This window comes from Aquarana catesbeiana, linkage group LG08 (genome assembly GCF_042186555.1).
Source record: "Aquarana catesbeiana isolate 2022-GZ linkage group LG08, ASM4218655v1, whole genome shotgun sequence".
Classification (NCBI taxonomy): Eukaryota; Metazoa; Chordata; class Amphibia; order Anura; family Ranidae; genus Aquarana; species Aquarana catesbeiana.
The window spans coordinates 16,038,184-16,182,362 of NC_133331.1; the positions used below are offsets into that span (position 1 = coordinate 16,038,184).

Consider the following 144,179-nt stretch of genomic DNA (forward strand, 5'->3'; position numbering starts at 1 on the left):
GGGAACCTCCCCTTCAACTGTATAGAAGACTGTATTCTTGTTCTAATAAACAGTCCATGTTCAGCAACCAAACGAGTATTGCCTTGTCTGTTGTTGAAATATCTGATATCTATATTCAGACTGGAAGGAAGCGGTATAAGACGAAATCACTCAAGCCGAGTGTGGGACGTTTCGTTACACTTGTATAATGTAGGAGGGAGTTTTGGTATCTGGATACTTAATATTACTACTATTACTATTGTTTTCTGCCCTAAAAGGAACCTGTCGGGACAGAAATATGGAGGCTGCCATTGCATGTTACATGTTTTGGAGAGTGCATGCTCCAGGCCTAGTATATTCACAACTTTCTGAATAACAAACCTTAAAGTGGTTTTAAACCTCAGACATGAAATAGGAACAAAGCATATCCCTCTATAGCAGGGATATGCAATTAGCGGACCTCCAGCTGTTGCAAAACTACAAGTCCCATCATGCCTCTACCTCTGGGTGTCATGCTTGTGGTTGTGAGAGTCTTGCTATGCCTCATGGGAATTGTAGTTCTGCAACAGTTGGAGGTCCGCTAATTGTATATCCCTGCTCTATAGGGTGTACGTGTCTCAATTAGGAGCACTGAGTGTCACTTTTGTCTGCTACTTTGTTCTGCTGCTATCAGCATCAATCACTTCTGACAGGTTTTTCTGACACCAAGAGCAAAATGGTGCCTGAGGAAGGAGTTCCAGCACACAACCTGTGATTGACCACCTCAGCTCTGTTCTGGTGCGCTGTGTGAAGGGGGTGTGTCCCACCTCTCCTCACTGGGTGTAACTTTAGTACTCCACTCCCTGTTTTCTGAACGCTCAAACAAATTGTATAAACGCTGGACTTTGAGCGGATATAGAGAAGAGAAGACTGCAGATAAACAGGTACAACTAATGTAGGAGGATTTGTTTCATCTCTGTGTATCACCTGAGGCCAGTCATTTCACTGGGTATATGTAATGCCCTGTACACACGGTCGGATTTTCCGATGGAAAATGTCCGATCGGAGCGTGTTGTCGGAAATTCCGACCGTGTGTGGGCTCCATCGGACATTTTCCATCGGATTTTCTGACACACAAAGTTGGAGAGCAGGAGATAAAATTTTCCGACAACAAAATCCGTGGTCGGAAATTCCGATCGTGTGTACACAAATCCGACGGACAAAGTGCCACGCATGCTCAGAATAAATAAAGAGATGAAAGCTATTGGCCACTGCCCCGTTTATAGTCCCGACGTACGTGTTTTACGTCACCGCGTTTAGAACGATCGGATTTTCCGACAACTTTGTGTGACCGTGTGTATGCAAGACAAGTTTTAGCCAACATCCGTCGGAAAAAATCCATGGATTTTGTTGTTGGAATGTCCAAACAAAGTCCGACCGTGTGAACGGGGCATAAGGGTTTACAACCACTTTAAAGCTGAACTTTGGGTAAAGTGCACAGTTACCCTTGCAGTGGGGCTCCCCCACACTGCAGGGAGTTACAGTAAAAATGTTGATTTGTCTAGGGTACCATTAAAAAGCAGTTTTTAATGGTACCAGCAGTCGGCACTCTTCTCTTTTTCTTTGATACTCCAGGTTGTGGGTGAGATCTCAGTGACCTCACGTACAATGCAGGACTGCTCGTCCTACACTGTACCCGATGATTTTGAAGTGCAACCAACAGGTGGATCAGTGATGAGAAGTTACTATGAAGGACCAGTTCAGAGAGAAGAGGAAGTTTGCTGGAGTAGGGAATAAGGTAAGTTAAACTTATTTTTAACAGTACCCTAGATCAGGAGTCTCCAAACTTCCCACACAAAGGGCCACTTTACTGTCCTTCGGGCTTCAAGTGGGCCGGACTTTGGCCAGTGTGAGTAGAAAATGTCCTGGCATCAGTGGGAGTAAACACTGTCCTGTCATTGGTTTTAGCAGGAGGAATAGTGCTCCATCAATGGTGTCAGTGGGAGGAATAGTTCTCCCATCATTGGTGTTAGTAGGAGAAACCATGCCCAATCAATGGTGTCAGTGGGAGGAATAGTTCCCCCATCATTGGTGTTAGTAGGAGAAACCATGCCCCATGAATGGTGTCAGTGGGAGGAATAGTGCCCCTTCGATGGTGTCAGTGGGAGGATTAGTTCCCCCATCGTTGGTCTTAGTAGGAAAAACCATGCCCCATCATTGGTCATAGTAGGAGGAACAGTGCCCCATAGATGGTATCAGTGGGAGAAATAGTGCCCCATAACTGGTCTTAGTAGGAGGAGCAGTTCCCCATTGATGGTGTCAATGGGAGGAATAGTGCCCCATCATTGGTTTTTATAGGAGGAGCAGTGCCCCATCGATGGTGTCAGTGGGAGGAATAGTGCCCCAACATTGGTCTTAGTAAGAGGAATTGTGCCCCGTCAATGGTGTCGGTGGGAGGAATGGTGCACCATTGATGGCATCAGTGGGAGGAATGGTGCCTCATCATTGATGTCAGTTGGAGGAATAGTGTCCCGAGGGCCGTATAGAAGCAAGCAAAGGGCCACATCCGGCCCCCGGGCCGCAGTTTGGAGACCACTACCCTAGATGAATGAGCATTTAACTCTTACAGTACAAGGGGTAACCTAAGATTTTGCCTGTAGGTCAGCTTTAACCCTGAATGTGTAGATTAGGTATCCTCACTCCTGATAAGGACATTCAGATTCTGGGTCGGTGAATCAGCTAGTAATGAAATAAGGATGGGGACAAAAGCCTTGGAGATGCCCCTTCAATTCTAACACGCTACTCTGAAGCCAGGACAATGTGCAGAGACTCACAATGAAAGTGTAGCGTCCTAAAATAAACTTTGTTCCTCATTTGTCATTTATAAACATACATCTGATTGGTTTCTATGAGTTATTGCACTTTGCAAAATCCTGTACAACAAGTAACATACCGTACTTTAAACTTTTTTTAACTGTATCCTTCACATTGCAGTGAGAGCCATAAGACCATGAGATGCCAACAGAGCACTTTCCTTTTGACCAAATAACTTTATTATGCGAATATAAATATATAACATATAACTTGCGTTTTTTCATAGAAATAAGGCAGCAGTTACAACCCAACAAAACATCTGCAGTACGCTTTTCTTTAACCTTTGAGGGATCATCCATGTATATGGACAATGCCTGCCACCACCTTTGTTATTCATACCAAAAGCATGAAATATCCAAACTGGCCCATGACTCTTTCCCTAATCTTCGTTGGCATGTGGGTGTCTGCACAGAGGGAAGCAGTATTCACAGACCAACAGCCATCTCCTAATAGGACCATAAGGAATCAGATCATGTACAGATCTTATGGTCTTTAGGCCTCATGTTGACAGGCTGCGATTGCCAATGCAGTGCACTTTTTACATACATTTGGAATGTTTCTGACCAAATTGAATTCAGTGCAGGTGCATTTGACCTACATCAGCCGGTTCTGCATTCCGATAGACTTGTATGGAGAGATAAGGAGTTCTGAGGAATTCCATTGACACCACCCCCAACCATATTCCTACAGCTGAACCCCAGGCAGATAAGTCCATCGACACCACCCCCTAACCATATTCGTAAAGCTGAACTTGGAGCAGATAAGTCCATCAACCCAACCCCCTAACCATATTCTTAAAGCTGAACTCCAGGCAGATAAGTCCATCGACACCCCCCCCCCCCCCCCCAAACTATATTCCTACAGCTGAACCCCAGGCAGATATAAGTCCATCGACACCAGCCCCTAACCATATTCCTAAAGCTGAACCCCTGGCAGATGATAAGTTCATCGACACCACCCCCAAACCATATTCCTACAGCTGAACCCCTGGCAGATGATAAGTTCATCGACACCACCCCCCAACCATATTCCTACAGCTGAACCCCAGGCAGATAAGTCCATCGACACCACCCCCCAACCATATTCCTAAAGCTGAACTTCAGGCAGACAAGTCCATCAACCCAACCCCCTAAACATATTCTTAAAGCTTAACTCCAGGCAGATAAGTCCATCGACACCCCCCCCCCCCCAAACTATATTCCTACAGCTGAACCCCAGGCAGATATAAGTCCATCGACACCACCCCCTAACCATATTCCTAAAGCTGAACCCCTGGTAGATGATAAGTTCATCGACACCACCCCCAAACCATATTCCTACAGCTGAACTCCAGGCAGATAAGTCCATCGACACAACCCCCCCCCAAACTATATTCCTACAGCTGAACCCCAGGCAGATATAAGTCCATCGACACCAGCCCCTACCCATATTCCTAAAGCTGAACCCCTGGCAGATGATAAGTTCATCGACACCACCCCCAAACCATATTCCTACAGCTGAACCCCTGGCAGATGATAAGTTCATCGACACCACCCCCCAACCATATTCCTACAGCTGAACCCCAGGCAGATAAGTCCATCGACACCACCCCCTAACATATTCCTAAAGCTGAACTTCAGGCAGATAAGTCCATCAACCCAACCCCCTAACCATATTCTTAAAGCTTAACTCCAGGCAAATAAGTCCATCGACATCCCCCCCCCCCAAACTATATTCCTACAGCTGAACCTCAGGCAGATAAGTCCATAAACCCAACCCCCTAACCATATTCTTAAAGCTGAACCCCAGGCAGATATAAAAGCCCCAAATCAATGCAGCTGTTTTTTCATTGGTTGATCAATAAATGATCAAATGAATAAATGTATTAGTAAGCATTAAAAGGTGCCTAAATCTGACCTGGTTTTAGTCTACTGCAATCCCCTATAAAGCAGAGCTCAGACTGGGTGAGAAAGAAGCAGCACCAAGAGCCAGTCATCTGTGCTACAGTGCCCATGTGCCAACAAGGAGCATAAAGGGGGGAAAAAAAAAAAGGAGAGAGTAGAGAGATGAGCTCATCAGCATGCTGCTTCTTCCTTTCACTGTCCAATCACAGGCTGGGGGGAGGGACAAGACCTATCAGCATTACTGAACTGAAGCAGAAAAAAAATAAAATGTCTGCCAATCCAGACAGGGCTGTGCTGTGTGTCAGAGCTGTGTTAATCTCAGGACTGGATTGAAAGAAACAAATCCTTTGGCAGGTGGAGGAGATCCCTATATGTACATTCCCATCCGTATATTTTTCTGTTGCTTTGAGTTCAGTTTTCATATTAGGCTTAACTAGATATAAAGCAATTTTTTTTCCAGCTTCGCATTACAACAGAACAATAAAATACGGATCGGTAGACTGGGATCTGTCCACACTTTGGTTTTCAGATGCAGAGCTCTCTTCCAATGCCCAGTAGAGGTTTTCTCATATGACCGGGCCGATAGCGTGGGCCGCTGCTGGGATTATCCGGTCTTCTGGCGTTGTTCTCTATAGAAGGGGTATACGAGACGGCTCCCACAATTTGCGGGCCAGGTCATGGCACTGTTGTACGATGAAATCCGGTGGGATGATGCCCAGGTGCAATGTTAGCAGTTCATAGCACTTCACCGGATCTGCTGGATGGTTTTTACAGTAATAACGAAGAAGTTTCCTAAAACAGGAGAAAAAAAAAAAAAATGAGTTTACTTTAGAACAAATGTTCAGAAATATCATATGAATAGCAGCTGTGCAGGAGAAGAGACAGCGAAAGACATACATATATCCTAAGTAGCCTTTCGCATTCGGGTGTGGACCTCAAAGCTCAAAACACACGTGTGTGCGTGAATATATATATATAACAAATGAAACCACCAAGCTCCTCATTCACTCCCTTGTTAATCTCTTGCTTTGACTATTACAACTCCCTTCTCATTGGCCTGCCTCTCCATAGGCTCCTCCCCACTTCAGTCTATCATGACTGCTGCTGCCAGACTTATCCACCTTACCAACCGCTCAGTGTCTGCCAACCCTCTCCTTCAATCCCTACACTGGCTCCCAATCACCCAGCAAATTAAATTAAAAAATACCAACCACAACATACAAAGCCATTCACAACTCTGCCCCCGAGCTACATCACCAATCTTGTCTCCAAATATCACCCAAATCGTCCTCGCCGCTCTTCTCAAGACCTCCTACTCTCAAGCTCTCTCGTCTCCTCCTCCCATGCTCGTCTCCAGGATTTCTCCAGAGCCTCTCCCATCCTCTGGAACTCGCTACCTCCATCTATCCGGCTATCCCCTACTCTTGCTACCTTCAGGCGATCCCTGAAACTCATCTCTTCAGGGAAGCCTATCACATCTCCAACTAATCTCCTACCACTTCCACCAGCTCATTCCCCACATCTACAACCTTTTGTACCACCTGCCCCACCCTATTAGATTGTAAGCTCTTCTGAGCAGGGCCCTCTTAATCCTCTTGTATTTTATTGTATTATAACTATATTGTCTCCTTTTATATTGTAAAGCGCTGCGTAAACTGTTGGCGATATATAAATCCTGTATAATATATGTATATATAATATATATATATATATATATATATATATATATATATATATATATATATATATATATATATATACACACACACACACACACACAGTACACACATACACACTTATAAATAACTGTGAAACAAACATTTTAACAAGTGTAAACAAAGTGTACTGTACTTCTGCGCTACTAAAAATAAAAATAAGTTCTGTATATTTAAATATAGGAAGTTGCTGCTTAACACCAACCGTTATTAGCAGACCCAAGTGAAAAGAAAATAGATGTGAAGTGCTACCTCCTTGCAAAGCTAAAGAAATGCAGTAAAACCTTGATTTGAGAGCATTTTTGCAAGACAAGTTAAATTTTTTTAATACATTTTGACTTGATATACAAGTAGCGTCATGTCACAACTGAGTATAAAATAGAAGAGAGGCGCCTCTAAGTGTAGCAATATGGTTACATTTAACCTCCCTGGCGGTTTTCCCGAGTGTGGCTCGGGGTTAAAATTCAGGACCATTAGCGGTAACCCCCGAGCCACACTCGGGATTACATCGCAGGATCCTGGTGTGGCTTTACTTACCTTGTCCCCAGGATCCTGCGATGTCCCCCGCAGTGTCTGTGGGCTCTGTCCTCCTCCGAAGCCTCTCCTTGCCAGGCTCCGTTCCCTGCGAGCGTCGCGACACACGGGGGCGGAGCCTGGCGGCAAATTAAAAAAAAAGTAAAAATCATAACACATACAGTACTGTAATCTTACAGATTACAGTACTGTATGAAATCATTTCACATCCCTTTTGTCCCCAATGCTTTGTCCAATGCCCTGCATGCAGTTTTATATTATATATACTGTTCTTTCTGCCTTAAAACTGGAGATTGTCCATAGCAACCAAAAAGTGTCCCTTTACGTCAAAAGTGGCTTTAGACCAGCTAGAAAACAGCGATAGTAAATTAGAACACTTGCAGAATTGAGCGATAGTGAATTGTGGGGAAATTTATTTTATTACTATTTTTTTTTATTTTTTTTAATTATTTATTTTTATTTATTATATTATAATTTATGTTTTTGTGTTTCAAACTTTATCATACCCGGGATATCTACTAGACTCTGGTTTGGACAGATTTAAGTGTGTTATTGTTAAGAATTACAGACCTACAATATAAAACGCCAAATTTCCATGCAAAATAATTGTACCGCTTTCAGCACCTAAAATCCGAAATAATCGTACCGCCAGGGAGGTTAATGAAGGTACAACATTTAGCAACATATTGCTACACTTAGAGGAAGGCATACCAGCACCATCCAGTGCCGCGGCATTCCAGCACCATCCAGTGCCCCGGCCTACCAGCACCATCCAGTGCCCCGGCCTACCAGCACCATCCAGTGCCCCGGCCTACCAGCACCATCCAGTGCCCCGGCCTACCAGCACCATCCAGTGCCCCGGCATACCAGCACCATCCAGTGCCCCGGCATACCAGCACCATCCAGTGCCCCGGCATACCAGCACCATCCAGTGCCCCGGCATACCCGGCATACCAGTGCTTCCCTGCCTCGAGAGCCCCAAAAGAAAAACCTAAACTTCAAAATATAGGTAAATCGCACTTACCCCTGCCTCCCACAGAATGCAGTTCTCAGTCTAACTGGGGGAGGGGAGGGGGGTATTTAGCCCTATGCAAATACCAGGTCAAGGGGCTTCTAGGGATGCATTGGGGGCAGAGATATTTTAGCACCGGGAGGTGTGTACAGCCCAAGTAATACTAGCTTTCTTTGTTAGAACGCAGAATCTCCTGATTATCAGCAGGTTCCCAGTGGCTTCAGCTTTGCACATTGCGGACATTTTACCTTTAGTAATGAAATAATGAAGTTCCACAAAGACACTCTGCATCTAATTAACATTTAAACCAAACATTGTGAAAAGACTATAAAACAGAAAATCTCCCAGGAACACTTCAGAAAAGAAAATATTAGAATATCTTTATTATGACCTGCCATGCAGAAAGAACGGGCAGACTGGGTAGAGAAGAGAACCTGTCTAGGTTCACAGTGAAGGTACCTATGAACATTAAGGCTGCTGTAAATGGGGCGAAAACCAAAGGAATGGTCTTGGATATTGGCATGGACGTTAAAAACCACCACTGATCAGGACAGACATCCTCAGCTGCTTAATCTCGGGGGAAGAAATGATAGGCAATAGATGTTCCTCAGATTATGAACAAGCAGCAAATATGTACAGAACCGGGCATTGTGGTTTCTGACTGCCACCCTTCCTTCCTTCTTCAAGAGAACCAGTCTTATTTAGGAATCTGATTGTTGAGCCTTTAGTAAATATAATTCAATAGGCTTACTTGTGAATATGCATATCTGCCTCACTAACATTGTAGGAGCCAGGAGCCCCCCACACAACATGGCACCATAATATGCAAATAGTGACAAGCTCCTGTGGTTGTCAGTTCTGGCATGTCCCCTCCTCTACCCATTATACCACCAATAGTAAAATAGTGGGGGTAGGAGAGGGAAATGGCCAATAATGGCAGCCATTACACCCTGTGATTCGGGGGGTTCCCAGGGCACTCTATAGGACTTCCAATTCACCAACAATTTCTACACAAGGGTTTATGTTAAGGTAAGCCCGTCTTAATAAAGAACAATTTACAATCGTAATAATCACCTGTAATATTCTCCGGCTAACATTCCTATAGGGGCAGAATCATCTCCAAGAACCGGAACATCAATAACTTCCAGTTTATCTCCCTGTTAAAGAAAAAAAGCCATAAGAAAACATGTTTGGTGGTTATATACTCTACACCCATGGGACAGGGGGCCCTTCCATACTCTGCACCCCATGGGGACAGGGGGCCCTTCCATACTCTGCACCCCATGGGGACAGGGGGCCCTTCCATACTCTGCACCCCATGGGGACAGGGGGCCCTTCCATACTCTGCACCCCATGGGGACAGGGGGCCCTTCCATACTCTGCACCCCATGGGGACAGGGGGCCCTTCCATACTCTGCACCCCATGGGGACAGGGGGCCCTTCCATACTCTGCACCCCATGGGGACAGGGGGCCCTTCCATACTCTGCACCCCATGGGACAGGGGGCCCTACCATACTCTGCACCCCATGGGACAGGGGGCCCTTCCATACTCTGCACCCCATGGGACAGGGGGCCCTTCCATACTCTGCACCCCATGGGACAGGGGGCCCTTCCATACTCTGCACTCCATGGGACAGGGGGACCTTCTATACTCTGCACCCATGGGACAGAGGCCCTTCTATACTCTGCACCTATGGGACAGGGGTCCTTCTATACTCTGCACCTATGGGACAGGGGCCCTTCTATACTCTGCACCTATGGGACAGGGGCCCTTCTATACTCTACACCAGGGGTAGGCAACCTCAGCCCTCCAGCTGTGCTGAAACTACAAATCCCATCATGCCTCTGACTCTAGGAGTCATGCCTGCGTTTGTCAATATTTTGCAATGTTTCACGGGACTTGTGGTTTCCCGACAGCTGGAGGGCCGAGGTCGCCTACCCCTGCTCTATACCTATGGGACAGAGGCCGTTCTATATGCTACACCCATGGGACAGAGGCCGTTCTATACGCTACATCCATGGGACAGAGGCCATTTTATACCATAAATGAATGGGACAGAGGCCCATCTATACTCTACACCAATGGAACAAAGGCCATTTTATACTCTACACCCATTGGACAGAGGCGGTTTTATACTCTATGCCCAAGGGACATAAATACCTGTAGTAATAATAATAATACATTGCGATAAAAGGTCATTTTTAACCAGCGTGAAACCAGAAACATTTCAGCTGGCATATATGAAGTATGCTGACTAACTAGGTCTGTATTAACATCATTCTCATCCACCCATTATACTCTTTTATGTTATTCTAAATTAAAATGGTAAGTAAATCTGTGACTTTTTATATACTTCCAGGTAGAGAGGAAATGCACAGACTATAAATATATCACAGTTAACTTGACCACATGCATGCAAAACACTCACAGATTCATTCTCAAACCACAGGAAGTAACAGCAATAATAATCCCCGTCACGAAAAACCAGCGTAGTGTATCCTTTCTGAAGGTACCTTCGAGACAGACCTATAAGTGACCAAACCTGTAAAAGGAATCAAAGCAAGATATTAGAATTAAAATCAATGCAGTTCTACCGACAACCAAGATATATACAGTGGGGAGAACAAGTATTTGATACCCTGCCGATTTTGCAGGTTTCCCTACTTACAAAGCATGTCGAGGTCTGTAATTTTTATCATAGGTACTCTTCAACTGTGAAAGACAGAATCTAAAACAAAAATCCAGAAAACCACATTGTATGATTTTTTAAAAATTAATTTGCATTTTATTGCATGACATAAGTATTTGATACATCAGAAAAGCAGAACTTAATATTTGTTACAGAAACCTTTGTTTGCAATTACAGAAATCATACGTTTCATGTAGTTCTTGACCAGGTTTGCACATACACGGTGCTGTAGTGGGTAGCACTTTCGCCTAGCAGTAAGAAGGGTCGCTGGTTCGAATCCCAACCACCACACTACCTGCCTGGAGTTTGCATGTTCTCCCTGTGCCTGCGTGGGTTTCCTCCGGGTACTCCGGTTTCCTCCCACACTCCAAAGACATGCTGGTAGGTTAATTGGATCCTGTCCAAATCGTCCCTAGTATGTATGAATGTGAGTTAGGGACCTTAGATTGTAAACTTCTTGAGGGTAGGGACTGATGTGAATGTACAATGAATATGTAAAGCGCTGCGTAAATTGACAGCGCTATATAAGTACCTGAAATAAAAATAAAATAAATAAAAATACTGCAGCAGGGATTTTGGCCCACTCCTCCATACAGACCTTCTCCAGATCCTTCAGGTTTCGGGGCTGTCACTGGGCAATAGGGACTTTCAGCTCCCTCCAAAGATTTTCCATTGGGTTCAGGTCTGGAGACTGGCTAGGCCACTCCAGGACCTTGAGATGCTTCTTACAGAGCCACTCCTTAGTTGCCCTGGCTGTGTGTTTTGGGTCGTTGTCATGCTGGAAGACCCAGCCACTACCCATCTTCAATGCTCTTACTGGGGGAAGGAGATTGTTGGCCAAGATCTCGCGATACATGGCCCCATCCATCCTCCCCTCAATACGGTGCAGTCGTCCTATCCCCTTTGCAGAAAAGCAGCCCCAAAGAATGATGTTTCCACCTCCATGCTTCACGGTCGGGATGGTGTTCTTGGGGCTGTACTCATCCTTCTTCCTCCAAACATGGTGAGTGAAGTTTAGACCAAAAAGCTCTAGTTTTGTCTCATCAGACCCATTCCTCCTCTGGATCATCCAGATGGTCATTGGCAAACTTCAGAGGGGCCTGGACATGCGCTGGCTTGAGCAGGGGGACCTTGTGTGTGTCACAGGATTTTAATCCATGACGGCGTAGTGCTTTACTAATGCTTTTCTTTGAGACTGTGATCCCAGGTCTCTTCAGGTCATTGACCAGGTCCTGCCGTGTAGTTCTGGGCTGATCCCTCACCTTCTTCATGATCAATGATGCCCTACGAGGTGAGATCTTGCATGGAGCCCCAGACCGAGGGAGATTGACCGTCATTTTGAACTTCTTCCATTTTCTAATAATTGCGCCAACAGTTGTTGCCTTCTCACCAAGCTGCTTGCCTATTGTTCTGTAGCCCATCCCAGCCTTGTGCACGTCTACAATTTTATCCCTGATGTCCTTACACAGCTCTCTGGTCTTGGCCATTGTGGAGAGGTTGGAGTCTTTTTTATTGTATGTGGACAGGTGTCTTTTATAACGAGTTCAAACAGGTGCAGTTAATACAGGTAATGAGTGGAGAACAGGAGGGCTTCTTAAAGAAAAAATAACAGGTCTGTGAGCTGAAATTCTTATTGGTTGGTAGGTTATCAAATGCTTATATCATGCAATAAAATGCAAATTAATTTTTTAAAAATCATACAATGAGATTTTCTGGATTTTTATTTTAGATTCAGTTTCTCACAGTTGAAGAGTACCTATGATAAAAATTACAGACCTCTACATGCTTTGTAAGTAGGAAAACCTGCAAGATCGGCAGTGTATCAAATACTTGTTCTCCCCACTGTATAAATGTGGGAGGTTACAGAAAACAATATCTGTACAGTATATAGAGCTTGCTCCATGGCTATGAGAGTGTAGCGCTTACCCCTGGAGGGGGAGAATATGCCCGGTCTCCCTCGCTATACCACAGAGGCTGCCTGCCACAAGGACAGTACCAAGCACACAGGCTCAGTCTAGGGGATGTCCTTTGTGGATTTTATTTGCAGAAACGTGAACAGAAGGGGATTTAAGGGTTCAGGATACTCCAGAATGATAGAAATAAACGGGAGCGGGGGGGTAAATTGCTTACAAAATCCACTTGAAACAGCCTTGACTGGAGTTAATAGGGAATGGCCAGTAATTCTAAGTCTCTAAGAGCAAGCCCAGCCCATCCAGTAACCTCAGCCACCCAATTCCCTCTAACATTCCTCCATAATGCCAGGATCTTTCCTTAGATCATTCTCTACAGGCAATTCCCCCAATGGACATCATTCAATTCAGAGTTCTTTAGGCTCTCAGTCAGCTGAGACCCAACATCAGCTCATGGCGCAAAGGCTGCATCCCAGAGGCAATAGCTTCAGGCCAAGAGGAAGAAAATCCCCTCTGGGCAGGCCTCCCAAACATTTATCACCTTCCCCAGCCACCTTCTGGGCGCCCCCTGCCAAGGATTGGCTGAGGTCTGATAAACATTTATAACTAAGAGTCAAAAACTAAAAATTTAGCCTAGCTAGGAAAGGGCACTCCACGAATCAAGACAAAATCCAGATCCCCCCCCCCCCACTAACTGCATGTGAACCAATCATTGAAATAAATAAAGCAACGGTCCACATGCCCTGAGGTCGACGGGCCTTATTTTGACTCTTTATGCCTCCTTAAACAATCATGAGTCTTCCACCCCTCTCTCTTATGTGGCTCAGTGGGAGTGAGACTTGTTGACTACCATTGACCCAGCCGACTGGAATAATGCCTGGTCTTCTGTAGCAAAGTGCTCCTTTAATACTGCTTCTCTTGAAGCTGCTTATAAAGTTCTCCTGCGATGGTATTGGGTCCCTGCCCGGACTGCCCATGCCAACCCTAATTATATCGACCGATGTTCTAGGAGATGTGGCCATCGCGGGGATGCCGTCCACATTTGGTGAACATGTCGACAACTGATAGGCTTTTGGTCCTGGGTCTTTGGCCCGCTGTGCACATTGTTTGATCTGATCAGCTGCAAGGATGCCAAATTATCCTTACTACACTAATCTATCCCAGGCCTATACATCTACCAACAGAAATTGGCATCATACTTATTTCTGTCAGACAAGAGAACCATCGCTCACGCCTGGAAGAAAGACCTGCGGTCTCGTTTCAGGGAGTGAAAGACCATATGGTGGCCCTCATAATTAACAAACAGATGTCTAGTATTTTAAAGTTCTCCCACTTCAGGTTTCACAAAATATGGTAACCTTGGACCGAGTACTCTTTCCCCTCATTACATCTGGCTAGTATTGATGGCCTAGGACTGACACATGAGGTGGTCCCAAGTCATTGTAACCCCCCCTTCCTTGTTTTGGGTTGCACCATGGACGGGAAACCTACTCTCTGGTATGCATAGATTTAAATTTTTGGGGGTATCCTACTTGGTCCTCCCATTTACTTGGTTCATACTTTAGATAATATTGGCTTTGACACCTTACAATGTTTCGCATTATAATACACTATATAGTCAAAAGTATTGGGACACCTGCCTTTACACGCAGATGAACTTTAATGGCATTCCAGTCCTGAGTTGGCCCACCCTTTGCAGCTATAACAGCGTCAACTCTTCTGGGAAGGCCATCCACAAGGTTTAGGAGGGTGTCTATGGGAATGTTTGACCATTCTTCCAGAAGCGCATTTGTGAGGTCAGGCACTGATGCTGAACAAGAAGGCCTGGTTCGCAGTCTCCACTCTAATTCATCCCAAAGGTGTTCTGTCGGGTAAAGGTCAGGACTCTGTGTAGGTCAGTCAAGTTCCTCAACCCCAAACTCACTCATCCATATCTTTATGGACCTTGCTTTGTGCACTGGTCCAAATCATTTGGTGAAGGGGGGATTATGGTGTGGGGTTGTTTTTCAGGGGTTCGGCTTGGCCCCTTAGTTCCAGTGAAGGGAGCTCTTAAGGTGTCAGCATACCAAGACATTTTGGACAATTTCATGCTTCCAACTTTGTGGGAACATTTTGGGGATGGCCCCTTCCTGTTCCAACATGACTGCGCACCAGTGCACTAAGCAAGGTCCATAAAGACATGGATAAGCGAGTTTTGGGTGGAGGAACTTGACTGGCCTGCACAGAGTCCTGACCTCAATCCAATAGAACACCTTCTCGTCCAACATCAGCGCCTTACCTCACAAATGCATTTCTAGAAGAATGGTCAGACATTCCCATAGACACACTCCTAACCCTTGTGGAGAACCTTTCCAGAAGAGTTTAAGCTGTTATAACTGCAAAGGGTGGGCCAACTCAATATTGAACCCTACGGACTAAGACTGGGATGCCATTAAAGTTCATGTGCGTGTAAAGGCAGGCGTCACAATACTTTTGACAATATTGTGTACATAGAGCAACAAATATAAATATGAAAACCCCGCGACACGTCTTCAGTTAGGTTATGTAGGCTTCTCTCAACACATGGTTAATCTGTTGTGACACTATCCTCAATATCATGGACTGCTAATCAGGTCATAGAGTTGTTTTCACACAGTTCATTGGTAACATTCCACTGGGGGATTCACCCTGGATTTGTCTTTTCACATCTGTACATTACAAATTCCTCTAACCTTTGGCACATTAGACTACTGAAGGGTCTCTCTGTGTCATGAGGTTTTCTCTAAAGATGTGCACACTCATCTGTTCATGGTGCCCACTAATCACATTAGACGCGGTGAACGCTCTAACAGAACATACCTTGTTTTTGATGAAATTGGCCAATACGCTGCTCCCCAGGTCAGTGGTGGATTTATCTTCGATGTTGATGCATGGAGCCATCATTTGTCCCACTGTGCGATCCACATAAATGAAATGCACCAAGCCAGGGAAGTCTTCTAAGTACGTGGAATACATAGGTTAAGGAAAGTATTATATTCTCAGATTTTCCTTTCTGAGGGTAGAGCTCCTTTTCTTTACACCACAGACTGCAAACCATGAAAAGGTTTATAGTGTAGGGAAAAAAAAGTTTATATATATATATATATATATATATATATATATATATATATATATATATATATATATATATATATATATATATATATATATATATATATATATATATACATACACACACACACACACACACACATACATACATACATATATACACATACACACATACACACACACACACACATACATACACACACAATTTATAAATGACTCGTGTGTTACTTACAGCGGTCTTAAACACAAAAACAAAATATGAATATATTGCAGCTCATTAAACCTTAGATGTGATGGCTGCATTTGTTTTCTTCTTGTTTTCCTTTTTTCCCCTGGTGATCCTGCCATTAAGTGTTATTTTCCAACTTGCCATTAGCAGCGCAGGGTGGCTGGAGGAGGGGGGGGGGGCGTATTCTAGCAGTACTAGCGTGGGGTGGCTGGAGGACGGTGGGTGGTCTAGCATTACTAGCGTGGGGTGGCTGGAAGACTTTGTGGGGGGCTAGCAGTTCTAGCGCGGAGTGACTGGACGGAGGATGGTGGGGGAGGTCTAGCTCTACTAGCGCGGGGTGGCTGGAGGACGGTGAAGGGTCTAGCACTACTATCGCAGGGTATCTGGAGGACAGGGGGTCTAGCACTACTAGCATGGAGTGACTGGAGGACGGTGTGGGAGGCGTAGCAGTACTATCGCAGGGTGGCTGGAGGATGGTGGGGGAGGTCTAGCTCTACTAGCGCAGGGTGGCTGGAGGATGGTGGGGGAGGTCTAGCTCTACTAGCGCAGGGTGGCTGGAGGATGGTGGGGGAGGTCTAGCTCTACTAGCGCAGGGTGGCTGGAGGATGGTGGGGGAGGTCTAGCTATACTAGCGCAGGGTGGCTGGAGGATGGTGGGGGAGGTCTAGCACTACTAGCCCAGGGTGGCTGGAGGATGGTGGGGGAGGTCTAGCATTACTAGCGCAGGGTGGCTGGAGGATGGTGGGGGAGGTCTAGCATTACTAGCGCAGGGTGGCTGGAGGATGGTGGGGGAGGTCTAGCACTACTAACGCAGGGTGGCTGGAGCATGATGGGGGAGGTCTAGCATTACTAGCGCAGGGTGGCTGGAGGATGTTGGAGGAGGTCTAGCATTACTAGTGCAGGGTGGCTGAAGGATGATGGGGGAGGTCTAGCACTACTAGCGCAGGGTGGCTGAAGGATGATGGGGGAGGTCTAGCACTACTAGCGCAGGGTGGCTGGAGGATGGTGGGGGGGGTCTAGCTCTACTGGCGCGGGGTGGCCGGAGGATGGTGGGGTGGGTCTAGCACTACTAGCACGGGGTGGTCAAGCAGTACTTGCGGTGGGGTGGCTGAAGGACGGTGCAGGGGGGGAGGAGTCTAGCAATACTAGGGCAGGGTGGTTGGAGAACAGGGGCGGTCTAACGGTACTAGCATGGGGTGGCTGGAGGATGGTGGAGGGGTCTAATAGCACCAGCACAAGGTAGCTGGAAGGTGGGGATGGGGGGGAGGTTGGGCAGCAGTACTAGGGCAGGGTGGGTGGACGAGAGAGGGGCAGCAAAATGCACCTTTGCCTGTGTAGGCCAAAATCCTCGCACCAACCCTGCCCAGACTGACAATGCTGCTGTCCATGGGTGTCTCTATTGCTCCTCCATTCAGAGTGGAGACACCCTAAGACAGGAAGTGTCCAAGCAAAAGGAATCTTCAAATGAACCCTTGTGAGTTGAATCCTTGTGAGTTGAATTTCCAGAGTGTCGATCTTTGGTGTTCCCCCCACAGCATTTCCTCCCTTTGACCTCAACACCATACTGGTTCATAATTGGTAGCTAGGAATTTGCTCTCTTTATTGATAAGCCATTGAACATTTCTTTCAATGAGCATGAGTCATGCAAATACCTAACTCAGGTCAGCATGGAAGTCATAGCGGACTGTTCGGTTTAACAATGAAGAGGCAGAGGTCTTCATGTTCTGTGTAACAATGAAGAGGCAGAGGTCTTCATGTTCTGTGTAACAATGAAGAGGCAGAGGTCTTTATCTCCAAGGACTATCTATGGCCATCTTAGTCACACAGTCATTGTGGAATTGAATTTGTATTTTTTTTTTTTTTTTATCTTAGTCCTGTGTGATGAGTAGGCAGCCGGAACAACAACCGCGAAGATGGGTATTGGTATGCATGCCTGGCATTATCATCTCAACATCCCTTAAGTTCTATGGCAGAACTGACATCAAATTCTTTGGTCAGCCTTTCAAGTACTTCACCCCTTCTCATCCGGATTGACATCCTAGATGTGATTGTTGCGCTACAAAAGGTTTATTTATTCCCACTGAAGTATTACTATAGGTCCTCTTCAGATAAATACAATGTAATGCTAGAAGAGCAATGTGCAGAAAAGATGGAAATACAGACATCTAGTGCTGGCCGGGAGGAATCACACTTTAGGGTTTCTGAAAAAAATATATCATCCTACCATTTGCACAGTTTTTTTCTTTTTTTAAAGAAAGTTCTAATATAAAATATATAACGATACACATATTGCCCTCCCTTTAAATAGAAGAGGGCTTCATTGTATACCTAAACTTTTTTTTCAGATATGGATAGAACGGTCAGGGGTTTGAATCGCGGTCAGGTTTTTATTGTTTTCTTGCCCCCATTAGGGAGATTCAATCTGTGCAATTGTCCCGATCACCAATATCACCAGGAATAAAGGTGAAGAAAAATCCACAATGTTGAGGTGCACCAGAACAGATATAGAAGGGAAATCTTCCAATTGGGACCCCTATTATCATAACTATCTAAGAGGGGTTATCTGATTATTTTGTTATTATTATACAGGATTTATATAGGATGATCTGATGGAGGTGTCCCAAGTACAGTTTTTAGGTGGAGGTGCGATAGGCTACCCTGAATAAATGAGTTTTCAAGGATTACCTAAAGGTGGACAGGGTAGGGGCTGACTGGACATACTTGGGCAGGGATTCCAGACAGTGGCGGCCCGTCCATAGGGGCGTCCGGGCGCCACCCTCTATATGGTAATGGATAGATTCATGCATAGCATGAATCTATCCATGGCCGCCCCCTATTCATGCGTCCGGCCCCATTCGGATCACCGGGTGCATGAATTACAGCGGCCAGAGGTTTTTTTTGAAGCACCCGATTAGAGCCTATTGGATGTCTAGGAGGAGGGGAGGAGGTGCTCAGCAGAAGCGAGGAATGAGAAGAGCTGTCCTGTCCCCGCCACCGCTGTATGGATGCCTGGTCCCCGGTTATTTGCACCCCGCCAAAACAAAAAACCACCACCCGCCACTGCTTCCAGAGGATGGGAGAGCTTCTGAAGAAGTCATGAAGGTGAGTGTGGGAGAAGGTTAACAAGGAAGCTAGAGAGCAGGAGGTCTTGGGAGGGGTGGAGAAGACAATTTGGGCAATATCTGCAGATGAGATTGGTGATGTAGCTGGGGGCATTGTTGTGGATGGCCTTGTATGTTGTGGTTAGTATTTGGAATTTTATACGAATGGGTGCGGAAAGCCAGTGAAGGGATTGGCAGAGAGGGGCAGGAGTCACAGATCAGTTAGTGAGGTGTATTAGTCTAGCAGCAGCATTCATAATAGACTGAAGGGGGGATAGCCTTTGTAAAGATAGGCCAGTCCGGAGAGAGTTGCAAAAGAAAAGTCTTGGCCTTGGGATAAACTTTAACAACTTGAACAAAGGTTTTACCTGTGCATACCTTCTGCACTACATCTGCTGACTAAGTAAAGCTCTATACACCAAAGGTCGAGTGGATTCTGCTGCACTGTAGCAGTTATTTTCTCCTTGAAGCATAAACAGCTCACTGAAGGGCTCAGTACACACAAGTGCTTAGCAAAGTATTTACCTTTCTATTGCACCATGCCCACTTGACTGTTGGCCTGCAGTGTCGGATTAAATTAGATGCTGCAGTTCAGCTCCTATTGATTGGTTCAATCATTTGGCTCAATGCCATATAGTGGCCTTTCTCAACCAAGGTTCCTCCCAAAGGTTGCTAGAAGTTCCCTGATGACTAAGGAATTTCTGCCTCTCTGATAAATAACCATTAACACTAATTACCTTTTTCAGTGCACAAACGTAAGGGTTCCTTCTCCACTGGCCGCCAATGTAAGGGTTCCTTCTCCACTGGCCGCCAATGTAAGGGTTCCTTCTCCACTGGCCGCCAATGTAAGGGTTCCTTCTCCACTGGCCGCCAATGTAAGGGTTCCTTCTCCACTGGCCGCCAATGTAAGGGTTCCTTCTCCACTGGCCGCCAATGTAAGGGTTCCTTCTCCACTGGCCGCCAATGTAAGGGTTCCTTCTCCACTGGCCGCCAATGTAAAGGTTCCTTCTCCACTGGCCGCCAATGTAAGGGTTCCTTCCCCACTGGCCGCCAATGTAAGGGTTCCTTCTCCACTGGCCGCCAATGTAAGGGTTCCTTCTCCACTGGCCGCCAATGTAAGGGTTCCTTCTCCACTGGCCACCAATGTAAAAGGTTCCTTCTCCACTGGCCACCAATGTAAAAGGTTCCTTCTCCACTGGCCACCAATGTAAGGTTACCTTCTCCACTGGCCATCAATGTAAGGTTACCTTCTCCACTGGACACCAATGTAAGGTTACCTTCTCCACTGGACACCAATGTAAAGGTTCTTTCTCCACTGGCCACCATTATAAGGGTTCTTTCTCCACTGGCCACCATTGTAAATGTTCCTTCTCCACTGGCCACCAATGTAAGGGTTCCTTATCCACTGGCCACCAATAATAGGATTTTTTAAAACAGCTTACCTGTAAAATCCTTTTCTTTCGAAGGACATCACGGGACACAGAGCCACAGTAATTACTGATGGGTTATATAGGTATCACTGGTGATTGGACACTGGCACACCCTATCAGGAAGTTCAACCCCCTATATAATCCCTCCCCCTTGCAGGGATACCTCAGTTTTGTAGCCAAGCAATATAGTGTATTAGAAGAGGGGTGGGACCTCTGTGTCCCGTGATGTCCTTCGAAAGAAAAGGATTTTACAGGTAAGCTGTTTTAAAAAATCCTATTTTCTTTCTCGAACATCACGGGACACAGAGCCACAGTAATTACTGATGGGATGTCCCAGAGCAATGCTACCTGAGGGGGGGAACCACGACCAAGTAGGGTGCAATCAGACCTGAGGACCCTGTACCGCTGCCTGCAGCACACTACGCCCAAAGGCGATATCCTCATGCCTTCTCACATCCACCTGATAGAATCTGGTGAATGTATGAACTGAAGACCAGGTTGCGGCCTTGCAGATTTGAGCCATAGAGGCCCGGTGATGCACTGCCCAAGAAGCACCAATAGCCCTTGTGGAATGTGCCCTGATCTGAAACGGAGGAATCTTCTGTTTCAAACCGTAAGCTTGAATGATCAACTGTCGAATCCATTTAGAAATGGTAGCTTTTGACGCTGCCTGTCCTCTATTGGGACCCTCTGGCAGCACAAACAAAACATCCGTCTTGCGGATCTGAGTAGTTGCCCCTAGATAGGCCTTAACTGCTCTTACTACATCCAACGAATGTAGAGATCTCTCTTCCGGAGAACAGGGATCTGGAAAAAAGGAAGGTAGAACAATGTCTTGGTTTAAATGAAAATCAGAAACCACCTTCGGTAAAAAACTAGGATGAGGGCGTAGTACCACTCTATCCTTGTGTATAATCAAATAAGGCTCCTTACAGGAAAGAGCTGCTAATTCTGATACTCTTCTAGCAGAAGAGATGGCCACCAGAAAAATTAATTTCCTTGTCAACAAGACCAAAGGAATCTGACTTATTGGTTCAAAAGGCTGTTTCTGTAACACAGCCAGGACCAAATTCAAGTCCCAGGGGTTTAGGGGCGCTTTAACCGGAGGATTAAGACGCATCACCCCCTGCATAAAGTTTCGGACCAAAGAATGCGAAGCAAGTGGCCGCTGAAATAATACTGATAAAGCAGAGACCTGGCCCTTGATGGTACTCAAGGCCAGCTTCATCTCTAATCCCATCTGTAGAAAATCAAGGATTCTACCTATGACATATTTCCTGGGATGCCAACCTCTGGATTCACACCAGGTTATATAAGCTTTCCAGACTCTATGATAAATCATCCTGGAAGCTGGCTTCCTTGCATTAATCAAGGTAGATATGACAGGACCTGAGAGCCCACGACTCTTCAGAACGTGGGTCTCAATAGCCAAACCGTCAAATTTATCGTTTGTAAGGCAGGATGGAACACTGGACCTTGAGATAACAGGTCTGGGCGTTCCGGTAGTGTCCACGGGGAACCTACCGTCATCCTTACTATTTCTGCATACCAAGTCCTTCTGGGCCAAGCGGGGGCCACCAGAAGTACCGACTTCCTTTCCTGCCTGATCCTGCGAAGGAGTCGTGGTAGTAGCAGAATAGGCGGGAATGCGTAAATCAGTGAGAACCGATGCCACGGAATCACCAACGCATCCGTCCCGCATGCAAGAGGATCTTTTGTCCTTGCCACAAATCTGTCTATCTTTTTGTTGAATCGGGATGCAAAGAGATCTACATCTGGAACCCCCCATCTTTGGCATATGGCCCAAAAGACGTCGGGATGCAGAGACCATTCCCCTGGAAGTAACTGCTGGCGACTTAGATAGTCCGCCTGCCAATTCTCTATTCCCGGGATGAAAACTGCCGATATGCATGGCACATGCATCTCTGCCCAGACTAAGATCTGGTTCACCTCTTTTTGAGCAGCTCGGCTCCGGGTGCCTCCCTGATGATTGACATAAGCCACTGCTGTGGCATTGTCGGACTGGATCCTGACCGGACAACCCTGTAGCCTGATAGTCCAGGCTTTTAGAGCTAGATGTATCGCCCGGATCTCCAGAATGTTGATGGGTAAGGTCCTCTCTGTCTTGGACCATACTCCTTGGACCGCAGCCTGTTCCAGAACTGCTCCCCAACCTGACAGACTGGCATCTGTTGTTACCACCGTCCAGGTAACCGGTAGAAAGGATTTCCCCTTCTGCAGGTTTTCGGGTATGAGCCACCAATTGAGGCTCTGACGCACCGCATGCGACAGGTGCATCGGAAAGTCTAATGCCTGAACCTTCTTGTTCCAGGTCGACAGAATACTGTGTTGCAGCATTCTTGAGTGAAACTGAGCATAGGGAACTGCTTCGAATGAAGACACCATCTTCCCTAGTAGCCTCATACAAAGGTGGACTGAGGGACCCTTCTTGGTCCTTACTGTCAGAATCAGCTCTCTCAAAGCAGTGATCTTTGCCTGGGGTAGAAATATTTTCTCCTGGCTTGTATGTATAATCAGACCTAAATATTCCAGTCTTCTTACTGGTTTTAGGAAAGACTTTTCTAAGTTGAGGATCCAACCCAGGTGTTCTAGATACCTGACCGTGGTCCTCAAGTTTCCATTCAAAGAGGCTACCGACCGGTCTATCAAGAGCAGGTCGTCTAGGTATGCTATGACAGCTATACCCTGAGCCCTTAATCTGGCCAGAGGAGGAGCCAAGATCTTTGTGAACACTCGAGGTGCAGTGGCTATCCCAAAGGGCAGAGCCATAAACTAGAAATGGCGCCCTCCTACCTCGAAGCGCAGAAACTTCTGATGAGCAGGAAAAATGGGCACATGCAGATATGCATCTCTGATGTCTATTGATGCCAGAAATTCTCCTCCCTGCAGGGTGGGAACTACTGTTCGAATTGATTCCATGCGGAAGGATTGAATCCTTAGGAATCGGTTCAGATCCCTTAAGTCCAAAATGGGCCTGACATCCCCATTTGGCTTTTGGACTGTAAAAAGGTTGGAATAGAAGCCCAATCCCTGGTCCTTTGCGGGAACTATCATAATGACCTCCTGCGACAAAAGTCGCTCTAACGCTAGAAGGAGCGACTGCTTCTTCTCTGGGTCTCTGGGAACATTTGATCTGAGGAACTGAGGAGAAGGGAATTCCTGAAACTCCAGCTTGTACCCTAAGGTTACCGTGGAGACTACCCATCTGTCCTGGAAGTCCTCCTGCCAGAGCTCTGAGAATTGTCGCAGTCTTCCCCCCACTCGAGTGAGCGGGGGCGCCCCCTCATGCAGAGGTCTTAGTGTTTTGCCTAGTAGGCTTCTTTCCCCAGGACTTCTTTTGTCCCTGGGGTTGACTCTTGTCTCTGGACCCCGATGGAGGCGGCCGTCGAGACTGCCTGGAGGCTGAAGCCCCCGGCGCTGGGGAAAGAGTCCGTTTGAAAGAGGGACGCTTACTCTTCTTCTTGACAGGTAAGAGAGTGCTTTTCCCACAAGAGATTCTCTTGATATAGTTATCCAAGTCCTCTCCAAACAACCTTGCACCACGAAATGGAAACCCAGCCAGTAGCTTCTTACATGGTGCTTCGGCTGACCAATTTTTCAACCATAGGATTCTACGTATATGCACCAACCCCAGTGAAAGACGGGAGGTTTGCACGATAGAATCTCTAATGGCGTCAACCACAAAGCATAAGGCCGCTGGAAGGTTAGCAAACCCCTGGGCCTGCTGTTCAGGTAATACTTTGATGACCTGCTTAACATGGTCTCTTAAGTATTGACAGACTCCAATCGCTGCTACTGCAGGTTGGGCCACTGATCCTGCTAAGGAGAAAACATCCTTCAATAGGGATTCCATCCTTTTATCTACAGGATCCCTGAGCATCTGAGCATTGTCTACAGGACAAGTCAGGCTATTATTTATTGAGGAAATGGCGGCATCAATAGCCGGAATTCCCCACATTTTAATAAACTTTTCTTCCATCGGATAAAGTGTTGAAAACTTTCTCGGCGGAAAAAAACGTTTGTCTGGGTGATCCCACTCAGAATAAATAAGCTTTTCAAGTAAAGTATGAACAGGAAAAGCATGTGCTGCTTGGAAAGGTTTCAGTGACCCCAAAGCAGAAGAGGATTCTTTAGCAGTTTCAGGTATGGGCAACTTAAATGTGGAGCGGACCAATCCAGTGAGGATCTGCACTAAGACTTTCTCCTCTTGGGAAGTCGCAGAGGGTCCCTCTCCACCTGAATCCTCCGAAGAGGAATCATCCATCCCATCCCGATCCTCTGAAAGGGATTCATCTCCTTTATCCCAGAGCTCCTCTGTCTGAGGGTCTTGGGGAACAGAGGAAAGCCTAGTGCGTTTTCTTCCACTGAGTGAAGACGTAATCACGGCCATTAATCTTTCCTCTAGACCATTAATGGTTGAGGAAAAAACCTCTTGTGTAATATATACAGGGGCTGAAGTGCCAGAAGCAGGTGTAGCCCCTGACCCCGATGGCTCTCCCTGGCTAGCCGTCCCTGGCCCATCTTTAGGGGGGAAGGATGCTGCCGACAGGGGGCCCTCAGAACCTGAACGAGATCCCCTAGTGTCTCTGGTTCCTGGGGTGCTTGAACCTCTTCTACCCATAGTGCAAAGCAACAAGGTGTGAGGTATACAAATGAACACTGTCCGCTGAGCGATGTAGTCTGGCTAAAAGCCTTGCTACCCAATGCTCAGTCTGGTGTTACTTCAGTAAATGCTGCCTAGGAGAATGCCTGTGTCCCACCTTACATGCGACCGTCAGCTCTGTGTCTCTCAGAAGGCTGAGTGCACCTGTACAGAGTGCCTTTAATAGCCTGCAGCTGGCCTGAGTGGGAGTCTAAACACTCTGTGCTGACATCCCGCCCCCTCCTCTACCACCCCCCCCCCCTCGAGTTTTGAAAAAAACGAGCGCTTCCCGCACTGCCGACTCTCCTGTCATGCTCTGGAGAAAAGGCTGGGGATGGGGGGGGGAAGGAGGGAGACTGGTAACAAGATTTGCCTGAACGGCTATCTTCAGAGATGGTGGCCATTAGGCCACAGAGCCCGGGTGGTATAACCACTTTCTAGACCCCTGTGGCCCCTCTCTAGCCTGGGGGGAACATTCAAACATGAGAAATCCCCCCATCCACCTTACCTGCTTGCAGCCTGCTTGATACGCTGGGACATACACAGCGATTACAACACCTGAGACAGACATTCAGCATGTGTAGGTTTGTGCTCTTGGCAGCCCCCGGTGGTCACAATAGGCATAGCATGCATTTACCTTAAAGGAGAAAAGCCACTAGAACTCAAAAATTCTGTGGAATCTCCTCTTACCTTATCCAGCCGCAGGGTGCTGTTTACACAGACCCAATCTTCACCTCTCACGGTGGGCTCCGTTTGAAAAAACCGTCAGAGACTGGGGCCCCCATCAGTAGGGGGATCCAACAGTTCTGGGACCGTAAAGCACCTCGCCAGAAATTAGGAAGTTTAAAGCCATTTTCTGATCTGCGGGGTCCAGCTCTCTAAAAAGAGAAGCATTACGGGTAAAACCTCGTTTCTTCGGACACGAGGCCCGGGTACCATTCAATTCGGCCATGAAAAGACACTTTGAATGGATCCGGTTCGCCTGGCTTGCCCCAGTATAGGATCTTAGGATATTCCCTTTGGAGCTCAGCACAGGACATCTTTACACGTCCATCACCTAAGACACTGGCGTAAAAACTGAGGTATCCCTGCAAGGGGGAGGGATTATATAGGGGGTTGAACTTCCTGATAGGGTGTGCCAGTGTCCAATCACCAGTGATACCTATATAACCCATCAGTAATTACTGTGGCTCTGTGTCCCGTGATGTTCGAGAAAGAAATAAGGGTGCCTTCTCCACTGGCCGCCAATGTAAATGTTCCTTTTCCACTGGCCGCCAATGTAAAGGTTCCTTCTCCACTGGCCACCAATGTAAGGGTTCCTTCTCCACTGGCCACCAATGTAAGGGTTCCTTCTCCACTGGCCGCCAATGTAAAGGTTCTTTCTCCACTGGCCACCAATGTAAGGGTTCCTTATCCACTGGCCACCAATATAAGGGCGCCTTCTCCACTGGCCGCCAATGTAAATGTTCCTTTTCCACTGGCCGCCAATGTAAAGGTTCCTTCCCCACTGGCTGCCAATGTAAGGGTTCCTTCTCCACTGGCCGCCAATGTAAGGGTTCCTTCATCCACTGGCCGCCAATGTAAGGGTTCCTTTATCCACTGGCCGCCAATGTAAGGGTTCCTTCTCCACAGGCCACCAATGTAAGGGTTCCTTCTCCACTGGCCACCATTGTAAAGGTTCCTTCTCCACTGGCCACCAATGTAAGGGTTCCTTCTCCACTGGCCACCAATGTAAGGGTTCCTTCTCCACCAATGTAAAGGTTCCTTTCACAGGATTTTTTCTCCACTGGCCAAGAATATAAGAGGGTCTTACTCCATTGACCACCAGATTAAGGGGGTCCTTCTCCACTAGGGATGAGCCGAACACCCCCCTGTTCGGTTCGCACCAGAACATGCGAACAGGAAAAAAGTTTGTTCGAACACGCGAACACCGTTAAAGTCTATGGGACACGAACATGAATAATCAAAAGTGCTAATTTTAAAGGCTTATATGCAAGTTATTGTCATAAATAGTGTTTGGGGACCCGGGTCCTGCCCCAGGGGACATGGATCAATGCAAAAAAAAGTTTTAGAAACGGCCGTTTTTTCAGGAGCAGTGATTTTAATAATGCTTAAAGCCAAACAATAAAAGTGTAATATCCCTTTAAATTTCGTAGATGGGGGTGTCTATAGTATGCCTGTAAAGGGGCGCATGTTTCCCGTGTTTAGAACAGTCTGACAGCAAAATGACATTTCAAAGGAAAAAAAGTCATTTAAAACTACTCGCGGCTATTGCATTGGCGGTCCGACAATACACATAGAAGTTCATTGATAAAAACGGCATGGGAATTCCCCACAGGGGAACCCGAACCAGGGTTGTGGGGATGAGGCCCTTGTCCTCATCAACATGGGGACAAGGTGTTTTGGGGGGCTACCCCAAAGCACCCTCCCAATGTTGAGGGCATGTGGCCTGGCACGGTTCAGGAGGGGGGGGGCGCTCTCTCGTCCCCCCCTCTTTTCCTGCGGCCTGCCAGGTTGCGTGCTCAGATAAGGGTCTGGTATGGATTTTTGGGGGGACCCCACGCCGTTTTTTTTTTTCATTTTGGTGCGAGGTTCCCCTTAAAATCCATACCAGACCTGAAGGGCCTGGTATGGAATTTAGGGGGACCCCCACGTCATTTTTTTATTTTAATTTTGGTTTGGGGTTCCCCTGTGGGGAATTCCCATGCCGTTTTTATCAATGAACTTTTATGTATATTGTCGGACCGACAACGCAATAGCCGCAAGTAGTTTTAAATGACTTTTTTTCCTTTGAAATGTCATTTTGCTGTCAGACTGTTCTAAACACAGGAAACATGCGCCCCTTTACAGGCATACTATAGACACCCCCAGGTACGAAATTTAAAGGGATATTACACTTTTATTGTTTCACTTTAAGCATTATTACAATCGCTGCTCCTGAAAAAACGGCCATTTTTAAAACTTATTTTTGCATTGATCCATGTCCCCTGGGGCAGGACCCAGGTCCCCAAACACTTTTTATGACAATAACTTGCATATAAACCTTTAAAATGAGCACTTTTGATTTCTCCCATAGACTTTTAAAGGGTGTTCCGTGGCATTCGCATTTGCCGCGAACACCCCAAATTGTTCGCTGTTCGGCGAACTTGCGAACAGCCGATGTTCGAGTCGAACATGAGTTCGACTCGAACTCGAAGCTCATCCCTATTGTCTACCCACCACCAACATAAGAGGGTCCTTATACACTGACCACCAGTGTAATGGAACACTTCTCCCAATGACCACCAGTGTAAGAGTAATTTTTCCCTGGCCATCAGTATAAGCAGGCTTTAATCCACGGAACACTGTATGAGGGAAATTTCAATATCGGTTTCTTTTATGGTCAGTTTTATTCATTTAAATTTCATTATGATTTTTTTAATAATTGTTGTATAGAACAGTATTTAGCGTAGATTTAAAAAAAAAAACAGAATGTGCCAAAATTTCCTATTGTTTATACACAGTTATATCTACAGCTTCCTGTTCATGGTAATGTACAGTAAGGTGTGGATGTATTAATAATTAGCAGGGGTTCCCCGAGACCTAAAAGTTTGGTAATGGGGTTCCTCTAAAGTTTGAAACGAAAGCCAAAAAGCACTAATACATAGGGTTTATCAATCCAGGACCTTTGGTTCTCATAAGCTGTAAATTCTTTTTTTTTCACAGAAAAGGGGTGGTTGCTTTCTGGATAATAAGCATCTGATAAATATGGTGGTGAAGGCCAAGCCAATCAGCATATTTGTATTTTACTTTAAAGCAGCCTCCTGATCTATAACGCTTTGTGTTGAAACACTGAGGGTTTTACAGTCTTTGCCACCAAACAAGACGATCATTAGACTGAAACATGGAAGTTATGATTGTGACATGCAACTTTAATCCTACGAGCTTGCCACCAAATCACGTACCTGTACGTTATATGACTTCAAGTGGTTGTCCTAGAGAAGACTCTCTCAACCTTTTCAACACGGAGGAACCCTTGAAATAACCTTTCGGTCTCAGGGAACCCCTGGTAAAAATTGCTATATCTACAACTCATGAAACATCAGTGGGATGGTCAATAGAAGAGTGCTCCTTACATCTGTGGTCTTGGGGAAGAATTTCCCCTTACAGATAGCTAAAAAGATCATGGTGTCACTGGGGACTTATCTGAGAGGCAAAAATTGGTCACTGTTTAAGGAACCCCTAGCAACCATTGGAGGAACCCTTTGGTTCCACGGAACCCTGGTTGAGAAACCCTGTCCTAGAGTGATGCCTGCAGCTTCAGGCATCACTCCAGTACTGTTGTTTAGAGCCAATGGTAGGCTCTCTTGTAATAAAAGCTTGATGGTTAAGCATCTTCTCGATTGTTTTTACAAGCAACGGAAGGGCCCCCCCCCCCTCCCGCCCGGGCTCTCCTGTCCCAAACGGGAGACCTGAGCGACCAGCCGGCACATCTGACAGCTGGCCGGAGACCCGAAGAAAGCCGTGATCAGCTTTGATCGGGTCTCGGATGTAGTAACCCGGAAGCGATGTCATGACATCACTTTCAGGTTTATTGGAGTCTTAAAGGCGCCAGTTTTAAAAAATCTAAAAAGTATTCAAAAAAAACTCAGATTTTGGTGTTTTGAATGCTTTCAAGTGCAAAAGGAGGGATTTGGGGGTCTTCGAGATCCCAGATCCCTCCATAAGAAGACCTTTCACGTGCCTATTGCGGTCACAAGGGATGTTTACATTCCTTGTGACAGCAATAAAAGTGATACGAAAAAAAAAAAAAAAAAACTAAAAACTAAAGCAACAGTATAAAAATAAAAAAAATATATAAAAAATTAAGAATTAAAAAACAAACAAAAAAAAAATTTAAGTGCCCCCGTCCGCACATGCTAGCGCGCAAAAGGTGAATGGCGTGTGTCGATTCTGATCGCATGCAAACCGTGATCGTCTCACACATGTGAGGTATCGCCGCAAACGTCAGATTATGGGCAGTAATTCTAACACCAGACCTCCTCTGTACATCTAAAGTGATAACCTGTAAAGGCTTTTAAAAGTGTCCCCTATGGATAGTAAAATTTACGCCATTTGTCGCCGTTGTGTGGGCATGCGCAATTTTAAAGCGTGACATGTTTGGAATCGATTTACTCGGCGTGACATCATCTTTTATAAAAAAATTGGGTTATGTATTGTGTTTTTTTGCATTAAAATTTTAAAACAAAGTATTTTTTTTTCCAAAAAAAACTGCATTTGAAAAACCGCTGCGCAAATACCGTGTGACAAAAAAAAAAAAATAATTGCAACACCCACCATTTTTTTCTCTGCTTTAAAAAAATATATAATCTTTGGAGGTTCTAACAAATTTTCTAGCAAAAAAAAAAAAAAAAAAAAACTACAGATTTTCACATGGAAACAAAAAGTGCCAATAAATGGCCGGTCCTCAAGTGGTTGCAAACCCTTACATACACCCTGTGAAGTGACTGGCCTCAGGTGATACACAGATTAAACAAAGCTTCCTACATACGTTGTACCTGTTTATCTGCAGTCTTCTCTTCTCTACAGCCATTCGAAGTGCTGAATTTATACAACTTGTCTAGTGTTCAGAAAAAAAGGGGGCGTAGAGCTGAAGTTACACTCTGCAGAGCTCAGTGAGAGCGGATTGGAGGGAAGAGACACACCCCTCCCCATCACACAGGAACAGAGCTTAGCCGGCCAATCAGCTGCAGGTAATTCAATTTAAGCTTACGCTGGTAATCGAGAACAAAACGTCAGGTTTTCTCAGCAGTAAAAGGATATGTCACCATCGTTATATTTCTTTTACTTTTCACCAGCAAAAAATCCTTCCAGTCCACCAGCTTCTCCCTGGAAAATGAAGATTCTCTTAAATCTTGTCTCTATACAGTTTAGCATATACCAGCTTACAGGTGACTTTTCCTGCTCTCTCTATTTAAACAAGAGCGTATTATTGCATTTTATATACACTTTATATTTTCATGAGTTAAACATATAATCAGGCACAAAGATTCTGTAGCGGGACCAAAATCTCCAATATGTTATTCAATACCTACGTTCACTCTAGTGTCTAAAGTATTGGGACACCTGCCTTTACACGCATATGAACTTTAATGGCATCCCAGTCTTAGTCCGTAGGGTTCAATATTGAGTTGGCCCACCCTTTGCAGCTATAACAGCTTCAACTCTTCTGGGAAGGCCGTCCACAAGGTTTAGGAGTGTGTCTATGGGAATGTTTGACCATTCTTCCAGAAGTGCATTTGTGAGGTCAGGCACTGATGTTGGACGAGAAGGCCTGGCTTGTAGTCTCTAATTCATCCCAAAGGTGTTCTATCGTGTTGAGGTCAGGACTCTGTGCAGGCCAGTCAAGTTCCTTCACCCCAAACTCGCTCACCCATGTCTTTATGGACCTTGCTTTGTGCACTGGTCCAAATCATTTGGTGGAGGGGGGATTATGGTGTGGGGGTTGTTTTTCAGGGGTTGGGCTTGGTCCCTCAGTTCCAGTGAAGGGAACTCTTAAGGCGTCGGCATACCAAGACATTTTGGACAATTTCATGCTCCCAGCTTTGTGGGAACAGTTTGGGGATGGCCCCTTCCTGTTCCAACATGACTGCTCACCAGTGCACAAAGCAAGGTCCATAAAGACATGGATGAGCGAGTTTGTAGTGGAGGAACTTGACTGGCCTGCACAGAGTCCTGACCTCAACCCGATAGAACACCTTTGTGATGAATTAGAGCGGAGACTCCGAGCCAGGCCTTCTCATCCACATCAGTGCCTGACCTCACAAAAACTTCAAAAATTATTGCAGCCACTGAAACAGCATTTTTTTTTGAAGAGATCAGTAACAGCAGCCTACTTATTTGTCTGCACGGGTTTCTTTTCAGAACTTTTTATCCAAGTTTCCTTGGAACTTGTAAGGTTCCGATCTCCTTCCTTGAAGACCGTTCTCAGCTTGTAGAGTTGGATAGATTCAATACTCGTCCACCTTTTTCTGGAAGAATGGTCAAACATTCCCATAGACACACTGCTAAACCTTGTTATCAACCCAATAGAACACCTTTGGGATGAATTAGAGGGGAAAGTGCGAGCCAGGCCTTCTCGTCCAACATCAGTGCCTGACCTCACAAATGCACTTCTGGAAGAATGGTCAAACATTCCCATAGACACACTCCTAAACCTTGTGGACGGCCTTCCCAGAAGAGTTGAAGCTGTTATAGCTGCAAAGGGTGGGCCAACTCAATATTGAACCCTACGGACTAAGACTGGGAGGCCATTAAAGTTCATGTGCATGTAAAGGCAGGTGTCCCAATACTTTTGACAATATAGGATATGTGTAACCACGGATGGGGAGAAAAGGTGTTCATGTGGACGAGTATTGAATCTATCCAACTCTACAAGCTGAGAACAGTCTTCAAGGAAGGAGATCGGAACCTTACAAGTTCCAAGGAAAGGTAAACCTAACACAACTCCAATAAGACGTTAAAAAAAAAAAAATGCTGTTTCAGTGGCTGCAATCATTTTTGAATTTACTGACCTAGAACAAAATAAAATGTTTAAAAGAGAGTGGAGAGTCTACTTTTTGGGGCTTCAGCTGACATTTTGAAGAGAACAACCACCTCACCTTATCAGACACTGTTCTGGTAGAACATTAATGTCCATATAATATTGGACCCAATGCCATAAACATTTTATTACATTTCTGTTCTTCCAAAGAACTACAAGGGCATCATTGTTCAATAGTCATTGTCTTTACACATGTAGAACCCCCGGAAGTAGTGCAGCTCTACCTTACAATTCCAAATCAAATAATAACCCCTATCAATAAACCTTTATCATAAACAACTCTCAATACTCTATATTTTAGTGCAAAATCAAAATTCATACATACAGTGCACCCGGAAAGTATTCACACCGCTTCACTTTTTCCACATTTTGTTATGTTACAGCCTTATTCCAAAATGGATTAAATTATTTTCCTCAAAATTCTACAAACAATACCCCATAATGACAACGTGAGAGAACTTTGTTTGAAATCTCTTAAAATGTATTAAAAATAAAAAATGAAAAAAAAAATCCCATGTGCATAAGTATCACAGCCTTTGCTCAATACTTTGGTGAAGCACCTTTGGCACCAATTAAAGCCTCAAGACTTTTTTAATAAGATGCTACAAGCTTGGCACACCTATTTTTGGGCATTTTCTCCCATTCTTCTTTGCAGGACCTCTTAAGCTCCATCAGGTTGGATGGGGAGCGTCGGTGCACAGCCCTTTTCAGATCTCTCCAGAGATGTTCAAGTCTGGGCTCTGGCTGGGCCAATTAAGGACATTCACAGAGTTGCCCCGTAGCCACTCCCTTGCTATCTTGGCTGTGTGCTTAGGGTCTTTGTCCTGTTGGAAGATGAACCTTTGCCCCAGTCTGAAGTCCAGAGCGCTCTGGAGCAGGTTTTCATCAAGAATGTCTCTGTACATTGCTGCATTCATCTTTCCCTCGATCTTGACTAGTCTTCCAGTTCCTGCTGCTAAAAAACATCCCCACACCATGATGTTGCCCACCACCATGCTTCACTGTAGAGATGGTATTGACGAGGTGATAAATGGTGCCTGGTTTCCTCCAGACATGACTCTTGCCATTCAGGGCAAAGAGTTCAGTCTTTATTTCATCAGACCAGAGAATTTTGTTTCTCATGGTCCGAGAGTCCTTCAGGTGCCTTTTGGCAAACTCCAGGTAGATTGTCATGTGCCTTTTACTGAGGAGTGGCTTCCGTCTGGCCACTTTACCATACAGGCCCGATTGGCTGAGTGTTGCAGAGATGGTTGTTCTTTTGGAAGGTTCTTCTCTCTCCAGAGAGAAACGCTGGAGATCTGTCAGAGTGACGATCAGGTTCTTGGTTACCTCCCTGACTAAGGCCCTTCTCCCCCGATCGCTCAGTTTGGCCGGGCGGCCCTATCTAGGAAGGCTCCTGGTGGTTCCACACGTCTTCCATTTACGGATGATGGAGGCCACTGCACTCATTGGGACCTTCAATGCTGCAGAAATGTTTCTGTACACTTCCTCAGCTCTGCGCCTCCATACAATCCTGTCTCGGAGGTCTACTGACAATTCCTTGGACTTCATGGCTCGTTTGTCCTCTGACATGCACTGTGTGTGCCTTTCATGTCCAATCAACTGAATTTACCAAAAGGTGAACTCCAATCAAGTTGTAGAAACATCTCAGGGATGATCAGTGGAAACAGGATGTACCTGAGCTCAATTCTGAGCGTCATGGCAAAGACTGTGAATACTTGTGATGTTCATGTACATGTGTTTTTTTTTTTTTTTTGTTTTTAATAAATTTGCAAAGATTTCAAACAAACGTCTTTCACATTGTCATTATGGGGTATTGTTTGTAGAATTTTGAGGAAAATAAATACATTTATTCCAATTTGGAATAAGGCTGTAACATAACAAAATGTGACACGCTGTCAATACTTGCTGAATGCACTGTATAATATATACAAAGAATAAAACAAATAGTTATCAAAAAGTCCATATAATAATATCACATGTATGCGATAAAGAGTCCATATAGAAATATTGAATTCAAGCGCTAAAAAGTTTATAGGAATTCCATACACCATCCAGTGAAAAAATGTGGTCCAAAATAGAATATATAAATTAATTATTTTCTCTCCCTCCATCTATAGACATCCACGATCGAACACTAACCTATCTAGACCTGTAAAGAAGAAATCAGTATAGATACCTTTTTTTTTAAGCCTCTCCGACCCGATCCCACGCCGAGCTGTCAGCCGCGGCTTCTCTGTGGAGGTGGGTGCAGAGGAGGCAAACCAACGACGGAAGCCCCATAGCAATTCTATGGGTGACGTCACTTCCCATTCATTTCACAGCCGTGGTCAGCCGTGTCCTCTGCAGAGCTTCCGCCGCTTGGGATCGGGTCAGAACGGCTTCAAAAAAAGAGTAGCATTCCTTTAAAAGCCAGGACCCATAGTCAGTAGGCAAGAGGCTGGCCTGCAGTCCCCTCCAAAAGCCTCTGTCACATTGGTCATCGCTGAAGAGGACCGAGATATCACCCTTCCAATCCAGTAATCCAATATTGGTACGTTTCCAACCAGCAAGTAGTTAAAGTAGAAGTCCACCCTAAAACTAAAATCCCTGCATTTATAGACATCCGCGATCTAGCCTATCTAGACCTGTAAAGAAGAAATCAGTATACATAGGTTTTTTGAAGCCGTTCCGACCCGATCCCAAGCGGTGGAAGCTCGGCAGAGGACACGGCCGACCACGGCTGTGAAATGAATGGGAAGTGACGTCACCCATAGACTTGCTATGGGGCTTCTGTCATTGGCTGCCTCCTCTGCACCCGCCTCCACAGAGAAGCCGCGGCTGACAGCTTGGCATGGGATCGGGTCGGATAGGCTTCAAAAAAAGGTATCTATACTAAATTTCTTCTTTACAGGTCTAGATAGGCTAGATCGCGGATGTCTATAGATGCAGGGATTTTAGTTTTAGGGTGGACTTCTACTTTAACTACTTGCTGGTTGGAAACATACCAGTATTGGATTACTGGATTGGAAGGGTGATATCTCGGTCCTCTTCAGCGATGACCAATGTGACAGGGGCTTTTGGAGGGGACAGCAGGCCAGCCTCTTGCCTACTGACTACGGGCCCTGGCTTTTAAGGGAACGCTACTCTTGGTGAGGTGTGTGCCTCGGGGACCCTTGGAGTAACGTTACTTTGAATTGAAGTCCATGTCTCCCTAAGACACACAGACTCTGGGACTCTAAGCCCGAGGTCCCGGTTTAAGGCCTAGCTGCTTCATTAAAAATAGTGACTGCTTCACACTGTGAGACTAGCAGATGTTGATGTCATCAGCAAGCTATCAGTCTGGGGTCTCCTGCCATAATGTGTTTATTGTAAGTAGGTCTCCTGCTATAGTCTGTTGTCTACTAGGAGGGGGGAGATCACTGTTTGCATTGTTAACTACTTGCCGACCACCCACCCGCCGTCATTATACGGCGGCTGTTTGAAGAGAAATACTGTTGTTATGGCAGCAGCTAGCTGCCATAACCCCGGTATCCTCTTCTTCAGCGGGCGGCCGGCTTGCAGATAAAAAAGTGGTCTCAGTGCCGCAAGATCACTACTTTTAGTGGGGGGGGGCGGGAGAAGAGCCCCCCCTTCCGTCGCGCTTCGGTTGTCTCCGCCGCTTACCGGAGAAGAAGATCGGGTCCTCTTCTGGATGCCGAGTGAGGGAAAGATGGCCCCCGCTCGGCTCCATAACATTGGAAGGCGGAAGCGACGTCAAACGTCACTTCCGGCCCAATGCTCTTAGAGGTCTTTTTTTTTTTTCTTTTACATAAAAAAAAAAAAACATTTTTTTAATTTATTTATTTTTTTATTACATAGTGTAACTGTGAGATCTGAGGTCTTTTTGACCCCAAATCTCACATTAAAGAGGTCCTGTCATGCTTTTTTTCTATTACAAGAGACGTTTACATTCATTGTAATAGGAATAAAAGTGACCCAAAATTTATTTTTTAAAAGACAGTGTATAAATAAAAAGCAAAATAAATACAAAAAAATAAATAAATAAAATTTTAAAGTGCCCCGTCCCGCCGAGCTCGCGCGCAGAAGTGAACGAATATGTAAGTTGCGCCCGCATATGAAAACGGTGTTCAAACCACACATGTGAGGTATCGCCGCGATAGTTAGAGCGAGAGCAATAATTATAGCACTAGAACTCCTCTAACTCCAAACTAGTAACCTGTAGAAATTTTTAAACGTCGCCTATGGAGATTTTTTAAGGGTCAAAGAGTTTGTCGCCATTCCACAAGTGGGCTTGCGAGACCGCTGTTGCTGATACGTTGTGATAAAGTATTTCAACGACCGCCATTTTTATTCTCTAGGGTGTCTGCAAAAAAAAAAAGTATTTATGTATGTATATATATATGTGTGTGTGTGTGTATATATATTTATTACATATACATACACACACACTGGGGGTTCTAAGCAATTTTCTAGCAAAAAAAAAAATGATTTTATCTTGTAAACACCTATTGTCTGCTAGCAAACTACTGTGCGGATCTTGAACTTATGATAATGTGTAGTGTACTTTGTGAGCTTGGGGACGGGAAGTCTGACCTAAAGTGGGGATATCTGATTTATCACAACATTGTCCAGGTGGCTAGTTATTTAATTAATATTTTAAGTTTATAGTACATGTTGGTTGTTTAGCTATGGTAATTATATTCCTGTGTACAGTTGTATTGTTGATCAGGAGGGGGATGTCCGCCTTTTGGGTATATACTCTGTGTGAGTTTTTTTCAATAAAAGTTTCAGTTTTGCAGCCAAACGAGTCCTGCCTAGTTCTTGGTTGCAATATGCAGCTATAATATCTGATATCTCTGTTCAGACTGGAGGAAGCGGTATACTGACGGAAGCACTCAAGCAGAGTGTGGGACGGTTCCGTCATAACCAAAGATATCATTTTTTTTTTCAGCTGGTGATTCTAAAGCTGGTAAAAGTAATTCAAGCGGCTAAAGAACCACTGGATTACTTTTACAGGTGGCGGAAGTTGATCCCCCTGTTCCCACCACTGCTGCCTTTACTAGGCTCTCCAGTGTGATCAGGGCGCCTGGTAAAGATGCACCGTTGCATCCGGCTCCTGAGACATAGGAGTCAGTTAAAGATCGACTGGACTTTGGCTTTGAACACCTCTTAACCACTTGCCGACCGCTGCATGCCGATGTACGTCGGCACAATGGCAGCGGTGGGCAAATGGGCGTACCTGTACGTCCCCATTAATTGGCAGGGCACCGCAAACTCCATGTCCGTCGGTCTCCCGGCGATCGTGTCACGGAGCCGCAGAATGGGGAAGTGCCTAAGCAAGGCATTTCCCCGTTCTGCCTTGTGCCATGACAGATCACTGCTCTGTCATCGGGAGCAGTGATCGCTGTCATGTCCTAGGTAGCCCAACCCCCCCCCACCCCCAACAGTTAGAATCACTCCCTAGGACACACTTAACCCCTTGATCACCCCCTAGTGTTTAACCCCTTCCCTGCCAGTGTCATTTACACAGTAATCAGTGCATTTTTATAGCACTGATCGCTGTATAAATGACAATGGTCCCAAAACAGTGTCAAAAGTGTCCGATGTGTCCGCCATAATGTCGCAGTCACAATAAAAATCGCAGATCGCCGCCATTACTAATAAGAAAAAAATTAAATAATAAAAAAAGCCATAAATCTATCCCCTATTTTGTAGACGCTATAACTTTTGTGCAAACCAATAAATATACGCTTATTGCGATTTTTTTTTTACCAAAAATATGTAGAAGAATACATATTGGCCTAAACTGAGGAAAAAATTTGTTTTTTTTATATACTTTTGGGGGATATTTATTTTAGCAAAATTTCGCTCTTTTTTTGTTTATAGTGCAAAAAATAAAAACCGCAGAGGTGATCAAATACCACCAAAAGAAAGCTCTATTTGTGGGGAAAAAAGGATGTCAATTTTGTTTGGGTGCAACGTCGCACGACCACGCAATTGTCAGTTAAATCGACGCAGTGCTGAATCGCAAAAAGTGCTCTGGTCAGGAAGGGGGGTAAAACCTTCCAGGTCTGAAGCGGTTAAAGTTATACATCTTTTCCGTTGAAAAAACGGGGGCAGTTTCTTACTTTGTTGGGTTTATTGTCTTTACACAGCTGCAATTGAAAAAGAACAACCTAGGGATTTCAATTTGTATTACAATACCAGAGACCGAGAACTCTTTTACACATAACCACAATACTTACTGGACCTGCTTCCTGACCCGCGTCTGTATATTTAGGGACAAGGCATGCGTGCCACGTATGGGAGAACTCAGGAATAGCTGGCGGTACACGGAGCACAGCTGACGCTTCACATTTTTACATGCTTGAACGAGCCTGTAACAAAAGACGGAGCAGGAATTACCCAGAGCAAGGTCAAGCAACATTCGCTTTATCTCAGCATTTTATCGCAGCATAAATGAATTATTTACCAACAACTAGAAATGCAAACCATTTTTTTTTTCTTTTTTATACACTTCCACCCAATTATAGAATGGCCAATTTTGTATTTGGTTACATTTTTCTTTTTTTAAACCAATTACACCTCCATGTAGGCAGAAACTTTTACTTACCTGAACAAGTCACGTTCCTGGAAGACGGTGGTAGCAACCTGCAAGGAGGAGTAGTATATAGAGCAAAAAAAAATAAAAATTTAAATCTTTAGAAGTCCCCTTCTCGAAGAAACAGCCCTCACAGAGGACAAGGGGTCACTCTTTACATCTGGAGGAAAAGAGATTTAAAAAGGGGTTGTAAACCCTCATGGTTTTTCACCTTAATGCATTGTATGCATTAAGGTGAAAAACCTTCTGCTGTGTGCTGCAGCTCCCCCCCAAGCCCCCCCCCCCATACTTACCTGAGCCCCGTAATTCCCACGACGGGAGCGAGCGAGCTTCATCCGGTGTCTCATGTCCTGATTGGATAGATTGATAGCAGCGCAACCATTGGCTCCCGCTGCTGTCAATCAAATCCAATGATGCAGGCGCCGGTGGGCGGGGCCAGAGTCCGGCATTCTGTGTCTATGGACGCAAATTGCTGGACTCGGGAGCGCGCCCGCACGGTTATCCCCGAGGAGAGCGCTTCTCCTAGGGGTTTTCCCGATGTGGGGAGGAGCCGCAAGTGCCAATTGGGGGACCCCAGAAGAGGACGATTGGGGCCACTTTGTTTAGTTAAAGTTTAGTAACCCTTTAATCTCCAAATACGGAAAGGCGTCTTCACAGTAAAAGCTGTAAAAATGTGGAATAGGACTCCCTCAAGAGGCAGTTCTGGATTCTGGACCTCCTGATTTCTCTCCTCTACATTTCTTCCTCTTCTTGATATATATTTAAAACGAGTTGGGTGCTCCTAGTTCCTTGGGTTATCCGGTTATAGGATATCTATATGGACATAGAGAGTGTTGTCTATACCTAATAGATACTGTACAATCAGTGAATTATTTTGGTCTCCCGATTTCATATATATTGATTGGACGTACTTATGCTATATATACTGGTATATCGATGTTTCTTTATTTTTCTCTTGTTGATATGGAACTGCCCTTCTGCTGAAAATAAAATATTTGGAAGAGAAAAAAAAAAAAAAAGGAAGAAAGAAGGAAGAAGGAGGAAGAAGAGAAGAAAGGCCTGGATTCTTACCCATAATATAACTGGGTACTATTATTGATAGGGAATATCAGATTGCCTCTTGGGAGATCAGGAAGGATTTTTTTCCTCCACAGACGCTTTGAGGCTTTTAGCTGCATCAGTTGTCATCACTAAAAAGCCAACCGCTGGCTCTAAAAAACGGTACGGGGTTGATGCAGCTGCAGGCTTCGTTTAACCCCTTCAAGCCATGAACGCAAATTTGCGTACGGTCAAAATATAAATATATCACAGTCTCTGGAATTAATCTTTATAACATAACTTTCAATTTATCTTTCTCAAAATTGTGCGACTCCCACCACAAACGTACTCAGGGGTACACTTGAGGAAGTCACGTAACCATGACGACACGTGTAGGGTGGAGCTGGGTGTCTTGCCGAAACCTGAACTAACGTAGGAACTGCTGCCCCGCTGTCATTTGTTTTAAAAGAGCATCTCTTTGCTTTACTTATGTAAGTGCAATTGTATTTGGGATAAAATAATTTTTCTAACTTGCTAAACTATATGGGACCCCTGTGCTGTGTGAGCTTGGTTGCAGGGAGATCTACAATCCCTTAAAAGGGCCATACACCTATTTAAGTGGATATATTTTTATCCCACCCTGAGATTCCACAGGAGAAAAAAAGTGAAGAGACGGCTTGGCAGAGTATGGTTAGAGTATAGACCCGGAGAGGGGAAATTGTTCGTGACCTGATTAATTGCAGGTCCATATCTGGAGGTGAGCGCATGATTGTGTTGGTGGTGGGAATCACTGCACAATTTTATAAAGATTAATTCCAGAGACTGAGATATTCATATATGGACTTTGTTTAGCACAATATTAAAAAGGAGAAGTCCAGCCTGAGCTTTTTAGGCTGGGCTTCTCCTCTGGGTAACAGGAGTGCAATTCGTTTTGCACTCCCGTGACCTGTTTTCAGCAGAGAGCGGTCTGAAGTCCGCTCTCCGCTGACGTCACTGCCATCAATCGAGGCAGCGCATCATCCCGCCTTTCCAAGTCTGGATCTACCAGCTGCCTTGATTGATGGCAGTCTCAGCGAGCCACTGAAACGGCCACTCCCCGCTCCTCCACCGCTCAGCACTCCAATGAGTGTGGAGGAGCAGAGAGGAGAGACGCTGACTGACACAGATCTCAGGGATCTGTGAAAACTGAGCCATCGGCGGTGTTCAGTGGCTCGGTTCTCAGTGCAGAAACGGCGGGGGACAGATGCAGCATCCACCTAGGCAAGTATGAATGAAAAAAAAAAAAATACTTCTCTTTTAAGAAACGTGCTATAACCAGGGCTTTTTTTCTGGCGAAACGCGCTTGAACGTACTTCCGCCACCTATGCCAGACACAGGCATGAATGGGAGACTGCATAGGCCGGCGATCGTACATAGTTTCGGCTGCAGCATGCCTGAGACAGTGGAGGGCGGAGTGATATCATCCGCACTCCGCCTCTCCCTGCAGACTGAGTGCTCTTTTGAGCCTTTTGAGTACCTTTGGAGGGAGTTGAAAGTCCGTGTTGCCCAGCGACAGCCCCAAAACATCACTGCTCTAGATGAGATCTGCATGGAGGAATGGGCCAACATACCAGCACAGTGTGTGACAACCTTGTGAATACTTACAGAAAACGTTTGACCTCTGTCACTGCCAACAAAGGATATATAACAAAGTATTGAGATGAACTTTTGATATTGACAAAATACTTATTTTCCACCATAATTTGCAAATAAATTCTTTCAAAAATCAGATAATGTGATTGTCTGGATTTGTTTCCACATTTTGTCTCTCATAGTTGAGGTATACCTATGATGACAATTACAGGCCTCTCTCATCTTTTTAAGTGGGAGAACTTGCACAATTGGTGGCTGACTAAATACTTTTCTGCCCCACTGTAGCTGTCTCTTTGCTGGATATGTAGCTATCTTTTTGCTAGATTTGTAGCTGTCTATTTGCTGGTTATGGGGCTGTCTCTTGAGTGATATGAGGGTGTCTCTCTGTTGGATATGGACCGGCTGAAATAATCTGCAAGTGCCTCTGCGTTTACTTTAGTAAGAGCTGGATATTTCTAATGTGTTGTGCATTTTACTACATTGCATTAACAAATTTTATACAAATTACGTAAATAGCCCCCAAAGTATACCTGTTCTTTAAGGCCGCTTTCACACTGAGGCGCTAAAGTGCTAAAAATAGCGCCTGCAAAGCGCCCTGAAAGAACTGCTCAATGCACTCCAATGTGAAAGCCCCGAGGGCTTGCAGGGCAGTCAAAAAAGTTCTGCAAGCCGCATCTTTGGAGCGCTGTAGGAGCGGTGTATTTACCGCTCCTAAAGCGCCCCTTCTTATTGAAAACAATGGGGCAACGCTGCAAACCCGCCTGCAAAGCGCCGCTCCAGCGGCACTTTGTGGGCGGTTTTAACCCTTTTTCTGCCGTTAGCGGGGGTTAAAACTGCTGCTAGAGGCCGAATAGCGATGGCAAAGCGGCCAGCGCCCACCTCAGTGTGAAAGTACCCTAAAGGGGGCGGTTCTATGAGGGGTGGATAAACGGTGCGGTTCTAGGGGTGGGTAGGAGCTGGAGACAGGTGTGGCCTAGGGAAGGGGGGTGAGTGCCTGCACCTTTTCTCAGAGGAAAAAAAAGCCCTGATGCTAACCAATAAACATCATATCATGTAACAAAAGATTGTGAAAGGGGAATAGGGCAAAATATATATCAGTCTGAAATGGATACAAATTTAGGTGGAATTGCTTTATATGAATAGGTTCCTTCCCTATATAAAAACACAGAAAATCAGTCAAGAACTGATACGATTTACTAAGCAAATTCTATTAGACCACAGGAGAGATAATAGAACCTACCACAGGTAAGCCATAACTTCTGGTATGTGGACTTAAAAGGTCTACATGCTCTTTGAAGAAGAACATAAGGTGCTATCAAAGCTTTTCAGAGAGTTTATTTGAATATATAAAAATTAGCCTACGATAATTTTCTTATTGCTAAATCATGAATGGTCTGAACACCATGTCATAAATCTGCAGAATGAAATTGGAGAGCCGAGGCAAAAATAGAAATCTGGATTTTACAGCCATGAAAAAAAATATTCAATTTCAAGAGGTACAAAAATGGACATGAACATTGCTCACCAATAGCCATTCATAGAACATTGACATGCTGGTACTGTGTTGGGAAACTTTTACTGGAGGGTGGTGATCCACCACCATATTGAACCATAAATGACACCATTCAGCCATACTCCAGTAATCACAAGATCTTAGCTTCAGAGTCATGCCATAGTCTGGTTTACACTCCAGAAACCCAGTGCTCCTAAATGTTAGAACCTCTCACTAAGATTTTGGGGAGATGATGTAGCACCATCCAAGAGCAGTGCAGGCTGTTAGGTAAATGTTGTTATCTCCTCTGTAATCAGTGGAGCAGGTATTGATTGTTTAGGCCTGCTCGGTGTCTCACAGGCTGCTACTCTGATTACTTCCCCCTGTATTCTAGAGGAGTCTAGAATTATAGTGGAAGGAAGAACAGAGTGGGCAGCCTGAATATTTATGGGACTCCAAACAATCCCTTGGCGGGGGGGGGGGAATGTGTGCCCAGAAGGTGGCGAGAGAGTCCATAAATTGTCTGAGGCTTGAGCAGCAGGATGCAGAGTTCCTGTCCCAAGATGCCCTGCCCCTGGGGCAGATTTCTAGAAGGAGCCATTAGAAGGACACCGAAGAACCAACTAGGCTTAGTTTGAGGGCCAATTTGCAAAATTGTGTCTAGGGATCAAATTAGGTCTGAAGAAGTTCACTGGAAAGAGCCAGGAGGAAGTTGGTGGGTGAGTCCAGCTGTCCCATGGTGGTGTGAGTCTACATCTCCCTTACTAGGAAGAGCCTGGCAAGAGGGAACCGATGATTAGCAACTGTGTGGAGCTTTTGACTCTGGAAGGAGTACAGGTCACAGTCAGCGTAGGAGATCCTGTGGGACATTTCTTTTTGTACTGTGCAGCCAGAAAGTTGAGAAGTCATCAGGTTAATCAGTTCTGCAGTTTATTTGGGGTATCCCATGCTCCCCCTCCCTATCCAAGTTCATTGTTCTCAAAAAAAAAAAAAGAAGAAGAAACCCCTAGACTGTTCTTTGGACCCAGTGGAAGAATGTGGAAAATGCAGTGTGCCTGGATGTAGGTGCTCCACATGAAGAAATAGAACTGCATCCGCCAGCAGCTCCTTCAAGGTGTGCTACAAAAAAATAATATAACATTCCATCCAACTCAGGGCAGACATCCCTGAGGACAAAAAAAAAGAACAAAAAAAAAAAAAAGGCTAAAACATGTAGGGTGACTGAGCTTCTTAAGGGGACTACCCATGGTTTGATGGTCTGAGCCTTTGGTGGGACTACTTTGATCTAAAATTGTGTATTAGGCCCACATAAAAGGTCTGCACAAAATTATGTCAAATATAAATATTATGGTTGCAGATTTTACAATGTAATATATTTAAAAAAAACTCCTAGAACACAACAGAACAGAAGCGATCTCAGTGGAGGAATGTTGGGAATAAGCACACCTCGTTTGTAAAGACGCCAACTCCTGTATAATGAAAAGAATGGATCGCTCTTTTACGTTCCGACCTCAAAGTATCGCCTACAGAATAATGTAATGTAAAGATGACTGTATTTATTCGCACTTACTCTGCTGGAGTTCCGCTCTCATTTCTGGAGAACGCTTTATTCTTGAATTCTAGCCAGGTATTCTGCAACTAAATAAAAGAGACACTTTATAGAGAGACGCAGCTTGGAACGCACCACATTTCAATACCAGTGAAGTTAGCTTTTTTTTAGATTTCTTTTATAGAAATTTTTAATGGGATGCTCCAGGCAATGGTTTTATGGGAAATAACAGAATGTTAATGTAAAAAGAGAACCAGTTATGACTGAGCTTATGGAAGAAACTGAAAAACCATTCATTAATTATAAAAAAAAAACATTTCAGGGCTAGGCAACCTCCAGTATCAACGAGTAGTTCAGGGGTAGGCAGCCTCCAGTATCAATGATTAATTCAGAGGTAGGCAACCTCCAGTATCAACGAGTAGTTCAGGGGTAGGCAGCCTCCAGTATCAATGATTAATTCAGAGGTAGGCAACCTCCAGTATCAATAAGTAGTTCAGGGGTAGGGAACCTCCAGTATCAGTGAATAGTTCAGGGGTAGGGAACCTCCAGTATCAACGAGTAGTTCAGGGGTAGGCAACCTTCAGTATCAATGATTAGTTCATGGGTAGGGAACCTCGAGTATCAATGAGCAGTTCATGGGTAGGCAACCTCAGCACTCCAGTCCCATGAGGCACTGCAAGACTGACAGCAACAGGCATGACTCCCAGAGGCAGAGGTATGATGGGATTTGTAGTTTAATCACAGCTGGAGTGCCAAAGTTGCCTACATCATGTGTCAGAAGATTCCACTCAAAACCATTGACTGGCGTTCCATTTTAAGTCATCATGAAAGTCCAGTCAGAATAAACTATACATTGTTAAACGTAACATTGCAGTGTTTATCCTCATGACACATCACAGGAAGCACCTCCGTGGTTAACAGAGGACAGAATTAAAATTAGACTTGGGAAACTTAAAATTAATAAATTACCGGGACCGGATTGCTTGTACCCGAGGGTACTTGGGGAACTCAGTCAAGTAATTGCCAGATCATTGTTCCTAATTTTTACTGACAGTCTACTGACTGGAATGGTACCAGCTGATTGGAAAAAAGCCAATGTAGCACCAATATTTAAAAAGGGCCCAAAATACATCCCTGGGAATTACAGACCAGTTAGCCTAACATCAATAGTATGCAAGCTCTTGGAGGGGATGATAAGGGACTATATACAAGATTTTAGTAATAAGAACGGTATCATTAGCAGTAATCAGCATGCATTCATGAAGAATCGTTCTTGCCATACCAATCTATTAAATCTTCTTTGAGGAGGTGAGTTGCCATCTAGATAAAGGAAAGCCCGTAGACGTGGTGTATCTGGATTTTGCAAAAGCATTTGACACAGTTCCCCATAAACGTTTACTGTACAAAATAAAGGTCCGTTGGCATGGACCATAGGGTGAGTACATGGATTGAAAACTGGCTACAAGGGCAAGTTCAGAGGGTGGTGATAAAAGGGGAGTACTCTGAATGGTCAGGGGTGGGTAGTGGGGTTCCCCAGGGTTCTGTGCTGGGACCAATCCTATTTAATTTGTTCATAAACGACCTGGAGGATGGGGTAAACAGTTCAATCTCTGTATTTGCGGATGATACTAAGCTAAGCAGGGCAAAAACTTCTCCGCAGGATGTGGAAACCTTGCAAAAAGATCTGAACAAATGAATGGGATGGGCAACTACATGGCAAATGAGGTTCAATGTAGAAAAATGTAAAATAATGCATTTGGGTGGCAAAAATATGAATGCAATCTATACACTGGGGGGAGAACCTCTGGGGGAATCTAGGATGGAAAAGGACCTGGGGGTCCTAGTAGATGATAGGCTCAGCAATGGCATGCAATGCCAAGCTGCTGCTAACAAAGCAAACATAATATTGGCATTAAAAAGGGGATCAACTCCAGAGATAAAACGATAATTCTTCCACTCTACAAGACTCTGGTCCGGCCACACCTGGAGTATGCTGTCCAGTTCTGGGCACCAGTCCTCAGGAAGGATGTACTGGAAATGGAGCATGTACAAAGGGAGTTTAACAAGACTCATGGCCACTCATTAAAATTAGAAGAAAAGAGGTTTAACCTTAAACTGCATAGAGTGTTCTTTACTGTAAGAGCGGCAAGGGTGTGGAATTCCCTTCCACAAGCGGTGGTCTCAGCGGGGAGCATCGATAGTTTAAAAAAAACTATTAGATAAGCACCTGAACGACCGCAACATACAAGGATATACAATGTAATACTGATATATAATCACACACATAGGTTGGACTTGATGGATTTGTGTCATTTTTCAACCTCAACTACTATGTAACTATGTAACATTCTCCAAACTTTACCACAATTTACTCTAAGTAATAAGTTACACTCCAGGAAAAGATTACTTTATGAGGGTACATTAGAGTTATATGTAGCAAGGTCCCAGGCCTCTTTTTATCTAATGAGGACCTCCAGAGCCAGGAATAGCCGACATCCTTCTGTATGTGGTGGGTTGTGAGGCATGGTGGGTGCAAAGTAGTTAAAGTTATTGGGCGCCAGACACTTCTGGAATGCAAAAAGAAAGTTTATTTCTCTTAACATGGCTAGGGCCACGACACCCCTAGGTAGTTGCAAGATTATTGGCAGACTCCGAGACTTCAATAGGAAGACAGCCATGCAGGGAAAGGCATCCAGCAAGACGCCACATCTGCATGTGCAGGAATGCCGTTTCCTATGGCAACAGTCTTTAACAGTTCCTAACACAAACGTAGCAGTTCCTTCACTTTTGCTACAACCGATCCATGTAGTTCCTCAGCACACTGAGCTCCTGGTCTTTCCCTAGACCCACTGATTCACTGACGCGGACTCCCTTGAGCTCCTCAAATCTTCACAGTGGTATCTTCCTCAAGCGCCACCCCCGCTTCTCTGCTGGTCCCTAGCTTGGCACTCTAGATACCGCTCAAGCTTCACCCCCGCTGACCTGCTCGGTCCCCTAGCTTGACACACAAGGCTGCTCTGCAAGCATCTCCTCTGCTGCTTGGGTCCCTGGCTTGATTCCCACTGATGTTTCCCGATTCTTCACCATCCGTGGTTGGTGAGAATACTGCTCCGGTACTTGCTTCATTTACTCACTGTGGTCCCTGGTAATAAGGAGGATAGTCCCTTACTGGAGACAGCTTCCCCTCTACTTCTGACCACGACAGGTTCTTCCGCCGACAGAACCGTCATATCTGGTTGGACTGCAAGTCACAATCCCAACCCTACGCTGCTTTCTTGCTTCTGGATAGACCCTCAGACAGCCTAGCAGCCAGATGCCCCTGGGATAGGCCAAATCTCCGGGCTAGCAGCCCGGGCAATACAACACACGTCCACCCAGACCGCCGTCCAGGTGACACAGAACATAGATCACCTGACTCCACCCAAATATGTAGACTCTCCAAGCAGGCCAAGGGATTCAAGAAAACCCCTGCCCATTGGCTGAGATACCCCATTTACCCGTTACCTGATCTTGCATTGCCCTTCTCATAGCTAATACCACAAGCACCCGGCCACCTAGAGGTAGAAGAGAAAAGTGCAACAAGGCCAAACTTAGGGCGAAATCAATATCTCTATCAATCTCTATCAGAGATCTATCGATCTCTATCAATCAACCAGGATAATTATTCCTGGGAAGTAAATTTGTCAGGAGCAACCCTGCCTAAACTCCAGGGTACTACATATATACCATGTACAACAGTCTTCACCAGCTTCTCTCAACATTTTTAACATGGAGAAACCCTTGAAATATCTTTCAGGTCTCTGTAAACCCCTACTAATAATTAATTGTTATATGTACTGGTAATGGTCCATTAGCCAGTGGTCAGTGGGAAGAATGTTCCTTACATTGGTGGTCAGTGGGAAGAAGGCTCCTTACATTGGTGGTCAGTGGGAAGAATGTTCCTTACATTGGTGATCAGTTGAGAAGAATGTCCCTTACATTGGTGATCAGTGAGAAGAATGTTCCTTACATTGGTGACCAGTGGGAAGAATGTTCCTTACATTGGTGACCAGTGGGAAGAATGTTCCTTACATTGGTGACCAGTGGGAAGAATGTTCCTTACATTGGTGACCAGTGGGAAGAATGTTCCTTACATTGGTGACCAGTGGGAAGAATGTTCCTTACATTGGTGACCAGTGGGAAGAATGTTCCTTACATTGGTGACCAGTGGGAAGAATGTTCCTTACATTGGTGACCAGTGGGAAGAATGTTCCTTACATTGGTGATCAGTGGGAAGAATGTCCCTTACATTGGTGATCAGTGGGAAGAATGTTCCTTACATTGGTGATCAGTGAGAAGAATGTTCCTTACATTGGTGGTCAGTGGGAAGAATCCCTACAGATAGCTATAAAGATCATTGGTGTCAGCGGTCACATATCTGAGAAGCAGAAATTGCTCACTGAACATCTGGGAACCTCTAAAGGAACCCTGTTTGAAAAAGGCTGGTCTACACAGTTGAATATTCTAGTAAACAGAAACACCACATATAAAGAAATAAATATAATGGTGGTCCTACTGGAGTTTCACGGCCACCAAGACTTTTTACAAATCTGTCTGTTCTTTGTCTCAGTTCGGCCATGAAGGGATGTGAGCGTAGAATGTGATGAATGTCCTGGCCCTCCGTGAGCTTCTTCTCCATCATATTGAATCCATCCAAGAGCTGGTACAACGAGAGCCCAAGATGACTTCCAGAGAACTGCAGGAGCACAAAGGGAGGAATGGTACCGTCATCTCCAGCGTAAAACATAGATAAACTGCACAGCACACTAACACTTATCTATCCATCTGAACAAACCTGCTAAGTTGTCTGAGGCTAAAGATCAGCAGAATCGTAGACATGCCGGAACCATACTACATAGGAATCAGGGGTTAATTTACTAAATCTGGTGCACTCGTGTATGGTAGCCAATCAGCTTCTAACTTCAGCTTTTTCAATTAACCTTTGACAATAAAACCAGGAAGCTGATTGGTTTCTATGCAGAGCTGCTCCAGACGTTGCACTCTCCGGTTTTAGTAAATCAACCTCTCAGTGGCAAGCTGCAACAATTTCTCTTAGTGAAATCTCATGCGAGTAGTGTACATCACTCTATGGTCCAGCTCAGCCTCTTCCAAAATTTTTAACATGGAGGGACCCTTAAAATAGCTTTCCATTCTCAGAGAATCCCTACTAATAATTCATTTCTCTACTGTTCATGGTACATATCATCATGGTGTGATGGTCAGCAGGAAGAATACCCCTTACATTTGTGGTCAATGGGAAGAGTTTTCATGTCCAGTCTACTGCCCATACCAGTGATTGCTGGATAAAATGTCTTACTCATTAATATACTGTACCAGTTTGGTATATTACTTTGCAACCATTTACCTTAGTCAGGAGAACCAGGGACATCCCATTCCACAGTGGCAGGCAGTACATGGAATGAGGCATCATGGGGCAATAGCCATCCCTTAGGTTGGCATCCAGAAATACCCTCCTTGTGTTGGTGGATTCAGGTAAAGGGCCAGAAAGAATCTTCAGACTGTCTTCTGCAATCTGAGGGTCATAGGATACAGATCACTTTGCATCCTGTAAGTCCGTTATACAGTTACTTAACACAATCCAACATTTCCACACAAGCGTTACCTGGATTTCAGGATCTCCCAGGCTAGAGGTGGACGATGCGTCATCCAGCCAGCTACCATCACCTTCAATATTAAACACAGCATTAATTTTGTAATTTTCAAAAGAAAAAAAAAAAAAAAAGGGTTTTCATAGTTACTGGATTTAATTTCCTGAATTCTTATTAAGAGATCTTAATAATGCAGACGATGACCTGACACATTATTAATTCCAAGGTCAGAGTACATATAAAAGCAGATAATCATCAGACCATATTTTCTTATTACTCTATTATTCTAAGGGGCCACCACCCTTCAGGAAAGGCCAGCTAAGTTCTGAACTTTACTAATAACTAGCAGAAAGATGTCCCATTTTTTGCCTGTCTTGGACTTAAAAATAAGCAAATTAGGCAGACTTGATAGACCACTAGGGGCGTTTTTTTGACATCATGCAGGGTAGGCTGCACCCTCTAATTGTGGGTGCACAGATGCTGACATCGTCAGAGGTCAGAGCTGAGAAGGGGTGGAAATGAGATGTGGATGCAGAGGTAATGGTCTGTGAAAAAGAGCTGAACCCTATACTCTGTATGCAGTGCACCCCTGAACTCTGTATGCAGCGCACCCCTGAACTCTGTATGCAGCGCACCCCTGAACTCTGTATGCAGCGCACCCCTGAACTCTGTATGCAGCGCACCCCTGAACTCTGTATGCAGCGTACCCCTGAACTCTGTATGCAGCGCACCCCTGAACCCTGTATGCAGCGCACCCCTAAACCCTGTATGCAGCGCACCCCTAAACCCTGTATGCAGCGCACCCCTAAACCCTGTATGCAGCGCACCGCTAAACCCTGTATGCAGCGCACCGCTAAACCCTGTATGCAGCGCACCCCTAAACCCTACACTCTGTATGCAGCGCACCCCTAAACCCTACACTCTGTATGCAGCGCACCCCTAAACCCTACACTCTGTATGCAGCGCACCCCTAAACCCTACACTCTGTATGCAGCGCACCCCTAAACCCTACACTCTGTATGCAGCGCACCCCTAAACCCTACACTCTGTATGCAGCGCACCCCTAAACCCTACACTCTGTATGCAGCGCACCCCTAAACCCTACACTCTGTATGCAGCGCACCCCTAAACCCTACACTCTGTATGCAGCGCACCCCTAAACCCTACACTCTGTATGCAGCGCACCCCTAAACCCTACACTCTGTATGCAGCGCACCCCTAAACCCTACACTCTGTATGCAGCGCACCCCTAAACCCTACACTCTGTATGCAGCGCACCCCTGAACATTATATACAGCACACTCCTGAACCCTACACTCTGTATGCGGCGCACCCCTGAACCCTACACTCTGTATGTGGCGCACCCCTGAACATTATATACAGCACACCCCTGAACCCTACACTCTGTATGCGGCGCACCCCTGAACCCTACACTCTGTATGCGGCGCACCCCTGAACCCTACACTCTGTATGCGGCGCACCCCTGAACCCTACACTCTGTATGCGGCGCACCCCTGAACCCTACACTCTGTATGCGGCGCACCCCTGAACCCTACACTCTGTATGCGGCGCACCCCTGAACCCTACACTCTGTATGCGGCGCACCCCTAAACCCTACACTCTGTATGCGGCGCACCCCTAAACCCTACACTCTGTATGCGGCGCACCCCTGAACATTATATACAGCACACTCCTGAACCCTACACTCTGTATGCGGCGCACCCCTGAACCCTACACTCTGTATGCGGCGCACCCCTGAACCCTACACTCTGTATGCGGCGCACCCCTGAACCCTACACTCTGTATGCGGCGCACCCCTGAACCCTACACTCTGTATGCGGCGCACCCCTGAACCCTACACTCTGTATGCGGCGCACCCCTGAACCCTACACTCTGTATGCGGCGCACCCCTGAACCCTACACTCTGTATGCGGCGCACCCCTGAACCCTACACTCTGTATGCGGCGCACCCCTGAACCCTACACTCTGTATGCGGCGCACCCCTGAACCCTACACTCTGTATGCAGTGCACCCCTGAACCCTACACTCTGTATGCGGTGCACCCCTGAACCCTACACTCTGTATGCAGCGCACCCCTGAACCCTGCACGTTATATACAGCACATCCCTGAACCCTGCACGCTATAGGTAGCGCACCCCTGAACTCTTCAGGTAATGCACTCCTGGTATTTAATGGCCCTTTAAGACCCTCCCACTGCAATTTGACCACACCCGCTATTTTATGTGGTTTGGTTGGGGGGGGGCGTGGCTGAGTTCCTGCACCTATGCACTCCTGTTATGTAATGCCCCTTAAAGACCCTCCCACTGAATTTTGGCCAGACCCACCATTTGATGTGATTTGGGGGTGTGTGGCTGAGTTCCTGCCCCTATTGTCTGAGAAAAAAAGCCCTGCTTGGACATATATAGCAATTACCATGTTTAACTCTCACTTTTGCATTGTGTGCTCTCCTAATATATGTTTTAATGTATGTGACGAGTCCTCTGTTCTTACTAATCTATTAGAAGCAGGATTTACAGTTGGTCCACTTTGGTAGTTTTGCTTTGTGAAGAAACCAACAAAGCCGAATGAGCATCAAATGTATGATTATTATATTATTATACATGATTTATATAGCGCCAACAGTTTACGCAGCGCTTTACAATGTATAAGGGGGACAACACAATTACAGTACAGTTCAATACAAAAGGTACAGGAGGGCCCTGCTCGTAGAGCTTACATTCTAAAGGGAGGGGGTGGTGGTACAAAAGGTAATAGCTGCAAAGAATGATTTGATGGGGGTGGCTCAGGGACAGTTATGTGGGTGTGGGATAGGCTTCCCTGAATAAATGAGTTTTCAGGGATCTCCTAAAGGTGGACAGGGTAGGGGCTAATCGGACATACTGGGGCAGGGAATTCCAGAGGATGGGAGAGGCTCTGGAGAAGTCCTGAAGGCGAGCATGGGAGGAGGTAACAAGGGAGCTAGAGAGCAGCAGGTCCTGGGAGGAGCGGAGGGGGCGATTTGGGCGATATCTGCAGATGAGGTTGGTGATGTAGATGGGGGCGATGTTGTGAATGGCCTTGTATGTTGTGGTTAGCATTTTGAATTTTACACAGTGGGGTAGGGGAAGCCAGTGAAGGGATTGGCAGAGAGGAGCAGCAGTCACGGATCGATCAGTGAGGTGTATTAGTCTAGCAGCAGCATTCATAATAGACTGAAGGGGGGTTAGCCTGCTTAAGGGTAGGCCATTAAGGAGAGAGTTGCAGTAGTCGAGGCGGGAAATAATCAAGGAGTGAATAAGTTGCTTTGTGGTGTCATTAGTCAGGAAGGGTCGAATTCTGATCAACAAGGTGAAATCTGGCCGGTTACTGTACATAATGGTGCATTGTGTGGTCTTAACATTTTCTCGCCCAGCAATATTAGAATAATTAAATCCTCCCCCATCTCTGCATCTAAAATGAAATAACCACTAAATCAGCAATAAGTTATCATGTGCACACATGAAAATAGGCATAGTGTGGTCTCAGGTGCCCCATGTCCAGGCTGGAACCAACACAATGCAGCAACTGGGAGCCACACAGACTGGTGGACTGCTTATGATCACTGTCATCCGGCAGGGATCACCTGACAAGGCAGTGTTTTTTAGGCACTGTTCTGATGGATTCTTCTCTTTACTGTTAAGAAACCAATAATGCCTTTTATTTACTGACACATTGTGAACATTTGATGCCTTCTGATAAGAATTACTCTTGTCACAAAGAATCAATGCGTCTTGCTACAGAAACCCACCAACCCAATGAAATTAGTTATTTACTTAATTACACTGAGTAGTGGGCACCTAAAAATAAGGTGCAATTAAAAACACTTTTTTCAGCCCCAAAAAATTTGCTACACGAGATGCCAAACAGCAATTTCAAGTATACAGTTACTTCTCCCTCTTCCTATTAGTCCTTCTTCCAGAAAGGCTAAATCAAATTCAGGGAGCTTGATCCCACCACCCAAAATCCTTTTTAACAGGCATTTTGTCACAAAAACCATCACAATTTATATTGCCCGACAATAGATGACTACCCAACAATGGCGCCCAACCCAACAACAGAGGACTACCCAACAAGGGAACCCTACCCAACAAGGGAACCCTACCCAACAAGGGAACCCTACCCAACAAGGGAACCCTACCCAACAAACGGAACCCTACCCAACAAACGGAACCCTACCCAACAAACGGAACCCTACCCAACAAACGGAACCCTACCCAACAACATAATCCTACCCAAACAATGGAACCCTACCCAAACAACGGAGCACTACCCAACAATGGAGATTTTGTATATCTCATTAGAGGCCAGACTTCTCACTGGGCCAGAGATATAAGCATTCTGTCAATTCCATTCCCCAAAAGCTATGTGAAAAGATTTTCACAAATATGTGCAACAATATCTGTCATCATTTTTTCTTTATTATTGATTAAATGTATTTTATTTCAATTCTAATTTATTTGATTTTGCTTTATTTAACTTTCTCTTCCTTTTTACTCAGGTTATTTTGATATGGACAAAATTTCAAACTGTTCATCCATGCTTAATAAATAAGTTAAGAGTATGACCTAATATTATATAGTTCGTATGTACTGTTTTAACCTTTATACCAAGTATATGTTTTGTTTGAGATAATATGTCTTGTAACCTTTTATTTGTAAATCTTATCCAGAAAAAAAAAAAAAAAAAAAAAAGGAAAAAATAAACAAAAATTAATACACCAAACCACTTAGGCCGGGTTTACACATATGCGATTTGGGTGACAGGAGAGTGTGAATGGCTCTTAATGGAGCCGGTTCACACAGCTCCGGGGTCGGCCGCAGTCCGCATTGAAAAAGGGTCCTGTGCGTCTTCTGGTACGATTCAGGCAAAAATTCGGACCCGATTCGCAGCTGAAAATCGGTGAACAGGGACGCACCAGATCCCTCGCTGTGAACCGCGTCCGCAGCGTTTGTGAACGGAGCCTCATTCTGGTTCCCCATACACAGTGAAGTCATTACTTTTAGAGAAATAAAAGAGCCCAAAAGTGAAGTTTCACACCTCATTTTATGGAAGGATTAAAACAAGAATACTGATTGGGCAACATTGGGCATTCCAGGCAAACATTTTATTTTCTCCAACTGAAGCATTTAGCTCCTTAATGTGCATTACTGGATTTTCTATTCATTGGATTTCTCTATGTACTTTTGTCATGGTAAACTCAGCTCCTTTACCACCCAATGTACTATCACATTGACCTGGCATAGGAGGGGGCGGATAATGTCAAAATGGTCACTAGGGAATCATCAACTACACCAAGTATGAGAATCAATGGGACTCTAGGATGTGAAGGATTTAAATGACGTCCACAAATAACAGTAAGTGCCTCCAATCAGTAAACTTTACTTCCTCCCATTCCTGTGGACAGGTGTGAACTGGTATGTGCATTATATGATGTACTAACAAGTGTTAGCAGAGACTCAATTCATGAGGCAATGTACTATTATAGTGACCATTATCTCCCCACATTTCCTTAGAAACAAACCTGAACTGGTTGCACTTGGCGATGGGTTGGGGGTAAAATACTCTTCTTGGGCCACATTGTCTTCTATGTCCTAAAATAGTAATAGAACATCTTACTGTATACTGCAGCCAGAGAGGGGAAAAGAAAATTTAAAACAACAAAAAAAATGAACTTCCTAATAGAGGTGCACTGCATGGAAATTTTGTTGCCAAAACCGAAAATGCAGGATGCACTTGGCCGAAAACCAAAACAAAAAATTACAGTTTTTAAAAAAATATATATATTTTTATATAGAATTGTATTCGACTTTTTATTACCATGAATTTAAAGAAATATGAATTTGTCGGTCATTATCGGCACCTTTAGCGCAAGAAAAGCTTAAGAAATATGTATCCCTTAAAATTCTTTGTATGTCTTCACACTGGTCTGTTGCGCTTCCGCTGTGGTGTTAAAAATCCTGCTGGCTGCATTTTTGGTCAGTAAAAAAAAAAAAAAAAAAAAAAAAAAAAACACACACCAAAAACGCACACGGCGGTGACCCCTTTAGTCCTACACTCCTGGATTCCTTCCCATCAATATATACTAATGAATTCATGTTTTAATCACCAATGGGACTCGACTACCAATGTTGATTTACAATTTGCACCGTGCACTTTATTTAGAGACACTATCAATCACATGATGGTGTTAGAGTTTTTTGTATATGCTAATCAACAGGGGCGGCCCGTCCATTAAGGGCGCACGGGCGTCGACCGTGTCCATTGCCGCCTCCCCTATCAGGACACCGGACCGTGGATTCCAATGCAGAGGGGCTGTATTTTTTCGAAGCACCGATTAGAACCAGAGGCTCTAATATGCTTCAATATAGGGAGGGCTCGGGTCGCAGAGAGTGTGCTTCGAGCCCACCCAGGTGTGTTACAACAGCGAATCAATATCAACAACCGATGGGGTAAGTGCCGGGGGGGGGGGGTTCCGCCGACCGACCAACCGGGCGGGGGGGCGGGGGGGTGGGGAGGGCGGGAGTTGGGTTGTGGTGGTTGTTTGCCACCCCCTCCCCTCCAAAAAAAAAAAAAAAACTGCTTCCACTGCTAATCACAATTTATTTTGTATATCATGGTATGTTGATATGTCAATACTCAACATTTGATTCTTAACGCTGCACTGTTTTCACTTTATTAATGAGAACATTGGGCCCCATTCGCACCTCAGAGATTTGAAGCTTCACCAGAAGTGTTTCAACGCTCAGCTCCAGGATTTCCGGGATATTCGGAGTGTGTACAGCTGAGCATTGGGTCGCTGGAAGCTTAAAGCCTAGCGCTCAAAAAAGTCTTTTTTTTTTTTTTTGCACACTGGTTTTCATTGGCTAATAATAAATTAAAAAGAAAGCTCAAGCCTGAAACATGTTCAAAAATACAAAAGCCCCCCCCCCCCCAAAAAAAAAAAAAAAGTCCTAAAATGATCAAAGATGCTCAGCCCAAGTGTGACTGGGGCCAAAGTCATGAACCATAAATCAATTCCAATATTCCTATTAAATATCCTATTTCCTGTAATATAGTTTTTTTTTTTTTTACTAGAAGTGAGAGGAGTCATGTAAGGTTGAGCACAGCCCTGTCTGGGACGGAGTCCTCTTACCTGGACATTCTGGTCCGGAGGGGTGCTGTATACGGGGTACAGATCCTGAACAATGAGAATTAAGGACAAGAGGTCTGCAGGCCTCAGGGAGCTGGCATTTCGGCTGGAAGCAATGGAATGAAGAATATCTATTATTATTGGTAAAAGTAAATCACTTTGTATAAATGATTATAAATGTATTTTTTTTAAAGTGTCTGTGAAAGATTGAACTCAGAATTGTATTTGTAGAATGGACAGCCGCCCTTCATGAGATTCCTCTGCAGACCGCAATCCCTTCCGCAGGATACAAAGACTGGCGCTGTCACCATTGCAGTTTTAAAAAGGTGCAGCTTTGGGACTGCTGTCCTAATCCTGGCTTCGCTAGCTATGGAGTCCCTAACCTGGAACAGCAGACACCACAGACTTCATTGGTTGCTCTAGAGCAAAAATAAACAGGATAGCGCGGCCAGGATCAGGAGAAGAACATAAACCCCTCTTTTGCAGTCCTGTCCCCTCCTCCTCCTCATTCATAAAACAAAGCCTGGGGCTGTAACTGGCCAGGAGGTGCGGGGGGGGGGGGCAGAGACAACTGCAGTGCTGGAGCTCATTTATTAAGAGCAGCCCGAAGGAACAGCGGGAGCTCTACTAATCCCACCATCAAGCTGACTTGCAGGCCACATAAGTTCACATGACCAAGGTTTCCTTCTGGAGCAAAAGAAGATCTTACTGATGAAACCATGGTAAGGTTAACGTGCTTGGAGTTGAGCTTTAAAGTGAGCAATTGCATCGGCCAAAGATGGGTTTTTCCAAAAGTCCAAAGGGCAATGACTTATACATGGCTTCCAACTAATGACCTCCCTTATGACAATGTTATTGACAACATTGGTAGTCTGGCTGTCATGGTGATCCTATCACTTCAATAACTTTCCAAGTAACGGACCTGAAAGTAGTATTCAGGAGAAGTTAGAACTTCTTATGTATGCGTTCTGGGAAGGGACTCATTATAATAAACAGGAGCGTTGGCTTTACAGACATCCAGCATACCTATGGATTTCTCTCAGTAGGTTTCTTTAGAAGAGTGCCCTCTTTGACCTTTCTGTGGCAATGGTGGTCATTGGTGGTCTGTAGACCTCTGGTCAATCCTGCGATGAGTGGGGTTTACTGCAGGACACATTGCATGTTCTCACAAATCACCATACCACATTCTTAGTTTGAAGTTCCGTTGTGGACTTACTTTGAAGATGCAATGTTGACGTCAGCAACCTCCGTCCCTGGAGGCGGCCACTGGCAGTTATCAAAGTCCATGCAGGACTGAGGGTGCGAGGATCTTCGATCTTTAACAAGGGCACCCTAATCAAAACCTTTTGAGTTCCCCCTTTTCAAATGATAGCTCAGATATGGTGCTCACATACACTAAGAGTACCACAGGGCTTGTTTTCCAGAAGCTTTCTTTTAGGGAAATGGTGGTTCTACTCACAGAGCAAACAAAACATCTTTTCTAATTCTCTAAATGTTGCTGGTTAAAACCATTAGCCAAAATCTACTCAACTTTAGTTCAACCTTACAGTTATTTCCTTTTGAAAGCAACCACATCATCAGTAGGAAACCAAGTCCCCTGCCAGCATGCTGTAGAGTGCCCCCCCCCCCACTCTGTGTGTGAAAGCAGGGGTGTCTCTGCAGAAGCCCAACAAGCCCCCCCTGCTGAGTCCAACCTATAGCACTACAATCAGCAAATTCCATGCTTCCTGTTGATTGGAAAGCTCTAGCTTTGACTCAGTAGGGGACATGACAAGTCTATGTAGAGACACCGCTGCTTCTACGCAGAGCAAGGATCTTTCTCTAAAGCATGCTGGCAGTGGACAGGCTTTTCTGCTCAGGCTGTGGCTCTTTTCTCAAGGAAACAAACTGTAAGACTTGGAACAGCTTTAGTTTTCATGCACCTGGATAATACATAGCAGATTTCAAATGAATGCTGGGCTTTGGTGAGCTATGTTTTCTGAACATAATTGATATGCTTTCTTGAAAGTGATCATTAGATTTTGTACCTTGAGAAGAGAGCCAGAAGTTTGGTATTCACTAAAATGAAAGCATGCAGCACTTCCTCTCCACCCCGTTCATTGCTACTGTTTATGTATTGTACAATCTGTTTCTCCAAGAACTCGATGCATTGCTCACAAAGCTTTGGGTGAATCAGACGCTCCACAGCCTGTTGGGGTAAAAAACACACATTATAAAATCCATCAGATGCTGAGCACTAGTGTCCGAAGCTGAACATCAAGGTCCGGTGACTTTTATCTGGTCCTTCCATCCTCTCTAATCTACTAATCACTGGCTTTACACATCTTGAAATCCTCTCGTCCTCCTCTAATCTTCTTCCATTTCTACAGGAAAACAGTAATAATGGAAAAATCTACAAGGTTCCGACCTGTACCCATAAATTATCAAATTACCTTATTTTATGGGGGTTATAATATATTAATTTAATAGCTTCCAGGTTGGAAAGCCAAGGTCTTTCTGGTTCCTTCATATCCCAAAACCACAACCTTAAAGAGAGGATGTCAAAATAAAAAGACCAAGCTGCTTTTACTGAATTGTTTTCACAAGTGTAAGGTCTAAAGCCTTCATGTTCATGCTCTTTTCTGTATCTAGTGAGTTACTATTCACAAGAAGGTAGCCAGTAGAGTCAGAAATCCCAGGCATGCGTACTTGTTCCAGGTAAGTGAGCCAGTAGGGAGAGTAATGGTCCTGGAATGAAACCTTTCAAGACCAACTATGGGCCTACTTTTTATTTTCTTAATTGGGTCCCGAGTATATCTAGTGGTAGTCACATTCGACAGAACTTGTAGCAAACAGACCTGAAGAAGTGGATTGAAGAAGCTACAAAACGTCTTCTACATTACAGAACAAGTCCAGGTGAATGTTACCAACTACTACTAGATATACAGTGGGGACGGAAAGTATTCAGACCCCCTTAAATTTTTCACTCTTTGTTATATTGTAGCCATTTGCTAAAATCATTTAAGTTCATTTTTTTTCCTCATTAATGTATACACAGCACCCCATATTGACAGAAAAACACAGAATTGTTGACATTTTTGCAGATTTATTAATAAAGAAAAACTGAAATATCACATGGTCCTAAGTATTCAGACCCTTTGCTCAGTATTTAGTAGAAGCCCCTTTTGATCCAATACAGCCATGAGTCTTTTTGGGAAAGATGCAACAAGTTTTTCACACCTGGATTTGGGGATCCTCTGCCATTCCTCCTTGCAGATCCTCTCCAGTTCTGTCAGGTTGGATGGTAAACGTTGGTGGACGGCCATTTTTAGGTCTCTCCAGAGATGCTCAATTGGGTTTAAGTCAGGGCTCTGACTGGGCCATTCAAGAACAGTCACGGAGTTGTTGTGAAGCCACTCCTTCGTTATTGTAGCTGTGTGCTTAGAGTCATTGTCTTGTTGGAAGGTAAACCTTCTGCCCAGTCTGAGGTCCTGAGCACTCTGGAGAAGGTTTTCATCCAGGATATCCCTGTACTTGGCCGCATTCATCTTTACCGCAAATGCAACCAGTCGTCCTGTCCCTGCAGCTGAAAAACACCCCCACAGCATGATGCTGCCACCACCATGCTTCACTGTTGGGACTGTATTGGACAGGTGATGAGCAGTGCCTGGTTTTCTCCACACATACCGCTTAGACTTAAGGCCAAAAAGTTCTATCTTGGTCTCATCAGACCAGAGAATCTTATTTCTCACCATCTTTGAGTCCTTCAGGTGTTTAGCAAACTCCATGCGGGCTTTCATATGTCTTGCCCTGAGGAGAGGCTTCCGTCAGGCCACTCTGCCATAAAGCCCCGACTGGTGGAGGGCTGCAGTGATGGTTGACTTTCTACAACTTTCTCCCATCTCCCGACTGCATCTCTGGAGCTCAGCCACAGTGATCTTTGGGTTCTTCTTTACCTCTCTCACCAAGGCTCTTCTCCCCCGATAGCTCAGTTTGGCCGGATGGCCAGCTCTAGGAAGGGTTCTGGTCATCCCAATTGTCTTCCATTTAAGGATTATGAAGCCGCTGTGCTCTTAGGAACCTTAAGAGCAGCAGAAATTATTTTGTAACCTTGGCCAGATCTGTGCTTTGCCACAATTCTGTCTCTGAGCTCTTCAGGCAGTTCCTTTGACCTCACGATTCTCATTTGCTCTGACATGCACTGTGAGCTGTAAAGTCTTATATAGACAGGTGTGTGGCTTTCCTAATCAAGTCCAATCAGTATAATCAAACACAGCTGGACTCAAATGAAGGTGTAGAACCATCTCAAGGATGATCAGAAGAAATGGACAGCACCTGAGTTAAATATATGAGTGTCACAGCAAAGGGTCTGAATACTTAGGACCATGTGATATTTCAGTTTTTCTTTTTTAATAAATCTGCAAAAAATGTCAACAATTCTGTGTTTTTTCTGTCAATATGGGGTGCTGTGTGTACATTAATGAGGAAAAAAATGAACTTAAATGATTTTAGCAAATGGCTGCAATATAACAAAGAGTGAAAAATTTAAGGGGGTCTGAATACTTTCCGTCCCCACTGTACCATGATCTGGATTCATGAGACCAACTACTACTAGATCTACCAAAGCTTGACAAATTTTCCTTGAATCTAGGAAGAAAGCTAAAAAAAGTTAGGAGCCATTTTTTTCTAACAAACAGAACTTACGGGTGGAACATGTAACATATTACCGAAGGTGAACTTATCCTTTAACCCTTTCACAGCCAGAGCCATTTTTGCACATTTAAAAAATTATTTTAGGGCTGAAGATTACATAAAACCCCCAAAACACAAAACTAAAATATACCATGATCTGGATCCATGAGACCAACTACTACTAGATCTACCATGATCTGGATCCATGAGACCAACTACTATTAGATATACTATGATCTGGATCCATGAAACCAACGAATACTGGATATACCATGATCTGGATCCAAGAGACCATCTACTAATAGATATACCATGATCTGGATCTGTGAGACCAACTAATACTGGATATTTCTTGATCTTGATCCATGAGGCCAACTACTACTAGATATAGCATGACCTGAAAACTTGAGAATCTTCAGACACAGGTCACTCAGTAGCCTAAAAAAAAAAGAAGGAAGGAGTAGCTCCTGCTGTGATACTCATTTCCTGACTGGCACTGTCCCCTGCAGGGAATACTTTCTGCCACTAGATGACCTCTAGTGAGGTAATCTAGAGTCTGAGTGACCTTTGAATCTGCCAGGTTGAATGACTCCCAGCTTCATCCAACCCAGAAGACTGAAGAACTCCTGTAAGTGCTGGAAGTTACAGACTTGTCTTCTGAGGAGGTGGCACCCACATCATTGTGTCAGTGTCATTCTCTGCATCAAGGGCCACCCGAGAAGATCAAACCAGAAAGAGAACCCTGTACATTATATGATCCCCGGAAAAAAAAAAAAATCTGGGAGGCAACAGGGAGAAGGGGTGGTGGGAGAAAGTTGAGCTCATAGCCTAAAGCTGCAGTTTAAAAAACAAGAGAAAATTTAAGTTTCTATAATGAAATCCTGCAGGGAGGAAGGCTTTTCCAATATTTTCCTACTTTACATCTTCTGGTTTTTGTTCGTTTTTTCACAGCATTATGGACTTCTTACTGGCGATAATTTGTCTACTTCAATATTTTTAAGCTAACACAAAACATAAATTTGTCACTTATTGGGTTTTATAACTGTAAACTCTCTGGCAGAGACAACCATTGCGTTGGGTTGCATCACCAAAACCGAGCATAAATGTCCAAGAGCGGAATTGTATTTCGTGAACTATGTGGAGTGACAGAACAAACATCATTCACCTCTACTGCAAAGCTCTGGTCTTCATTTCGTAGAGTGCTGTATGTAAGGAGAAGACTCTGGAACGTCTTCCACACCAAGATCCTCTGATCCGAATCAGGAGGCCGTAACCTGCATTGGAGAAATGAGAACAATTTATTTCCAGATGAATGGCCGTCAGGATTTCATGCGACAGCATGATGCCAAAAAAATGGCACCAAGACCAAGAGATCTGGCAAAGCTGGATGTTCACAAACAATAACCAGAAACTTGAATTTATTATGATGGCCAAATGAACAATTTTTCTTTTTATGTCGTTTGTGTCCCACCTGGTTTACTCACAAATTCCAATGCTGTGAAGATGACAGGTGTCAGCAGGGATGACAGCGTCTGTTAAGAGAGTGGAATGCGGCCTGGCCGTCCAGTGCCCCAAAGATGTTCAAAGAAGCTGTGACCCTACGCTTTCCATCCTCATTAGGAATGTTTCCCTATTGCTAGTACTATCCTTATCAGATGAGGTACCTAGCCCTATTCTATCACTCCGCCTGACCCAAGATGGCTGCTGGAGTCAAATGGGGCATCCAGCATCCAATTGGGTGCTTTCCCAGTGACCCCAGGAAACCATAGAGGAACTGTGTTTCCCTTGATTTCTTCAACTGAGGGAGAGCACCACCTATAGTTGATAAAGTGGACTGCACCTGCCTACAGATGTTTCAGGTTCTCCCTCAGCCTCTGACCCCCGGGAACCCTTTATTGGCTTCTGTACCCCTTAAACTACCCTTCCCCTCCTTAACCAGGTTGAAATAGCCATTGTTGCACAATTTTACTTTCCTCAATTTTGGTGTGGATGCGAACACAGACTATAATGTCTCCTATTCTGCTACATTCATAATCTACATCCCATATTACTGTGACCTTGAAGAGATGTGAAAGTATCTCAGATGGTTTATGCCACTTTTCTTTATTACATTTTCAGTAAGGGCATACATTATCAGTGTCCTGATAGATCACTACTGCCTAGTCCTACATTTGTAACAATCATCTTATACCCACGTCTGCTATAGCCCACAGTAAAATAATCCAGTAGGAAAAGCAGTATATAGCTGCCATATCAGTTCAAAAAATTATTTAAATTTTAGGAGATTCTGCTTATCTTCCTCAACACAGAAAAACGTTACTAAATGTACAGTAATCCACATTAAATATATTTGATACATAATACCGGTGATAGGTAGGATGGAGTTCTATCTCCTCATACGTACTCCTTCCTGATGAGCTGCCCATCCAATGTCACCAGACCAAAGTGCACCTCCGTCAGTCTCTTCAACACATAAAGCTTACGCCGTAAATCGTCCTCCGTCTCCGATCCGTCACCATTAACAGCAATGAAGAGACATTCTCCAAACTGCAGATAGAGGATATGAAATACTGTAGTAGCAAAAATACCTCAGATGAACGCCACACCCCAAATGGACCGCTGAACCCGCCTATTGGATGGCCTAAACAATATATGAGCCGGGCATAGATCTCTCCCAGAAAACAGATGTGGAGTTTTCACCATTTCCTGAAATATTTGTTCATTGTGTTTTTTTTTTTCTTCAGGAGAGCAATTATGTATGTATGTATGCATGCATGCATGCATGCATGCATGTACGTGAGATAGGGACCTTTAGATTGTAAGCTCCTAGGGGCAGGGACTGGTGTGAATGTATTATATGTAAAAGCGCAGCATAAATTGTAAGCACTATATAAGTACCTGTAACACATTGTCATGGTGAGGTCCAGGTCGAGGTCGCCTTTGTCATGGTGAGGTCCAGGTCGAGGTCGCCTTTGTCATGGTGAGGTCCAGGTCGAGGTCGCCTTTGTCATGGTGAGGTCCAGGTCGAGGTCGCCTTTGTCATGGTGAGGTCCAGGTCGAGGTCGCCTTTGTCATGGTGAGGTCCAGGTCGAGGTCGCCTTTGTCATGGTGAGGTCCAGGTCGAGGTCGCCTTTGTCATGGTGAGGTCCAGGTCGAGGTCGCCTTTGTCATGGTGAGGTCCAGGTCGAGGTCGCCTTTGTCATGGTGAGGTCCAGGTCGAGGTCGCCTTTGTCATGGTGAGGTCCAGGTCGAGGTCGCCTTTGTCATGGTGAGGTCCAGGTCCAGGTCGCCTTTGTCATGGTGAGGTCCAGGTCGAGGTCGCCTTTGTCATGGTGAGGTCCAGGTCGAGGTCGCCTTTGTCATGGTGAGGTCCAGGTCGAGGTCGCCTTTGTCATGGTGAGGTCCAGGTCGAGGTCGCCTTTGTCATGGTGAGGTCCAGGTCGAGGTCGCCTTTGTCATGGTGAGGTCCAGGTCGAGGTCGCCTTTGTCATGGTGAGGTCCAGGTCGAGGTCGCCTTTGTCATGGTGAGGTCCAGGTCGAGGTCGCCTTTGTCATGGTGAGGTCCAGGTCGAGGTCGCCTTTGTCATGGTGAGGTCCAGGTCATCATGGTGAGATCCAGATCGTCGTCATCAATAATAATTTTTCGTTTTATAAATGTCATAAAACGTTCATAAAAATAAGGTGTATCAAATCTCAAAAAACACCTTTCTGAGATTTTCAGAGGGGGAGCAAAAATGTAACTTTTTTTAAGTTTTGACTGTATTTTAAGAATAAAACAATGTGAATAATTGAGAATGCACATAAATCAGAGGAAAGAACATACACCACACAGTGGTTTTCCCAGCAGGGGGCAGGAGAGAACTAGAACAAGACAAAGCCAGGAGAGGCCCCGATCCAAACACAGCGCCTGAGGCAGGTGCCTCCTGCCTCCTCCTCGGCCCGGCCCTGGAAGGGACATTTAGATGTTGGACTTCCTGGACTCCAGAGATTTTTATTTTATAAATCTGAAATAACTTGCCATGTGAAGAACACAGAGATGTTCATTCTCAGTGGTGAAGCAGGTATAGGTGTCACCGATCTTCTCCAACAGCGTCACACAAGAGATGATCAGAGGGGCAAACAGAGTATTGATGCTGTCACCAAATGTTGGAGACTGAGAAGAGAAAAATTTTGAGAATATCCTGACATTATTATAAAAGTATAAGAAATATACAATACATATACTTATGAATGGTGAACTCTAGGCAAACACTGATCATGTATGTGAAAGGTCTTATCTGACCAGAGATTTTTTTGCTGTTTATTAATGTTATTATTCAGGGACCCCATCCAGACAGCCTAGCAAGGTCACTAACCTACAGTGCAGTTAAACTCTAGAGCCTGAGCCATCACCCTCCCCCAACCTGCCGACTGGACAATGAAGAAGCAACAATGCAATGATGAGGTCATCACTTTGCTCTTTCTTCCAGTCAGCAAGCTCTCAGTGTTACATTGATGGTGCTGGACAAAGAAACAGAACCTACAGTACTGCCCCCCCCCCCCCCCCCCCCCCAAATAAGTCTACTGTGCAGGAGATTACAGGAAGCCAATATAAAATAAAAATGCAATTATTTAACCACTTGCGTTCTGGAAGATTTACCCATCTTCATGACCAGGCCATTTTTTGCCATACGGCACTGCATTATTTTAACTGACAGTTGCGTAGTCGTGCGACTCTGTACCCAAATAAAATGCATGTCCTTTTTTTCCCACAAATAGAGCTTTCTTTTGGTGGCATTTGATCACCTCTGTGGTTTTTACTTTTTGTGCTATAAACAAAAAAAAGAAGAAGAGCGACAATTTTGAAAAAAAAAAATTTTTTTTTTTTTTACTCTCTGCTATAAAACATATCCAATAAAAAAAATAAATTAAAAAAAAATCTAATTTCTTCATAAATTTAGGCCAAAATGTATTCTGCTACATATTTTTAGTAAAAAATCTTTACTAAAAAATTTTAGTAAAAAAAAAAAAAAATCTCAATAAGTGTACATTGATTGGTTTGCACAAAAATGATACAGTCTACAAACTATGGGATATACTGGAATTTGTATTTATTTAGTTCTTCTTATACTAGTAATGTCAGCGATCGGTGACTTTTGGTATTAGGAGGAGGAATAGTGCCCCATCGTTGGCATCATAGGGAGAAATAGTGTCCAAGTGTTGTCAGATGGTGGAATACTGTCTCCTACTAGTAGGAGGAATAGTGTCCCAAGAGCCGGATAAAAGACAAGCAAAGGGCCACATTCGGCCCCCCGGGGAGCAGTGTGGGGACGACTGCTCTACAGATATATCCATTACTCACTTTATAAAAACAGATAACCCCATTGATAAGTGCTCCTTTAGACCCCTTTCACACCGGGCCGCCTATAGCGTCGGCGGTAAAACGCCGCTATTTTTAGCGGCATTTTACCGTCAGATTTGCGGCGCATTTCGCCTACTAGCGGGGTGCATTTACCCCCGCTAGTGGCCGAGAAAGGGTTAAAACTGCCCGCAATGCGCCGCAATGGCGGCGTTTTGCCAGCGATATCCCAGCGCTGCCCCGTTGATTTCAATGGGGAGCAGCGGTGGAGGAGCGGTAAACACACTGCTCCTTCACCGCTCCAAAGAAGCTGCTGGCAGGACTTTTCCTGACGTCCTGCCATCGCCCACTCCAGTGTGAAATCCCTCGGGCTCGGGCCCTCGGGCTTTCACACAGGAGACAATGCTGCAGCTGTTTGAGAGCGGATTACAGGCGCTATTTTTCACGCTATAGCGCCTGCAAAATGCCCTCGGTGTGAAAGGGGTCTTTTAAGTCGCAGCAGTGTCAAAGGGGCCTAAAGCAGAGCTCCACCCAAGGGGGGAAGCTCCAGTGCAGCCTTAGCAGCACACATCAGTGCCGCCTCACCAGGGGCCATCAGTGCCGCCTCACCAGGGGCCATCAGTGCCGCCTCACCAGGGGCCATCAGTGCCGCCTCACCAGGGGCCATCAGTGCCGCCTCACCAGGGGCCATCAGTGCCGCCTCACCAGGGGCCATCAGTGCAGCCTCACCAGGGGCCATCAGTGCAGCCTCACCAGGGGCCATCAGTGCAGCCTCACCAGGGGCCATCAGTGCAGCCTCATCAATGAAGGAGAAAAATTACTTAAATCTACAAAATTTTACAGAAAATGACTAAACTTTTTTTTTTCAAAATTTTCATTCTTTTTTCGTTTGTTTAGAAAAAAAATAAACCCAGTGGCAATTAAATACCACCAGAAGTAAAAAAAAAATCTATCGGTTTAAAAAAACCAAAATGATAAAAATGGCATATGTGTACAGTGTTGCATGACCGCGCAATTGTCATTCAAAGTGCAACAGCACTGAACGCTAAAGATTGGTCTGGACAGGAAGAGGAGGGGGGGTGTGCCTGGTAGGTAAGTGGTTAAAGTGATTGTAAAGGATCGTTTTTTATTTTTTTTTAAATAACAAACATATTATACTTACCTCCACTGTGCAGCTCGTTTTGCACAGAGTGGCCCCGAACATCCTCTTCTGGGGTCCCCCGGCGGCTCTCGCGGCTCCTCCCCACATCAGATAAACCCCTAGGAGAAGCGCTCTCCCGGGGAGTTTCCTTGCGGGCGCGCTCCCGAGCCCAGCATTTGCGCCCATAGACACCGAATGCCAGACTCGGCCCCGCCCCCCAGCCACTGAATTTGATTGACAGCAGCGGGAGCCAATTGCTGCTATCAATCTATCCAATCAAGAGCCAAGGGCAGAGGAAGAGTGCGTCTCCGGCGTGTGAAATTCCAGGGCTCGGGTAACTAAAACGGGAGGGTTGTTCGGCCAGTCACTGCCAGGTGTTTTTTCACCTTAATGGATAGGATCCATTAAGGTGAAAAAACACTTACCCTTACAACCCCTTTAAGGAAGAGAACAGATGGGCATTATACGTCAGCCATTGGCCTTTCCATTGCTCTGGTCTCATTGACCGTTCAGAAATTGCCATCAAATTAGGATGCTTACCTGTAAGAAATCATCAGACTGAGAATATCTGTTGTGAAGTTTCTTTTCAAAGTCTTCATCAGCCCAACAGAAAAGAACTTCTGCCCCCTCCGAGACTATAAGTACACATTTCATCTGCCAAAGAACAAAAACCTGTCATTTATTTACTAGATAATTTATTTAATAGAATGAACTATCAGTGTAGGAGGCATCAGAATCATTCCAATTATATATATTTTATCCAATGAACTATCATCCAAAACTATCCTGTAAGCAAAATAATTAATCATGCAAAAACACTTTTCATCTGTTGATTTGTGATATAGACGATATCCATCTTCATCCACATTTTAAAAATACACTATATGGCCAAAAGTTTGTGTACACCCAACCATCACATCTACCCTATATGGTCAAAAGTATGTCAACCCTCTCCCTATGAATGAGTTTAGGTGTCCCCAGTGAAGGGTCCTGGTAAAAGACCATCATGCAAAGACATTGTAGACAATTTTGCCCTTCCAACCTTGTGGTAACAGTTTGGTGAAGCCCCTTTTCTGTTCCAGCATGACTGTACCCCTGTGTACAGAACCAGCTCCATAAAAGACATGGATGACCAGTTTGATGTGAAGGAACACCAGTGGCCTGCACAGAGCCCTGACATTAACCCTACTAAAACCCTGATTCTTAAAATTGGGCACATATTCCCATAGGCACGCTCCACAGTCTTGCGGAAAGTCTTCCTAGAAGAGTGGAGGAATTCAACAGCCCTGATCTCAACCCTACTGAATGCCTTTGGGATGAACTGGAATGCCGATGGTGGGACAGCTCTTCTCATACAACATCAGTCTTGTCCTGATGACTAAAAAACTCCACCGTTAATGGTAACTCTTCATATAAAGCAAACATCTTAAAAGGCCCTTCAAACGGATACACTATATGGCCCAACCTACGTGGACACTGCTTCAGATCATTAGGTTCAGGGGTCTCCAGTGAAGGGTCCTGGTAATACTCCATCATGCAAAGACATTGTAGACAATTTTGCTTTCCCAACCTTGTGGTAACAGTTTGGTGAAGCCCCTTTTCTGTTCCAGCATGACTGTACTACTGCGTACCAAACCAGCTCCATAAAGACATGGATGACCAGTTTGGTGTGAAGGAACTCCAGCGTCTTGCACAAAGCCCTGACCCCAACCCTACTGAACATCTTTGGGATTGGAGCACCGATGGTGAGCCAGGTCTTTTCATCTTGCATCAGTACCTGACCTCACATTGGGCACAAATTTCACAGACCCCTCCAAAACCTTGTAGGGAGCCTTCCCAGAAGAATAGAGCCAGCTCCATAAAGACATTATGTGACCAGTTTGGTGTGGAGGAACTCCAGTGTCCTGCAAAGAGCCCTGACCTCAACCCTACTGAAACCCTGATCTTTAAAAATGAGCACAAATTCCCATAGACACACTCCACAGTCTTGTGGAAAGCCTTCCTAGAAGATTGGAGGAACTCAAGAGCCCTGACCTCAAGCCTACTGAATGCCTTTGGAATGAGTTGGAATGCAGATGGTGGGACAGGTCTTCTCATTCAACATCAGTCTTGTCCTTGCAAGCTCATGACTAAAAAACTCCACCGTTAATGGTAACTCTTCATATAAAGCACACATCTTAAAAGACCCTTCAAACTGATACACTACTTGGCCCAACCTCTTCAGATCATTGAGTTCAGGGGTCTCCAGTGAAGGGTCCTGTTAATATTTCATCATGCAAAGACATTGTAGACAATTGTGCTCTTTGAACCTCTAGATAACAGTTTGGTGAAGACACTTTTCTGACAGTCACCAGCTCTTTGCTCAAGGAGCTCCAAGAATAGAGCCATCAGTGATGTTTGATTGCTCGGTTCTCAGCCTTAGAGCCGGCGGGGTACAGATGCTGCATCTACCTAGGCAAGTATGAAAAAAAAAACGTTCAGTTGAGGCTACAGTCTCCTTTCTCTGTCTCAGTCTTGGCTCACACTAGATGCAGTGCGAATTTGCTGCGGATTCCACATCGCATCAAGATTGCAAACATGTTCACGCAAACCGATTGCGGAGTGTATGTTAAGTTAACATCACCCCGAAATCGTTTTTCAAAAATGCAGTGCGATTTACAGAATTGGATCGCACCCATGCAATCTAATTCTGGTGTGGACAAAAAAGGGTCCACGAGTTTGGTGCCAATGAAGTGCGATTTGAGCCATACAAACCTATGGCTCAAATCGCACCCCAGCTACACCGCATGCAATTCGCACAGGAATGTGTGTGTCACCTTCATTTGATAGGGGTGTGTGTCTCCTTCATTTGATAGGGGTGTGTGTCTCCTTCATTTGATAGGGGTGTGTGTCTCCTTCATTTGATAGGGGTGTGTTCTTTTGCCCCCCACTAACAGATGGTAGGGTGTGGGCCTGAAGTCTATGAGGAGGATGTGCCGCCCTCAGGTTCCTTCCTCCCCTGCCTTGCAGGGTGTCTCTCTTCGGTCCTCTAGTACTCAGTGGTTGGCATTGGCTAATCACGAGGAGAGGTGTCCACCAGGCCTTTTGAGTAGGTGAACATGAGCGTTGCCCCCATCAGGAGTTTTGCACCCCGGGTGGTCAGGGTTCCTCTTTGGGAGGGGACTATATGACACACCCTAATACCTGAAATATTCGTTTTGTGTGGACCAACCCCTCAACCCAGAAGCGTAACTACATAGGATCGCCACTGCGACCCGGCCCCATGCTCCAGGGGGCCCATGTGTCTCCCCTCTAAACCTGGACAGGAGGGGCGTCATATAGAGGAACCGTGATGCCCTCCATGTTCCTCCTGCAGTTGCTAAATGTCTGCTTCTCCCCGTCTCCCTCCCGCAGGCATTCAGCTGCTGCAGGAGGAACATAAAGGGCATCACGGTTCCTCTATATGATGCCCCTCCTGTCCAGCTTTCTTCCGCTGCTCATGCTCTTCCACTGCAACCTCTGTGCTCTTTCCTGCCCCCCCCCCCCCTTCTCCGGCAACCCCTGTGCTCTTCTCCGCCCCCACCTCTCTGACTGCTGCAGGGGATGTCAGGATGGAGAGTGGGGAAGGGGCGGGTAAATATGCCTTTTACCACCCTCTTCCTTGTCTGAAATGACAGAGTCAGTGATTCGTACCAATCACTGGCTCTGTTCATTCACAACTGAGGCATAGTAAACCGTTTCCTTCTGCCCCTGGGCGCGGCCCTGTGACCCCTCACCCTCATCCCCCTACAGTGCTGCCTCACCCTTGCCTTCCCACTCCTTCCCTTCTCCCACTGGCTTCTGCAGGGGAAGCTATAAGGATAGAGCAGGAAAGGGGCCATTAAAAATGTAAATTACCAGCCCCTACTTATCTAAATAAATGGACACAGTGAGTGATCAGTACCAATCAATGACTGTTCATTCATAACTGAAGCATAGCAAACTGTTTCCTATGCTTTAGTTGGTGAATGAAAGGGAAGCTCTGTACAGAGCTCTTCCTGTCCATTCATTCTGTGCAGCGGAGGCTACAGAGATGGAGCTTGAGAGCCGAGTCCTCAGCCTTCTTTCTGTATCTCAAAAGGTGGAACATCAGAGGTCTGTTTAGACCCCTGATAGTTCACCACCCCCCCCCCCCCCCCCCCCTCAATGTACTCCTAAAAAAAAAAAAAAAAAAAAAAAAAAAAAAATTGTAAACAATAATAAAAATGGTAAAAAATAAAAATACTGAAATCAGTAGCGGAACTACCAGGGTCGCACTTACAAACGGACCCTGGCATTCCGCCACTGGGCTCTGAGGTAAGGGCTCCCGGCTGTTTTTTTTTTTGCACTGAAGCCCTGAAGGTTCTAATTACGCCACTGCCTCCACCCATATAGAAAAAAGCACAGCACCTACGTTTATTGCTGGTAATGTCCTCGTTCTTTTCTTGGCGAGATTAACTGAGGCAGCATGACGCTCTCAGATCCGTGGAGCTCAATCTTCACAGAGCTTGGTCCTCCATGTTACCTACGACAGATAAACATAATAATTGACCCATAAATGTATAAAAGGATTGGACAAATCAGAATCCAGTCAATCCAATGACATGTGTCCACTAATTGCTCCAAGTTCTCGGCTTGGATTACCCGGCTGGGCAGCCAAGGGATAGATTTGTGGACTTTCTATTTTTCTGTAAAGGAACAGATCTTTCATGTTCAGTAGATCCGTCCTCCTCAACACCAGAACATTCCTTACATTCCTGTAAACCAGCTCCACAGATTTACACCAAGACGTGCTTATTCCTCATATAACAGAAATATTTACTAAATTAGGTGGACAAAGAAGTCATTCTGCCAAGTTCCAGGCTCAGAGCTGTGACAGATCACGAAAAGAACCGTCTGTTTTCTGTTCTAGATAGAGAAGGAGGTCGATTAGAACCCCGGTCAGGTTTTTATTGCGATCCGTGTTCCCCCAGGAAGATCTACTTTCTGATTGTGTGATGTAAACAGAAGATCGATAATCGTTTTCTTTTTTCTCCTCAGTGTGAGAAAAAACAAACAGCCGATCACCGGCTTCAGTGCAAGGGACATCGGTCCCAAAGAGGAAGAGGCGAAGCCGCCTCATCTGTGCCCACCAGTACCGCCTGCCAGTGCCCACCAGTGCATAAGTGCCAGCAACCAGTGCCACATATCAATGCCAAGTGCCACCTATTAATGCCCACCAGTGGTGCCAATCAGTGCCACCCATCACTGCCACCCATCAGTGCCCATCAGTGCCGCATATTAGTGCCTAGTGCCGCCTATCAGTGCCCACCACTGCCACCTTATCAGTGCCCATCGCTGCCACCTTATCAGTGCCGCCTTATCAGTGTCCATCATTGCAGCCTATCAGTGCCCATCAGTGCAGCCTCATCAGCGTACATCAATGAAGGAGAAAAATTACCTGTTTGCAAAATTTATTAACAAAATATAAAACAATTTTGTTTTTGTTTTTTTTAAATCTGGGTCTTTTTTTTTTTTTTGTTAAAAAAAATTAACAGGAGGTGATTAAATGCCACCAAAAGAAAGCTCTATTTGAGGGAAAAAGATAAAAATTTCATTTTAGTACTGTACAGTGTTGTACGACCGCGTAATTGTCGTTCAAAGAGTGACCGCGCTAAAAGCTTAAAATTGGTCTGGGCAGGAGGGGAGGGGGGTTTAGGTGCCCAGTAAGTAAGTGGTTACTAAACTGCTCACTAGATGGCGCTTTTTCCTCTTTCTCTCTTTCTATACATTACACACAGGAGCAGCGGGGGGGGGGGGGGGGTTGAATAAATAAAATTGCACCGCATTTCTGTTCAAAATGCATGTGATTGTTTTCAATGCAATTTGCACCCATTTATTTTGTATTGATGCAAAGTATCATTACTCGGTATCGGCGAGTACTTGACCGGCAGTATCGGTACTCGTACTTGCCAATAAAAAACTGTATCGGTGCAACCCTAAAGATCAAGGGACGCTGATAAGTGGGGCTATGGATTAAGCTTTTCCCCTCTAGTGCTTTCTGTTAGCAGAGCGAGAGCTAATCTTCTGGGGGACAGCAGAGGATCTTGGAACCTGTAGTCCGGCTGCCAATACATACTGTGTTCCCGAGTGTGGACTGAACTACACATACCAGAGGGCTGGTGGAGCACTGAGGATTCCGGGAGAGCACATACACTATATTGTCAAAAGTATTGGGACACCTGCCTTTACATGAACTTTAACGGCATCCCAGTCTTAGTCCATAGGGTTCAATATTGAGTTGGCCCACCCTTTGCAGCTATAACAGCTTCAACTCTTCTGGGAAGGCCGTCCACAAGGTTTAGGAGTGTGTCTATGGGAATGTTTGACCATTCTTCCAGAAGCACATTTGTGAGGTCAGGCACTGATGTTGGACAAGAAGGCCTGGCTCGCAGTCTCCACTCTAATTCATCCCAAAGGTGTTCTACCGGGTTGAGCTTCTGGAAGAATGGTCAAGCATTCCCATAGACACACTCCTAAACCTTGTGTCAATCGGGCGCTGGGCCGACTCTGGCATTCTGTGTCTATGGATGCAAATGCTGGACTCGGGAGCGCGCCCGCAAGGTAACCCCCTGGGAGAGCGCTTCTCCTAGGGAGTTATCTGATGTGAGAAGGAGCCGCGAGAGCCACCAAGGAACCCCAGAAATGGATGATCGGGGCCACTTTGTGCAAAACTAGCTGCACAGTGGAGGTAAGTATTTGTTATTAAAAAAAAACAAAAAAAAAAAACAACTAGCCTTTACAATCACTTTAAATTCATTATTTTCCTCAAAAATTCCATAAACAATACCCCATAATGACAACGTGAAAGAGGATTGTTTGAAATCTTTTATAAATTTATTAAAAATATAAAATTGAAAAAATAAAATCCCATGTACATAAGTATTCACAGCCTTTGCTCTATACTTTGGTGAAGCATCTTTGGCACCAATTACAGCCTCAAGTCTTTTTGAGTATAAAGCTACAAGCTTGGCACACCTTTTTTGGGCAGTTCCTCCCATTCTTCTTTGCAGGACCTCTCAAGCCCCATCAGGTTGGATGGGGAGCGTCGGTGTACAGCCATTTTCAGATCTCTCCAGAGATGTTCAATCGGGTTTAAGTCTGGGCTCTGACTGGGCCACTCAAGGACATTCACAGAGTTGTCCCGTAGCCACTCCTTTGTTATCTGGGCTTAGGGTCGTTGTCCTGTTGGAAGATGAACCTTCACCCCAGTCTGAGGTCCAGACCGCTCTGGAGAAGGTTTTCATCAAGGAGGTCTCTGTACATTGCTGCACTTATCTTTCCTTCAATCCTGATTAGTCTCCTAGTACCTGCCGCTGAAAAACATCCCCACAGCATGATGCTGCCACCACCATGCTTCACTGTAGGGATGGTATTGGCCAGGTGATGAGCGGTGCCTGGTTTCCTCCAGACATGACTCTTGCCATTCAGGGCAAAGAGTTCAATCTTTATTTCATCAGACCAGAGAATTTTGTTTCTCATGGTCCGAGAGTCCTTCAGGTGCCTTTTGGCAAACTCCAGGTGGGTGTCATGTGACTTTTACTGAGGAGTGGCTTCTGTCTGGCCATTCTACCATAAAGGCCTGATTGGTGGAGTGCTGCAGAGATGGTTGTTCTTCTGGAAGGTTCTCCTCTCTCCACAGAGAAATGGTGGAGCTCTGCCAGAGTGACCATCTAGTTCTTGGTCACCTCCCTGACTAAGACCTTTCTCCCCCGATCGCTCAGTTTGGCCGATTGGCCCGCTCTAGAAAGGGTCCTGGTGGTTCCAAACTTATTCCATTTACAGATGATGGAGGACACTGTGCTCTTTGGGACCTTCAATGATGCAGAAGTGTTTCTATACTCTTCCCCAGATCTGTGCCTCCATACAATCCTGTCTCGGAGGTCTACAGACAATTCCTTGGACTTCATGGCTTGGTTTGTGCTCTGACATGCACTGTTACCTGTGGGACCTTCTATAGACAGGTGTGTGCCTTTCCAAATCATGTCCAATCAACTGTATGTACCAAAGGTGGGCTCCAATCATCTGGTAGAAACATCTCAAGGATGATCAGTGGAAACAGGATGTACCTGAGATGAATTTACAGTGTCATGGCAAAGGATGTGACTATACTTATCTAAATGGTTTATGGTAATTTTTTTTTTTTTAATAAATTTGCAAAGATTTCAAACAATCTTCTCTCACATTATCATTATGGGGTATTGTTTGTAGAATTTTGAGGAAAATCCATTTTGGAATAAGGCTGTAACATAACAAAATATGGAAAAAGTGAAGCGCTGTGAATACTTTCTGGATGCCCTGTATATACAATGCAGAGCCAGGGCACATCCCCCGTATATTACCATCCATTCATAGATATTATATACAATGCAGAGCCCGGACACATCCTCCGTATATTACCATCCATTCATAGATATTATATACAATGCAGAGCCCGGACACATCCTCCGTATATTACCATCCATTCATAGATATTATATACAATGCAGAGCCCGGACACATCCCCCGTATATTACCATCCATTCATAGATATTATATACAATGCAGAGCCCGGACACATCCCCCGTATATTACCATCCATTCATAGATATTATATACAATGCAGAGCCCGGACACATCCTCCGTATATTACCATCCATTCATAGATATTATATACAATGCAGAGCCCGGACACATCCCCCGTATATTACCATCCATTCATAGATATTATATACAATGCAGAGCCCGGACACATCCTCCGTATATTACCATCCATTCATAGATATTATATACAATGCAGAGCCCGGACACATCCCCCGTATATTACCATCCATTCATAGATATTATATACAATGCAGAGCCCGGACACATCCTCCGTATATTACCATCCATTCATAGATATTATATACAATGCAGAGCCCGGACACATCCCCCGTATATTACCATCCATTCATAGATATTATATACAATGCAGAGCCCGGACACATCCCCCGTATATTACCATCCATTCATAGATATTATATACAATGCAGAGCCCGGACACATCTTCCGTATATTACCATCCATTCATAGATATTATATACAATGCAGAGCCCGGACACATCCCCCGTATATTACCATCCATTCATAGAGATTATATACAATGCAGAGCCCGGACACATCCTCCGTATATTACCATCCATTCATAGATATTATATACAATGCAGAGCCCGGACACATCCCCCGTATATTACCATCCATTCATAGAGATTATATACAATGCAGAGCCCGGACACATCCTCCGTATATTACCATCCATTGAGATTATATACAATGCAGAGCCCGGACACATCCTCCGTATATTACCATCCATTCATAGAGATTATATACAATGCAGAGCCTGGACACATCCCCCGTATATTACCATCCATTCATAGAGATTATATACAATGCAGAGCCCGGACACATCCCCCGTATATTACCATCCATTCATAGATATTATATACAATGCAGAGCCCGGACACATCCCCCGTATATTACCATCCATTCATAGAGATTATATACAATGCAGAGCCTGGACACATCCCCCGTATATTACCATCCATTCATAGAGATTATATACAATGCAGAGCCCGGACACATCCCCCGTATATTACCATCCATTCATAGATTATATACAATGCAGAGCCCGGACACATCCCCCGTATATTACCATCCATTCATAGATTATATACAATGCAGAGCCCGGACACATCCTCCGTATATTACCATCCATAGAGATTATATACAATGCAGAGCCCGGACACATCCTCCGTATATTACCATCCATTCGTAGATATTATATACAATGCAGAGCCCGGACACATCCCTTGTATATTACCATCCATTCATAGAGATTATATACAATGCAGAGCCCGGACACATCCCCCGTATATTACCATCCATTCATAGATATTATATACAATGCAGAGCCCGGACACATCCTCCGTATATTACCATCCATTCGTAGAGATTATATACAATGCAGAGCCCGGACACATCTTCCGTATATTACCATCCATTCATAGAGATTATATACAATGCAGAGCCCGGACACATCCTCCGTATATTACCATCCATTCATAGATATTATATACAATGCAGAGCCCGGACACATCCCCCGTATATCACCATCCATTCATAGATATTATATACAATGCAGAGCCCGGACACATCCTCCGTATATTACCATCCATTCATAGATATTATATACAATGCAGAGCCCGGACACATCCCCCGTATATCACCATCCATTCATTCATAGATATTATATACAATGCAGAGCCCGGACACATCCTCCGTATATTACCATCCATTCATAGATATTATATACAATGCAGAGCCCGGACACATCCTCTGTATATTACCATCCATCCATTCATAGATATTATATACAATGCAGAGCCCGGACACATCCTCCGTATATTACCATCCATTCATAGATATTATATACAATGCAGAGCCTGGACACATCCTCCGTATATTACCATCCATTCATAGATATTATATACAATGCAGAGCCCGGACACATCCCCCGTATATTACCATCCATAGATATTATATACAATGCAGAGCCCGGACACATCCCCCGTATATTACCATCCATTCATAGATATTGTATACAATGCAGAGCCCGGACACATCCCCCGTATATCACCATCCATCCATAGATATTGTATACAATGCAGAGCCCGGACACATCCCCCGTATATCACCATCCATTCATAGAGATTATATACAATGCAGAGCCTGGAAACATCCCCCGTATATCACCATCCATTCATAGATATTATATACAATGCAGAGCCTGGACACATCCCCCGTATATTACCATCCATTCATAGAGATTATATACAATGCAGAGACCGGACACATCCCCCGTATATTACCATCCATTCATAGAGATTATATACAATGCAGAGCCCGGACACATCCTCCGTATATCATCATCCATTCATAGAGATTATATACAATGCAGAGCCCGGACACATCCTCCGTATATTACCATCCATTCATAGATTATATACAATGCAGAGCCCGGACACATCCCCCGTATATTACCATCCATTCATAGATATTGTATACAATGCAGAGCCCGGACACATCCCTTGTATATTACCATCCATAGAGATTATATACAATGCAGAGCCCGGACACATCCTCCGTATATTACCATCAATTGAGATTATATACAATGCAGAGCCCGGACACATCCTCCGTATATTACCATCCATTCATAGATTATATACAATGCAGAGCCCGGACACATCCTCCGTATATTACCATCCATTCATAGATATTGTATACAATGCAGAGCCCGGACACATCCTCCGTATATTACCATCCATTCATAGATATTGTATACAATGCAGAGCCCGGACACATCCTCCGTATATTACCATCCATTCATAGAGATTATATACAATGCAGAGCCCGGACACATCCCCCGTATATTACCATCCATTCATAGATATTATATACAATGCAGAGCCCGGACACATCCTCCGTATATTACCATCCATTCATAGAGATTATATACAATGCAGAGCCCGGACACATCCCCCGTATATTACCATCCATTCATAGAGATTATATACAATGCAGAGCCCGGACACATCCCCCGTATATTACCATCCATTCATAGATATTATATACAATGCAGAGCCCGGACACATCCCCCGTATATTACCATCCATTCATAGAGATTATATACAATGCAGAGCCCGGACACATCCTCCGTATATTACCATCCATTCATAGAGATTATATACAATGCAGAGCCCGGACACATCCCCCGTATATTACCATCCATTCATAGAGATTATATACAATGCAGAGCCCGGACACATCCTCCGTATATTACCATCCATAGATATTATATACAATGCAGAGCCCGGACACATCCCCCGTATATTACCATCCATTCATAGAGATTATATACAATGCAGAGCCCGGACACATCCTCCGTATATTACCATCCATTCATAGAGATTATATACAATGCAGAGCCCGGACACATCCCCCGTATATTACCATCCATTGAGATTATATACAATGCAGAGCCCGGACACATGCCCCGTATATTACCATCCATTCATAGATATTGTATACAATGCAGAGCCCGGACACATCCTCCGTATATTACCATCCATTCATAGAGATTATATACAATGCAGAGCCCGGACACATCCTCCGTATATTACCATCCATTGAGATTATATACAATGCAGAGCCCGGACACATCCCCCGTATATTACCATCCATTCATAGATATTATATACAATGCAGAGCCCGGACACATCCCCCGTATATTACCATCCATTCATAGATATTGTATACAATGCAGAGCCCGGACACATCCCCCGTATATTACCATCCATTCATAGATATTATATACAATGCAGAGCCCGGACACATCCCCCGTATATTACCATCCATTCATAGAGATTATATACAATGCAGAGCCCGGACACATCCCCCGTATATTACCATCCATTCATAGATATTATATACAATGCAGAGCCCGGACACATCCCCCGTATATTACCATCCATTCATAGATATTGTATACAATGCAGAGCCCGGACACATCCTCCGTATATTACCATCCATTCATAGAGATTATATACAATGCAGAGCCCGGACACATCCTCCGTATATTACCATCCATTGAGATTATATACAATGCAGAGCCCGGACACATCCCCCGTATATTACCATCCATTCATAGATATTATATACAATGCAGAGCCCGGACACATCCCCCGTATATTACCATCCATTCATAGAGATTATATACAATGCAGAGCCTGGACACATCCCCCGTATATTACCATCCATTCATAGAGATTATATACAATGCAGAGCCCGGACACATCCTCCGTATATTACCATCCATTCATAGATATTGTATACAATGCAGAGCCCGGACACATCCCCCGTATATTACCATCCATAGAGATTATATACAATGCAGAGCCCGGACACATCCCCCATTCATAGAGATTATATACAATGCAGAGCCCGGACAGTAAGAAGATAAAAGATTTCTCTGCAGTGTTTGTAGTTTGTTGAAAAACATTCAGAGGGAGGGAAATAAACAATAAAACATGTTGGTAACAAAGTATCATCACACAGTCTATAAATTATATTGTGTCAGAAAGAGAGGAGATATATAATAATAATAATAGGAGTCTCACCTCCAGCCGCTCTCTGATCACTGATCACTGACACTCTGCTAACTGCTTCACTTCCTCAACTGACATGTGATGTCACCCATGTGACCAGGGGGAGGGGGAGGGGAACACTCACATGGACAAGGCTGGAGGAATTTCTGTGCATTTCACACTTCTGGGATGGAGAGATCAGAGAGGATCAGCAATAAACACACCATGGCAAATAAACTGTATACTGTGCAGCTCCTCCAGAACTTAGTACATGAGGGGAAGCGTCACTTTGCAAAGAATAGCCAATCATATGCAAGGAAAATAAAAATAAAAACAGCATTTTTGCTTGTACGTGATTGGATGATAGAAAGCAGCAGAGGTTCCCCTCCTTTCCTAAGATCTATTCTGGAGTAACTGCTCTTGAAGTGTACCGTATATTTGCCTTTAGTAAATCAAACTTCCCCTGTGTCTGAGGATCACCATGATACATTATATGATGATACATTGTATGATGATAATACATTATATGATGATACATTGTATGATGATAATACATTATATGATGATACATTATATGATGATATTACATTATACACACCTCCCCACTTTTTGAGATGGGAAGGAGGGACACCTATTAGCAAAAGTATTAGAAAGTGGTTGGCACTATGTATCCCGTGGGACTTTAAATTAAACCATGACCTGATGCGGCCATGCGTTTCCATCCCTGTACTAGTCTAAGAGAAAAGGGTGGGACTTTAAATGAATTGCGTGAATGCTCAGAAACAAAATCGATGATTAGCCTATTAGCAGAAGTATGCAGGCATAGGACACACCCCCTGCCACGCCCACTTAAAGGAGAATTGTACAAAAAAACAAGGTTGGTTAAACCCACAAGTGCTTTTTTTTTTACCACTACTATTCATTTATATTGGCTTTTGGAATTTACAAATGCCGCAATTTAGAAATCAGATGAAAGATTTAGTGCTGGAAAACACTTTTTGATAGATAAAAAGTGCATTTTATATACAACTATTTGGATCAGACCAAAATGAGGGACAAATGAGGAGGAAAGAGGGACAGAGGGACATTGCTCCAATTCAGGGACAGTCCCCCGAAATCAGGGACAGTTGGGAGATATGCATAATATGATGATGATATATTGTATGATGATGATGATGATACATTGTATGAGGATGATGATATATTGTATGATGATAATGATGATATATTGTATGATGATGATGATGATACATTATATGATGATGATGATACATTATATGATGATGATGATGATACATTGTATGATGATAATGATAATATATTGTATGATGATGATACATTATATGATGATGATGATACATTTTATGATGATGATACATTGTATGATGATGATGATGATGATACATTGTCTGATGATGATACATGGATGATGATGATAATGATATATTGTATAATGATGATGATGATACTTTGTATGATGGTGATGATACATTGTATGATGAACCCCCTCTTGTCATCCCACTCCCCCCTACTTTTCAACCCCCCCTCTTCCTATTGCCCCCCCCAACTTTTTACCCTGCTTTTGTCCCTTTCTTTACACCCCCCTTCCTGCCCCCCCCCCCCCCCCCACTCCTTTCCTCCATCCTACTTCCCAGATACTTTTCCTCATCTCTCTCCCCTCCCCATCCTGTACAACCACAATTCATGATTTTTTTTTTCTATAATCAAAGTATTATAATTATACAGGATTTATATAGCGCCAACAGTTTGCACAGCCCTTTTCAATGTGAGGGCAGACAGTACAATTATAAACTAGAAAAGGTACAATTTCTGGGGAAATTGTGAAAAGTGTTCTTGCCTCTACAACTGGAGTGGGCGGAGTAACTGGGTGGGGTGGAGTGGCTTGAGTAACTGTGAAAAGTGTTAAAAAGCTTAATATTTTAAAAAGTATAAATAGTAGTAAAAAAGTTCCATCATTCGCTGAAAGAGCTGAACATTTTTTCATTTTTTTCAAAAGTAATTTTTTTTTTCAAAAATGAATTTTTTTTAATCAAAAATGATTTTTTTTTCTTCAAAAATGATTTTTTTTTTCAAAAGTAATTTTTTTTTCAAAGGTAATTTTTTTTTTGAAAAATGAATTTTTTTATTTCAAAAATAATTTTTTTTTCGAAATTATTATTTTTTTTAAAGTAATTTTTTTTCAAAAATATTTTTTTTTTCAAATATATTTTTTTTTCAAAAATAATTTTTTTTTTAAAAGAAATTTTATTTTCAAAAATATTTTTTTTTTTCAAAAATAATTTTTTTACTTTTTTCAAAAATTTTTTTTTTTTTTTCAAAAATATTTTTTTTTTTTACATGGGGCGGTCATAATGTTTTGGCTGATCATGGGGTGGTCATAATGTTTTGGCTGATCATGGGGTTGTCAGCTTTTGTCACTTCCCACTCTAGTTTTGAACATTTCGCCATTCATTCCTATGGGACCAATTTCGCCGCAAAAACGTCATTTCGTGGACCATTCGGCAAAACATTCCACAAAGTAATAACACACCAATCGGGAACAATCCGCTCGTTTCGGTATATTATTTGTCTCTGTAGTGTGAAAACTGTGGGAGGAGTCTACAAGCATTATCAAGTCTAGCAGATGAAGTCACATGCATTTGGGGTGTCTCAGCATCTTGTGTTTACAACCACTGTTTCCTAGCAATGCTCATGCCCTGTTTATGCTTCCCAAATACTACTTCATCAAAACTGCCCCATCAGAATTACCCCATCAAAACTGCCCCATCATATTCCTCTATTATAAATCAGTACATGGTGTGTCTGTCCCCTCCCCCGGGCTCTGTAATCAGCTGAGATGCTCCAGCCACCTCCCCCCCTGTGTATAACAGAAGCTTTGGTAACCATGGCAACAAAACAAACACTAACAGTACACTCTGATTAATGGCTAAAATTTCCTGAAATGACCTCTAAACAAATGGCCGTATTTTAAAAACTGTACATCCTACAGCGAAGATCTTTATATTGTGAGAATCACAAGACCCAGACCTAGATTTTGATGTATAGTATGTCTCTGAAATATTAAAAATGAAGGCACAGTCGCAGTTTAGAAATTGCCCTTCAAATTTGGAGGGGGCTAGAGTGTAGTTTCAATGAATGTCAATGGACGGTGTGAGTTGCAAACAAATGGTCATATTGTGAAAACTATCAGGACTATGGCTTAGCCGTGGACATGTTTAGTGGCAGCAGGGATAGCTGAACGTTTTGATATAAGATTTGTGTAGGTGGGCTTGAAAATGAGGGAGTGGCGGCAGTTTAGAAATCATGTTCTGATTTTCCAGCTTTTGTCATCTCCCACTCTAGTTTCCCCATTCATTCCTATGGGACCAATTTCGCCGCAAAAACGACGATATTTCGTGAACCATTCGGCAAAACGTTCCACAAAGTAATAGCACACCATTCGGGAACAATCCGCACGTTTCGGTATATTACTTGTCTATGTAGTGTAAAAACTGTGGGAGGAGTTAGGGTGGTAAATTTGGCTATAATAATAAGAATAATATATATGTGAGATAACAGTAAGTGGTCTTGCTATGCAAGAACACTTAACTAAACCCACCACCTATCTGTTTATTCCTAGGAATGTATAACATTGTAGCCAATGTCATCCTCTGGTGTGAGATTTCCATTGAATAGTCAGATATCTCCTTCCAGTTCTCTGTGTGATTTGTTCTCATTGATCGGAGATTTTCTTCTTTCATAATATCTCAGATACAAATCCTGAGAAGGAACGTTCAATAACAGATATTTTCCAGCAGGTGGAGCCAAATGACCGGCTGTGAACTGTCACTTCTCCTCCACACTTCACATCCACATCAGGAAACAAAGTCACTTTTATATCGGGTTTTGTAGTTTTATAGTTTGTTTTACTATGTATTCTCTCTCTCAACTTCTTTTCTGGCACTTTTTGTTTACAAGTTTAAATCAGTATTTTTTGCTACAAAATTACTTATAACCCCCAAACATTGTATATATATATATATATAATTTTATTTATTTATTCATTTATTTTTAGCAGAGATGCTAGGGAATAAATGATGGTGATTGTTGCAATTTTTTATGTCAATAAAAGCAATAAAATGCATAGGTGTGAATCCAGTCTTAGTCCGTAGGGTTCAATATTGAGTTGGCCCACCCTTTGCATCTATAACAGCTTCAACTCTTCTGGGAAGGCCGTCCACAAGGTTTAGGAGTGTGTCTATGGGAATGTTTGACCATTCTTCCAGAAGAGCATTTGTGAGGTCAGGCACTGATGTTGGATGAGAAGGACTGACTCGCAGTCTCAGCTCTAATTCATCCAAGGTGTTGTATCAGGTTGAGGTCAGGACTCTGTGCAGGTCAGTCAAGTTTCTCCAACCCAAACTCGCTCATCCATGTCTTTATGGACCTGAGAAGTTTAAAGCAGGGTTAGGTTATTAAAAAATATCTCAAGCTTTGAACATCTCACGGAGCTCTGTTCAATCCATCATCAGAAAATGGAACAAGTATGGCACAACTGCAAACCTACCAAGACATGGCCGTGCACCTAAACTGACAGGCCGGGCAAGGAGAGCATTACTCAGAGAAGAGCCAAGAGGCACATGGTAACTCTGGAGGAGCTGCAGAGAGCCACAGCTCAGGTGGACTATTGTTCAGGAGTATTATTCCCGCGCTATCAGATATGGAGGCGGCTATGGATGGAAAAGCTGCATGCACCGATATAGGTAAACACCTGACCTTTTAATTGAATGTGTAAATGAGTGGTGCTGCGCTAATCCTAAGTGGAAAACCAATGTGGCTTTAGTGATAGTATAGGCTTATATCACCAAAAAAATAAAATAAAAATAATAATAATAATTATTTGAACTAGTTAAGTGACTCATATAGAGTGATGCGTGCTACAGATCTGAATATAAATAGCATAAGCCGTGACAAAAGATTAATAAAATGAAAATCACATGTTAGAAAATAAATGACCGTATAAATAGCTGACTCAAATTGGGTATCTAAAACACAATCCTAAGATAAAGTGCTGAGTGGTTGATGCTGTGTGCATCCGCAATTCAAGAAGTGACAGTGGGTACAATGCAAACAGTGTGTGCAATGTGGAACCTCTAAATGGTGAGGTAGTGGTTTGCTATAATTTGCATAAGGTGCATAGAGTGCATAAGGTACAAAACATCAACAGAAATAAATACGATGAGTGTACAAAAAATATATAATATAGCTGAAAACAATGAAAACAATAGAAAAACTTTCTCAAAAGAAAAAAGTCCTTTTAAGTGAAAATATGTGAAAGCAACGTCCTAGCATGCACACGTTGCAATTAAAGTGCAAAAGTGAATCACATCAGGTGCTTCTTCGTGTGCAGACACTCAAGAGGGTAGTGGCCCCTTACCTTAAGGTAATAGGGCGAAAGCATGTAACCAGAAGAGCTTTTGTATCATTCACCTAGGGGCTCCAGCGCGTCCCTACGCGTGACGTCACACCACACGTGACTTCATCAGGGGATCCCCTGATGAAGTCACGTGTGGTGTGACGTCACGCGTAGGGACGGGACAGGCTGCAATACACTATCAGAGGCTCACGAGCTCGCTGCTCGTTGGATTTAATCACTGTTTTTAAATCTTAAATGTGAGTACCTTATTTTTTGAATAAAAAGAAGCATTTTTTACCAAACGAGATTACACTATTGGGTCTCTTCCTGCTTTATCATCCTTTACATCCCCCCGCACTCCAACTGAGGGAACCCCAACCTGGGATCTAGATCGGTGAGGGACGCGCTGGAGCCCCTAGGTGAATGATACAAAAGCTCTTCTGGTTACACAGCATCAACCACTCAGCACTTTATCTTAGGATTGTGTTTTAGATACCCAATTTGAGTCAGCTATTTATACGGTCATTTATTTTCTAACATGTGATTTTCATTTTATTAATCTTTTGTCACGGCTTATGCTATTTATATTCAGATCCGTAGCACGCATCACTCTATATGAGTCACTTAACTAGTTCAAATTATTATTATTATTATTTTTATTTTATTTTTTTGGTGATATAAGCCTATACTATCACTAAAGCCACATTGGTTTTCCACTTAGGATTAGCGCAGCACCACTCATTTACACATTCAGGTGGACTATTAGTCGTGCTCTCCACAAATCTGACCTTTATGGAAGACCTTTATGGAAGAGTGACAAGAAGAAAGCCATTGTTGAAAGAAAGCCATAAGATGTCCTGTTTGCAGTTTGCAAGAAGCCATGCTCTCTGCAGGTGCTCTGGTCAGATGAGACCAAAACTGAACTTTTTGGCCTAAAAGTAAAATTCTATGTGTGGCGGAAAACTAACACTGCACATCACCCTGGACACACCATCCCCACCGTGAAACATGGTGGTGGCAGCATCATGTTGTGGGGATACTTTTCTTTAGCAGGGACAAGGAAGCTGGTCAGAGTTGATGGAAGGATGGATGGAGCCAAATACAGAGCAATCTAATGGCGCGTACACACACGCCCGGATTTTACGGCATACTTGGTCCGGCGGACCGGAGTCCGGCGGAAAATTCGATCGTGTGTGGGCTCCAGCGGACTTTTTTTTTTCCCAAAAGTTCGACGGACCTAGAAATGAAATATGTTTCAAATCTTTCCGACTGACTCGAGTCCGGTCGAAAAGTCCGCTCGTATGTATGCTAGTCCGACGAACAAAAACCGACGCTAGGGCAGCTATTGGCTACTGGCTATGAACTTCCTTGTTTAAGTCCGGTCGTACGTCATCACGTACGAATCCGTCAGGCTTTGGTTGATCGTGTGTAGGCAAGTCTGTTTATTCGGAAAGTCAGTCGAAAAGTCCGCCAGACCTAGTCCATCGAAAAGTCCACCCGTGTGTACACAGCATTAGAAGAAGACCTGTTAGTCTGCAAAAGACTTGAGACTGGGGCGGAGGTTCACCTTCCAGCAGGACAACGACCCGAAACATCCAGCCAGAGCTACAATGGAATGGTTTAGATCAAAGCATATTCATGTGTTATGCCCCGTACACACGGTCGGACTTTGTTCGGACATTCTGACAACAAAATCCTAGGATTTTTTCCGACGGATGTTGGCTCAAACTTGTTTTGCCTATACACGGTCGCACAAAGTTGTCGGAATTTTCGATCGACAACCACGCGGTCACGTACACCACGTACGACGAGACTAGAAAAGGCCGGTTCAGAACCAAGCGCGGCACCCTTTGGCCTCCTTTTGCTAATCTCGTGTTAGTAAAAGTTTGGTGAGAGACGATTCGCGCTTTTTCAGACTCTTGGCTTTCAGATCGTTTTCTGCCGTTCAGTTTGTGCTTGTGGGTTTGTATCTGTTCTTCAGTGCGTGCAGTCAGTTCGTATCAGAGTTTTCTGTGTGATCTTGCCTGCTCGTTGCTGTTTTTCAGGTCGCTCTTCACAGGCCTTGCTGTTCTTCAGTGCGTTCTGTTACTTCGTTCTGAGCAGCCGACCGTTTTCTAGCCATGTTTCGTATGCGTACTCCTCGTAGAGTTCGTGCTGTGCGGGGGCTTGGTGTTGGGGTCCTGACCTTGACACAAATCCATGTTGAAAAAAGGAGGGGTATGGAGGCGCCAACTGTGGTAGCTTGTTTATGCAAAAATAAAAGTTAGTGTAACAATTACACTTACTGGTTCGCAGGGTGGAGGTGTTTCTTTGAGATGGAAAAGTGTCCTGGGATGTGCTGTTATCTTGTTTCCGGCTCAGATTTCATTCCTTCAGGCGTCTGGGTGTGGAGTCTGTACACAGGCTGAACTGCTGCATCCAGTGCATGGAAAGCTCCACGCTGACCACTCTGGAGTGCAGAAGAGGAAATGACGTCACTGATGCATGGCAAACGTCCAGGCTGGTGTTGGGGATAATGCAGGGATAGTACAGGCTACACGCTCGGGGCTCACAGCTCCTTCTACTGGCCTTTTTGCTCCCTGGAGGAGAGCAGCTTGAATATATAGTGGAGGCAATTAGGTTAATTAGGTTAATTAGGTTAAGTTGTATGGGCTGGAGGTCTGTGGCTGTGGAACCACAACAGCCAGCAGACCAACAATCTTCCAAAAAGCACAAAAAAGTTGGAAGTAAAGTATGAAGAATTAAAAATATGGTGAATTGGGGGTAAGTTTAATAAATATAAGGATAATAATAGTAAGTGGAATTAGAGTTAAAACATTTATTAAGAAGATGAAAAAAATGTGGAAAAAAAAAATGAAATAAAAATAAATATAAACTAAAAAATAAAATGAAAAATGAAAATGGGAAAAAAACAATGAAAAAATAAATAAATAAATAAATCCCTGGCTTGGCACTCACAGATATTCCTCAAGCTTCACCCCCGCTGACACGTTAGGTCCCTGGCTTGGCACTCACAGATACTCCTCAAACTTCACACCGGCTGACACGTTAGGTCCCTGGCTTGGCACTCACAGATACTCCTCAAACTTCACCCCCGCTGACACGTTAGGTCCCTGGCTTGGCACTCAAAGATACTCCTCAAACTTCACCCCCACTGACACGTTCGGTCCCTGGCTTGGCACTCACAGATATTCCTCAAGCTTCACCCCCGCTGACACGTTAGGTCCCTGGCTTGGCACTCACAGATACTCCTCAAACTTCACCCCCGCTGACACGTTAGGTCCCTGGCTTGGCACTCACAGATACTCCTCAAACTTCACCCCCGCTGACAGGTTAGGTCCCTGACCTTGCACTTGCTGAAGTTTTCCCATTTCTTCACTGTCCCCGGCTGGGGAGAAGTCTGCTCTGGCACTGGCCTCAGCTTTACTCACAATGGTCTCCGGTAGCAAAGTGGAGGGCCCCTTAGTGGCGACAGCTTCCCCTCTGCCTCCAACAACAACTGGTTCCTCGGCCGGCGGAATCGTTACTTCTGGATGGACTACAAGCCTGCAGTCCCAACCCTACGCTGCTCTCCTGCTTCTGGATAGGCCCTCAGACAACCTAGCAGCCAGATGACCCCGGGATGGGCCTTAGGTTTCTGGCCTAGCAGCCCAGGGCAGCACAACACACACGTCCACCCAGACAGCCGTTCAGGTGGCACAGAACCCCCAATCACCTGACTCCCCCCCAAATAAATAGGTTCTCCCAGCAGGCCAAGGGACCCAAGAAAATCCCTGCCCATTGGCTGAGATACCCCATTCATTCCTAATCTGTCCTTGCATTGCCCTTATCTTATCCATTGTCACCAGATACCCGGCCACCTAGTGACAGAAGAGAGAAGTGCAGTAATTCCAGGATTAGGGGGAAATCAATTGATCTCCTAACGATTGGCCAAGGCAACTATCACCTGGCAACTAAATTTAATAGCAGCCCTGCCTAAACATCAGGGTGCTACACTTGTGTCTGGAGAAAGTGTGGAGAATACTTGTTGCCTGGCGCTGCAGGAGTGGGAAACCCAAATACCAAGTGGCTCCTTTGGGGGTGAGCGTTATAAGCAGCACACTAGAGCCTGACCCTCTGTGATAGTCCAGCAGCTGGAAATAATCTGCCACACCACAGCAAAAGAAAAGAAAAACAGTTCAAACCAGTGCTTATGGAAAAATGTTGACCTTAAAACTATCAATGAAGTGCTTCCCAATAGACATGTGTACTGCCGAAAAAATGTGTTCATTTTTGTTTTCGTTTCATTCGTTTTTTTGTTTTTTTTTCATTTTTCATGTCATTTGTTATGATCGCAATTCGTAAATTCGTTCTATTAGAAAATCCAAAAATAAGAAAGAAAATCCAAAAATTTGAAAGAATAACTAACTAATAATAACTAACTATTAAATTATAGGTATTGGAATTTCTATTCAAATGTGGCTGTTAGTGAACGTAACGAATGTTCCGAATTATCCGAAATAATGAATGCCACATCTAAACGATTGGAATGGACCGAATTAATAATAAATAATAATAAAAATGTTTTTATTATTATTATTATTATTAATATTGTTATTTATTATTATTAATTTGTCACGTTCCATTCGTTTAGATACGGCATTCGTTATTTCTGATAATTCGGAACTTCGGATAATTCACTACCATTCACTACTAGTTTACTACCAGCAAAATTTGAAAGGAAATTCCAATACCTATAATTTAATAGTTAGTAATAGTTAAGTTATTATTAGTTAGTTAATATTTCAGATTTTTGAATTTTCGGATTTTCGAATTTCCATATTTTCAAATTTACGAATTTTCAAATTTACGAATATTTCTGAAACAGGTTTTCGTTAATTCGGATATTTCCCCATATTGCTTGAAAATGGTGCTCTGCTTAATAATGTGGAACTCCCTCCTTTAGGCTGGGTTCACACTGGTGCGACACGACAGCCGTCCTACTTTGGATCCGACTTTGCCCTGCGACATGAAGCCGGCATGTGTCCGACTTTCAATGAACGGGGATCCGACTTGGATCCCCGCCAATGCCGGCACTGTGTTTGGTATGAATCTTTAGGGGGGAACTCCGCGCCAAATTTTAAATAAAAAACCGGCATGGGTTCCCCCTCCAGAGGCATACCAGGCCCTTGGGTCTGGTATGGACCTTGAGGGGAACCCCCTACGCCGAAAAAACGGCGTGGGGGGTCGCCCCCAATCCATACCAGACCCTTATCCGAGCACGCAGCCCGGCCGGACAGGAATGGGGGTGGGGACGAGCGAGCGCCCCCCCCCCTCCTGAACCGTACCAGGCCGCATGCCCTCAACATGGGGGGGTGGTGCCTTGGGGGAGGGGGCGCGCTGCGGCCCCCCCACCCCAAAGCACCTTGTCCCCATGTTGATGAGGACAAGGGCCTCTTCCCGACAACCCTGGCCGTTGGTTGTCGGGGTCTGCGGGCGGGTGGCTTATCGGAATCCGGGAGCCCCCTTTAATAAGGGAGCCCCCAGATCCCGGCCCCCCACCCTATGTGAATGAGTATGGGGTACAGCGTACCCCTACCCATTCACCTAGGAAAAAAGTGTCAATTTAAAAAAAAACACTACACAGATTTTTAAAGCATTTTATTAGACAGCTCCGGGGGTCTTCTTCCGACTTCGGGGGTCTCTCCGGTTCTTCTCCACGCTCTCCGGATCTTCTGCCAGGCTCCTCCGCTCTCTTCTGCTCTTTTGCCGCTCTTTTGCTAAAGCGGAGGAGCCTGGTCTTCAATCTTCTGCCTTCTGCCTTCTGCCTTCTGCCTTCTGCCTTCTGCCCTCTTCTCCTGATGTTGACACGACGCTCTCTGGGGCTAGAATGCTCTCTGTGCGCTCTGCTCTGACTTATATAGGCGGTGACCCCGCCCCCTTATGCCGTCACAGTCCCTGGGCATGCTGGGACTGTGACGGCATAAGGGGGCGTGGTCATCGGGTGATGACCACGCCCCCTAAAACGTCACAGTCCCAGCATGCCCAGGGACTGTGACGGCATAAGGGGGTGGGGTCACCGCCTATATAAGTCAGAGCAGAGCGCACAGAGAGCATTCTAGCCCCAGAGAGCGTCGTGTCAACATCAGGAGAAGAGGGCAGAAGGCAGAAGGCAGAAGGCAGAAGATTGAAGACCAGGCTCCTCCGCTTTAGCAAAAGAGCGGCAAAAGAGCAGAAGAGAGCGGAGGAGCCCGGCAGAAGATCCGGAGAGCGTGGAGAAGAACCGGAGAGACCCCCGAAGTCGGAAGAAGACCCCCGGAGCTGTCTAATAAAATGCTTTAAAAATCTGTGTAGTGTTTTTTTTTAAATTGACACTTTTTTCCTAGGTGAATGGGTAGGGGTACGCTGTACCCCATACTCATTCACATAGGGTGGGGGGCCGGGATCTGGGGGCTCCCTTATTAAAGGGGGCTCCCGGATTCCGATAAGCCCCCCGCCCGCAGACCCCGACTACCAACGGCCAGGGTTGTCGGGAAGAGGCCCTTGTCCTCATCAACATGGGGACAAGGTGCTTTGGGGTGGGGGGCCGCAGCGCGCCCCCTCCCCCAAGCACCAACCCCCCATGTTGAGGGCATGCGGCCTGGTACGGCTCAGGAGGGGGGGGGGCGCTCGCTCGTCCCCACCCCCATTCCTGTCCGGCCGGGCTGCGTGCTCGGATAAGGGTCTGGTATGGATTGGGGGGGACCCCCACGCCGTTTTTATCGGCGTAGGGGGTTCCCCTCAAGGTCCATACCAGACCCAAGGGCCTGGTATGCTCTTGGAGGGGGAACCCATGCCGGTTTTTTATTTAAAATTTGGCGCGGAGTTCCCCCTCAAGAACATCTGAGCACAAGTCGCGTGCCAAAGTCGGGTCATGCAAGACGGCAATCCGACTTTGATCCGACTTCAATGATAGTCAATAGGCTGAAGTAGGATCAAAGTCGGACCAAAGTAGTACAGGGAGCATTTCTAAAGTCGGAACGACTTGTGTCGGACCAGTTAGGACGGCTCCCATAGGGAAACATTAAATTTCACACGTCATGCGACATGAGCTCCCAATGTCGGAGCGTTTGTCGGACCAGTGTGAACCCAGCCTTAGTAGTTTTTCCTCTAACTGGGCTCACCTGGCAATTAAATTATCACAGGTGCCCGAGATTGTTTTCAGTGATCAAAAGAGCCCTGAGACACAATGCCAACCATGAGTTAAATTGAAAAATAAAATATTTTATTTTTGGAACAGGGGTGTATGTATGTATGTGTGTATATATATATATATATATATATATATATATATATCTATAGATATATATATATATATATATATATATATCTATAGATATATCTATATTTATATAGATATATCTATATATCTATATATATATATAGATATATAGATATAAATATATATATATATATGCTGTATATATATATATATATATATCTATATATATATATATATATATATATATATATAAAAATAAAGAAAATATTTAATGGGATTTTTAACGTACCAAAATAAAATACAAACTTTATTGATGTACAATCATTTTTTTTTTTTTTTTTAAACCATTCACGTTAAAACATAGTAGCATTTGTTCCATAGTTCGGAGGGAGGAAAACGGGAGTACAACATGTCCATAATCCCAGTGTTATTAAATTCAGCAAAAAGCGAAATTCCCAAGAAATGGCAGAATGCTGAAGGCCCTAAGATCAGGGACTGGTTTCTAAAAATACAGGAAACATATAACTTAGAGAAAAGGGAGAAAGGTTTGTTAACCAAAGAGCACGTGATAGCGGGAGGAAGATGGGCAAGTTGGGTGGCCTTCAGGAAGTCTGCTAAGTATGCCGAAATGATGCTGAGTTAATTTGACATTTGTGGGGTAGATAGGTGTTTTGCCCTGTTGGAACCACAGGATTGGGGTCTGCGGGGGGGAGAGGGGGGGGGGTATTGGTCCGGGAGGGTGGGAGGAGGGGAGGTTTTAGGGATAGGACGTGTGGGTTTATTGTATTGGTATAAGATTAAATGTGATTTTTTCTTTTGTATGGATATTTAAAACTTAAATAAAGACTTAAAAAAAAAAACAAAAAAAAAAACAACATAGTAGCATTTAGCACCATATGTTAGTAAGGGTTGTGGTCCACAGTTAGGGGAGATATGTGATAATATAGAAGGTAGAGAACTCCACCATCCCTTCACATAAAGCTCGACATTCCCCTTCATCAAGAGCAAGGGGTGCTAACATAGAATTGCTACAATAGATATCAGTCAGCGACAATATCCCAAGTACATCCTGCCATGCAGTATATCATGAACATGAGCCTGGGTGCATATACAATCAATGCTAAATCACATAAAGAGTTACAGTGGGGACGGAAAGTATTGTTATATTGCAGCCATTTGCTAAAATCATTTAAGTTCATTTTTTTTCTCATTAATGTACACACAGCACCCCATATTGACAGAAAAACACAGAATTGTTGACATTTTTGCAGATTTATTAAAAAAAGAAAAACTGAAATATCACATGGTCCTAAGTATTCAGACCCTTTGCTGTGACACTCATATATTTAACTCAGGTGCTGTCCATTTCTTCTGATCATCCTTGAGATGGTTCTACACCTTCATTTGAGTCCAGCTGTGTTTGATTATACTGATTGGACTTGATTAGGAAAGCCACACACCTGTCTATATAAGACCTTACAGCTCACAGTGCATGTCAGAGCAAATGAGAATCATTAGGTCAAAGGAACTGCCTGAAGAGCTCAGAGACAGAATTGTGGCCACGCACAGATCTGGCCAAGGTTACAAAAAAATTTCTGCTGCACTTAAGGTTCCTAAGAGCACAGTGGCCTCCATAATCCTTAAATGGAAGACATTTGGGACGACCAGAACCCTTCCTAGAACTGGCCGTCCGGCCAAACTGAGCTATCGGGGGAGAAGAGCCTTGGTGAGAGAGGTATAACAATATATCAAAGAGAAATATAACAAAGAGTGAAAAATTTAAGGGGGTCTGAATACTTTATGTCCCCACTGTAAATGGGCAATGCAGCCCATAAAGAGAATCAATAGACTCCAAATCATTCTGGCCCCTTGACAATCTAGTATGTATCGCAATCTAATTCCACAGGTAGAGGTGTGGAACAGGCAGTTCTATGCATTTGTATCAGCATGGGGGGGGGGGTTCATAGTTCCTCAAAGAGTATGATAGCGGACAGGTAAAAAATTGTCATAAAGTAAATTATAAGGACCTCCTGGAAGATAGTCTCCCTGAGTGGGGTGCCCCACCTAATCTTCCATCATTCATGGTTTTAACATGTTTCACTCTGGCGCTTCATCAGGAAACCATTAACCATATCAAAAATTCTGCTCTACCAATCTCTACGAGTACCTCCAGGGGTCCCAGGGGGCATTCACAGAGAAAAAAATCCCCCCCCCCAACCAAAAGAGCACAAAGTGGACCTCAGGAGGAGATTAGGAAGCATGCAAATTATGAAAATAATATAAAAAGAACCACAAGGGGGCGCCTGAAACCGACTAACAGTGGTCTCTAGAGGACTTTTCATCTCACTAGGAAATAAATCTACATTCGGCGTTGCAAGCTGATTTGTGTATTTTTTGCAACTATAAAAGTCCCATGAAATATTTTTCTTTATTTTTGGTAAGATTTGTATCAGAGACATGTCTCTTTTGTAGATGGATACGTAGTAAATGAAAAGGGAAAGTAATTTTTTTTTTTTAAATTATTTTTATTAATATTATTAATATAGAATTTTACAGTATAAAGGGAGACAGTACAATTACAATACAATTTATGACGAGGGTTAGGAGGGCCCTGATCATGAGCAAGTGATACAAAAAGTAATAACTGTGAGGGGATGAGCTGATGAAGAAAGAAAAGTTCAGTTGTAGGATCAATATCTGCAATTCCTAAAAGTGAATGTTGTGACAACACTGAAGAAATTACACTTTGCTCAAGGTAAAGTAGTGAGTGTACAGCTTGTATAACAGTGTAAATTTGCTGTCCCCTCAAAATAACTCAACACACAGCCATTAATGTCTAAACCGCTGGCAACAAAAGTGAGTACACCCCTAAGTGAAAATGTCCAAATTGGGCCCAATTAGCCATTTTCCCTCCCCGGTGTGATGTGACTCGTTAGTGTTACAAGGTCTCAGGTATGAATGGGGAGCAGGTGTGTTAAATTTGGTGTTATCGCTCTCACTCTCTCATACTGGTCACTGGAACTTCAACATGGCACCTCATGGCCAAGAACTCTCGGAGGATCTGTAAAAAAGAATTGTTGCTCTACATAAAGATGGCCTAGGCTATAAGAAGATTGCCAAGACCCTGAAACTGAGCTGCAGCACGGTGGCCAAGACCATACAGCGGTATAACAGGACAGGTTCCACTCAGAACAGGCCTCGCCATGGTCGACCAAAGAAGTTGGGTACACGTGCTCAGCGTCATATCCAGAGGTTGTCTTTGGGAAATAGACGTATGAGTGCTGCCAGCATTGCTGCAGAGGTTGAAGGGGTGGGGGGTCAGCCTGTCAGTGCTCAGACCATACGCCGCACACTGCATCAAATTGGTCTGCATGGCTGTCGTCCCAGAAGGAAGTCTCGTCTAAAGATGCTGCACAAGAAAGCCTGCAAACAGTTTGCTGAGGACAAGCAGACTAAGGACATGGATTACTGGAACCATGTCCTGTGGTCTGATGAGACCAAGATAACCTTTTTTGGTTCAGATGGTGACAAGCATGTGTGGCGTCAACCAGGTGAGGAGTAGAAAGACAAGTGTGTCTTGCCTACAGTCAAGCATGGTGATGGGAGTGTCATGGTCTGGGGCGCCATGAGTGCTGCCGGCACTGGGGAGCTACAGATCATTGAGGGAACCATGAATGCCAACATGTACTGTGACATACTGAAGAAGAGCATGATCCCCTCCCTTCGGAGACTGGGCCGCAGGGCAGTATTCCAACATGATAGCGATCCCAAACACACCTCCAAGATGACCACTGCCTTGCTAAAGAAGCTGAGGGTAAAGGTGATGGACTGGTCAAGCATGTCTCCAGACCTAAACCCTATTGAGCATCTGTGGGACATCCTCAAACGGAAGGTGGAGGAGCACAAGGTCTCTAACATCCACCAGCTCTGTGATGTCATCATGGAGGAGGGGAAGAGGACTCCAGTGGTAACCTGTGAAGCTCTGGTGATCTCCATGCCCAAGAGGGTTAAGGCAGTGCTGGAAAATAATGATGGCCACACAAAATGTTGACACTTTGTGCCCAATTTGGACATTTTCACTTAGGGGTGTACTCACTTTTGTTGCCAGCGGTTTAGGCATTAATGGCTGTGTGTTGAGTTATTTTGAGGGGACAGCAAATTTACACTGTTATACAAGCTGTACACTCACTACTTTACATTGTAGACAAGTGTCATTTCTTCAGTGTTGTCACATGAAAAGATAGAATAAAATATTTACAAAAATGTGAGTGAGGGGTGTACTCACTTTTGTGAGATACTATATATATGCTACTTATTGATTGTCCGCTGCAATCTTTTTAGATTCATGTATGTTCTTTGTAGGTAGGTCTTTTATGGGTGGAAGACCTAGCATGTCTTCACATATATTTCTACACATACAGTGCCTTGAAAAAAGTATTCATACCCCTTGAAATTTTCCAAATGCTGTCATGTTACAACCAAAAACTTATACTGTATTTTATGTGATAGACCAACACAAAGTGGCACATAATTGTGAAGTGGAAGGAAAATGATAAATGGTTTTCAAAATTCTTTACAAATAAATATGTGAAAAGTGTGTGTGTGTGGGGGGGGGGGGGCATTTGTATTCAGCCCCCTTTACTCTGATACCCCTAACTAAAATCTAGTGGAACCAATTGTCTTTAGAAGTCACCTAATTAGTAAATAGAGTCCACCTGTGTGTAAATTGAATCTCAGTATAAATACAGCTGTTCTGTGAAGCCCTCAGAGATTTGTTAAAAGAACCTTAGTGAACAAACAGAATCCTGAAGGCCAAGGAACACACCAGACAGGTCAGGGATAAAGTTGTGGAGAAGTTTAAAGCAGGGTTAGATTATAAAAAATATCCCAACATTTCACGGAGCTCTGTTCAATCCATCATCCGAAAATGGAAAGAGTATGGGACAACTGCAAACCTACCAAGACATGGCCGTCCACCTAAACTGACAGACCGGGCAAGGAGAACATTCATCAGAGAAGCAGCCAAGAGATCCATGGTAACTCCAGAGGAGCTGCAGAGATCCACAGCTCAGGTGGGAGAATCTGTCCACAGGACAACTATTAGTCGTGTTCTCCACAAATCTGACCTTTATGGAAGAGTGGCAAGAAGAAAGACATTGTTGAAAGAAGTCCCATTTTCAGTTTGTGATAAGAGGGTTAGCAGGGGTGAAGCTTGAGGAGTATACAGGTTAGCTGTGGTAGGGGATCCAGTAACAACTTGGATCTTGAAGTCTAGTGAGAGACAGGGAGCTCAGTGAGTGAAGGTCTACAGTAGAACACCGTGAGATGTGAGAGAGGATCCGTAAGGAGTTACTGTGAGTTACATGGATAGATCTCTATTGACTGTTGAAAGTTCAGTTGCCATAGGAGACAGCAGTTCTTCAAATACAGTTGCTGCATCCAGCTTAAAGGCCCTCCACCTGTATAGCTGTCTGGCTATTATTTTTGCCTCGGAGTCTGCTAATTGCTATTGCATCTGCCTAAGGGTGTCCTGACCCTAACCCTCTTTCCATCAGTTCTGTTTAAGAGACAATGAATCTCTTTTTCTTGCATTCAAAAGGTGACTGGCGCCCGTGCTTCCAACTTGCATTACACCCACCGTGCCTAATAACCCACACTTCAAGGAAGGATTTCAGCTCTCCCTGACTCTGGAGGTCACCACTAGGCCTTTAGGGGTCGGGGACACCGCTACATACGCAATAACCTGCTCCAGCTATTTTGGTGCATGTCTGTTGTGCCAACACTGAAGTACTAGTTTCGCTAGCAATTCCTAATGGTTATGACTGGATGGCTCCTCATTTCTCCTTGTACCAGTTGGTCATTGTCCATTTTGTAACTTCTGTTTAAAACCAATAAAGCTCTTTGACAAGAGAATATTTTAATAATGGGGGCTGAATAGAAAAAAAGCCCCAACCAAGAGTGGACTGTTGCTAAAATAAAAATGGCGACCTTACTTGGGACAAAGCCAAAACAAAGAATGAATGAAGACGTGTCCCATAATACTCTCACCCACCAGTTCCTCAGGCAAATGCCAGAGTTGCAAGTCTGGTCCTTCGTGATAATACTCTTCACATTAATAAGCACATTAAAAGTTGTGATTGTTTATTAGGTGAGCAGATACAAAGATTTATGACATAACGGAATAGCCATGATAAGTAAGCCAGTACACCCAAGGCATAAAATAAATTTCAGAATATTTTCCATTTGCGAAATGTTATTTTAAAAAAATTGCGTAGGTTTGATGTTGTGTACGTCTATGGAGAGTGAAATACATTGTACTGGTGCATGGTGACCCTTTGATCTCTAGCCAGCTATTCATTTTACTTATATGCTCCCCCCTCCCCCGCTGGCAGGCGCAAGTTGCTCTCAGGGCGCTGTCAAGTAAAATGCGTTTTCTAACACGTGATATTCCTGATACTACACAGGACGCAATTTTAATACGTTCCATCTGCAATGATTTCATGTAATTCCATTGGGGCAGTTTCTCGAAGGGCATCGAATGATGAGTTATATGAGACAGAAACCAAAAAAAAAAAAAAATGATAATTTAAGAAGAGTGCTCAGAAGTGGATGGAGTTTGGGGTGCAAATGTGATGATACTCCGAGGTAATGTGGAATTTGTTCTCGTTTTCCAGGAGGTGAGTGGTAACTGAGAACGTTTAACACCTTTCTGGTGGAAGGTTTGCAGGACACATCAAAGCCAAAGACTTCACATAATACCCATCAGGACTTACAGCAATTTATAATGCGTTCTGGCACGTGAAGAGACGTAGGCTTATTGGCATCCTGAAATCAGATTAGGCTGGCGGTCTGGTTCTTATATTACATCCCCTCTCTCCAGTTCTCTACCCTTCAGATAATGGCTTCATAGGAAACAACTGGCTGACATCAAAATTTGTGCTTCAAGCTGTTTGATTGCAGAAAACTAGCAAACTATAAATCTCTAATATGTGTTCCACTTGCTGATATCAGATAGGATCCATACATGTGTTCTACGTTAATGCCATAAGAATATGTGATTAAAGCATCTTATCACTCTGGTGGACTTCACATGACGCTTGGATAGGTTCACTCAGGGCTTCATACTGTACGTCCAAAATATCAACTTATCTGAAAGGCATACATTGGTACTGTTGGATTGGCGTTGACAGTTTTGGGGCATTTTTCTCAGGTCCTTTCGTTTTATTTGAAAGTCGCAGTCCCCGCAGGATTTATGTGTTACATGGTTAGGTTAAAAAAAAAGGCATCTAGTTCAACCAGTAGAAATAAATACATAAATAGAACACCCCCATATACAGAATCCTACACCCGCAGCTGATCCAGCTTGTAGGGTAGGTGGGTTCCTCCATGTTTCCTCCTCATTGGGCACCAAGTGCGGGTGGCATAGGAGGCCTACCCCGGGGTGGGTTCTTCTGGGCTACGCTAGGCACCTAGAATGGGTCACTGCCTTACACATGGGGTACCTTTGCTTAAACAGATGAACTCTAGTTGCCTTTCTTTATGTTCATATACACCACTATTTACTTGTTGTGTTTAGAAGGGACACGCAGAGCCAATGCCCTCTCCGCCTTTCCACCTGGTACCATTGTCATTGAAAGCCTATCTTCCAACTTTTGAACTTGAGAATGAGGGACATTTCAGGGAGATGGTGACATAGCATGCCGCAGCAAAAAGTGGGTGTGGGTCAAACATGATAGTGGCAGGGGCTTAAGGGTCGTGGTTAAACAAAACCTAGGCTTCCTTGTTCCTATAAAATATGGTTTGATTGCTATGCCACAAGCTGGAGTCTCCAGTGTGAACCATCCCTTAGGGAGAGAGATTGGAGATAGGGAAGGATCACTGTTATATGGAAGGATCACTTTGATATATGGAAAAAAAGGAAGGAGGGATCACTATGGTACATGGAAGGCAAACAGGAAGGATTACTATGTCATGTGAAAGGCAGGAAGGATCACTATGGGATATGTAAAGGCAAGAAAGATTACTGTGGCACATGGATGGCAGAAAGGATCACTATGGCATATGAAAGCCAGGAGGGATCACTATGGCACATGGAATGCAGGAAGGATCACTATGGCACATGGAATGCAGGAAGGATCACTATGGCACATGGAAGGCAGGAAGGATCACTTTGGTACATGGAAGGCAGGAAGGATCACTATGGCACATGGAAGGCAGGAAGGATCACTATGGCACATGTAAAGGCAGGAAGGATCACTTTAGTACATGAAATGCAGGAATGATCACTATGGCACATGGAATGCAGGAAGGATCACTATGGCACATGGAAGGCAGGAAGGATCAATATGGCACATGTAAAGGCAGAAAGGATCACTTTGGTACATGGAATGCAGGAAGGATCACTATGGCACATGGAATGCAGGAAGGATCACTATGACACATGGAAGGCAGGAAGGATCACTATGACACATGGAAGGCAGGAAGGATCACTATGGCACATGGAATGCAGGAATGATCACTATGGCACACGGAATGCAGGAATGATCATGTTGGTACATGGAAGGCAGGAAGGATCACTATATGAGCCTTCTGTGAGCTGTATGCCAATTATTTAGCATCCATTATCCCTATACTTCCATGCCTATAATCAATTTGAAAACTTTATTAATCAGTGGTTGATTTTTTGTTCAGGTGACCACATTGTGTGCTTGTTTTTCCATTCTGTGTCTCCTGACAATATTGCATGAAATATTCTTCTTCAGCTCCATAGGAACATTTACATGTAACATTGCGACAATTTTTTAGGTATTTCATTTATGTAGTTGTCATATCTTCTCTAGTACTAATTTGTGTATATCTTCTTGTTTGGTAACAAGCCCATCGGGCGATACTGATAATGGAGTTGGGCTATTTAATGTATGCTCCATCCATGATGGATATTTTAGTTTTGTATTATTATTGGACAGTTGAACACCTGTGCTGGTTATATATCTCTGCATCTTGTGCTGGTCTCACGCTCTTTCAATGAATTACAAATAACGTACAATAAGCTAATACCTGAGTTTTCCACGTGTGCCGCAAGCTTTTGCACAGGAAACACATGGGTTTTGTTAAAAGCCATTGGTTGTTTCAACCCACAATGCCAACCTTCAACAGAAATATCACTTTATGGAGGAGTGGTCTTCTGAACACATTCTTCTGAAGCAAGTCTCTCCATGCCCCTATCAGACAATATTCTTTGGACCAACCGGATAAATCTAAAACAATGGCTTCACCTTAGCATGTTGATAATCCAAGGCCTTGATCAGGGACGGACTGGGACTTTGGGGTAAAAGGACGCTGCATATTGGAATATGGAAAGCTGCTGTATTCCCTCTGTGAATCAGGTGCAGACCCTCACTCTGAAATAGCAACTGGTGCAGGTGTCGTAGATAGACCTGAAGCATATTTATTGTTAACCAGAGGCGTAGCTTGAAGCTTGTGGGCCCTGATGCAAAAATTGACCTAGCCCCCCACCCCCCACTTCCACTGTGCTGATAAACCCAACGCACACCAAGATACTCAAAGTGGCTTAAGAGCTTTGACTTCCCAGAGTTATTCCTTACATCAGAGGACAAGAATCACTGCTGGAGAATTAGAGGACATAGACCCCCTGGCAGGTCACTTGGCAGAGCTCCTTTCCCATCCCAGCACTGTATACAGCCCCCCCCCCCCCCAATACACAGGGCTGAAATCACATTCCTTTACACACAGTCGGTCAGCCTTCACAGGGTGTATCTGGCTTTTATGTTGCCGTTCAGGCCCGTGAAATTCTCTGGTCAGAACTGCAGTGTAGTTGCAATAGGCAAATACATCCTGTGCAGATCGTGACTGGCTGTGTTTTAAAGGAATGTGATTTCAGCCCTGCAGAGGAGCAGCAGTATAGAGTGCTATAATGGGAAAGGAGCTCAGCAGCCAGGCATAGCATCCAGGGCGGAAGGGGTGGTCAGGGGGCTTTGGGGGGGCAAAACTTGGACATAGGGGGGCAAAGCCATGTGAGACAAAATCTGGAGCCTGCAGACCCTCAGGAGGTGTTAAGGGATTTGGTTTAGCAATTTCTGAAGGTTTCTCTGTCAGTGTTGGCAGGTATTGGGGAAGGTCACTTACCGGAGATGTGTGTCTTTCCCCAGTTGTCAGGGAATTGGGGTAAGTAGACATCTGCACGTGGGGGGGGGGGGGGGGGGGTACAGAGAATCCCAGCTGGTGACTAGGAGACACTGAGCAGTGCCATACCTCACCAGTGACATCGGTCGTATCATGGCTACAGGACGGCACTCCCCTCCTCTTAACGCGCTGAGCTTGGTTACCATCCCATGTTGCCAGACACTTCCCCATCCTGGGCTCTTCTCACCCCGTTCTCATCTCCATTCAGGAAATGGCTCACCGCTTCTTCACAGCCAATGAGAATAGAGGGGTATGGACTGTGGAAGGCAAAGTGGAAGCCCAGTACTGGAGCATGGCTGTGGGGCCCTAGGGCAGATCAGAACTGGACTTTGTTGATGATATGATAATATGACAAGGAGGCTGCAGGAGCCCCCTGGAGCTAGGGGCAGGGTTGCAACCGTGACCCCTGCAACCCCTTATGCTACGCCCATGTTGTTAACTCTGACCTTGTAAATAAATCCGGTGATATATGGGGCTCATGTGGTTGGAGGATATGATTAAATGGCCAATTCATTCCAGACTTTTATATTTGTAGTAAAATTAATATTCTTGTTGAGTACTTATGTGTTGGGTGCCTCAAAACTCTACTGTGATACATAAATGTTCCTTTGCGGATTACTGAGCTGGATGTGTCACCTTGATGTCATATACTGTATCTTTGCTTAGAAATATCTTTATTTTTCTGGTCTCAGACTCCAGTGCTCTGTGCTAGTAGAGATGTGTGAAGACCTAACCGCTGGGTACGAGAATCCTCGCACTGAACTGTTTTGCTAAGGATGGGAGGAGTCATGTTTGACCAGGTCTCCTATATCAGAGAGTTTATTGCCCAGTGTCGTGAGACTCCATAGCCTATTGGATTGAACACTCAGGACAAGAAAAGTGGAGGTAAGATTCCTAAGAACAATAGATTACGGCTATTAGCACACATTCTATCTCACTAAATCTTTATTTCTGTGACTTCAGTTGGGCTGTAACCTTAGATGTTACGAAGAGTAGAGGAGTCTTTTAATGGAATTTAAGTAATAATTTCATATCCACTTTCAAAGCGGTGTTTTTCTTGAACCAGTGAAGGTCTCCCAAAGCCCCTTAATGATCAGGCATGATCTGGCAACCTTCAGGGAAGCGTATCTTCAGAACTCTGGAGAGCACACCATGAATTAGCCAGTGGGAGGTTGCTCGGTGTCTGCTTGGAGCCATGGACACAATACCCGACTGTCACTTCATGGGCTGGTTAACTTGAAATGGAATTTAGGACATTATGGATTTAAGTTAAACAGTTCTTTACAAACATTGGCCGCACCTGATTGATGTAACAATTAGTTACGGTGGCGTAACATGGGTTTCCAGGACCTAGGGCAAGGCAAGTGTTTTGCCCTCTAACCCATGGACCATTATCACTCTCTGAGTCCCTACCTTCAGAAGTATATAATACAAATTTCCCTCTGAGCACAACACAAACCCTCCCCCAAAATCTCCTCTTCTACCACAAACCCCCCTCCCAGCACAAATCCCCCCCCTAAATCTCCCCTTCTACCACAAATTCCTCTCCCAGCACAAATCCTCCCCCAAATCTCATCTTTTAGCACACCCCCCCAGCACAAATCCTTCCCCCAAATCTCTTCTAGCACAAATCTACTCGCCCAGCACAAATCCTCCCCCCAAATCCCCTCTTTTAGCACAATTTAACCCAACTATCACAAATCCTCCCCCTAAATCTCCCCTTCTACCACAAATTCCTCTCCCAGCACAAATCCTCCCCCAAATCTCGTCTTTTAGTACAAACCCCCCCCAGCACAAATCCTTCCCCCAAATCTCTTCTAGCACAAATCTACTCGCCCAGCACAAATCCTCCCCCCAAATCCCCTCTTTTAGCACAATTTACCCCAACTATCACAAATCCTGCCCCCAAATCTCCCCTTCTACCACAAATCCCTCTCCCAGCACAACTCCTCCCCCTAGATCTCCCCTTCTACCACAAATCCCCCTCCCAGCACAGATCATCCCTCCAAATCTCCTCTTTTAGCACAAATCCCCCTTCCAGCACAAATCCTTCCCCCAAATCTCTTCCAGCACAAATCCACCCACCCAGCACAAATCCTCCCCCCAAATCCCCTCTTTTAGCACAATTTACCCTGCCCATCACAAATCCTCCCCCCAAATCCTGTCTTCTAACACAAATTCCCCCGCCCAGCACAAATCCTCTCCCTAAATCCCCTCTTCAAGCACAAATTTACCCGCCTAGCACAACCCCCCCCCCCCCCCCCCCCAATCCCATCTTCTAGCACAAAACCACCAACCCAGCATAAATTCACTTCCCAAATCACCTCTTCTTCTAGCACAAATCCCCCCCACCGAGCACAAATCTTTCCTCCAAATCCCCTCTTTTAGCTCAAAACCACACGCCCAGCACAAATTCTCACCCCTAATCCTCCCTTCTAGCACAAGTCCCCCCACCTTCAACCATCCCTTCCCCTTCTAACTCAAATCCTCTCCCCTCCCAAATTGCCCCCCAGCACAAACCCTCTTACCAACCCCCCAATCTCTCCTCCCAGCATGAATCTACCCCCAGCAATCTTTGTTATCTGACCCTCCCTCCAGGTCATATGGCCACCCAGTGCAATTTCCATCCCTAAAACCCTGAAATGAACCTCAGTTCAATGTGGCTCAATACAGGGGACATCTATCCTCCCAGCTCCTCCTCCTCCCTGTGAGCATAATACATGTCAGAGAAGAGGAGGAACCTGATGTGTATTGCTGTTACAGATAGTGCCAGATGCTGCAAAGGGGGGGATCACAGCACTATGGACCCTGGGCACTCCACAGGAGATGTGGGGCAAGGGCTCTGGGCGCCCAGTGCTAGCAAACCCCTGTCAGGTGAATTTGTAGAGCCAAGGTCTGGGCTCTGGGACTCAGCCAAAGGAGTTGGAGGATCCACAGGACACTGGTATTTTTGCACCCTCAAGAATCTTGCACCCAGAGCAACCGGCCCTGTGTCTTCACCCACGTTAGGCCACTGAACAAGCATACATTCCATAGTTTGTATGTGGTTGTTCAGTCAGATGCCGGACTTGTCCTGCCAGGAGCCTCCTCAACATCTGGAGATCCACAGGTGCCCAGGCCTCGTATACAAGGAGAACATTTGTCAGTTCCCAGCTCAGCCGGGAACATCATCCTGCAGAAAGCCCTCATTAGTAACATGAGATGATGTACAGTAGGAGGCCTACAGTCAATTTGAAGTTCATTTTTTTCCGCACACCTGATCAGTTTCAGTTACATTGCGGCGGCGAGTCCAGAAGATGGATGTGAATGTTCTGTCTCCAGTTAATCTTCTTCAGATAGACGTGTTTCCTGGAGCAGAGTGCTGGCTGAGGACCCCTGAGCGGCTGCACACATGTGGAAGGGATCCTCGGTGCACGCTTGTTAAGAGCATAATAAATTACCGCGTGCTGCGAGTGTCATTGGCGGTGAGGAAGGGCCACTTTGGGATGCCTGTAAATGAAACAAGTCCCAATTTGTTTTCTTTATTTGACCTCTGAACTTCAAGAAGCTCTTACAAAGAGCAATACACTTCCATAATGGGGCAGTAAAAGGAAGGTGTCCTATGCGGTTTTCATGCACTATAGGGATGTCTCCAGCTTCTTACAGATCCTATCTTTGCGGAGGATAGACTTTGGTCCATCCTTGTTAGTTTACGTTAAAGTACAAGTCACTTTTAATTTTCCGTTTGCCTGCCCGCTGTTCTTTTTTTTTTTTATGTATTCATTTTCTCCGTGGTGGCGACTGGTATGTCAGGCAGTGCAGTCAGCATCTTTAATGAACTGATGCTGAGAGAAAATCAAGGACAGGACAAGCCAGATAGAGAATTGTACATACAAACTATTTTATTGTGTAAACATTGTGTTTGCCCCTACTTGGTGACTAAGTGATGGGTTCCCTTAATTATAATTAGTGATGGGTTCCTTTAACCACTTGCTGACCGGGCCTTTTCTGGAACTTTGTGTTTAAAAGTTTAAATCAGTATTTTTTTACTAGAAAATTACTTATAACCCCCAAACATTTTATATATATTTTTTTTAAGCAGAGACCCTAGAGAATTAAATGGCGATCGCTGCAATATTTTTTGTCATACAGTATTTGCGCAGCGGTCTTTCAAATAAAAATTTTTTTTGGGGTACAAATATACTTTAATGAATTTTAATGTGAAAAAATACCATACATAACAAATATTTTTTTTGGAAAATATAAAAGATGATGCTATGCCGAGTAAATAGATACCAAACGTGTCAAGCTTTTAAATTGCGCACACTCGTGGAATGGCGACAAACTACGGTACATAAAACTCTCCATAGGCGACATTTTAAAAACTTTTACAGGTTACGTTTTTAGCGTTACAGAGGAGGTCTTGTGCTAGAATTATTGCTCCCACTCCGCCGTTCGCAGTGATACCTCACGTGTGTGCCTTGAACACCATTTACATATGCATGCGCGACTTACGTATGCGTTCACTTCTGCGCGCGAGCATGGAGGGATGGGGTGTGCTAAAACCTTTTTTATTTCCTCTTTATTTTACTTTTTTATTTTTCCATTGTTCACTGTGGTCTTTACACAGAATATTTGATTAGTGCAGCATTTTTTGCATCTTACAAATCTGAGAGAGGAACCTGAGACGAATCAGGGGCCCTCACTGCAGAATATACTATTTTCTGCATTTTCTTTTCAGCTGCAGAAGGATTTGGATTGTCTCTTGCTGCTCTCATCATTTATTTTTTTTATAACTGGCGTATAAAGGCTAAAGTGAGGGACGGGAAAGGTTAATAGAGGTTTCTTCCCCTTTTGAAGAAGTCATAGACTGACGTAACGCGTAGGGCGGAGCTTCCCTCAGGTCATCAGTATAGAGCAGAGGAGAGAGGGTTTTTTTTCTATCCAAAGCCCAAACCATCCAGCCCCTGGGCTGTCAGCCAGCAACAGCAGGGAGCGGTGAGCCGCTAGATTTTGCCCCACTCTGTGTACTGATAACCTTGACATCCTGGTTTTATTGTGAGTGTGTTTTTTATGGATATAATAAAGATATGGTGAGAATTGTAATACAGAGAGCACTACCAGTTTCTTCTTTTGTATCCCTTTTGGAGTTGATGTGATTTTGGAGCTGTCATCATTGAAGTGAATGCCAGCCACCAATTGCTCATCCCAGCTCGTAAAGGGCACCAGGCTTTATATTTAAGAGTCCATATCTTAAGGTGAGCACACATCCTTTATCTGTTTGGTGGTGGATTTCTTCTTCCATTCTTTACTGTGAGATTCACACAGAATATTTGATTGAAGATTTGTGATACGGTCACATACCTGGATGAACTGTATATTTATCCTTTCACAGAGACTATTTTTGCATTCATATTAATTCACCAGTAGTATTTAATATGTACATCTATATTTGTAAAAAAAAAAAACAAATAAATATTTTTAAATTGGTTGTATTACACAATTTTGAATTCATGCGGCATTCTAGCATTTTACCAAATCTGGGACAAATCAGCGTCCCGTCCAGGGGTGAGCACTACAGAATATTCTATTTTATGCATTTTCTCTTCATCCGCTGAAGGATTTGAATTGTCTCTCACTGCTCTCATAGATTCGGCCAGTTTATTTATTTTTTATATCTGGCAGGTGAAGGCCAGACTGAGGGATGGAAAGGGTTGATGGAGGTTTTTCCCCCTTTTGAAGAAGTCATAGACTGACGTAACGCATAGGGCGGAGCTTCCCTCAGGGCATCAGTACACAGCAAAAAAGAGAGTTTTTTTTCTATTGGCAGCCTGATCAATCCAGCATCTGAGCTGTCAGCCAGCAACAGCAGGGAGCGATGAGCCGCAGGATTTTGCCACACTCTGTGTACTGATAACCTTGACATTCTGGTTTTATTATGAGTGCGGTTTTTATGGCTATAATAAAGATATGGTGGGAATTTTAATACAGGGAGCACTTTCAGTTTTCTGCCTTTGTATCCCTTTTGGATTTGATGTGATTTTGGAGCTGTCATCATTCGAGTGAATGCCAGCCACCAATTGCCCATCCCGGCTCTTAAAGGGGACAGGCTTTGTATTGTCACCATTTTTGCATTCATATTTTGCATTAATATTAATTCACTAGTAGTATTTCATTTGTACATCTGTATATGTAAAAAAATATTTGAAAAATTTTGAATTGGTTGAATCACACAGTTTTGAATTAGCGTGGCATATTAGCATTTTACAAATCTGGGACAAATCAGCGGCCTGTCCGGGGATGAGCACTACAGAATATGCAGTACTATTTTTTGCATTTTCTCTTCAGCTGCTGAAGGATTTGGATTGCCTCTTGCTGCTACCATGATTTATTTTTTATGACGGGAGGATAAAGGCCAGACTGAGGAACGGATAGGGTTGATGGAGGTTTCTCCCCCTTTTGAAGACGTTGTAGACTGACGTAACGCGTAGGGCGGAGCTTCCCTCAGTGCATCAGTACAGAGCAGAAGAGAGAAGATTTTTTTCTATCCGCAGCCAGATCCATCCAGCACCTGAGCTGTCAGCCAGCAACAGCAGGGAATGATGAGCCACAAGATTTTGCCCCGCTCTGTATACTGATAACCTTGACATTCTGGTTTTATTGTGAGTCCTTTTTTTTTTTGGATATAATAAAGATATGGTGAGAACTTTAATACAGGGAGCACTTTCAGTTTCTTCTTTTGTATCCCTTTTGGATTTGATGTGATTTTGAAGCTGTCACCATTGGAGTGAATGCCAGCCACCAACTGCTCATCCCAGCTCTTAAAGGGGGCAGGCTTTGTATTGTCACTATTTTTGCATTCATATTAATTCACTAGTAGTATTTCATTTGTACTTCTGTATTTGTTAAAAATAAATATTTGAAATACTTTGAATTGGTTGAATCAGACAGTTTTGAATTAGCGCGGCATATTGGCATTTTACAAATCTGGGACATATCAGTGGCCCATCCGGGGGGTGAGCACTACAGAATATTCTATTTTCTACATTTTCTCTTCAGCTGCTGAAGGATTTGGATTGTCTCTTGCTGCTCTCATGGATACGGACAGTTTATTTATTTTTTTTATAACTGGCAGATGAATTTGCCTCATCTGAGGGGCGGAAAGGGTTGATGGAGGTTTCTCACGAGGAAGAGTTTCAGCCGCAAGGATCCAGTGAGGCTCTGCTAATAAGAAGCGTATGAGGCGTCTGTCTGGATGGATGCCTGGTACTCTTCTCTCTCTTACCCACTCTCAGCGTTTCAGTGCCGACTGCCAGAACTGCACTTGTTCCTGGTTTGTGAGCTCAGGTCTGCCGGGTAATTGGAGTTGACAGATGATACAGGAATATGGCTTTAGTTTGAGCCCCTTTCAGGATTCCTAATAGGTTCTCCGACAACTTGGTGGCAGCACGTAGTTGGACACATTTTATGAGGATGGGTCTGGGGACTGGAGGCCTTATGGAGGGAGCCCCTCCGGTCTTCACAACCACCCCCGAGATGCGGCCAATCCTATTCCATCCCATCCACTGCTCCACTTTTACATTTAAACACAGAAAAAAATCACAACTAGGAGCAAATAAAAGAAAACAGAGCCTGCAGGAATGGGGAAAGGAATGCATGAGATATCTGCCAGATTCTAATGGTTTCCCTTCTGGTAGGTTTCACTAATTGAATGCACAGCTCCGGGGTCAGAGGTCAGACTAAATGGTTAAAGCGTTCTTTGAGTTTCAGGGGGAAGATATACGGCGATTCTGTTTCCATTTTGTTCTGCTTGGTCAGGTTTACTCCTGAAGGCTCTTTTATAGAAGAAACTCTATCACTCTGGTTACATCCCTGGAGGATCTTGTGATTAGACAAGTGATGTCTGGCTGTGCGCACCAAGACTCAGCTCTAACACACCTGTTCCAGGACAAGACCAAACCGCTTGAACCTCGGTTCTTCTCCATCAAAGGAGCCCCATGCTGGGACCATACTGGACCAAGGAAATCCAGGACTATCAGCACAATAGTGGTGTTTATACAGCTGGTGTACGAAGGTGAAATGGAGGCGAACCCTTTACCGGTTGCTTCACAGTTCTGGGCCACAAATTTACCTTCGATGTTTCTCTTGGACGTCCTTCACGTTCTAATCACGCTCTGAGCGTACAATTTGCAGGCGGCATAAGATGCGTATCTCGCTGTTCATTCTTCGGTCTGGAATTCATACGTTAAGGTTCATTACTAATTAGAGCATGGCCAAATTCTCTTCCACCAGCAAATAAACCGCTGTGTATGAAGCAGTAACTCCGGGCCATACGTACAATGAAGCATTCAACCGGGGAAATATTACCATCACGCTTCGGTCAGAGACAACACTCGGCCGCCCTTCATCCTCAATCAGTTCATTGTTCTTGTACTTCAGAGCGTTCGTTCTTAGCAAGCAAACCAAATCAGAGACCGCTGCAGCTGGCTGAGTCATTAACCAATTTCTGGATGGAATCAAAGAGGTCAGGAGGTGAAATTTATACCACTTGTCCCTCAGAAGGGCTTTCAGAGTGCTCAGGTGTTGCTGAATTAGGAATGGGGAACGGGGAGGTGGGAGGAAGAATTCTACTGGAAGATATTTGCCTGTATAGTCCGCTGGCCAGCACAGTGGATAGATGATTAGCACTCCCAACTCAAACCAAGACCCCAGTGCTGCAAGCAGGAGTGTTTGTATACAGTGCCGAGACAAGGTCATCTAGAGCCCAGGGCGAACATGCCAAACTGTGCCTGCCCCCCCCAAGATGTATAAACATTATGTGCCCTTCTGAAATCTTCCTTCCCAGCACAAATCTTTGCCACCCTATCCCCCAAATCCCAAAGCTCAAATGCCCCTCCTCCCCCAAAATACCCCCCCAGCACAAATCTAAACCTAAAATTTCCCCTCCTAGTACATATCCCCCCCCACTCCTAATCCCCCCTCCTAGTACACATCCCCCCCACTCCATATCCCCCCTCCTAGTACACCCCCCCCCCCCCCACGCCCAATACCCTCTCCCAGCTCTTAGAGCAATACTTACCCCCTGCCACCCCCCAAATTCCCCCCTTCCAACACAAATCCCCTCCCACCCAATCTCCCTACCACGTCACATGATACCACAGTGCCCAGTGGAGCCTCTCCTCCTGCCCACCCCTTGTCCTGGTCATGTTTGTATGGTATCTCTGAGCTTGTGTTGGTTTCTTCCAGGTACCCCGGTTTCCTCCCACACACCAAAGACATGTTAGAGGATATGTGGCTCCTGTCTATGTTGGCTGTAATATGTGTAAATATGTGAAGTGGGGACCTTAGATTGTAAGCTCCTCGGGGGCACTGAGCTGGGCGCTGAGTAAATTGTTGGAGCTCTATAACCATCTGTAATAATAACCATCTGCTGCAAGGTCCTGGAAGAGTGGGGGGTCATCGTGGAAGGTGATAGTCCACCCATTCGTAGAGGTGGAAGGGGTGACTATGCAGGCGTTGGTTGGAATGTGGGTCAGCTTCGGAACTCACAGAACCAACATGTGCCTCTTATCTTCCTATTTAAAGGAGATCTCCGCTCACAGTATACACTCTCATTCTATAACATCAGCATTGTAATAACAATACAAACAATAGATATCACTGACGATCCAATATAAGACTACTGGAAAAATCTCCTTTCACGTTGTTAGTGCTGCCTGCCTGCTGGCCGTCTCTTTCCACAACTTCCTAGATTCCCAGCATGCTTTGCAACTTCTCCTCCATTTTTCTAAAGGCTACATATCCCATGGTCTCTTGCTGATTCCTGTACTGACTCTGGCTTTCTGTCTTGTTGCTAGGGAAGGGGGTCGAGCTCACCAACCCCCCTCACTACTGGGGTGGCCGCCTCCCATGCCAGGTACTGACTTCCCGCTGGCTGGTTGCTATTGCATTCACACCACTGCGCTGGTTACCCGTGGAAATGACAATATAGCCGCATCTCCTGCTAACTATCCTGCACGCTTAACCCTTGCATGGTGGCTTTCATACATCTCCTCTTCAGCCCCTTTGTACAATCCCTGTTCATGATACGCCCAGCATGCACCCCTTTCTAGGAAGAACTTCAGACCAGGCACTGAAACACTTAAACTTTTACTGAATGTCAGGGCTGGGCTCAGCCCTTCCTTCTCTGAGCTGTGCCGCTCAGCTGTCGGCTAATTGACAGCTCCCATCTCTCTACACATTTACTCAGCTGTTGATGATATCCTGCTCATCAGTCCTGCCTACTTAAGCCGTCCAGTCCAGAGGAGCTCTGCCTTTGCCTTGGTCAACATCACAGAAACGTTCTCCTGCGATCCTGTTCAAGACTTGCTTTGCTGACATCCCTTCTGGCTCCAGAAGACTTGCTTTTCCACTACATTGATCCCTGACTTCTGGCTTGGCTGACTATCAGTTCCGGTTACTGAACTTTGGCTATGTTTTAACTACGTTTGTTCTTTTTACTTTTATTATTAAACAAAGTGTGATTTAACTGTACTTCTGTCTCGGTCTGATTTCATGGTTTCTGACACTGAAGAACTCTTGCAGATACAGTCAGTTCAGCGTCGCTCACAGAGTTCTTGCAGCTTAAATCCCTCCTCTCTAGCCCCAGGCTTCCAGCTCATACTTCTCCATGTGTCAAGGTCTATTGGCTCAGACAATCTTCTTGATCTCCAATGGGACCTCGATTGGGTGCACGAAAAGGAGTTTCTCATTTTAGAGGTGACAACTACATGTTCTTGCTCTCCTTGCTCTCCTTCCCATGTTCTCAGGAGCTCCCAGAGCAGAGCCCTCCCCCTTTTTATATACAATGCAGGGTAAAGGGCGGAGCCCAGAAGGACCGGAAAGGCACAAAACCTGTGTTAACCCCTTGCTGACCCCCGGCAGTCTGCTAGCTAAAGTTCAGTACACATTACTCAACGTAACCATAAGGGTCGGTTCACACTGGGGCGACTTGGGATCCGACTTGTACGCCCTCAAGTCGCCCCAAGTCGCCCCAAGTCGCTTTGCATTTAGGTTAACATGGTAGGCAATGGGAGCGTCTTAATTGACACTACTGAAGTCGCTCCGACTTCAGAAAAGACTCCTGTACTACTTCTATCCGACTTGTAGGCGACTTGTACCCATTCAACTCAATGTAAGTCGCCTGCAAGTCGGATCTCTCTGTAAAGTCAAGCGACTTTGCAGAGAAAACCCCTCCCTCCCCCCCTCCCTCCCAGAGAGGTGATTGGCCACAGGCGAAGTCGCCTGTCATGGAGGCGACTTCAAGTCGCCTCGTAATTTGCCGAAGTCGCGCTGAAGTCGCGCTAAAGTCGCGCTGAAGCCGCGTTGAAGTCGCGGTACAAAGTCGCGCTAAAGTCGTGTTGCCCATGTGTGAACCGACCCTTAGTCAACCATCAACAGTTGTTTGGTACAAAGCACACAACAAAAAATATTTAGCCCACTGGACTTTTAAAGAGTCACACCTCAAACAAAATATATAAAAAATATGAAAAATGTAGTCACAATCATTTAAAAACCACATACAATATAACAACTTGTTAACAAACATCAATGCATAAGTGGTGTATCACTTAAGTAAGTCTAAAAGTGATATTAAAGGATAGTATTTTTTTTGTTAAAATGAAAAGAATGTTATGCTTACTTATATTACTTACAATATTGTTGCACAGAGAGGCCCCAAACCTTCCCTTTTGGACGTCCCCCGCCGGTGCGCTCCACTCCTCCTTCCTCCAGGGGGCCCCCTGTTTTGCTTCAAGAAGTTTGTCTTTGTTTGAAGAAGTCCCACCACGCCATAGACTGGGGGGGTTTGTACATTCACTGACTAGTAATGAACTGTTCTGGGGACTTTTCATGTCATTTATTGGATATCTTATTTGTCGGCAGCCATAGTTATGCACAACCTATTGAATTAGTGTGTGCACCCCAAAGCTCAAACACATACGTGTGTGCATGCATGTGTGTATATACTGACAGTGTCAGTAGGGCAGAGATTTGTTTCAGTAGGACAGTGAATGTTGTCAGTAGCTTTTATTTTTATTATTTAATTTTTTTTACATTTTACTTTTGTATTTTTTTTTTTACAATTTTTTTTAAGAGCCCAGATAGGGGGCTTTGGTGAAAAATCAGGGGTCTAAACAGGGAGAATCTGCACCACACGGTGTGTTTAGGGTGTGTCCAGGCACACCTACAGTATCTCACAAAAGTGAGTACACCCCTCACATTTTTATAAATATTTTATTCTATCTTTTCATTGTGACAACACTGAAGAAATGACACTTTGCTACAATGTAAAGTAGTGAGTGTACAGCTTGTATAACAGTGTAAATTTGCTGTCCCCTCAAAATAACTCAACACACAGCCATTAATGTCTAAACCGCTGGCAACAAAAGTGAGTACACCCCGAAGTGAAAATGTCCAAATTGGGCCCAAAGTGTCAATATTTTATGTGGTCACCATTATTTTCCAGCACTGCCTTAACCCTCTTGGGCATGGAGATCACCAGAGCTTCACAGGTTGTCACTGGAGTCCTCTTCCCCTCCTCCATGATGACATCACAGAGCTGGTGGATGTTAGAGACCTTGTGCTCCTCCACCTTCCATTTGAGGATGCCCCACAGATGCTCAATAGGGTTTAGGTCTGCAGTGGTCATCTTGGAGGTGTGTTTGGGGTCGTTACTTTGGAATGCTGCCCTGCGGCCCAGTCTCTGAAGGGAGGGGATCATGCTCTGCTTCAGTATATCACAGTCCATGTTGGCATTCATGGTTCCCTCAATGATCTGTAGCTCCCCAGTTCCGGCAGCACTCATGCAGCCCCAGACCATGACACTCCCACCACCATGCTTGACTGTAGACAAGACACACTTGTCTTTGTACTCCTCACCTGGTTGCCGCCACACACGCTTGTCACCATTTGAACCAAATAAGTTTATCTTGGTCTCATCAGACCACTGGACACGGTTCCAGTAATCCATGTCCTTAATCTGCTTGTCTTCAGCAAACTGTTTGCAGGCTTTCTTGTGCATCATCTTTAGAAGAGGCTTCCTTCTGGGACAACAGCCATGCAGACCAGTTTGATGCAGTGTGTGGCGTATGGTCTGAGCACTAACAGGCTGACCCCCCCACCCCTACAACCTCTGCAGCAATGCTGGCAGCACTCATACGTCTATTTCCCAAAGACAACCTCTGGATATGACGCTGAGCACGTGACCTCAACTTCTTTGGTGGACCATGGAGAGGACTGTTCTGAGTGGAACCTGTCCTGTTAAACCGCTGTATGGTCTTGGCCACCGTGCTGCAGCTCAGTTTCAGGGTCTTGGCAATCTTCTTATAGCCTAGGCCATCTTTATGTAGAGCAACAATTCTTTTTTTTCAGATCCTCAGAGAGTTCTTTGCCATGAGGTGCCATGTTGAACTTCCAGTGACCAGTATGAGAGAGTGAGAGCGATAACACCAAATTTAACACACCTGCTCCCCATTCACACCTGAGACCTTGTAACACTAACGAGTCACATGACACCGGGGAGGGAAAATGGCTAATTGGGCCCAATTTGGACATTTTCACTTAGGGGTGTACTGACTTTTGTTGCCAGCGGTTTAGACATTAATGGCTGTGTGTTGAGTTATTTTGAGGGGACAGCAAATTTACATTGTTATACAAGCTGTACACTCACTACTTTACATTGTAGACAAGTGTCATTTCTTCAGTGTTGTCACATGAAAAGATAGAAGAAAATATTTACAAAAATGTGAGGGGTGTACTGACTTTTGTGAGATACTGTATGTCGGCAGCATTGATGAGCTGATATTGATCGCTGTCTGTGCAATGATGTCATATATAGGCCCTCTGTATGGTATAAGATGTCATGATTTATACTTATTTCTGTATTCATTTATTGATTCATTTTGAGGGTTGGAATATGCTGTATATCGATCATTTTTGTACTTTGTTCACATTATGGATTGATTCATTGATTTTTTTCGCTAGGGGGCGCTGCACACACTAAATCTGTGTGATTGTGAAAACACTATTGGTGCTGGTTTGCGGTCTCAAAGTATAGATACAGTGCCTGAAAAAAGTATTCATACCCCTTGAAATGTTCCACATTTTGCCATGTTACAACCAGAAAACGTAAATGTATTTTATTGGGATTTTATGTGATAGACCAACATCAAAGTCGCATATAATTGTGAAGTGGAAGGAAAATGATAAATGGTTTTAAACACTTTTTATTTTATTTATTTATTTCAGGTACTTATATACCGCCATCAATTTACGCAGCACTTTACATATACACTGTACATTCACATCAGTCCCTGCCCTCAAGGAGCTTACAATCTAAGGTCCCTAATAGACATCCATACATATTAGGGCCAATTTAGACAGGATCCAATAGAGCTACAAATAAATATGTGAAAAGTGTGGGGGGTACATTTGTATGGCGCCCCCCGGAGTCAATACTTTGTAGTACCGCCTTTCACTGCAATTACAGCTGCAAGTCTTTTTGGGGATGTCTTTACCAGCTTTGTACATCTAGAGAGGGACATTTTTGCTAATTTTTCTTTGCAAAATATCTCAAGCTCTGTCAGATTGGATGGAGAGCGTCTGTGAACAGCAATTTTCAAGTCTTGTCACAGATTCTCAATGTGATTTAGGTCTGGACTTTGACTGGGCCATTCTAACACATGAATATGCTTTGATCTAAACCATTCCATTGTAGCTCTGGCTGTATGTTTAGAGTCGTTGTCCTGCTGGAAGGTGAACCTCCGCCCCAGTCTCAAGTCTTTTGCAGAATCTAACAGGTTTTCTTCTAAGATTGCCCTGTATTTGGCTCCGTCCATCTTCCCATCAACTCTGACCAGCTTCCCTGTCCCTGCTGAAGAAAAGCATCCCCACCACATGATGCTGCCACCACCATGTTTCACGGTGGGGATGGTGTGTTCAGGGTGATGTGCAGTGTTAGTTTTCTGCCACACATAGGGTTTTGCTTTTAGGCCAAAAAGTTCAATTTTGGTCTCATCTGACCAGATCACCTTCTTCCACATGTTTGTTGTGTCCCCCACATGGCTTCACGCAAACTGCAAATGGGACTTCTTATGGCTTTCTTCTTGTCACTCTTCCATAAAGACCAGATTTGTGGAGAACACGACTAATAGTTGTCCTGTGGACAGATTCTCCCACCTGAGCTGTGGATCTCTGCAGCTCCTCCAGAATTACCATGGACCTCTTGGCTCTTCTCTGATGAATGCTCTCCTTGCCTGGCCGGTCAGTTTAGGTGGACGGCCATGTCTTGGTAGGTTTGTAGTTGTCCCATACTCTTTCCATTTTCAGGTGATGGATTGAACAGAGCTCCGTGAGATGTTCAAAGCTTCGGATATTTTTTTTATAACCTAACCCTGCTTTATACTTCTCCACAACTTTATCTCTGACCTGTCTGGTGTGTTCCTTGGCCTTCATGATGATATTTGTTTACTAAGGTTCTCTAACAAACCTCTGAGGGATTCACAGAACAGCTGTATTTATACTGAGATTCAATTACACACAGGTGGACTCTATTTACTAATTAGGTGACTTCTGAAGGCAATTGGTTCCACTAGATTTTAGTTAGGGGTATCAGAGTAAAGGGGGCTGAATACAAATGCACGCCACACTTTTCACATATTTATTTGTAAAGAATTTTGAAAACCATTTATCATTTTCCTTTCACTTCACAATTATGAGCCACTTTGTGTTGGTCTATCACATAAAATCCCAATAAAATACATTTATGTTTTTGGTTGTAACATGACAAAATGTGGAAAATTTCAAGGGGTATGAATACTTTTTCAAGGCACTGTAGTTATTTTTCTGCAGGGTAATAATTATCATTTTTTCCCGGTTTTTGAAAGCTGCAAAGACACCTCCGGCCTCCAGGAACATTCACAAGTCTCTCATTTCTGTAGGGCGGGGGGGGGGAGGGCTGTGGATGTGAGGGGGTTTCAAGCTGAACTTCAGGCACAAAAACTTTCATTTAAATCTAAAGGGATATGAATCCACTTTGTGTGCCCCAAATACCATTTCATGTGGCCCTTGCACCTCTCCTGCAGCTATGGCACCCCCCCCCCCCCCCCCACGTCTCCGCCTCCACTCATTTTCATCAGCTGGCAGCAGAGAGGAGGACAGAACTCCTCTTACAGATCCTGAGCCTCTCTGCAGCCACAGCACCCAGTCACCCCTGCCTCCCTTGGTCTCAGCATTCAGCTGACTCCAGGCCTCCTCTGATCCTCCTCCAGTCCCTGCACTTTCTGCTTCCCAGCTCCGCCCACAGCTTCTTCCCAGCAGCAGCACAAAGTAAGGGTGGTGCACTGTGATGTAATAGAGCGCGGTGGACTTTTCTAATGGTGGCGGGGCTCCTGACATCTGATGTAAGGGGGGGGGGTGCTGTGGACATCTGGAATGTCGCTCCGGTGCTCCAAGGTCATAGAGGCAATCAGAGATGATCTTCTGGTCTCTGTCCGCCTCTGTGACCAGCCGGGCGCACTGTTGGATCATTTCTCGGGCGTGCCGGTAAATACAGTACGGGGGGGGGGGGCATCCCCTTCCACTGCTTTTGAAAGTGATCCAGCGGCTAATGAGCAGCTCGGACTGCTTTCATGAGAAAGTCAGTTGCCGGCTGAAAAAAAAAATACCGTGGCTATGGCCGATAGCTTCAGTCATGATCCCGGTAAACCACTTGCAAACGACAACATATATATATATATATATATATATATATATATATATATATATATATATATATATATATATATATATATATATATATATATAATATGTATTGCAGTCGGCAAGTGGATATACACACTGGCACTTTATGTTATATTTGCACTTTGTATCCATGTTGTGGCCCTCACAATGTATGTATTCAGGGGAAGGTTGAAGCCTATAAGGTGTCATACAACCTGGCTGTACTTTCTGTTATCGGGTCAGTTAAGGTTCATATAACACATGTAGATTCCTGTATGTCGGAGATCCACGCTCCATATGAAGGAACTTTATTACATACAAATACATAGATATGACCCGCACTCCAATCTGTACTTTTATGAGGGACTTTATTGGATCATCCATAATAGATATATAGCCATGGTGTCTCCACCCAAAAAAAAAAAAACAACTCCTCGACGCGTTTCTCTGTAATGTGGCTCGATCAGCCGGTTCGGCAATGATGGAATAATGAGGAACACAAATCTATTCATCAAAACGTATCTTTTTTTATTCTTTCCATAATGTGACATCACAGTATAAAATGAATTCCTCTCTATGCACTCCATAATAAAATAGGATTATTTTTGTGTAAAGAAAATATTAACAACTTAAAAAAAACATCTCTATAAAATCTCCCATCTAAACAAAGTTTTATTAAAAAATTTCCCTTTTATTTTCTTAAAATATAATTTATGACATAACATTTACAACAGATAGATACAGCAAGTACTCCTCCTCCTCCAATTTTCCTCCTCTTCCTCCTCCTCCAGTATTCCTCCTCCTGCTCCTCCTCTTCCTCCTCCTCCTGCTCCTCCTCTTCCTCCTCCTCCAGTATTCCTTCTACTCCTCCTCTTCTTCCTCCTCCTCCTCCAATATTACTTCTCTTCCTCCTCCTCAAATATTCCTCCTTTTCCTCCTCCTCCATTATTCCCTGCCCTCCTCCTCCAGTATTCCACCTCCTCCTCTTCCTCCTCCTTCTCCAATATTCCCCCTCCTCCTCCAATATTCCCCCTCCTCCAATATTCCATCTCCTCCTCCTCCTCCAATATTCCTCCTCTTCCTTCTCTAATATTCCTCTTCCTCCTCTAATATTCCTCCTCCTTCTCCAATACTCCTCCTCCTCCTTTTCCTCCTCCAATATTCCTCCTCCTCCTCCTCCAATATTCCTCCTCCTCCTTTTTCAATATTCCTCCACATCCTCCTCTTCCTCCACCTCCTTCTCCAATATTCCTCTTCCTCCTCCAATATTCCTCCTCTTCCTCCTCCTCCTTAAATATCCCTCCTCCTCTTCCTCCTCCAATATTCCTCCTCTTCCTCCTCCTCCTTAAATATCCCTCCTCCTCTTCCTCCTCCAATATTCCTCTTCTTCCTCCACCTCCTCCAATATTCCTCCTCCTTCTCCTCCTCTTCTTCCTCCTCCAATATTTCTATTCCTCCTCCTCCTCCTCCAATACTCCTCCTCCTCATACATCGTCGTCATTCTAAGTTATTCTCCTTTACAAACACCCTAAAGCTGAACTCCGGGCAGAAATGTATTGTTACATTCATTCATTATTTCTCTCAATGCAATCAATCAGTGTTAAGTATCCAAATTTGTATTTGGCATCAGCCTTATGCAATCCTTGTACAGCTGAGCTCAGGGAGGGGGAGGGAGAAGCTGCACAAAAAAAGCCAACTGCCAGTTGTGTTGCAGGACAAGGATCATGCTGTTTGGAGGAGAGAGCAGAGTGACAGAAAGATGAGCTCATCAGTCTGCTGCTTCTCCTCTCGCTGTCCAATTACAAACTGGGGGTGGGGAGGGACAGTGTTAAGTGTTACTGAACTGTGTAAGTGTTACTGAACTGCAAAAGAGACTAAATCAGGCCTCCTGCCCTGTTAGACAGGACTGTGCTGTGTAGCAGAGCTGTGTAACTCTCAGGACTGGATGAACAGAAGTACAAGTCCTTTGGGTGGTAAGTCAGATCCATGTTATTGGTGTATTTTAGCTGTTTGCCCGGAGTTCAGCTTTAATAAAATGTCCATACAATGCGATTCCCCTTCACCAGCCTCAATTCACACAGCTTTCACACCAGGGTAAGGGTCTTTATCCAAGTCATGTGACCGGCGTTTTCAAATCCTATTGGACGCCACTGAAAATAACCGTCCTTATCCCGCTGTGTGAGCTTTGCGGATGCAGCCAATGGGATTTGCTAAAGGCAAACAGACTCTTCCCCCCTGCAGGGGAATTCCCCCCAGAACTTAGTACATGAGGGGGGGGGGAGCTCTGCTGACTTCCATCATCCAATCATCTGCAAGGAAAAAATACTGTTTTAAAATTTTCCTTGCATGTGATTGGATGTTCTTTGTAAAGTGAATTTTCATCACATTTATGATGTTTGTCTTTAGTAAATCCCCCCCGATGGAAGATCGGGGGTCACTCTGGACATATAAGAACCTAAAACAGACATTTCCCGTCTGATCGGATCTCATCGATTTCTATAAAGTTATTGGATGTTGAAGAAAAACATTTTGTATCACATAAAAGGCGACACACACAGTGAGATCCGAAGACAAATCCAATGGAACCACTGAGCTCATCAAACCCGCAAATAAATAACATCTCTTCGTTTTGGTCATTAGTGGTGAAGTCATGTGACCCGCGAGTGGGCGGGGCGGGGCGGGTTCGGTCAGCGTTGGTTGTAGCAAGCTGAAAAGATTCGCCAAAATGAATCCACAATCAGCCAATCAAATCTGTTTTCCTGAAAAATGATTTAAAACTCTCAGAAAAGTCCCAAAGAAACGTCAGTTCAATGTTATGGCGGCAACTGCCAATCCGCCATCAGCTGACAATAAAGTATTCCTGACAATGAGAAATAATAGAAACGATCAATGTGTCAGTCCTAAGATGTGGGGGGAGGGGAGGGGTGGGGGGATGATGATGGTTGTAGTAGTGTGATGGGATGATACACCCGGCCCTGACACTGAATTATCATTCCTCCTCTCAGAACATTTCCTGACGGTTGTTATAAAAAGTAAAAAAAAAATAAATGATTGTTTCTGATATTTAATTATTATTATTATTAGTAATAATAATAATAATAATAATAATATAATGATAATAATAACAATAATAATAATAATATTGTAATATAATTCAAATATCTTAATATATATATATATATATATATATATATATATATATATATATATATATATATATATATATATATATATATATAAAATTACTATTATATCATTATATTTCATTATTAATATTATTATATTATCATTATTAACAATAATAATATTCATAATAATATATTATGATAATAATATTATCATTATATTTCATTATTATTATCACCATTATGTTATTATTATTATTACTATTAATAATATAATGATAATAATAATAACAATAATAATGATAATAATACTAATAATTAATATAATTCAGATATCATTATTATTATTTATTACTATTATATCATTGTATTTCATTATTATTAATGTTATTATATTATCATTATATTATTGTTATTAATAATAATAATAATAATAATAATAATAATAATATCAAAAATGATATATTATGATAATAATATCATTATATTTCATCATCATTATTATTATTATCTTTATGTTATTATTATTAATATATTATTATTAATAATAGTAATAATGATGATGATGATTAAATGATAATAATAATAATAATAATAAAATATAATTCCAATATCATTATTATTATTACTACTATTATATCATTATATTTTATTATTATTAATGTTATCATTATATTATCATTATATTATTGTTATTATTATTATTGATGATGATAATAATAATAATAATAATAATAATAATAATAATAATAATAATAAAATATGATGACAATAATGATAATATTATTAATATTATTATTATTATCATCATCATTATATTTAATTATTATTATCATTATATTATTATTATTCATAATAATAATAAATAATAATATTATATTTAATTATTGTTTTTTTTTCACAAAATCCATCCCAAATCAAATTATTAAACCCCAAAAACAAACATTTATCACATTACAGATTACCAATCCTTAGATGTGATAGCTACAATTGTTTTATTTTATTTTTTTTAGGCTTTCTTTCTTTTATATTTTTATCTGGTGATCCAGGAAGAAAGTCTGCTGTTTTTCAAAAGAACAAGCTGTCCTGCAGACGTATCGGTTACAGGGATGATACAAACCATTTACCACTGGCAGGGGTGCTTACCATGATCAGCGTTTATTTATTGATATAAAACCTTTATCCCAAAAGGAACAAAACTGTTTCTGTAACTGACTATAAAGTGTGAGCTGGAGTTTGGTTTCAATTTGTTAATGTATTTAAATCTGTTAGTCAATCTACCCCCCCCCCCCCACCGACTGAAGGGGCTGCTGTCCAAAGGTGACCCCTGTGCTCCTTCCTCCAGATTGGGGGGGGGGCTCTAACACAGGAGGTGTGTTACTGGTCAGATCACAAGGTGAAAAGCCTAAAGAAATAAAACTAATGCAGCCACCACATCTAATGATTGTTAAGCTGCAATATATGAGATTTCTGGTTTGGGGTTTCATATTAATGATACATCTGAGCTTCACCTCTTTGTGTGATTCCATTATCAGTCCATGGAAGGAACATTCCAACCAATCTGGTCCTCATTGTTCCCTTTCTACATCCCCCATGTAAACATTCCATAGGACACTAGAGGGCGCTGTGGTAGAGGGGATCCTCTATGGATCCTCTATGGGTCTCATCTGTGAGATTTGATTTCTTTGCACCAACATTCACTTTTCGGGGGGCTCCCTTCTTCTCATCCAGGGTGTGCGGGGAGCACCCCGAAAAACATCGTCCTGGAAATGCAAATGATTCAATAACTCATGTTGTGAGTTCACCAATACGGCTCCAATCACCACAGGAAGAGTTGGTCCAAAATGTCCCAAGCAATGGGGGGGCTTTTCCTGGTGGAAATTAATAATAATAATCATGTAAAGTGTAAAGATGGAGCAGCCAGTAAAATACGTAACAAGATGCAAAACTGAGTATTTTTCCCACTTTTAAAAACCTGATTGTAAAATCATTTAGGGGCCCCAGACAATAAGTGTCCACAATGGGGGGGGCACAATGAGCGTCCGCAATGAGGGGCCACAATGAGCGTCCAGACTGAGGGGCAACAATGAGGGGCCACAATGAGAATTCACAATGAGCATCCACAATGAGGGGCCACAATAAGGAACTGCAATGAGGGGCAACGATGAGTGTCCACAATGAGGGGCAATAATGAGCGTCCACAATGAGGGGCCACAATGAGCGTCCACAATGAGGGGCCATAATAAGGGACCTCAATGAGGGGCCACAATGAGCTTCTACAATGAGGGGCAACAATGAGCATCCAGAATGAGGGGCAACAATGAGTGTCCACAATGAGGGGCAACAATGAGTGTCCACAATGAGGGGCAACAATGAGGGGCCACAATGAGGAGCAACATTGAGCATCCAGAATGAGGGGCAACAATGAGCATCCAGAATGAGGGGCAACAATGAGCATCCAGAATGAGGGGCAACAATGAGGGGCAACAATGAGGGGCAACAATGAGCATCCAGAATGAGGGGCAACAATGAGAGGCCACAATGAGGGGCAACAATGTGGGGCCACGATGAGGGGCAACAATGAGCGTCCAGAATGAGGGGCAACAATGAGCATCCAGAATGAGGGGCCACAATGAGGGGCAACAATGAGGGGCAACAATGAGCATCCAGAATGAGGGGCAACAATGAGAGGCCACAATGAGGGGCAACAATGTGGGGCCACAATGAGGGGCAACAATGAGCGTCCAGAATGAGGGGCAACAATGAGGGGCCACAATGAGCATCCACAATGAGGGGCCACAATAAGGGACTGCAATGAGGGGCAACGATGAGTGTCCACAATGAGGGGCAACAATGAGGGGCAACAATGAGGGGCAATAATGAGCGTTCACAATGAGGGGCCACAATGAGCGTCCACAATGAGGGGCAACAATGAGCGTCCACAATGAGGGGCCACAATGAGCGTCCACAATGAGGGGCCACAATGAGGGGCCACAATGAGGGGCCACAATGAGGAGCCACAATGAGGGGCAACAAGGAGGGGCTACAAGGAGTGTCTACAATAAGGGGCTGCAATGAGGGGTCACAATAGGTTGGACTTGACGGCTTTATGGTCTTTTTTCAACCTCACCTACTATGTAACAATGAGGGGCCACAATGTGCATCCACAATAAGTGGCCTGAGCTCAGTGGAAGGGGGGGGGGTGATAAATCGTTGCCATCCTTTTATATATGTAAACATCTGTTGATTTATTGGTAATTGTAACACCAGAATACCTGGAATAGGGCTGATGTGAGCCGCCCCCCATGGAGGTAGATTGGACCACCTATATGTGTCAGAGATACGTCATCCGCCATTTGTCCGCGGACAATCCTCATTGGTAATCTAAAGGGAAAAGCTAAATCCCTGAGTTCCCCTTCACATCTGAGAGTAGCGAGGAACGTGCATTCTCACTTGTGTTTGTTTTTTGGGGTTTTTTTGCTTGTTTTTCATGCGTTAGTGGGCTGCCCTTTTTCAGATTCGGGGCGTCGGGCATTTTTTTCAGTGCGCGTTTTGGTGCATTTGTTGCGAGTTTTGTAATGTGACAAACGCACAGCAAAAAACACGTCTGCAACCCGCACTTGGGGTGCTAATAATGAATCACTTATATACCGGGCACTTTCACCCCCTTCCTGCCCAGGCCAATTTTCAGCTCTCAGCACTGTCACACTTTGAATGACAATTACACGGTCATGTAACACTGTACTCATATGACATTTTTATCATTTTCTTCCCACAAATAGAGCTTTCTTTGGTGGTATTTAATGACCACTGAGTTTTTTTATTCTTTGCTAAACATACAAGAAATGTTCTTTTGCAAAAAAAAATATTTTTCTTCTTTACTGATGGGCACTGATGAGACTGCACTGATGGGCACTGATGAGGCTGCACTGATGGGTACTGCACAGTTTTTGGCTAGCCACTGGGATTTTCGTTTTTGGAAACAGCGTGAATTATTTTTGCATTGGCAAAATCACGCTGCTCCTTCAGGAATTTCACAGTTCAGCCTCCACCCGTTGGTAGCTGGGGGTATTACAGGTGTCTTAGGGGGTGCTATATATTGGGGAAGGGAGGGCTCCCTAACTGCGGGCTCCCCCATTTATTCATGTAGGATTATACTGTTTACAGGGAGGGTTAGATAGTTTGGTGGGGTCCCATTGCTTTGGGTATACCCACCATATCTATCTTTTAAGGGGTGGTTGTGAATTATTATATATTTTTGTATTTTGCTTATTATAGCTAATAAATTACTGTGTAGTTTACTCTTCAGGGTGTGTTTTTGGTCATTCATTTTTATATTTTTCTAATTTTGGTCTCACTGATGGGCACTGATGAGCATTGATAAGGCGGCACTGATGAGGAGGCACTGATGGGCATTGATAAGGCGGCACTGATGAGGAGGCACTGATGGGCATTGATAAGGCGGCACTGATCGGCACTAATGAGGCTGCACTGATGGGCACTGATCGGCTGCACTGATGGGCTCTGATGAGTTTTTTTAATTTTTGCTAAACATACAAAAAATTTTTCAAATAAGTAATTTTTCTTCTTTACTGATGGGCACTGATGAGGTTGCACTGATGGGCACCGATGAGGTTGCACTGATGGGCACTAATGAGGCTGCACTGATGGGAACTGATGAGGCTGCACTGATGGGCACTGGTGAGGCTGCACTTATGGGCACTAATGAGGCTGCACTGATGGGAACTGATGAGGCTGCACTGATGGGCATTGGTGAGGCTGCACTGATGGGCACTGATGAGGCTGCCCTGATGGGCATTGATAAGGTGGCACTGATCGGCACTAATGAGGCTGCACTGATGGGCACTGATCGGCCACACTGATGGGCTCTGATGAGTTTTTTTAATTTTTGCTAAACGTACAAAAAAAGTTGTGTTATAAAATTTTTCAAATAAGTAATTTTTCTTCTTTACTGATGGGCACTGATGAGGTTGCACTGATGGGAACTGATGAGGCTGCACTGATGGGCACTGGTGAGGCTGCACTTATGGGCACTAATGAGGCTGCACTGATGGGAACTGATGAGGCTGCACTGATGGGCACTGGTGAGGCTGCACTGATGGGCACTGATGAGGCTGCCCTGATGGGCGCTGATGAGGCTGCACTGATGGGCACTGATGAGGCTGCACTGATAGGTACTAATGAGCACTGATAGGCATTGATAAGGCGGCACTGATGGGCATTGATAAGGTGGCACTGATGGGCATTGATAAGGTGGCACTGATGGGCATTGATAAGGCGGCACTGATCGGCACTAATGAGGTTGCACTCATGGGCACTGGTAGGCTGCACTGATGGGCACTGATGGGCATTGATAAGGCGGCACTGATGAGGCAGCACCGATGGGCACTGAAAGGCAGCTCTGATATGCTGCACTGATGGACACTGATTGACACTGATGGTCAGTGCCCTAAATATCAGTGTAAATGTGTGCTGTCACAGAATCGCCAGTTGTCGACTTTCCTTTACTTGACGATAACTGGCATTTGTTTACATGTGATGAGCTATGATTGGCCCTTTGATCTAGATCTGTGATCAGCTGTGTGGGCGTGGGGTTCTGGGATGATGTCAGTAGACACCCTCCCAGAACTGGATGACCACACTAGCTGTCATTCGGCTATAGCGCTGATATCAGCCTCACGCTGACTTTAGAGTTTTGGTGGCAGATGACCCTAGTGGGAGACCCCAGAGTGGGATGACTATGGAAAAATATATAGTCTCATTGAAAACTAATGTGTATGACATTCTTCTTCTCACCGTAAGGAGAGAGGCGCTTCCTGCTGCCCACCATAACTAGTTTTAATGGAAGGACATCACCCCAACCACCCATCTTGGAAGACACATTATCAGTGAACAACAATGTAAGGGTGATTCAACTGTGTCTACAAATCACTGATCACACTAACATACAGTAAGATGAAGATTGCTAAATTATATTAGGGGTTCCCCCAGACCTAAACATTTTGAGGGTTCCCCCTAGAGCAGTGGTCTCCAAACTCCATACGCAAGAGGTTGGATGCAGCCCTTTGTTTGCCTTTTTCTGGCTTCTGGGCCACTATTCCTCCAACTGACACCAATGATGGAGTACTATTCCTCCCACTGATACCAATGATGCAGCACTATTCCTCCAACTGACACCAATGATGGGGCACTATTCCTCCCACTGATACCAATGATGGGGCACTCTTCCTCCCACTGATACCAATGATGGGGCACTATTCCTCCCACTGATACCAATGACAGCGCACTATTCCTCCAACTGCCACTCTCTATAATGTCTATGTAGAAGGAAGACTCGTATTTTAGCCATCCTCTACACCACATGTGTCAAACACAAGGCCCGTGGGCCGAATCCAGTGCACCAGGCCATTTTATGTGGCTCTCACACTTCTCTTGCAGCTGCTGCACCCCTCTCATCTCTGCCCCACGTTGTCTCAGCAGTCTGCAGCAGAGAGGAGGAAGAACACCTCCGCCAGATCCTGCTCTTCTCCGTGCAACCGATAAGAGTCTTGTCTCTGACCTCCCCCCATCTCAGCAGTGGGAAGCACCCCCTCGTCTCCGCCTCCCCTGGTCTCAGCATTCAGCTGACTCCAGCCCTCCTCTGGTCCTCTTCCACATCCTACACTTTCTGCTTCCAAGCTCCACCTCCAGTTTCCTCCCGGAAGTAGCACATGGTAAGAGGGGTGCACTGGGATGTAAGGGAGGATGGGGGACTGTTGGCTTCTGATGTTGGGGAGGGGGGCTGGGGTGCTCTAGACTTCTGCTTATAATAATTATGATAATAATACAATTCTATGCCAGTTGAAAAGGAGGGTCACTGGTATCATCCACAAGAAACTTGGAGGAACACACCATGGCAGAACCATCTTCCGTCTGAGCAATCTCCAATAAAGTTTCTTGTGGATGATACCAGAGGTGTGTGATCCTCCTTTTTTGGATGTGCATCCTCTGCTACAGGAGTGTGAGTGGGCTCTATACCGGTCTTCACCCGCCCTTCGAAGTTATTACTAAAACCAGAAATAATGGTATACAGAGACAATTATTTCATATGATACTACCCAAATGACCCTGATCAAAAGTTTACATACCCTGGTGATTTTGGCATGATAACATGCACACAAGTTGACACAAAGGGGTTTGAATGGCTATTTAAAAGGTAACCATCCTCACCTGTGATCTGTTTGCTTGTAATTAGTGTGTGTGGTCTGACAGACCCTTGCATCTTTCATCCAGTGCTGCACTGACATTTCTGGATTCTGAGTCATGGGGGAAAGCAAAAGAATTGTCAAAGGATCTGCGGGAAAAGGTAGTTGAAATGTATAAAACAGGAAAGGGATATAAAAAGATATCCAAAGAATTGAGAATGCCAATCAAGCAGTGTTCAAACTCTAATAAAGAAGTGGAAAATGAGGGGTTCTGTTGAAACCAAACCACGGTCAGGTAGACCAACTAAAATTTCAGCCACAACTGCCAGGAAAATTGTTCGGGATGCAAAGAAAAACCTACAAATAACTTCAGGTGAAATACAAGACTCTCTGAAAACATGTGGTGTGGCTGTTTCAAGATGCACAATAAGGAGGCACTTGAAGAAAGATGGGCTGCATGGTCAAGTCGCCAGAAGAAAGTCATTACTACGCAAATGCCACAAAGTATCCGCTTACAATACGCCAAACAGCACAGAGACAAGCCTCAGACCTTCTGGCACAAAGTTATTTGGAGTGATGAGACCAAAATTTAGCTTTTTGGCCACAACCATTAACACTACATTTGGAGAGGAGTCAACAAGGCCTATGATGAAAGGTCCACCATTCCTACTGTGAAACACGGAGGTGGATTGCTGATGATTTGGGTATGTGTGAGCTACAAAGGCACAGGAAATTTGGTCAAAATTGATGGCAAGATGAATGCAGTATGTTGTCAAAAAATACTGGAGGAACATTTGCATTCATCAGCCAGGAAGCTGCGCCTAGGACGTACTTGGACATTCCAACATGGCAATGATCCAAAACACAAGGCTTCTGGATCCAGGTTCTGGATTGGCCATCTCAGTCTCCTGACCTCAATATCACTGATCCACTCTGGGGAGATCTCAAACGTGCAGTTCATGCAAGACAGCCCAAGAATTTACAGGAATGGGAAGCTTTGCCAACTGAGAAGATAAAGATCCTCATCCACAAATACCACAAAAGACTTCAAGCTGTCATTGATGCTAAAGGAGGAAATACACGTGTAGCGCTGGTAGTTTTGTGATCTACCATTTGATAGGTAAATTTAGTGAATTGCTCGTTATAGGAAGCTAGACTTGCCTCTGTTCCAGCTTGGCTGACATTGAGTGTGGTTCCACATTGTGCCGGTGGGTGTCGTTGTCACCATTGGCGGGTGTTGGAAAAGCAACGTGTTAAAGCGGATGAGTGCTCCTCTGTCCCGGAGACAACTCGGTGGAGGTGGTCCTCCGAGTTGCATTCTGGGAGAGGGTATTTATGGGACAGACACCATGTTTAGGGGTTTGTTTTCAGCCATCTGCTGGCCCTCCTGGCTGACAGGTATGTGTTAGAGTACCACCTCGTGGTCCTCCGTTCCGGAGGCCCGCGTCGCTGCGGCGCGTGGGTGGGCCCAGAAGCCTGTCTGGGGCCTACCACAGCAGCAGAGGAATGGTCCTGAGCTGTCTATCCAGAGTGAAGAAGCTGGACAACCGAGGAGATCCCAGGGGAGGACCCGTCATGGAAGGATCATGAAGAGTCCTGGTCTGGAGAGGGGCCTGGTGACTCGGTTGGAGGACGTATCCTGAAGTAGTCTTATTACATGGTACTGCCGGGTTGGCTTAGAGGTCCAAGTACTGTGTCTGACATTCATCGTGAACCAATACATCCTGTGGCAGAGGATGGTATGGGTTTATTTCAAGCAAGTCTGTGGCAGAGACTTTTGTTCGTGCTACGTATTGGCTGCTAGGCAAGTGAGAGAGGCCTATCCAGGCGAGCAAAGATCGTGTCCCACAAAAGGGGATTGCATTCAATTACAGTATTCAACCTTAAAGTGGAGTTCCACCCACTTTTACAACTCTTCAGCATCCCCCACTAAACTGTGCACTGTAAACAAATTGGATATTTTTTATTTTTTTTTCTCAGCACCTACTGTATATTTGCTGTATTCATTTTTCACTTTCTCCTCCCTGGCCGCGGCCCATCGCATCATTTCCTGTTTGCAATGCCTTCTGGGAAGGGGCGGCAACTTCCTCTGACACTGCCGTTGCTATGGAAACCTGACCTCAAACCTATTACACTGCTTGTGCTGCACTGAGCATGTGCGAGATCTGCAAGGATGAGATCCAGGAAGAAATACAGTCTGGCTTCAGATGCCCACACTTAAGATGGCCACGGCCTCTTGTAAGTTTATAAAATAACAAATTACTGCTATAAACTAGCAAAACAGACCTTAGTTTACAGACTAACTTTACTAGAATACATTAAGCTTGTGTATTATAGGGGTATTTTTATTTAAAAAGTATAATTTTGGCCGGAACACCACTTTAAAGGATGTTCTAAAGAAACCTAAAGAAAGGTATTTGAGCTTCCCTGCAGTTTTCCTCCTGCCTCTTTCCTGCTACTTCCTTCATTACTTGGTTCAATAAAGCATTGAAAACGTACTCAAGTGTTGGTGCTTATATCGTCCAGAGGTAAACTCAACGGAACCCTAGACCCGGTGCCGGTGAAACAGAGGTATCGAGAGTGAAGGTAACAAGCCCACTTAAACCAGCAGCTCCACCGAGAGTTAGTGCTACACACGGTATTAATAACTTAAGAACTGGGGTATGTAAACTTTTGATTTGGGTTATTTGGGTAGTTTCTGTTGTCATTATGATTTAAAAAGATTATACACAGTTGATTGATAATAAATGCCCAAACACTAATCATGAGCGAAATAAAAGTTTTTGTCTTACAGATACAACCGGCACTTTTGAGGGGTACCAAAATGCCGATGTGGCCGGCGATGAGTTGGTCTCCCCTGATCTACACTGTGCGTCTCTCCATCTGTATAAAACGGTTTTGTAGGATTGCTGTTAGTGGGAAGCAGGAAGCTCAGGAACCCCCGTTGGCTTCTCCGTCCTGAATCATAACTCAGTCAAAGCCTCCAGCAGTGCCGGATCACCGTCTGCCACCTCCCCCGCTGTGTGTGTGCGGTTTAATGGAGGCAGCGCAGGGAAAGACGACCCACAACCCTTCCTGCCCGGGGAGAGCAGAGCGGTCGGGGTGCTGAGGAGAATTTTTACAGATGTTTATGGACATGTTCCTGTCTGATCTCAATTAACGTTTTACAATTTCTGCGAGTTCACGGCACATAAATTACCTTCTACTGCCGACCTGCCATGGATATCGATGGCACACACAGAAATGTCAGAGAAAATCAAGAGGCTTCAACTTGAAATGAGCTCAGCCGGTCACATCCTGGCACACCGCCATCCAATTATGGGGCAGAACCAAGTTATAGGTCACCGGGACAGAGTGACTGATGAAGGTGCAGCCCAGGTGTGCAGAGGACGGGCGGCAACCTCTATGACATTGGTGTCTCCTGTGGAGCAATTTCCCCTCATTTCCTGTGTGGTCACTGGCACAGGAAGTGATCTACATCAATAAAAAACACTTGTTCTTAGCAGACTGGGTAACCCTAAATCTGGCCATACACCTATAGATTTCTCTTGTTAAACCCAAACAGTGAAATCCAATCACAATACCCAAACGGTGCCTGCATCTGATAGGTTGGTACATCTGACCGGATGAAGTCACTGTTTAGCCAAGGATTTTCCATCCAGCTCCAACAACAAAAATCAAATGAAAGATGGACTTCTGTCCAGCTGGATGAGGCCAGCAGGACCTCCCAAGGTTGACGCTGATCCATCTACGGAGGCCTTCAAAGCCTAACTCCAGGTTTCTTGTGGCTTTAAATAGAAGGAACCACTCTAGTTCAGTGGAGGTGGGGACATTCTACACACTGGGGGGAACCACTGCTCTGAATGGGGGAGGGGTATTCTTCATTCTGGAGGGAACAACTGCACTCAATGGGGGAGGAGGTTTTCTACATACCGGGGGAAACCACTGCAGACAGCACTCAATGGAGGAGTGGGTGCTATGCTACACACCGGGGGGAACCACTGCGCTCAGTGGCGGAGGAGGTATTCTACATACTGGAGGGAACCACTGTGCTCATTGTGGGGGGGGTATTCTACACACTAGGGGGGAACCACTGTGCTTAATAATGGGGGGGGGGGTGTTCTACACACTAGGGGGAACCAATGTGCTTATTAAATCGGGTAGGGGGTATTCTACACACTAGGGGAACCACTGCGTTCAAGGGGGGTATTCTACATACTGGAGGAAACCACTGTGCTCAATGAGGGAGGGGGTATTCTTCATACTGGAGGAAACCACTCCGTTCAGTGGGGGAGGGAGTATTCTACACATTGAGGGGAACCACTATGGTCAGTGGGGGAAGGGAAATTCTACACACCAGGGGGAATCACTGCTCTCCATGAAGGAGGGGGTATTCTACATACCAGAGGGTACCCACCGGGGGAGAACTGCTGTATTTTACCCACCGGAAGGAACCACAGCACATACTAGGGGGAGCCATTGTGTTCATTGAAGAAAAGGGGGTATTCTACATAACAGAGGGAACCGAACCACTGTGCTCATTGGGGGAGGGGGTATTCTACACACCGGGGGGGGGACCACTGCACTCATTGGGGGAGGGGGTATTCTACACACCGGGGGGGGGACCACTGCACTCATTGGGGGAGGGGGTATTCTACACACCGGGGGGGGGACCACTGCACTCATTGGGGGAGGGGGTATTCTACACTCCGGGGGGGGGACCACTGCACTCATTGGGGGAGGGGGTATTCTTCACACCACGGGGGGGACCACTGCGCTCATTGGGTAAGGGGGTATTCTACACACCGGGGGGGGGACCACTGCACTCATTGGGGGAGGGGGTATTCTTCACACCAGGGGGGGGACCACTGTGCTCATTGGGTAAGGGGGTATTCTACACACCGGGGGGGGGGGACCACTGCGCTCATTGGGGAAGGGGGTATTCTTCACACCAGGGGGGGGACCACTGCGCTCATTGGGGAAGGGGGTATTCTACACACCGGGGGGGGGGACCACTGTGCTCATTGGGGAAGGGGGTATTCTACACACCGGGGGGGGGGACCACTGTGCTCATTGGGGAAGGGGGTATTCTACACACCGGGGGGGGGGGGACCACTGCACTCATTGGGGGAGGGGGTATTTTTCACACCGGGGGGGACCACTGCGCTCATTGGGGAAGGGGGTATTTTTCACACCGGGGGGGGGACCACTGCGCTCATTGGGGAAGGGGGTATTCTACACACCGGGGGAGAACTGCTGTATTCATTAAGGGAGGGGGTATTCTACCCACCGGAAGGAACCACAGTACACACTAGGGGGAGCCACTGTGTTCATTGAAGAAAAGGGGGTATTCTACATAACAGAGGGAACCGTTGCATTCATGGGGGAGGGGTGTACTGCACACTGGAGGGGAACCACTGTGCTCATTGGGTGGGTATTCTACACACCGGGGGAGGGGGAACCAAAAGTTTGAATGTGGATAATGCCACATTATGGCCACTAGATGGTGCTGGCAGTTATCATAAATAAGTATGCTCCTCATCGTCATCTAGTGGCCAAAATGCTGTATTTTCTCAATTTACACATCTAAATGACAGAGAATAGAGCCGGAGAACATTTGATTTTGCCTAATTTGCACAAAATAAAATGTACTTTAGTTTTGGAGGAGGAACAGCTATGCATATATTTTTTTTTAAATAAATACCTCCCCATATGCATGGAAGATTTTCTTGCACAAGCAAATGGTACCTGTCTTCCCAGAACCGCCCCTGATGTGTTTTATTATTAGTAGGGACTTTATACACTATATTACCAAAAGTATTGGGACACCTGCCTTTACACACTGGCATCCCAGTCTTAGTCCGCAGGGTTCAATATTAAGTTGGTCCTCCCTTTGCAGCTATAACAGCTTCAACTCTTCTGGGAAGGCCGTCCGCAAGGTTTAGGAGTGTGTCTATGGGAATGTTTGACCATTCTTCCAGAAGAGCATTTGTGAGGTCAGGCACTGATGTTGGATGAGAAGGCCTGGCTCGCAGTCTCCGCTCTAATTCATCCCAAAGGTGTTCTATCGGGTTGAGGTCAGGACTCTGTGCAGGCCAGTCAAGTTCCTCCACCCCAAACTCGCTCATCTAAGCCTTTATGGACCTTGCTTTGTGCAGTCATGAACTAAGACTGGGATGCCATTAAAGTTCCAATACCTCCCAATACTTCTGGCACTATAGCGTATTTCTGTAAAGAGACTCCAGAGATCGGTTCTTTGTACAACTCTGTTGTATATGTCAGAAATATAAATGGATAAAACAAATAAATAACACATAATGCTATATCTACCACACTCGGCATTAGCTTGCCCGTGGCACGCTATCCTATGCCATCCCTAGAGTCAGCCCAGGAAATGTTATTTATTAGAAGGAACCGTCGGAGGAATGATGAGCTGGGTGTATGCAGATCTGATGTTGTGGGGGATGTACAGTATCTCACAAAAGTGAGTACACCTCTCACATTTCTGTAAATATTTTCTTCTATCTTTTCATGTGACAACACTGAAGAAATGACACTTTGCTACAATGTAAAGTAGTGAGTGTACAGCTTGTATAACAGTGTAAATTTGCTGTCCCCCCAAAATAACTCAACACACAGCCATTAATGTCTAAACAACAAAAGTGAGTACACCCCTAAGTGAAAATGTCCAAATTGGGCCCAATTAGCCATTTTCCCTCCCCGGTGTGATGTGACTCGTTAGTGTTACAAGGTCTCAGGTGTGAATGGGGAGCAGGTGTGTTAAATTTGGTGTTATCGCTCTCACTCTCTCATACTGGTAACTGGAAGTTCAACATGGCACCTCATGACAAAGAACTCTCTGAGGATCTGAAAAAAAAGAATTGTTGCTCTACATAAAGATGGTCTAGGCTATAAGAAGATTGCCAAGACTCTGAAACTGAGCTGCAGCACGGTGGCCAAGACCATACAGAGGTATAACAGTACAGGGTCCACTCAGAACAGGCCTCGCCATGGTCCACCAAAGAAGTTGAGTGCACGTGCTCAGCGTCATATCCAGAGGTTGTCTTTGGGAAATAGACGTATGAGTGCTGCCAGCATTGCTGCAGAGGTTGAAGGGGTGGGGGGTCAGCCTGTCAGTGCTCAGACCATATGCCACACACTGCATCAAATTGGTCTGCATGGCTGTCATCCCAGAAGGAAGCCTCTTCTAAAGATAATACACAAGAAAGCCCACAAACAGTTTTCTGAAGACAAGCAGACTAAGGACATGGATTACTGGAACCATGTCCTGTGGTCTGATGAGACCAAGATAAACTTATTTGGTTCAGATGGTGACAAGCGTGTGTGGAGGCAACCAGGTGAGGAGTACAAAGACAAGTGTGTCTTGTCTACAGTCAAGCATGGTGGTGGAGTGTCATGGTCTGGGGCTGCATGAGTGCTGCCGACACTGGGGAGCTACAGATCATTGAGGGAACCATGAATGCCAACATGTACTGTGACATACTGAAGCAGAGCATGATCCCCTCCCTTCAGAGACTGGGCCGCAGGGCAATATTCCAACATGATAACGACCCCAAACACACCTCCAAGACAACCACTGCCTTGCTAAAGAAGCTGAGGGTAAAGGTGATGGACTGGCCAAGCATGTCTCCAGACCTAAACCCTATTGATCATCTGTGGGACATCCTCAAACGGAAGGTGGAGGAGTGCAAGGTCTCTAACATCCACCAGCTCTGTGATGTCATCATGGAGGAGGGGAAGAGGACTCCAGTGGTAACCTGTGAAGCTCTGGTGACCTCCATGCCCAAGAGGGTTAAGGCAGTGCTGGAAAATAATGGTGGCCACACAAAATATTGACACTTTGGGTCCAATTTGGACATTTTCACTTAGGGGTGTACTCACTTTTGTTGCCAGCGGTTTAGACATTAATGGCTGTGTGTTGAGTTATTTTGAGGGGGCAGCAAATTTACACTGTTAAGCTCGGTTCACACATGGGCGGCACGACTTGCAGGTCGCCTCAGCGAGGCGACCTGCAAACGACTGCCGGGGCGACTTGCGAGACGACTTCTGCATAGAAGTCTATGCAAGTCGCCCCAAGTCGCCCCCAAAGTAATACAGGAACCTTTTTCTAAGTCGGAGCGACTTGCGTCGCTCCGATTAGAACGGTTCCATAGCACAGAACGGGAGGCGACTTGTCAGGCGACTAGGTCGCCTGACAAGTCGCCCCAGTGTGAACCGAGGCTTATACAAGCTGTACACTCACTACTTTACATTGTAGCAAAGTGTCATTTCTTCAGTGTTGTCACATGAAAAGATAGAAGAAAATATTTACAAAAATGTGAGGGGTGTACTCACTTTTGTGAGATACTGTATAGGTGGAATGGACCCGTGTATTGTGTGATGTTGTGGGGGATGTATATGTGGGACGGACCTGTGTATTGTGTGATGTTGTGGGGGATGTATATGTGGGACGGACCTGTGTATTGTGTGATGTTGTGGGGGATGTATATGTGGGACGGACCTGTGTATTGTGTGATGTTGTGGGGGATGTATATGTGGGACGGACCTGTGTATTGTGTGATGTTGTGGGGATGTATATGTGGGACGGACCTGTGTATTGTGTGATGTTGTGGGGGATGTATATGTGGGACGGACCCGTGTATTGTGTGATGTTTGGGGGATGTATATGTGAGACGGACCCGTGTATTGTGTGATGTTTGGGGGATGTATATGTGGGACGGACCTGTGTATTGTGTGATGTTGTGGGGGATGTATATGTGGGACGGACCTGTGTATTGTGTGATGTTGTGGGGGATGTATATGTGGGATGGACCTGTGTATTGTGTGATGTTGTGGGGGATGTATATGTGGGATGGACCTGTGTATTGTGTGATGATCATGGGATGTATATGTGAGACGGACCCGTGTATTGTGTGATGTTGTGGGGGATGTATATGTGGGACGGACCCGTGTATTGTGTGATGTTGTGGGGATGTATATGTGGGACGGACCTGTGTATTGTGTGATGTTGTGGGGGATGTATATGTGGGACGGACCTGTGTATTGTGTGTTGTTGTGGGGGATGTATATGTGGGACGGACCCGTGTATAGTGTGATGTTGTGGGGGATGTATATGTGGGACGGTCCCGTGTATTGTGTGATGTTGTGGGGGATGTATATGTGGGACGGACCCGTGTATTGTGTGATGTTGTGGGGGATGTATATGTGGGACGGACCCGTGTATTGTGTGATGTTGTGGGGGATGTATATGTGGGACGGACCCGTGTATTGTGTGATGTTGTGGGGGATGTATATGTGGGACGGACCCGTGTATTGTGTGATGTTGTGGGGGATGTATTTGTGGGACGGACCCATGTATTGTGTGATGTTGTGGGGGATGTATATGTGGGACGGACCCGTGTATTGTGTGATGTTGTGGGGGATGTATATGTGGGACGGACCCGTGTATTGTGTGTTGTTGTGGGGGATGTATATGTGGGACGGACCCGTGTATTGTGTGTTGTTGTGGGGGATGTATATGTGGGACGGACCCGTGTATTGTGTGATGTTGTGGGGGATGTATATGTGGGATGGACCCGTGTATTGTGTGATGTTGTGGGGGATGTATATGTGGGACGGACCTGTGTATTGTGTGATGTTGTGGGGATGTATATGTGGGACGGACCCGTGTATTGTGTGATGTTGTGGGGATGTATATGTGGGACGGACCTGTGTATTGTGTGATGTTGTGGGGGATGTATATGTGGGACGGACCTGTGTATAGTGTGATGTTGTGGGGGATGTATTTGTGGGACGGACCCGTGTATTGTGTGATGTTGTGGGGGATGTATATGTGGGACGGACCCGTGTATTGTGTGTTGTTGTGGGGGATGTATATGTGGGACGGACCCGTGTATTGTGTGATGTTGTGGGGGATGTATATGTGGGACGGACCTGTGTATTGTGTGATGTTGTGGGGGATGTATATGTGGGACGGACCTGTGTATTGTGTGATGTTGTGGGGGATGTATATGTGGGACGGACCTGTGTATTGTGTGTTGTTGTGGGGAATGTATATGTGGGACGGACCCGTGTATTGTGTGATGTTGTGGGGGATGTATATGTGGGACGGACCTGTGTATTGTGTGATGTTGTGGGGGATGTATATGTGGGACGGACCTGTGTATTGTGTGTTGTTGTGGGGGATGTATTTGTGGGACGGACCTGTGTATTGAGTGATGTTGTGGGGGATGTATATGTGGGACGGACCTGTGTATTGTTGTGGGGGATGTATATGTGGGATGGACCTGTGTATTGTGTGATGTTGTGGGGGATGTATATGTGGGACGGACCCGTGTATTGTGTGATGTTGTGGGGGATGTATTTGTGGGACGGACCTGTGTATTCTCCCAGCCACATGTTGGACGGGTTCAGACTGTAGAAGTGGCAGTTCTCAGTAAACCTGTCTGGGAGTTATTTGCAGGCCGGGAACATTGTATAGCGGAAGGTTCGGCCGTTGGACCTCATATTTGGTTGTAGCTTTCATGGCACAAACAATAACTACCGATACCGACAGGCCACGGCGTTCACATTCTTCACCACATAGAAGCCAATGCTGAGAGGAGGGATGGCGATGGTACGCCCGGGCCGCAGCTGTCTGGGTTTGAAGTCCGGGAGGGTCCCATCGTCCACCATCACCAGGGACTGTCCATTCAGATGTACTGACCTGCCATAGAGACACACATATTGTCATTGTTAATATCGGGATCTGTATACGGGACAAGTACAAATCACACTTATAAATCACCAACATGGAGCGTGGACAATCATGGCGGAGGCGTTATTTAAAGGGCCTCTATCTGTGTGATGTGCAGGATTGTAGTTCCATCAAGTCAGCACAAGGGGGAGTTGGTGCAGCTGGATGGCACCAAAATAGATTTTGCATTCTCCCCTCTTCATGTTTGATTTTTTTCTTCTGATAAGAGTAATATATCATTTCGAACAATGCTGAAGTGATTATCTACTTCACCTGTCAGATGCTTAAAGCCCGACTCTGGTTGCCTTGAAGAACAGTAGCCAGCCATTCCTAACAAACATGGAAGTTCTTGCTGCAATACTCACCTCCTGTCCAGAGCAGTCCCCTGCAGACTCACCACCCTGAGATCCAGCACCACTTTTCTTCTGGGCTGCATGACACCCATCTACATCATTCAACTCAACTACAGTGTAGAGCCCATAGCCCTGCATTGGAGGCAAAGACGAAGGATGTCTGGGGATAGTTCACTGAAGTATAGAGGAGAAGAAGAGGGTGCCCTCTGCTGGGGGGGGGAGAGCGCCCTCCGCTGGGGGGGGAGAAGAGGAGAATGCCCTCTGCCAGGGGGAGAAGAGGAGTGTGCCCTCTGCCAGGGGGAGAAGAGGAGAGTGCCCTCTGCTGGGGGGGAGAAGAGGAGAGCACCCTCTGCCAGGGGTAGGGGGGGAGAAGAGGAGAGTGCCCTCTGCTGGGGGGAGAAGAGGAAAGTGCCCTCTGCCGGGGGGAGAGGAGAAGTGCACCCTCTGCTGGGGGAGAAGAGGAGAGCTCCTTCTGCCAGGGGGAGAAGAGGAGATTGTCCTCTGCCATGGGGAGAAGAGAACGTCTTCTGCTGGGGGGGGAGAAGAGGAGAGTGTCCTCTGCTGGGGGGAGAAGAGGTGAACGCCCTCTGCTTGTGGGAGAAAAGGAGTACGTCCTCTGCTGAGGGGAGAAGAGTAGAGTGTTCACTGCCGGGGGAAGAAGAGGAGAGCGTCCTCTGCATGGGAGGAGGGGAGAGGGGACAAGAGCACCCTCTGGCAGAAGAGGAGAATGCCTTCTGCTGGGGGGAAAAGAGGAGAATGCCCTATGTCGGGGGGAGAAGTGGAGACTACCCTCTGCTGGGGGGAGATGAGAAGAGTGTCCTCTACTGGGGGAAGAAGAGAAGAGTGTCCTCTGCTGGGGGGGAGCAGAGGAGAATGCCCCCTGGGGGAGCAGAGGAGAGCACCCTCTGCCGGGGGGGGGGGGAGAAGAAGAGAGTGCCCTCTGCCCGGGGGGTGGGAGAAGAGGAGATCGCCCTCTGCCGTGGGGGAAAATAGTAGAGCCTCCTCTGACGGGGC

General features: G+C 44.7%; 2 protein-coding genes across 3 annotated transcripts in view; both read right to left on the minus strand.

The window, feature by feature from the left end:
* Positions 1–3,677: 3,677 nt before the first annotated feature.
* HPS1 (HPS1 biogenesis of lysosomal organelles complex 3 subunit 1) lies at positions 3,678–82,292 on the minus strand. Of its 2 annotated transcripts, none has more exons than XM_073595548.1 (19): positions 82,164–82,292; positions 73,343–73,453; positions 69,472–69,585; positions 66,471–66,605; positions 64,857–64,999; positions 63,618–63,726; positions 59,809–59,969; positions 57,785–57,887; positions 56,174–56,243; positions 50,628–50,689; positions 50,370–50,537; positions 49,521–49,700; positions 44,987–45,054; positions 38,899–39,030; positions 30,892–30,957; positions 15,416–15,560; positions 10,407–10,520; positions 9,051–9,133; positions 3,678–5,507 (listed from the first exon to the last, which is right to left on the minus strand). In XM_073595548.1, exons 3-19 carry the CDS (start codon positions 69,583–69,585, stop codon positions 5,345–5,347), a joined length of 2,016 nt encoding a protein of 671 aa, XP_073451649.1. In that variant the 5' UTR covers positions 73,343–73,453; positions 82,164–82,292; the 3' UTR covers positions 3,678–5,344. The 2 variants fall into 2 exon arrangements, with proteins under 2 accessions (XP_073451649.1, XP_073451650.1); XM_073595549.1 differs by having other exon boundaries at positions 73,339–73,453.
* Positions 82,293–142,541: 60,249 nt separating this feature from the next.
* HPSE2 (heparanase 2 (inactive)) overlaps positions 142,542–144,179 on the minus strand; it is a 329,697-nt gene continuing 328,059 nt past the window's right edge. The window contains exon 12 of the mRNA XM_073595103.1: positions 142,542–142,782. Within this exon, the coding sequence (XP_073451204.1) occupies positions 142,617–142,782 (166 nt within the window). The 3' untranslated portion in view covers positions 142,542–142,616. The remainder of the gene's footprint in view (positions 142,783–144,179) is intronic.

Bases quoted from the DNA above. Each gene is read 5' to 3' on its own strand.
- HPS1 (XM_073595548.1), bottom strand. From the start codon at position 69,585: ATGAAATGTGTACTTATAGTCTCGGAGGGGGCAGAAGTTCTTTTCTGT. The intron at 57,888-59,808 runs GTACAAAATCTA...CATTGCTTCCAG, and splicing joins CTTCTGGCTCTCTTCTCAAG to CCGAAATGCCAGCTCCCTGA. The intron at 49,701-50,369 runs GTAAATGGTTGC...GTGCTCCTGCAG, and splicing joins CCCTGGTTCTCCTGACTAAG to TTCTCTGGAAGTCATCTTGG.